Source organism: Podarcis bocagei (assembly GCF_964188305.1).
Source record: "Podarcis bocagei genome assembly, chromosome: 3".
In the NCBI taxonomy this organism is placed as follows: domain Eukaryota; kingdom Metazoa; phylum Chordata; class Lepidosauria; order Squamata; family Lacertidae; genus Podarcis; species Podarcis bocagei.
In genome coordinates, this window is record NC_138127.1 from 105,231,532 (window position 1) to 105,375,710 (window position 144,179).

Consider the following 144,179-nt stretch of genomic DNA (forward strand, 5'->3'; position numbering starts at 1 on the left):
CATGAGGTAGGTAAGCTGCCACAAAACACAATTCCTTAGGAAATCCTGCAAAAACTGCATTGCAATGAATGGAAGGTATTGTTTACTTTGCTGAGATTTGCTCAGAAAACAGCCAGGACTTCCTTTTCTCCCTGCAATTGCCTATCATGGTATCCGGTGCCTGCTGCCTGTTGGACAACTCACTTTGGAATCATAGAATTATAGAGATGGAAGGGACCCCAATGGTCACCTTGTCCGACCCCCTTCAAAGCAGGAATTACAACTAAAGAATCCCGGAAGAATAAGAAATCAAGATAACATTTTATATATATATATAAAAGAATGGAAATGGTTTACTGAATATTTACAGATAAATTATAAAGAGATAAAAGCATTGGCAGGATTACTGTAAAAGCCTGCAGTTTTATAAGAATATAAGGAGTGCTTATTTCTATTAAAAAAAATGTTTAGGGGTACTTTCATTTTCCTGCTCATATTGAAATACTGCCCCTCAATGAGGCCAAACTTTGATTCACAAAATGGTTAAGTGTATGCATACGCCTGTGTACCCCCAGAAAAAAGCACTGGGTATATATTTAAAGAAGATGAAATAAATGAACAAATTTAGATAATTTGGATATGCAGAAGATATTAAAAATAATTTAAGGAACCACAGAAAGAGGGGGGAGGAAGTCAAGTTTTAAAATGTCAAAAGGATTATAAAATAAGTGAAATGTATAAAATTAGTGAAATGTATACACTTGGAAAGTATAAATAAATAAATGAAAATTTAAAAAAGAACATAAAGAATCCCCAACATATGGCCACCCAGACTTGCCTCACGGTAATGCAGCTCCTGTTTTCACAAGTTTTTAATCACAGATCACATTGTTTGTTTGGGCACTGCCTCTGGGACCAAGGCTTCTCAAGACAAGTGAACAAGGACCATCCATTAACATGTAGAAAAATGTGGTTTGTCTGCTTGATTGCATAATGTGCAGATGATAAGAAGAAAAGCAATTTGGTTATGACACTAACTGTTATGTACTGAGTTGAACAGGATCGAAAATGCAGCAGTCTAATTGGTCCTAGAACAATAGGATCCAGAATGCAGCAGTCTGATTGGTCCAGAGGAGCCACCCAATCCAGCTCCAGGTGGAAGTGAATCCGCAACCTGATTGGCCTACAGGTAAATCCCGGAATTAGCCAATCATGTGGGGCCCATTGTATAAATAATGTATATAAAGCAGACATTCTGGGGGAACTATGATTCCTCCTCACCAATATGAGCTGAAGAGCATGAAATCCACTCTTGACTCCGAGTATATTTCACTAACCTCTTTTATGAAGAAAGGGTTAGGTTGTGAGGATGTTCTTGGGTTAGAAGGAAAGGAAGACCAGAATATGGACTTGATCAAGCAGCCTTTGACAGTTTGGTGTCTCCCAGATGTTTTGTTAGGCAATGATTGTGGAGCGTTAGGGGTTTCCTTCCATTCAGAGCCTTAGAACTGAGGGTCAGATTTGGCAATATTTTCAGTGATGGTGAAATCTTCTTATGGATGATGAAATAAAATTACTATTTTGTTTTTCTTAAAAAACAGCATAATGGGTAAAGTGTACATATAACCTTGTGCATCACCAAAACAAGCATATTAAGCAAAATACATCTAAAAATGTGCAGATCAGGAGAAAAGCACACTGAAAAGTTTCTTTCTTGGTAGGTATTGTGATTGCAGTTGAACTGAACAGTCCAAGCACAAGAGTTTGCGTCAAACTGCATTGCAGCAAAGCTCTTAACTCACATTCCACTTTCCACGTAGGTGTTGTGAAGTTGTAATCATGAGATTACAGAAAATCTGTTAATTGTTATGGAAATAAAACAGCATGGCCTGGAGCACAAGACAGATTGTGAACATATGAGAAAGTTGGTCCTGCGGTTAAATAAATATAAAGATAAATAAATGCTCTAGGATGAGTTAAGAGACAAGGGCCTGGAGGGATCAGATGCTGACAGTTCTCGAAATACCTGTTTGCAGCTTTCCCCAAAGGTATGTTTCAACAGCTCTTTGGCACAGCAACACTATAAGTAAAGAGAACCACCTTGTTCCAGCCAAACTCCACTTCCTTCTGCCTTGGAGCGCCTTCCCTTTGGCAGAGATCACAGAGGAAACTGCAGCCATGAGGTTCCTTTACCTGAGCTTTGCTCTGGTCTTCATCCCCTTCCACGTTGTTGCAGGTAAGAGAGCAGCTCAAGCTCAGGGTGGAAGGTAGCATCTGCTGCAAATGCAGAAGGTCTCAGGTTCAATTGCAGGTGTTTCCGCAAAGTGCTGGGTTTTCCCCCTGACAGAAAAACTGGAGAACTGCTGCCTCTCAGTGCAGACAATTCTGAACTAGTGTGACTGGGTATAAGTGAGCTTCCTATCCTGTGTGGCTGCCGAAATAGGGGTGGTGAAGAAGGAAAGCATTTCATAATAAAACTGAATGTGAATAAATGACTTTTGAGAAAGCAGCAACGTCCAGACTACATGCTGAGGCGGCACTCCAGGTTCCATCGTGGTCATTTACATTGTTCAGGTAAGTAGCCGTGTTGGTCTGATGCTGTCAAAATAAATAAATCAAAAACTAAAAAATTGTCCAGTAGCACCTTAGAGACCCACTAAGTTTGTTCTGGGTATAAGCTTTCGTGTGCATGCACACTTCTTCAGATACAGATATACTGTTGTGAGTTTGGAGGGGTTAGTGTGCATGATGCCCAAGTCCTTTCTGATTGCTGGATTCAGCAAGGGTAGAAATCTAATGGAGGATTTCATTGTTGAACTAGCCAGACAAGCTTCTTTGTGAGAGAATGACCACCATAGTTGCCACCTAAAGACCCAATGAGTATAACCAAAGAAGTGATGGTGTTCTCCGGGGCAAATGGGTGGGCCTTTCCCCCTCGTCACCTGGCTGGTAGCGAGAAAGGCAGTAGCCAGCACAGTTGGTTGTGCGCTGAAGAATACGCAGGCTGCAGGCAGAAGCCAGAGAGGGAGAGCTGTCTGGCTTTTCTCTGCCACCTGACTCACCCAGATCATCCTAGTGGGACTGAATGTGTTCCCATCAGTAATACTGTTAAGTTGTGGGCAAACATATCAGACGACACAGCGATTCTTCAAACAGCTCTTGTTTATTCAAAGGCCAGAACAGAACTGAACTGAAGAGCTCAATCAGCCTGCTTATATAGAGCTCCAGAACAATGTAACTGTAGCAACTTTCTAAAACTATCCAATCACTGAACGTCACTTTCGATCCTTCATTTGCATACAAACTATCTAATCACTGAACGTCACTTTTGATCCTTCATTTGCATAATTTGCAGCCATTGATGAAATCGCGCCTAAGCGCCCTCTGCGACCCCGTCGAAACCGGGCCCCTTGGTTTACTGAGGACCTCCGGAAAATGAAGCGGGATCTCAGACGGCTAGAGCGAGTATGGCGACGGACTCATGACGGAGCCTCAAGAACATCTTATAGGACGCTTATGAAAGCCTATGAGATGGCTATGAAAGCTGCTAAGAAATCTTACTTTGCAGCTTCTATTGCATCCGCTAGCTCTCGCCCGGCACAACTTTTTAGAATAATTAGGTCAATAACGTCCTTAGGAGGACAACCAAATTTAAGCACAAATTCGACCCACAGCTGTGAGGCATTCGCGAGCTTTTTTGCGGAGAAAGTCCTGTTGCTCCGCCGTGACCTCCCTGCCAATTTAGATACAGTGACTGAACTGGAGGCCCCTCGACTGACTTCAGGTCCAGTGTTGGACCATTTCGATCGGATACTCCCTACTGATGTGGATAGATTCCTCCAAGTTGGTAGGCCCACCACCTGCCTCCTTGATCCGTGCCCGTCTTGGCTGATTAGGGAGTGTCCAGATGTTGCGCGGACCCCCCTGGTTGAAATTATCAATTTGTCCCTTGACACGGGGACATTCCCAGGGGAACTGAAGGAAGCAGTGGTGCGTCCACTCTTAAAGAAAGCTTCATTAGATCCCTTAGACCTATCCAATTACCGCCCAGTTTCAAATCTTCCATACCTGGGTAAGGTAATTGAGAGAGCGGTTGCTGAACAGCTTGGTAGGTTTCTGGAGGAAACATCGGCATTAGATCCATTTCAGTCCGGTTTCCGTCCTGGTTTTGGGACGGAGACGGCTCTGGTTGCCCTAACAGATGATATCCGTAGACAACTGGATCGAGGCGGGTCAGGACTGCTGATCCTTTTAGATTTGTCAGCAGCCTTTGACATGGTCGATCATGATCTTCTGGACCATCGCCTTGCAGACGTGGGGATACAGGGCATAGCCCGTAACTGGTTGTGCTCTTTTATCTCTGGTCGGGGACAGAGGGTGGCACTAGGGAGGGAAATGTCGTCACGCCACTCCTTGGTGTGTGGAGTGCCGCAGGGCGCAATTCTCTCCCCAATGCTTTTTAACATCTTTATGCGCCCCCTTGCCCAGATTATCCGGAGCTTTGGGCTGGGCTGTCATCAATATGCTGATGACACTCAGCTCTATCTACTGATGGATGGCCACACCAACTCGGCCCCTTACACACTGACCAGATGCTTGGAAGCTGTGGCTGGATGGTTTCGTGGGAGCCGATTGAAACTAAATCCTTCGAAGACAGAGGTCCTATGGCTAGGTCGGGATAGCATGGGGATGAGGGACCAACTCCCTTCTCTTGCGGGGGCCCAATTAGTGCCATTGCCTTCCGTTAAGAGTTTGGGTGTAATCCTTGACGCCTCCCTTTCCATGGAGGCGCAAGTCACAGCAACAGCCAAGGCGACATTTTTCCACCTTCGCCGCATCAAGCAGTTGGTCCCTTACCTTTCCCGCCCCGACCTGGCCACAGTGATCCATGCGACAGTCATCTCCAGGCTTGACTACTGTAACTCGCTCTACGCGGGGCTGCCCTTGAAGCTGTCCCAGAAACTCCAGCGGGTACAGAATGCTGCAGCGAGGCTCCTCACAGCGTCTCTGCCATGGGAGCATATTCATCCAGTGCTTTTCAAGCTGCACTGGCTCCCGGTGGAGTACAGGGTCAGATTTAAGGTGCTGCTTTTGACCTTTAAAGCCCTTCACGGCCTAGGACCCTCGTACCTACGGGACCGCCTCGCCTGGTATGCCCCACGGAGAGCCTCAAGGTCCATAAATAACAACACCCTAGTGGTCCCAGGCCCTAAGGAAGTTAGATTGGCTTCAACCAGAGCCAGGGCCTTTTCAGCACTGGCCCCAACTTGGTGGAACGCTCTGTCTCATGAGACCAGGGCCCTGCAGGATCTGATCTCTTTCCGCAGGGCCTGTAAGACAGAGTTGTTCCGCCTGGCCTTTGGATTGGAGCCAATTTGATTCCCTCCGCCCCCTTTTTCTTTTTTCTTTTCCTTCTCCTGCAATGAGGCTCCATTTTAATATTTTAATGTTCCATTATTTTAATGTTGTATTTTATTTTTGTTTTTAAGTTGTAATCACTCATCTTGTTTTTATTATTGCTTGTAAGCCGCTCTGAGCCTGGCCTTGGCTGGGGAGGGCGGGGTATAAATAAAAAATTATTATTATTATTATTATTATTATTATTATTATTATTATTATTATTATTATTATTATTATAACTATCTACAGTATCCCTTTGCTGGCCCAGGGTGAGAACTTCAGTACATAACAAATACTACAGAGGAGATTCCAGAAGATATCCCTTTCAGAGAGACTATGCCCCTGTGGACAGATCATATAGAATCAGTTTTGGCATGCTGCCTTGCCCCCCCCCCACGTCCGGGGGAGGGGCCCCCAGGACACGTGACGTCACTAAGGTTTGTGCGCATGGCCGCTGCAGAACTTAATTTGGTGGGCCCAGTCCCTTCCTTGAAGAAACCCTGTGACGTAGATCAAGGCCACCCAGGGAGTGAGGATTTGAACCCAGGCCCTGGTTTGACATGCTAACCACTCCTTGGTGTGTGGAGTACCTCAGGGTGCGATACTCTCCCCAATGCTTTTCAACATCTTTATGCGCCCCCTTGCCCAGCTTGTCCGGAGTTTTGGGCTGGGTTGCCATCAGTATGCTGATGACACCCAACTCTATCTGTTGATGGATAGCCATCTTGACTCGGCCCCAGACACACTGACCAGATGTTTGGAAGCTGTGGCTGGATGGTTACGTGGGAGCCGGTTGAAGCTAAATCCTTCGAAGTCAGAGGTCCTGTGGGTGGGACGGGACGATATGGGATTGGGGGGGGCAACTCCCATCTCTTGCGGGGGCGCAGTTAGTGCCAGCACCATCCGTTAAGAGTTTGGGTGTAATCTTCGACACCTCCTTTTCCATGGAGGCACAGATTGCAGCTACAACAAAGGCGGCATTTTTCCATCTCCGCCAAGCTAAGCAGTTGGCTCCTTACCTCCCTCGCCCTGACCTAGCCACTGTGATCCACGCGACGGTCACCTCCAGACTGGATTATTGTAACTCGCTCTACGTGGGGCTTCCCTTGAGACTGACTCAGAAACTCCAGTGGGTGCAGAATGCTGCAGCGAGACTCCTTATGGGGTCTTCACTGCGAGATCACATTCACCCGGTGCTATACCAGCTGCACTGGCTCCCGGTGGAGTACAGGATCAGGTTTAAGGTGCTGGTTTTAACCTTTAAAGCCCTATACGGCCTAGGACCCTCTTACCTACGGGACCGCCTCTCCTGGTACGCCCCACAGAGAAACTTACGGTCTTCAAATAAAAACATCTTGAAGGTCCCAGGCCACAGAGAAGTTAGGCTGGCCTCAACTAGAGCCAGGGCTTTTTTGGCTGTGGCTCCGATCTGGTGGAACACTCTGTCACAAGAGACCAGAGCCCTGCGGGACTTGACATCTTTCCGCAGGGCCTGCAAGACAGAGCTGTTCCACCAGGCCTTTGGCCAGGGCAGAGCCTGACTCCCTCCCTCAGCAATCTTCGCAGAGCTCTGGCCCAATGGTTGCCAGTGCTGTACTTTTGTACTGTTTTATTGTTGTTAGCCGCCCTGAGCCCGGCTTCGGCTGGGGATGGCGGTATATAAATAACATTTATTATTATTATTATTATTATTATTATTATTATTATTATTATTAACCACTACATTAGCCTGGGTCTCATTCTTGAAAATGCTCTTTCAATGCTCAAAACAAAACGTTGTCAACAAATTACTGTCCTTTTTTTTTGCACAAGAAGTCTTCTCAAATCATGACAATTTATGTCCCTCTCTTTTGACAGGGCAACTTACAAGCTGCAAAGAACAGGGAGGATATTGCCAGGTGCCACTAACTCTGAAATGTTCCTATGGAAATATTCCAGCCAACTGTGGCTTTAATGGAAACTGCTGCAAGAGTAAGTGAAACACAGTGAGTTGGCTATGCTAACAAGGGGGAATGTTTGTTCATTTTTAATCCTGCTTTTTCATTCTGATTTCCTGATCTACGCTCTAGATCTTCACTGGAGGAAGCAGAAGCAGGGCTTGTGCTAAAGGAAACAGTGATCAATCACTTTATAAATCAGAATAGCTGATAATTGTCTCAGGGCATACTAACCGTATTCTTAGTAGTACAAAGTATGATTCTGTTCTCAAGTTGCACTTCTAGGTTCAGCATCAAGTGACCAAACTGAGCCTTCTAACGTGTATTTTTCTCCATGAGGCTTAGTTTCGTCAGAATTGAGTACAGTGGTACTGTGGCATCTGAATATAGACTGCATTTTTAATCAAGGCATATATTGGCTTATATCTTGATCAGGTTCCTATATTAAAGAGAGAGCTTAAAGATTTTCAAAAGTTTCATGCCAGGCAGACCAGCTGCTTAAGAAAACACTGGCAATGTTTTCCTCCTAGACAAGGGGGCCCCTTGATTTATAGCAGAAAACAATTCTCAAAGTCGTAAAAGCTGGAATTACAGACTGAGTGAGGACACTGACCCTACATGTTATAGAAGATAAAAAAGGGCAGAGATAAACATAATTAGGAATGAGTAAATAGTAAAATAATACCAATGTGCCTCCCAGTAAAATGAGCTAGATCTTCTTTCTAAGGTTAAAGACCAAATGGAGAAGCATCTAGCTGACAGAAAGTTAGAGGGCAATAAATGTTGGGAAGAGCTAATGGGAAAAGCAACTGGCTGGAGAAGGGGGGGGGGAGTGTAAACTGAAGAGGCTTCTTTTGAAACTGCTTTTTTTACTGAGTTCCCTTTTCTACTTTACAAAGACCTTATTCCTTTTAAGAGGCTACCTGTGTTGTGTATTAAGTGTATTGGCATAGATGTAATTATGCAAAGGATTTAACAAATGCTAGATTCTTATTTCATATAGTTGTAAGAGTTGTATTTTGAAATTAAGTCAGCCACCAGTCTAGCCCCCCTGCCAGACAAGAGACGCCATCCAAGCAGTCCTGATATATTAGTTGTCAGACATTTGTTTAGAAACCTTCAAATGAAGGAGATCTTTCAATGTTGATGTGAAACTCAAGATCCTTGACATATGTTTAAGATAAAAATTTAAGATTAACCATTTGTTTTAGAAGGCAATAGGGCAAGGAGGGCAAGAGGTGAGCTGGTAATTAAGATTTCTTGTTGAGACACATGTAAGATATATTACTACTTATTTGTCATTTATAGATGTAACAATATATAGCTCTTTGTGTTCCATATAAGGACAGGAGGATATGGGTGTATCTTTTAGAATTGGTTATAGCAATCAGCCAATAGGAAATTCAACCAGGCTGATTGAACAGAGGCAGCCACAGGAGGAGCAAAGGGGGCTGGATTAAGGGAATATAAGTGCTGGCCATAATGGCAGGAGGCCAGGCCAGAGCTTGGTAACCATATACCACTGTGCCTCTCATTTATTTGTCTGACAAATAAATAATTATTTTAATTTCTCTATTGCTGCGTTGAATATTTCATTCCAGCTAAGCGTTAACCACAAGCAGGGTGCTACAGTACCTCAGGTTACAAACGCTTCGGGTTACGTGTTTTCAGGTTGGGGACCATGGGAAACCGAGAAGTACTGGAAAGGGTTACTTCCGGGTTTCGGTGCTCACACATGTGCAGAAGCGCCAAATCGCATAAAGCGTGTGCGCAGACGCGGCCCTGCAGGTTACGAACGCTGTGGGTTGTGGACGTGTCTTCGTAACATCCACAACCCGAGGTTCCACTGAACACACTTCCAGAGCTAATGCTAAATACATTAATTCTGGTAAATGAGCCTGCCAGAATTCTTTTCAGCGGACTAGGCCTGCGCGCCTTCTTCCCTGTCTGCTACAGATTCCTGCATTTCAGGGTAGCATACCCTCCAACATTTCTCCAATGAAAATAGGGACGTCCCATTCCATCATGATAATTCAACTATGTATACCCCACACATCTTATTGGGTTGCCCAGCACTCTCGGCAGCTTCCAAAATATATATAATAACATAATAAAACATTAAATATTATAAAATCTTCAGATGGCTATGGTGCTAGATGACTCCATACCCTCCAACATTTCTCCAAGGAAAAGTGGGGGACACTGGTGGTGCTGTGGGTTAAACCACAGAGCCTAGGGTTTGCCGATTGGAAGGTTTGTAGTTCGAATCCCCGCGACGGAGTGAGCTCCCATTGCTCAGTCCCTGCTCCTGTAGATAAATAGGTACCGCTCTGGCAGGAAGGTAAACGGCGTTTCAGTGCACAGCTCTGGTTTGCCAGAAATGGCTTAGTCATGCTGGCCACATAACCCAGAAGCTGTACACCGTCTCCCTCGGCCAGTAAAGCCAGATGAGTACTGCAACCCCAGAGTCGTCCGCGACTGGACCTAATGGTCAGAGGTCCCTTTACCCTTTACCTAAGGAAAAGTGGGATATTCTGGGATCAAATCAGAAACCAGGATGGTTTCTCTAAATCAGGGATATCCCTGAAAAATAGGGACACTTGGAGGGTCTGGGGTAGGACTAGATGTTATTTTGAGCCCTTCAAACTCTACAATTCTATGATCCTCTTGCATCTTCTGAAGGTGAGGAATCTGACTTTGGGGCCATCAACAATAGTTCTCTTGTTTCTTTGATGCAGATAAACCACCAACAATGCCCGAGTGCGATAGACTGGGAGGGTTCTGCCAAGAGGATCTCAGCAAACCCTGTCCGTCTGGTCGGAATCTTCCGAGTTACTGTGGCGTCGATACACAGTGCTGTGCTCTTGAGGGATACCCGTGAGCAGCCCACCTCCATGGTTGTAGACATCTGATGGCTATGCCAGTTCTTCTCAATCTTTGCTTGTGGAAGTGGAGCAGATCTGCACATGTGTGAAACCAGACAATGAAATAAATGCTCAGATGAATGCTCAGATGAATAAACACAAAATAATTTCACAAAGTTGAAATAGAATGTGTATTTTTTTTGTTTTCTTTTTTAAAAGTGTCTACTGCTAAATATGACCCAACTCCGATGAAAGAACATCTTATCTGCTCAAGATCCCTCTTGACTGAAGTCCTCATCGAGTAGTCGCAGGAGCAGATAATTGCAGCCAATGCTTTTCATGCACACAGGTTATGGGAACATGGGCAGGAGAGGCTGAACTCAACCCGGACCAGAGCCATGACTGAATTGAAGCTGAATTTTAAGGAGCCATTGCCTTGTGGGTGACCACAAATAATTGAGGGTGGCATTTAATGCTATTGAAGTTAATGTACATGGCTGCATTAGGTTTATTTCTTTCCATGGGTCTACTCTGAGTAGGACTCAGAATTTTTTTTTGAGGGGTGGGAATTTCTGTGAATGAGAGAAGGGACTCAGAGAGGTTCCAGGGAGTGGGTGGAGGAACTGAAGAACCAGGAAGGTCTATTGCTGCCTAGTGATCAAGATCCCAGGTTCAATCATCATCTGGGTCTTTCATTCTTTTCAACTTTCATTCATACACATTAATTCATAATTGTCAGGAACTGGGCAGAGGAGGAATGGTGGAGACCGCCACCCCAACTTGACCCTTCCAGGGAGGAGGAAGTGGAAGACAGTTTAGATTTACAACAGGGTCTTGAGGGAGGTCACAACTCAGAGGCGGGGGGGGGGGGAGTTGGGAAATAATGGGAGAGGAGGAGAAGGAGGAAGCAGCAGCAGGAAGAGATCACGTTGGCAAAAGACGGAACTCTACAGTGCCACCTGGTGTCACAGTGTTACAATGCATTTAAAACGCTTTAAAAAAACCCACAAAAACTAATGTAGCTGAGTCTACATATATTAATTTCTATCTTCTCTCATTATGAGTTATATGTTTTTAAAGGCTTTAAATGAAGTACAGATTGTCAGAATACGCCTCTGGGGCCCCCCGCAGCCCCTGGGATGAGACAAACCTCTCCAGGCATCTTCCTGATGTTGCGCAGCTCCAGGACATCCACAAATCATCAGTCCCAGAGCGCTCCAGGGACACATAGCAGATGCCTATGTGCACACACACTCAGCAGAGATCAGCAGAAACGAAGTGAAGATTAGTGTGCTCATTCTAAGTGTTTATTAAGCAGAATTTACAGGACAAACGTTCATGGTGTCCTCTCACTCCAGCTCCGAGAGAGAGAACAGAACAGAAAAAAGAACAAAACACAACAGAGCAGAAGAGTTAAGGTCAACTTCCATTCCCACACTTTCCAAGCCTGGGAAAGTAAACATGGACATATAACATAACAGATGCATAACCAGCAACGGGAGGAGTGAAAACCTGACAGACTACCTAAAAGTGTTTGTTTGTTCTATCTCTATAAACTGTCTTCTTCCAGACTCACAGCAAGGGGAAGTCATGAAGTGACACACCTCACACCTGCAAATTGAAATATACTCAGAGTCCTGCGGTGATTTCATGCTCTTTATTGCAACTTGTAAAACAGTGGTGGAATTTCCCCCCAAACCTCCAGCATAACCTATAGTCATACCTCGGGATAAATACGCTTCAGGTTGAGCGCTTTCAGGTTGCGCTCCATGGCAACCCGGAAGTAACGGAGTGTGTTACTTCTGGGTTTCGCTGCTTGCGCATGCGCAGATGGCCAAAATGACATCACACGCATGCGTGGAAGCAGCAAAATGCGACCCGCCCACACGCAGACGTGCTGTTGCATCTTACATTCTGTTCGGGATGTGAATGGGGCTCTGGAACAGATCCCATTTGCATCCTGAGGGACCACTGTACATTATTTACACAATGAGTCCTGTCTGATTGGCTGATTCTGCTTCCCTCCTGGAGCCTGATTGGGCTGCTACTGCAGGCCAATCAGTTGTTGCATTCTAGGATCCTACCAGCCTGATAGGCTGATTAACGTCCTCCTGGGGTCTGATTGGGCTGCTGCTGCAAGCCAATCAGTTGTTGCATTCTAGGATCCTACTTACCTATTGTTCTAGGATCCAAGCTTAGTACATTGTTGTTGTTGTTGTTTAGTCGTTTAGTCATGTCCGACTCTTCATGACCCCATGGACCAGAGCACACCAGGCACCATGTTTAACAAGGTGCCACCACACAAGCAGAAAAGTGCAGCGGAATTGTGTGGGCGGTAACCTCTAATGCCATCGCCAATCCCTGCTGCCTTCTGGTGCTCAAAGAGACAGGTAAAACTTGGGTAATCCCATTCCTATTGTTGCCACCCATCCACGCAGGCAAGAAGAGGACAAAATGTATTATCACAGCGGCGACGAGCTTCTGGGTGAGGGGGACACCATCAGCCAGGGCTCTCTCAACGCCAGGTACAAGGAACCCAGAGAAACTTGGGTTTCCTCTCTGGATTGCTGTGGAGGAATTGAGCAGAAGCTGAGTGGGCAACAGCTGTCCTTGCATGGAAGGCGGAGAATTGCCACCATCGTTCCTGGTCCTCATAGATGCTCATGCAAAGATGAAGGATGCAGCGCAGCCATGAGGCAGGAGAGGCTGTGTTGTGCCACCTCTCTTCCCCTGCATGCGAGGATGGCTTTATGAAAATGTGGAACGATGGCAGGGAGATCTCACCTGGTGCCGATTTCTCTGATCTGTTCAAACCTATCCAAGGGCGTGGCGTGGCGTGGCGTGGGGTGTGTGATATCAAAGTATGTGAGTGTGTCTTTACATCCTGGGTCGTAGTTCTCTAGATGAGGGGAAGAAATGGGACGGGGCAGGACGAGCTGTGATGGGATTGCTTTGTGGGTCAACGAGGACCCTCTATCTGTGGAGAAGGTGGATAAAGGGAAGTTTGTCCATCTCGCTCATAAGGCTAGAACTTGTGGACATCCAATGAACGCTGGAAGTTTCAGGACAGAGAAATGGAAAGACTTATTCCACAGCTCATGGTTATACTGTGGAACTCTCTGCCAGTGATGGCCACCAGCTGGGATGGCTTTAAAAGAGGGTGGAGGAGGAGGACTACCAAAGGCTAGCAGTCACGATGGCTTTGCTCTACCTTCACAGCTGGAGACAGCGATGCTTCTCAATCCCGATTACTGGAAGTTGCAGGAGGGGAGAGGGCTCCTGTGCATGTACTCTGCTTCTGGGTTTTCTCACAGGCATCTGGCTGGCCAAATGCACAGGATGATGATAATAATAATAATAATAATAATAATAATAATAATAATAATAATAATAATAATAATAATAATAATAATAATAATTTATTTATACCCCGCCCATCTGGATGAGTTCCCCCAGCCACTCTGGGCGGCTTCCAATCAAGTGTTAAAAACAATACAGCTGGATGCTGGATGGGCCCTTGGCCTGATCCAGCAAAGCACTTCCTATGCTCTTAAGTTCACAGAGGGAGGGGATGAAGAGCCTTTGCAGAACAAGCAAAGGAAAACCTTTGCCATTGAGCATTGCCAGCCTTGGCCAACCTTGTTGTTGTTTGTTGTTGTTTAGTCATTTAGTTGTGTCCACCTCTTCGTGACCCCATGGACCAGAGCATGCCAGGCACTCCTGTCTTCCACTGCCTCCCGCAATTTGGTCAAACTCATGCTGGTAGATTCGAGAACACTGTCCAACCACCTCGTCCTCTGTTGTCCCCTTCTCCTTGTGCCCTCCATCTTTCCCAATATCAGGGTCTTTTCCAGGGAGTCTTCTCTTCTCATGAGGTGGCCAAAGTATTGTAGCCTCAGCTTCACGATCTGTTCCAGTGAGCACTCAGGGCTGATTTCCTTCAGAATGGATAGTTTTGATCTTCTTGCAGTCCATGGGACTCAAGAGTCTCCTTCAGCACCATAATTCAAAAGCATAAATTCTTCAGTGGTCAGCCTTCTTTAGGTCCAGCTCTCACTTCCATATATCACTATGGGGAAAACCATAGCTTTAACTACACAGGCCTTTGTTGGCAAGGTGATGTCTCGGCTTTTAAAGATGCTGTCTAGGTTTGTCATTGCTTTTCTCCCAAGAAGCAGTCGTCTTTTAATTTCATGACTGCTGTCACCATATGCAGTAATCATGGAGCCCAAGAAAGTCAAATCTCTCACTGCCTCCATTTCTTCCCCTTCTATTTGCCAGGAGGTGATGGGCCCAGTGGCCATGATCTTCGTTTTTTGATGTTGAGCTTCAGACCATATTTTGCAGTCTCCTCTTTCACCCTCATTAAAAGGTTCTTTAATTCCTCCTCACTTTCTGCCATCAAGGTTGTGTCATCTGCATATCTGAGGTTGTTGATATTTCTTCCGGCCATTTTAATTCCGGCTTGGGATTCATCCAGCCCAGCGTTTTGCATGATAAATTTTGCATATAAGTTAAATAAGCAGGGAGACAATATACAGCCTTGTCGTACTCCTTTCCCAATTTTGAACCAATCAGTTGTTCCATATCCAGTTCTAAGTGTAGCTTCTTGTCCCACATAGAGATTTCTCAGGAGAGAGATGAGGTGATCAGGCACTCCCATTTCTTTAAGAACTTGCCATAGGTTGCTGTGGTCGTAACACCAATAGATACGAAATCAAAGAAGCAAAGACCATGTTTCTTTTTATGCAGTTTTTAATTGTGTTCTATAGTGAGTACTGCATTGATCACCTTTTTCTGGGCCATGCTGTTCTGGACCCCCTCCATACAGACTTAAGTTGTAAACAGGTGAATAAATCATATTTCTAAAAGCCAAAAATGTACCTTCAGAACTGAGGGTCAGATTTGGCAATATTTCAGTGATGGTGAAATCTTCTTATGGATGATGGAATAAAATCACTATTTTGTTTTTCTTTAAAAACCGCATGATGGGGAAAGTCTACATAAAACCTTGTGCACCACAAAAACAAGCACATTAAGCAAAATGCATCTAAAAATGTGCAGATCAGGAGAAAAGCACACTGAAAAGTTTCTTTTTTGGTAGGTATTGCAATTGCAGTCCAACCACAAGAGGTTGCATCAAACTGCATTACAGCAAAACTATTTCACTTCCTTTCCATTTAGGTGCTGTGAAGTTGAGATTACAGGAAATCTGCTAATTGTTATGGAAATTGAACAGCAGGGGCTGGAGCACAGGACAGATGGTGAACATATGAGAAAGGTGGTTCTGCGGGTAAATCTTAGGAAGAGAAATAAATAGCTTAGGACGAGTTAAGAGAAAAGGGCCTGGAGGGTTCAGATCCTGAGTTACTGGAAAAACCTGTTTGCAGCTTTCCCCACCCAGATGAGCAAATGTTTGTTTCAACATCTCTTTGATGTTGCACAGGAACACTATAAGTAAAGAGAACCTCCTTGTTCCATCCAAACTCGACTTCCTTCTGCCTTAGAGCATCTTCCCTTGGGCAAAGATCTGAGAGACAACTCCAGCCATGAGGTTCCTCTACCTGAGCTTTGCTCTGGTCTTCATCCTCTTCCACGTTGTTGCAGGTAAGAGAGCAGTTCAAGCTCAGGTGGGGGAGAATCTGCTGCAAATGCAGAAGGTCTCAGGTTCAACTGCAGGTGTTTCTGCAAAGTGCTGGGTTTTCCCCCTGCCAGAAACCCTGGAGATCTGCTGCCTCTCTGTGTAGACAATTCTGAACTACTGTGACTGGGTATAACAGAGCTACGTATCCTATCTGGCTGCCAAAATAGTGAAGAAGAAAAGTGTATCATAATAAAACTGAATATGAATAAATGACTTTTGCGAAAGTATCAACGTTCAGGCTACAGACTGAGGCACACTCCAGGTTCCATCATGGTCATTTATATTGTTCAGGCAGGTAGCCGTCTTGGTCTGACACAGTTGAAATATCACCTTAGAGACCATCTAAGTTTGCTCTGGGTATAAGCTTTTGTGTGCATGCACACGTCTACAGATACAGATATATTGTTGTGAGTTTGGAGGGGTTAGTGTGCATGATGCCCAAGTCCCATCTAAATCCTGGATTCAACAAGGGTAAAAAAATAATGGAGGATTTCATTGTTGAACTAGCCAGACAAGCTTCTTTGTGAGAAAATGGCCACCATATTTGGCATCTAAAACCCAATGAGTATAACCCAGGCATGTCCAAAGTCCGTTTCAAGGGCCTAACCCAGCCTGCTGATCAATTTATTCCATCCCCCATGGCAGCATAATAAAAGTTCAACAACTCCAGAGTAAAAAAAATCAATGTCAATCCTAAAAAAAGCTCAACAACTTTTGTTCAATTTATCAAATCTGGAAAAAAAGTTTTGTGTTGTGTGTTGTGGTGGTCAGTTCAGTGGGATCCCACCTTCGTTGCTGGTGAAATATACTCAGAGTTGAGTGTGGATTTCATGCTCTTTATTCAGCTCATAGTAGTGAGGAATGGAAGTTCCCCCAAAATGTCTGCTTTATATACATTATTTACACAATGGGCCCCATGTGATTGGCTATTTCCAGGATTCTCCTGTAGGCCAATCAGGTTGTGGATTCACTTCCACCTGGAGCTGGATTGGGTGGCTCCTGCAGACCCATCAGACTGCCGCATGTTCTAGGACCAATTAGACTGCTGCATTTTGGATCCTATTCAATTCAGTACATTACAGGTAGATCAGGCTGAGAGTGAGTGACTGGCCGAAGGCCACCCTGGGAGTGAGGATTTGAACACACTTCTAGAGCTAATGCTAAATACATTAATTCTGGCAAATGACCCACCATAGCCACTAGACGGCTATGAAAAATTGGCGTCCTTGGCTTTTTAAACTGGTCTGCCCATGTACTATCTGAAACCAAAAGGTCACATTGCCTGCCAGCATTCTTTTCAGCTCCGCTACCCCACTAGAGAGAACTTCTGGGACTAGGCCTGCACATTTTCTTCCCTGTCTGCTACAGGTTCCTGCATTTCAGGGTAGCATACCCTCCAACATTTCTCCAATGAAAATAGGAACGGCCCATTCCATAATGATAATTTAACTATGTATACCCACACATCTTATTGGGTTGCCCATCACTCTTGGCAGCTTCAAAAATATATATATAAAAACATTATAAAACATTAAATATTATAAAAACTTCAGACGGCTTGGGTGTTGGAATAATTCCATACCCCCCAACATTTCTCCGATGAAAATATAGACATCCTAAGGAAAAGTGGGATATTCTGGGATCAAATCAGAAACCAGGATGGCTTCTCTAAATCAGTGATATCCCTGGAAAATAGAGACACTGGGGTGAACTAGATGTTATTTTGAGCCCTTCAAGCTCTACAATTCTACACATCTTCTGAAGGTGATGAACCTGACTTTAGGGCCATCAACGATAGATCTCCTTGTTTCTTTGATGCGGATAAACCACCAACAATGCCCGAGTGTGATAAACTGGGAAGGTTCTACCAAGAGGATCTCAGCAAACCCTGTCCGTCTGGTCGGAATCTTCCGAGTTATTGTGGCGTCAATACACAATGCTGTGCCCTTGAGGGATACCCGTGAGCAGCCCACCTCCATGGTTGTGAACGTCTGGTGGCTATGCCAGTTCTTTGGCATCTTTGCTTGTGGAAATGGTGCAAATCTGCCCATGTGTGAAAGCAGACAATGAAATAAATATCAGTTTGCTCAGATGAATAAACACAAAATAATTTCACAATGTTGAAATTGAATGTGTATTTTTCTTTTTCAAAAGCGCCTACTGCTAAATATGACCCAACTCCAATGAAAGAACATCTTATGGGAACATGGGTGGGAAAGGCTGCACTCAACCCAGACTGAAAGCATGACAGAATTGAAGCTGATTTTTAAGGAGCCATAGCCTTGTGGGTAACCACAAATAATTGAGGGTGGCATTTAGTGCTACTGATCATGGCTAGAAAAGACACCTCTATTGGTCTGTCACCCATCCCCCAACTGTATTTCCTGGGTTATGAAGGCGCCCTAAAGACGTTAAAGCAAAGATTATGGGATAATGCACACAGTGACTTGAGATCTCGATCACACATGGTCTGTAGTCCGCTGGCAGTAGGAGTACAATATGGGCATGTCTTTCAGTTAACATCTTACATTAAAAACTTGACAGTAGCAAATTATCGAAGGCTTTTCACCAAAGCCAGACTAAATGTCTTTCCTTCTGCAGTGTTGGATGGCAGGTTGAGAGGAGTTCCCTACCAGGACAGACTTTGCTCGTGTGCTCAAGACATTGATTCCATAAAACATATTTTGTTGCACTGTGCAAAATATGAGCAAGCCAGGGCTGAACTGATACTACCCTTGTTGGTACCTTTCCTGGGAAAATCAGAGGCTCACTATGTCAGGTTTCTATTGGAAGACCGGACAAACGCTAGAACATTAGCAGTGGCAAAGTTTTTATTGGTGGTTGCAAGAACCAATGATCCCTCTCTTTTGAACAAAATGCTTGTTTAACTTGGAGGTAGGCTGTATGAATTGTGCATTGCTTTGTAACGATTTGTTGGGTCTCTGGACCGTAATAAAGATTGATTTGATTTGCTATTGAAGTTAATGGACATGGCTGCATTAGGTTTATTTATTTCCATGGGTCTACTCTGAGTAGGACTCAGATTTTTATTTTTTTTTTGAGGGGTGGGAATTTCTGTGAATGAGAGAAGAGACTCAGAGAGGTTCCAGGGTGGGGAGGGGTGGGGAGGAACTGAAGAACCAGGAAGGGCTATTGCTGCCTAGTGATCAAGATCCCAGGGTCAGTCATCTGGGTCTTTCATTCTTTTCGACTTTATTCATACACATTAATTCATAACTGTCAGGGACTGGGCAGAGGAAGAATGGTGGAGACCGCCACCCCAGCTTGACCCTTCCAGGGAGGAGGAAGTGGAAGACAGTTTAGATTTACAACAGGGGCTTGTGGGAGGTCACAGCTCAGAGGCAGATGGGGGGGGGGAATTGGGAAATGATGGGAGATGAGGAGGAGGAGGAAGCACTTGGGGGGGCAACAGCTGATGGATAACAGCCTGACAATAACAAAACAACGTATAATCACAGATGCCAATCAAAATAAAATACAAGTAGAAAAAGATATCTAGAATTAAACACTAGGACCACATTTCCATACAAATTCCAAACACAAATAATAATATCGAAAGGTTCTGAGTAACAAGAATAGCTTTATACTCTCCTATGCCTTCGTACTTCAGTAACTTCTAAAAAGACTTCATTTCTTGGCAAAGGCATTTCCTTGTTGTCTGCCCTCTCTTATTCTCACCGTGTATGGCCCAGATTTTAGTTATTCATTCCCTCATGGTTGTTGTTCTCATTTCTTCCCCGGATTTTGTAAGAGGGTTCTGGCAGCAGTTAAGTGGCTGTGGCAACCCAGTAAGGTGAGTGGGGCCCAAATAACGAAATTATTATCGTTATTATTTTTATCATTATGATGTAATGGAACAATGGAGCAAAAAAGGAAGAGGACATGCAAGCCCAGCAGGTGGCTATCCCTGAAGCCTTTGGGGTGCAGCGGGACCTTGTGACGCACTCCAAAGGCTTCGGGTTCCTTTTGCTGAAGCCGGGAGAGCAAGACTCTTCTGGCTTCAGCAGAGAGGGAGAGCTATACACCGGCCCTTCAGCGAAGCGGAAGGAGAAATGGAAGGGGCACCGTTTCTCCTGCAGCTTCGCTGAAGGGGCACTAAGCAGAGAGAGGGAGAATTATTACTTTTCTGTTCTCCCCCTACTATGGTCCGGTGCGTCCTATAGTGCGAAAAATATGGTAAATGGTGTTTCTGTGCACTGCTCTGGTTTGCCAGAAGCGGCTTAGTCATGCTGGCAACATGACCCAGAAGCTGTACGCCGGCTCCCTTGGCCAGTAAAGCGAGATGAGCACCGCAACCCCAGAGTCATCCATGACTGGACCTCACCTTTACCTTTAATGGAAGGGGAGAAAAATTAGCAGATAACGTACTCAAAGACCCAGATAGTTGGCCTATTTGTCAGCCTTTATTCCATTTTTCTGAAGGTTTCAAAACCTGTCAGTCAGAATTACAGCTGTTCTAAAACTCAGAAATAATTTCCCATTTGTGTCCTCCCCTGATATTCACAAGGGCTTTCCCTCCCAAAAAATCACAAACTGGTGCCAAAATGTGGTGGATTGATCTCAATGCTGAAGTCAGAGAAACCAAAATAGATGGATTGGTCTGAGCTACAAAGCAGTTTCCCAGATTTCTGGCAGAGGGATTGAACCTGAGACCTTCTGCATGGACTACAGCCCCCCACCCCCTGAGTTTGAGCTTCCCTCTTACCTGCAACAACGTGGAAGAGGATGAAGACCAGAGCAAAGCTATGGAAAAGGAACCTCATGTCTGCAGTTTCCCCTGAGATCTTTGCCAAAGGGAAGGCACTCTAAGGCAGAAGGAAGTTGGATGAAGCAAGGAGGTTCTCTTTACTTAGAGTGTTGACGTGCCAAAAAGATGCTGAAACACACATTTGCGCGCCTGAGGGGGAAATGCTGCAAACAGGTATTTCCTGCAACTTTCAGCATCTGAACCGTCCAGGCTCCTTTTCTCTTAACTCATCCTAGGCAATTTATTTGTCTTGGACACCATCCCAAGATTTACCTGCAGGATAACCTTTTTCAAGTCAACAAGTCCCTGTGTTGAAAGGCACGTCATCTACTGTATCCCAGCAATAACAAGTCCTTCAGCAGAAACACACCACAACTCCTCCTTCCCAGCAAGAACTATTCCTGGTGGAGGAAGGAACTTCATCTGCTCCTTCCCAGAAAAATGACACTGCTTCCCCTGCTCCTCAACAACAGGATCAGGTCCCTCAGCTGAAGGGCATCACTACTGTTTTCACACGTATTGAATCACAGATCACATTATTCAGTTAGATGCTGGGAAGAAGTCTCCTTAGAATCATAGAATGATAGAATTGCAGAGTTGGAAGGGACCCCAAGTCATCCAAACCAGCCCCTGCAATGCAGGAATCTCCGCCAAAGTATCCATGATAGGTGGACATCCAACCTCTGCTTCAAAACCTCCAAGTCAATTGTCAGGGAAGGTTTGAGACCAGCGAGACCAACAGTTTGAAAAAGACTGGAGCAATTTTATTATGTATTTGAAAGAACATTGTAAACATTTAACAACACTAACAGGACTGATTTAAAGGTTTGCTAGTCAAAAGGAGAAGAATATTTACAATTATAAGGGTTATGAAAATAAAAAGAAAGGTACAGTGGTACCTTGGGTTAAGTACTTAATTCGTTCCAGAGGTCCGTACTTAACCTGAAACTGTTCTTAACCTGAAGCACTACTTTAGCTAATGGGGCCTCCCGCTGCCACCGTGCTACCGGAGCACGATTTCTGTTCTCATCCTGAAGCAAAGTTCTTAACCCGAGGTACTATTTCTGGGTTAGCGGAGTCTGTAACCTGAAGCGTATGTAACCTGAAGCATATGTAGCCAGAGGTACTGCTGTTGATAGGGGGAATGAGAAATGCGGGTGAAACTACAAACTGAAGTTAGAAAGTCAGGTTGGAGGGATGGAGGGAACTCAATGACTTGAGAGAGTCAAAATATAGGTGATGATAAGAAATGTAAAAACTGTATGGTGGGGTTTTTTAAAAATAAAAATGCCAGTAAATATTATACATAAAAATAAAAACCTCCAAGTCCACAGGCTGCTGAGGGAGATTGTTCCACAGTTGAACAGCTCTTAATGTCAAATAGCTTTTCCATATGTTTAGTTGGAATCTCCTTCCTTGTAACTTGAATCAATTGCTTTGAGTCCTACGCTCCAGAGCAGGAGAAAATGAGCTATCACATCCCCTCTCAGTCTCCTCTTTTCCAAGCTGAACAGAATAAAAATTTGCTCATGCCACATTGAATTTATTTTATTGATCAGAAATACATTGGAAATTATTATTGTTCCAGGTTTGCAGTTTTCAGGAGCCAATTTGTTTGGCTACTAGGCCATTCGAGATACAGTGGTACCTCTGGTTATATACTTAATTTGTTCCGGAGGTCCGTTCTTCACCTGAAGCCGTTCTTAACCTGAGGTACCAATTTAGCTAATGGGGCCTCCTGCTGCCACCGCCATGAGATTTCTGTTCTCATCCTGAGGTAAAGTTCTTAACCCAAGGTACTATTTCCTGGTTAGCAGAGTCTGTAACCCGAAGCGTTTGTAACCTGAGGTGTTTGTAACCCGAGGTACCACTGTGGTTCACCATTATAACATCAAGATCCTTAGTGTCATCATCGTCACAATCGCCCTCCTCAAAGACCTGCAGGCGTTCAGCTGCCGAACTCTTGACCGCTTTGGGCTCCTCAGTCTCAGCCTGCGATGCATTTTCCTAGATTTCAGTGCCTCTCCTGGAGATTTCCCATCATCTCAACACTGCTGTTTTGCTAAAGAGTGCCCTGCACAAACAAACAACTCCTCGCAGTGCTTGATTTATAACAGAACACAACTACTTTATAATATGATCATGGAACCCCCCAAAATATAAAACAATGCAGCTGCATAAGAACCTGAATCAGGTCCAACATATAATTATTAATGAGCCTTTACCATATGTACCTTATGTATGTATAGAAACTCAATGAGAGGCCTGAGCTTGCTTTTGCTAGGTAATCTCGCTTATATTAAGTCCAATTTGTGACAAACAAGTTCTCATCTCATCAACGCAAAGGAGCCTTTCTCTTTTCTGATTTTGATGCTATACTACACTGAAATATCTAAATGTTTCTTTCCCTGTGCTTGAATCTCACAGCCACACAACCCATGCTTTCCTGACACACCATTCCTTTGAGAACCACTGATATAGATGTTAAATGGCAAAGGGGGCAGAATCTGTTGCTCACCTTGGGAAAGATGAGCGTATCTGATGGGAAGAGATAGCCTGCTTTGCAGCTCAGAAACCAACCTCAAGCATATCCACATTTCAGGCCTTACAGAGTGCAAGAGCTTGAAAGGGTCAGCCCTGAATCTTACTCCCTCCTGGTCATTGGTTTTTGGGCCTCCCTGGTCCAGAGACAAATTATTGGTCCAACACACCCTCAAGGATCTAGATCAAATAGAAATCCAGGCTTGTCGTTAAACTGCTCCAGGTGCTTAAACCTGTCCTCTAGGTGAGTATTGCAGCCTCTCCATTTGCAACAACCCTAGACAGCCAGTGCAAGAGAAAAATCCTGCTACAACTTCCAGTCCCTAAAACCCACTGCTACACAGACCCATCAGAAGAAAAGAGCCATGCAGTTCTGCAGCAGCCATCCTAGATGATCCTTTGATGCAAGCAGTGCAGGAAAGATGGAGCTCCTAATGGACCGCTCCACCAGACTGCCTCTTGGGGAGAGATAGGAAGCAGGGCTCAAGGCATCTGCTTTTGCTGGAGGCCAAGCTGAATCAGGTACCTACTGGCCCTGAACTGCGCCGGCTGACCATGATTGTCTAGAAATTGGCAAGGAGTTCATGTTTTTGTTTTCCTCTTCCCATCCTGTCCTTTTCCGCTTGTGTGCCATGTTTTGATTTATTTTTTAAATTGTATGTAAGCTACTCTGGGAGCCTTTTGGCTGCAAAGCAGAGTACAACTGATATAAAGAATTTAAACAATGTTTCTACCAACAGGTTTCTCCTCTCATCTTCTGGGTGTTGTTCTTCTTTGTGTTTATAACTTATGAATGATGGGATAAAGTAAATAATTTATGTGGGTGTGTGGGGGAAAAGCATCTAATGGGGGCAATGGACATAAAACTATATGCATCACAATAACAAGCATGTTAAGCAAAATGTATCTAAAAATGTGCAGACCAGGAGAAAAGCACACTGAAACGTTTCTTTCTTGGAAGGTATGGCAACTGCAGTCGAACTGAACAGTCCAACCAAAAGAGGTTGCATCAACCTGCACTATGGCCAACCCGAAATGCCATTTCCTTTCTATCCAGGCGCCATGAAGTTGGGAGCAGCTTTTGTGAGATGATGGGAAATCTGTTAATTGATATGGAAAGAGAACAGGATGAGAAAGATTGTTCTGCAGATAAATCTTGGGATGGTCTGCAAGATGAATAAATTGCCTAGGATGAGTTAAGAAAAAATGGCCTGGACGGTTCAGATGCTGACAGCTGCAGGCAATACCTGCTTGCAGCATTTCCCACTCAGATGCTCAAATGTGTGTTTCAGCATCTTTTTGGAACAACAACACTATAAATAAAGAGAACCTCCTTGTTCCATCCAAACTCTTCCTCCTTGTGCCTTAGAGTGCCTTCCCTTTGGCAGAGATCTCAGAAGAAACTGCAGCCATGAGGTTCCTTTACCTGAGCTTTGCTCTGGTCTTCATCTTCTTCCATGTTATTGCAGGTAAGAGGGCACAGGGAGGGAGTATCTGCTGCAAATGCAGAAGGTATCAGGTTGAGTTCCAGGCATTTTCCTGGTCGGCAACACTTAAGGCCTTCTTCCTGTCAGTGTAGACAGCTATGAGCTTGATGGAACAACTGTCCGACTTGGCAGCTTCCTATCCTATCCTATCCAGTTGCTTAAGAAGGGGTGGGAAAGTATTTAAAAACCTATTTAATAATGAAATTAAATTTGAATACATGACTTTTGCAAAAGCAGAAATGTTCAGGATGCAGCCTTAGCGACCAGGAAATTCCATGGTGGTCATTTATATTGCTTGGAAAAGTTTGGAAAGTTAGTGTCCATGATCCCCAAGTCCTTCCTAATTCCAGAGGTCCTGGATCTATGAAGAGTAAAAATCTGATGAAGGATTCCATTGTAGACCTAACCCAGCAAGTTTCTTTGTTAAAGAATGCCCACAGTTGCCACCTCAGGATCCCATGAGTATAGCCAATGAAGAGATGGTGCCGACTGGGCAAATGGGTGGGCCTTACCCCCCTCCTCACCTGCCTGGGAGCCAAGAAAGACTATAGCCGGCACCGTTGGGTGTGTGCTGAGCTAGACACATTGGCAACACTACTAGGGAGATTCCATTCTCAGAGAGGGCACAAATGTCAAGGTATTTCTGAAGCTCAGCTGTATTTCTGATTAGCAGATGTTAAAAGCAAAGGGGAAACTTCAGTAGAATGGAATGAAGTCTGACTCATTCGCCAATTATGTGGGTCTGTGGGTGTATTATCTGCTCATTTTTCTCCCCTTCCATTAGCAATCTGTAAAATTTAGGCTTGGCGGCTGTGCTGAAAAGATCCCAGGAGCCGTAATCATCATCATAATGTTATGATTTATACACCACCCAACTGGCTGGGTGCAGCTGAGTGTCAGCCCCCTTACAAGGTTCAGGAATCAGCTGGAGTGTTTGCAGAGAAGGAGGACCGATCTGACCCTTGCTAATGTTGGCCAATGAAATAGTAGTTAGCAGGTTGAGAGGCAGCAGAAGCCTGTAAAAGTTGGTCATCCCGTTAAATACGCAGACTGGAGCCATGACCTAAATGGAGCTGATTATTAAGGAGCCACTGCCTTGTGGGTGCCCATAGGTCACTGAGAGTGGTATTTAATCCTGCTGAATACACATCAGGTTTATTGATTTCTATGGGTGTACTCTTAGTGGGACATAGGAACACATATCCATGCCACTTTCAATTTGTTTGTTTAGACATTTCTCTCCCAACTTTCCCCAAGGTCCTCAAGGCGATGTACATTGTTTTCTCCCATGAGCCCATGTATCCCAGGTCTTAGACTAATACCACACTGGTGCCATTGCCCTAAGTTCTTTAGTCACCACTACCTAAAAGGCCCTCTGTCTGCTTCGCTGTAACCTAGACTCTTCCAATGAAGGAACCGCCAGAAGATTATTGGAAAAACACCAGCCCGGGAGCGGTGCCAGCATCCCAGGCACCCGGGGCCTTTCTCTGGAGGTCACTCTCTGGCTGGAATCCCCCTCAGTCGAGAAAAACCATTGATAAGCGACCCCTCCCTCCTGAGAGGAGCACGCTAGCAATCTTCTGGCAATCCATAACAGAAGAGGACAGTCCATAGTCTAACTGCTACTTTATTAAGACTGTACAAAAGCATGCCTGCTCGCCTGAGCAGTACAGGATGCGAGTCTACGATACGACTCTGCATCTACCCAGAAGCGGAAGACAACTCACAGTAACTCCACCCAGATTACACTGAGAGCGCTGAGAACTGGCTCAGACTTCCTGTCTCATGCTCAGATACATCACATGATGTAAACAATCTGGCTGCTTGCTCGCAGCTGGTGGGAACTAAAATCCCAACACTTGGAGCTGGACCTCCGTGTCCAGGCTGAATGATGAGGAGGGTAGAGATGCTCCTTCAGGTATATTTCCACAATGGGATCATTGACTGATTAGGAAGACTCCAGGGAGGAAAACGAATCAGCAGTGGAAAGGAGAAAAAATGTTAGGAGACCAGGTTGGGGCAGGAGGCTCTGAAATGGACTGAGGAAAGAGTATCTTTTTGGGGGGCGGGGAGGTAGTGTCGGTGGCTACCATGAGTGGGCTAAGCTCATCCTCATGCTGCTTATAATTTCCTCCCCCTCCCCCTTTGGCTTCAACCCACACAGAATAAACCAGGACTTGTGGGAATTGCAGTTCATGGATGATGGGAATTGTAGTCCAACAACAATCGGAGGGTCACACGTCAACTATGCCTGATGTCAAGACTAGATTGCTTATCCATCAACAGTCCTGATTCAACTGGGACATCCTGGAATTACAGAAGCTATGCCCGTTTCTGATTGGATGTCCCATTTTTTGTGCTGAGCTCCCTCGCCAGTCAGCTGGCTCTTGTGAGAGCTCAGCACCCAAAGACAAATGTCTTTGGTGGAAAAAAGGTGGCTGCGCTTTATTTATTTTTTTAAAATTATATTTATTAAGGTTTCAAAAACAATAGATTACATAGATAAAAAGAAAAGAAACAAAAGAAAATAGAAAAAAGAAAAAAAATACAAAATACAGAAAAAAGAGAAAAAACCACTTAAAAACAAATCAATCTTTCCATACCTTACATTTCATTTCCTTGCTTCTCTGACCTCCTCTCACCTCCCTTTTTTGTATTCCAGTTCAATTGGTTAATTCAGCAATTCCTTTCCCTCTTTGTTTTTGTCTTAATCTTTTAACTTAATAAATTATAGCTTTAGATTCTCACCTATTAACAATCCATTTTTACATATACCTTTATAACATTGCTGCTAAAACCACTTAACTTCATTCTGACATCATTCTAGCATTCATTATAATTTTGCAGTATTTCTGTAAATAGTCTTTAGATTTCTTCCAATCTTCTTCCACCGACTCCTCTCCCTGGTCTCGGATTCTGCCAGTCATTTCCGCCAATTCCATATAGTCCATCACCTTCATCTGCCATTCTTCCAGGGTGGGTAAATCTTGTGTCTCCCAATATTTTGCAATAAGTATTCTTGCTGCTGTTGTGGCATACATAAAGAAAGTTCTGTGGAGTTTGAAACTGACAGGGTTAAAACTCCGTGGTGTCCTGTATCTGGGAGGAGCTTGTCGCAGAGAAGTGCGTCAGAGTCTGTGTCGCTGTTCAGACACGCTTTCGCTTCTGCCTGAGACGCAGCTCAGCTCAGAGGCTGCGTGTGTGCTTTTGGAGCACAGAGAATGTCGGAGGTTTCTGATGGATTTACTGCTTGTAAATAAACGCTTCTAGAGATGAGAACCGAACTGTCTCCTGACGTGATTTATCCCTCATCTCACACGGATGCAAGACCGCTGCTACTCTGCTCTTCCTGCCAGGTCAGTTCCCAATCAGAGCCGCACAGGGGAAGCCTGACTGGACACAGGATTAATTTTCCCAAAAGTTCTGTCCTTCTTTGGCACCAATTGGCCGGCTATGCCTAGGAGAAAGGCCTCTGGTTTCTTCAAGAAGGTATATTTGAATACCTTTTTCATTTCATTATAAATCATCTCCCAGAAAGCCTTAATCCTTGGGCATGTCCACCAAAGGTGAAAGAATGTACCTTCAGTTTCTTTACATTTCCAACATTTATTATCGGGCAAATGATAGATTTTTGCAAGCTTGACTGGGGTCATGTACACCTGTATATCATTTTCATAATATTCTCTCTTAAGGCATTACATGCCGTAAACTTCATACCTGCGGTCCATAACTGTTCCCAGTCAGCCATCATTATGTTATGTCCAACATCTTCTGCCCATTTAATCATAGCAGATTTCACTGTTTCATCCTGAGTATTCCATTTCAACTGCAAGTTATACATCTTTGACAAAATCTTAGTTTTGGGTTCTAACAGTTCTGTTTCTAACTTTGATTTTTCCACCTGGAAGCCAATTTTCTTGTCCAAATTATATGCCTCCATTATCTGATAATAATGAAGCCAATCTCGCACTTTGTTTTTTAGTTTCTCAAAGCTCTGCAGTTTCAATCTATCTCCCTCTTGTTCCAGAATTTCCCAATATTTCGGCCATTTGGCCTCCATATTGAGCTTTTTCTGAGCTTTCGCTTCCATCGGTGACAGCCACCTTGGGGTTTTATTTTCCAATAGATCCTTATATGTTATCCAGACATTAAACAACGCTTTCCTGACAATATGATTTTTAAATGCTTTATGTGCTTTGACCTTCTCATACCACAAATATGCATGCCATCCAAATACACTATTAAAACCTTCTAAGTCCAAAATGTCTGTGTTTTCAAGAAGCAGACATTCTTTCAGCCAGCAAAAAGCTGCTGATTCATAATAAAGTTTCAGGTCTGGCAGGGCAAATCCACCTCTTTCCTTTGCATCTGTTAGTATTTTAAATTTTATTCTTGGCTTCTTGCCCTGCCAGACAAATCTAGAGATATCGCTCTGCCACTTCTTGAAGCAATCCATTTTGTCCAAAATTTGCAATGTTTGGGGGAAAAAACAACATTCTAGGCAATACATTCATTTTTATCGCAGCAATACGGCCTAGCAGTGAAAGCTTCAAATTTCACCAAATTTCTAAATCTTTTTTCACTTCAGCCCAACATTTTTCATAATTGTCTTTAAATAGATTCCCATTTTTAGCTGTCATGTTAATCCCCAGGTATTTCACTTTCTTAACCACTGTTAAACCTGTCTCATTCTGAAACCTCTCTCTCTCAATCGCTGTTAATTTTTTCTCTAAGACCTTTGTTTTTAACTTATTCAGCTTGAATCCTGCAACCTGACCAAATTCATGAATCAGTTCCAAAACCCTTTTAGTACTAGATTCTGGCTCCTGTAGTGTCAAAAGGTGGCTGCGCTTTAGTCCATGGAAGCAGAGTAGGAGGGGGAGCTGCTGGTGATGCAGGTCAGGCTGCCCCCACTGGACCCATTCGCCATGCTTCCTCTGCCCAATGCTGCCCCCACTGGAGGAGAAGGAAGCAATGAAAGCGGGTTAGAGAGGGGAAGCCCCAGCACATTTACCCGGGAGTATGGCACTGAAAGACGCAAGTCCCAAGTTTAATTGGCAGAATGTTGGAGGGTCTGAGATTTTGTTATCTAACAATCCATCCATGTTCCCTGTGCTAATGTTTGGTTGTCTGACCGAAATTCCAGTAAAATGGGCAAGCCTCCGCAGTGTCATAGCTTAGAAACACTGAACAGAACAGAAACGTGGATTCCAGAAACAACTGAGCTAACCGTTTGCCAAATTTTCTTCCGGATCTTCTGTTATGGTTGCCGGTGCACAGAGACATCAGAGGACAGCCAGTGCTAGCCCTGCTCAATATATTCTATAAATTGGGCAAAGTCGGTATCGCTTCATATAAGTAACAGTGACTTTATTTATTCAGCTAAGAACTATCAGTTCCATATTTGCAGAGAGTCAATTAGATATTTAGGTATAATCATACCAATGGATATTACTGAATTAGTAGCATGTAATTTAAACAAAGTAATCAATGAGTTTTCTTTATATATTAATAGATGGGAGTCATTTAACCTGCCCTTGTGCGGAAGGGTTAATACTCTCAAATGAACATTATTCCCAGAATAATCTATAGTGGGAGTAGAATTCCAGGTCATATATGTAGTACCGTATTTTTCGTCCTATAAAGCGCACCGGCCCATAGGACGCACCTCATTTTTTTTGGGGGGGGGGAATGAATTTTAAAAAATTATTTTCCCCCCCCAGCCCTGGCTGCCGCCCCAAGCCTTGCGCTCACCTGCCCGAAGCAGGGGAAGCCCTCCGGAGGGCTCCCCGTGCTTCGGGGTGACAGGCTGCCGCCCCAAGCCTCGCGCACCCGGCGGGACCTCCTGCCGGGCGCGCGAGGCTTGCAGACACTCACCCGAAGCAGGGGGAGCCCTCCAGAGGGCTCCCCGTGCTTCGGGCGACGGGCTGCCGCCCCAAGCCTCGCGCACCGGGCGGGACCTCCTTCCGGGCATGCGAGGCTTGCAGACACTCGCCCGAAGCAGGGGGAGCCCTCCGGAGGGCTCCCCGTGCTTCGGGCGACAGGGTGCCGCCCCAAGCCTCGCGCACCCGGTGGGACCTCCTGCCGGGCACGCGAGGCTTGCATTCGCCCCATAGGACGCACCCAGATTTACCCTTCATTTTTGGAGGGGAATAAGTGCGTCCTATGGGGCGAAAAATACGGTAAATATTTCCAGAAAAGGAATTCCTTAATTAGGAAATGTCTATGGGGTTCTGCAACTCCAAGAATATCCTTACTAAAAATGTAATTATCAATTAAAAAATGAGGATTTGGCATTCAAGAAGGATATTGACCAGAGGGACAGAGGAGGGCTGTCAGATGATCAAGGCACTGGAGACCAAAAGTTGCTCCTGGCGACTCATTAGATGACCTTGTTGAGGACTGGAATAACTGGCTCTTGGCAGCCATCGATGAGATCGCGCCTAAGCGCCCTTTGCGACCCTGTCGAAACCGGGCCCCTTGGTTTACTGAGCAGCTCCGGAAAATGAAGCGGAATCTAAGACGGCTAGAGCGAGCATGGCGATGGACGTGTGACGGAGCTTCAAGAACACCTTATAGGACGCTTATGAAAGCCTATGAGATGGCTATGAAAGCTGCTAAGAAATCTTACTTTGCAGCTTCCATTGCATCCGCTAGCTCTCACCGGCACAACTTTTTAGAATAATTGGGTCAATAACGTCCTTAGGAGGACAACCAAATTTAAGCACAAATTCGACCCACAGCTGTGAGGCATTTGCGAGCTTTTTTGCGGAGAAAGTCCTATTGCTCCGCTGTGACCTCGCTGCCAATATAGATACAGTGACTGAACTGGAGGCCCCTCGACTGACTTCAGGTCCAGTGTTGGACCATTTCGATCGTATACTTCCTGCTGATGTGGATAGATTCCTCCAAGTTGGTAGGCCCACCACCTGCCTCCTTGATCCGTGCCCGTCTTGGCTGATTAGGGTGTGTCTAGATGTCTCGCGGTCCCCCCGGTTGAAATTATCAATTTATCCCTTGCCATGGGGACATTCCCAGGGGAACAGAAGGAAGCAGTGGTGTGTCCGCTCTTAAAGAAAACTTCACTAGATCCTTTAGACCTATCCAATTACTGCCCAGTTTCAAACGTTCCATATCTGGGTGGGGTAATTGGGAGAGCGGTTGCTGAACAGCTTGGTAGGTTTCTGGAGGAAACATCGGTTTAGATCCATTTTAGTCCGGTTTCCGTCCTGGTTTTGGGACCGAGACAGCTCTGGTTGCCCTAACAGATGACCTCCGTAGACAACTGGATCGAGGCGGGTCAGGACTGCTGATCCTTTTAGATTTGTCAGCAGCCTTTGACATGGTTGATCATGATCTTCTGGACCACCGCGTCACTGACGTGGGGATACAGGGCATAGCCCGTAAATGGCTGTGCTCTTTTAACTCTGGTTGGGGACAGAGGGTGGCACTAGGGAGGGAAATGTAGTTGTGCCACTCCTTGGTGTGTGGAGTGCCGCAGGGCGCAATCCTCTCCCCGATGCTTTTTAACATCTTTAGGCGCCCCCTTGCCCAGATTGTCCGGAGCTTTGGGCTGGGTTGTCACCAATATGCTGATGACACTCAGCTCTATCTGCTGATGGATGGCCACACCGACTCAGCCCCGAACACACTGACCAGATGTTTAGAAGCTGTGGCTGGATGGTTTCATGGGAGCCGATTGAAACTAAATGCTTCGGGGTTGAAACTAAATGCTTCGAGCAGCTTTTTGTGAGATGAAGGGAAATCTGTTAATTGATATGGAAAGAGAACAGGATGAGAAAGATTGTTCTGCAGATAAATCTTGGGATGGTCTGTAAGATGAATAAATTGCCTAGGGTGAATTAAGAAAAAATGGCCTGGATGGTTCAGATGCTGACAGCTGCAAGAAATACCTGCTTGCAGACACATTGGCAACACTACTGTGGAGATTGCAGAAAATACCATTCTCAGAGAGGGCACAAATGGCAAGGTATTTCTGAAGCTCAGAACAGCTGTAATTCTGATTAGCAGATGTTAAAAGCAAAGGGGAACCTTCAGTAGAATGGAATGAAGGCAGACTCAGTCACCTGTTATGTGGGTCTGTGGGTGCATTATCTGCTATTTTTTCTCCCCTTCCATTAGCAACCTGTAAAATTTAGGTGGCAGCTGTGCTGAAAAGATCCCAGGAGCAGTAATAATAATAAACACAGTTTTATTATTCATACCCCACCCAACTGGCTGGTGCAGCTGAGTGTCAGCACCCTTACAAGGTTCAGGAATCAGCTGGAGTGCTTGCGTGCTGAGGTCCCCAAAACACCCCTACCCCAATAACTCACACATCACACATAATTTTTTGTTTAAGGTTTTTGGCCACAACTTTATTAAAATACAAATTGTGAGTGGTTGCTTAGGCATTGGTTATGACTATCTTACCCCCCCCCCCCGCCTTGGGGAACAGCACTGACTCCCGGATTCCAGCGAGAGCCAGTGCGGAGGAACAAGTTCAGGGATAACTGGAGCTGCGACACAGACCCTCAGCTTCTCCCCGCATGCTCCCAGGAGCTTACGCGGCCCGCACCCGATTCCAGGGGTTTCAACGAGAGGATGGTAAGCCCCTGAATTCCTTTAACGGAATTCCCGTGCAGCAGCAGCATTGGAGGGGCAGGCACAGCCAATCCATACCCCTCCACCAACTAATTTAAACCAATGCCCAACCGCCAACCTTACAAGTTGTGACGATTTGCTACGCAGTAGGCAAAAACCAAATGGCACACACTAATCAGCCAAAAGGAAAAATTCCTACCAGGCCCCCGCAGCAATGCGGATGACCCCATGACAGGCATAGCAAGGTCAAAGCACAAGCCCAATCAAGGCAGGGCGGGCGATCCGGTGCCCACATTGAAAGAGAAAGGAACATGCTGTGAGCCTTGTTTAAATAACCTCTGTTCCCACCCCTAAATTGGCAACATCAAATTTACCCCAGTAACACCAACCACCAATCCGATCCAAGCCCCTTCAATCTATCCTGCCTGGCAACCATGGGGTGCTTTGCTCGGCCCCATCCGCAACACGTGCTCTCCTTTAATGAAAACACGCTTTGCAGAGAAGGAGGACCAATCTGACCCTTGCTAATGTTGGCCAATGAAATAGTAGTTAGCAGGTTGCGAGGCAGCAGAAGCCTTTAAAAGTTGGTCATCCCATTAAATACGCAGGGTTCTAGTTTGGCAAAAAAGTAGTTGGCAACCATTTTGCCCCCTTCAAACAAATTTATTTCCCATCTTTTTTACACAAGGCAACTTGGCTGTGAACTTTTAGGAGGAACTTGCCAATTCCCAGCAGCTACAAACTGTGTCAATGGAGAAATTACAGGGGTCTCCTGTGGCAGCAACGGAACCTGCTGCAGGGATAAGTGATTTACATTGAGTTCTTTTTGCAAAAGAGATAAATATGCAGTAAATATATATATATATATAAACAAAAAGGTAAAGGTAAAGGACCCCTGACAGTTAAGTCCAGTCGTGAAAAAGTCTGGGGTTGGGTGTTCAGCTCGCTTTACTGGCTGAGGGAGCCCTCGTCTGTCTGCAGACAGTTTTTCCAGGTCATGTGGCCAGCATGACTAAGCTGCTTCTGGCAAAACCAGAGTAGCACACGGAAACGCTGGTTACCTTCCTGCTGCAGCAGTACCTATTTATCTACTTGCACTTTGACATGCTTCCGAACTGCTAGGTGGGCAGGAGCTGGGACCGAGCAACGGGAACTCAACCCATCGTGGGGATTCGAATGACGACCTTCCGGATGGCAAGCCCGTAGTGACCGGTAAGATGCCCCCCAAATCAACCATTCTATGTAACATTGATGATGTTGACCGGAGCATCAGTCAAATCAGGACTTCCCATGCCTGACAATCCAAATCTGTAAAACTCCACCATGAGGTCAGCAGCTGGCCTCAGGTTAACCACGCTTTCACTCTCAGCCTCGATCTCCCCATTGGTATTATGGGACATAATAATACATAATAATACTGACTTGCTGTTACAGTAGGCTTTCAATATTTATTTACTCATTGCATTTATATCCCACCTTTTTCTCCACGGAGGTCAAGGTGGCTTCTATGGCTCTTCCTAATTTAATCCTCACAACATCCCTGCGAGGCAGAGTGAGTGACTGGCCCAAGACCACCCAGGGAGCCACATGAAGAGGCTAGATTTGAAGGCTGGTCTCCCATTTCCTTGTCTAGGAACTCAGGCTACCACCTTGAAAGTGCTCTTCCAATGCTCAAAACAAAATGCCCATGAAATTCATGTTTCTGTTTTGTACACGAAGTCCTCTCAAATAATGACAATTTACTCCCCTCTCTTTTGCACAGGTTCTTCTCCATTGTGTAGAGTCTTGGGAGGATATTGCCAGGCCCCAAGGACTGTGAACTGTCCCTTTGGAGAGAATACATTGGTCTTCTGTGGCCCTAATGCACGCTGCTGTAGGAGTAAGTGATACCCATGAGTTGGTGGTTTCTGATTGGATGTCCCGGTTTTTGTCCTGAGCTTCCTCGCCAGTCAGCTGGTTCTTGTGAGAGCTCAGCACCCAAAGACAAATGTCTTTGGTGAAAAAAAGGTGGCTGCGCTTTATTTATTTTTTTAAAATGATATTTATTAAGGTTTCAAAAACAATAGATTACATAGATAAAAAGAAAAGAAACAAAAGAAAAAATAAAAAAGAGAAAAAATAATACAAAATACAGAAAAAAGAGAAAAAACACTTAAAAACAAATCAATCTTTCCATACCTTACATTTCATTTCCTTGCTTCTCTGACCTCCTCTCACCTCCCTTTTTTGTATTCCAGTTCAATTGGTTAATTCAGCAATTCCTTTCCCTCTTGGTTTTTGTCTTAATCTTTTAACTTAATAAATTATAGCTTTAGATTCTCACCTATTAACAATCCATTTTTACATACACCTTTATAACATTGCTGCTAAAACCACTTAACTTCATTCTGACATCATTCTAGCATTCATTAATTTTGCAGTATTTCTGTAAATAGTCTAAATTTCTTCCAATCTTCTTCCACCGACTCTTCTCCCTGGTCTCGGATTCTGCCAGTCATTTCCGCCAATTCCATATAGTCCATCACCTTCATCTGCCATTCTTCCAGGGTGGGTAAATCTTGTGTCTTCCAATATTTTGCAATAAGTATTCTTGCTGCTGTTGTGGCATACATAAAGAAAGTTCTGTCCTTCTTTGGCACCAAGTGGCCGACTATGCCCAGGAGAAAGGCCTCTGGTTTCTTCAAGAAGGTATATTTGAATACCTTTTTCATTTCATTATAAATCATCTCCCAGAAAGCCTTAATCCTTGGGCACGTCCACCAAAGGTGAAAGAATGTACCTTCAGTTTCTTTACATTTCCAACATTTATTATTGGGTAAATGATAGATTTTTGCAAGCTTGACTGGGGTCATGTACCACCTGTATATCATTTTCATAATATTCTCTCTTAAGGCATTACATGCCGTAAACTTCATACCTGCGGTCCATAACTGTTCCCAGTCAGCCATCTTTATGTTATGTCCAACATCTTGTGCCCATTTAATCATAGCAGATTTCACCGTTTCATCCTGAGTATTCCATTTCAACAGCAAGTTATACATCTTTGACAAAATCTTAGTTTTGGGTTCTAACAGTTCTGTTTCTAACTTTGATTTTTCCACCTGGAAGCCAATTTTCTTGTGCAAATTATATGCCTCCATTATCTGATAATAATGAAGCCAATCTCGCACTTTGTTTTTTAGTTTCTCAAAGCTCTGTAGTTTCAATCTATCTCCCTCTTGTTCCAGATTTTCCCAATATTTCGGCCATTTGGCCTCCATATTGAGCTTTTTCTGAGCTTTCGCTTCCATCGGTGACAGCCACCTTGGGGTTTTATTTTCCAATAGATCCTTATATCTTATCCAGACATTAAACAATGCTTTCCTGACAATATGATTTTTAAATGCTTTATGTGCTTTGACCTTCTCATACCACAAATATGCATGCCATCCAAATACATTATTAAAACCTTCTAAGTCCAAAATGTCTGTGTTTTCAAGAAGCAGCCATTCTTTCAGCCAGGAAGAAGCTGCTGATTCATAATAAAGTTTAAGGTCTGGCAGGGCAAATCCACCTCTTTCCTTTGCATCTGTTAGTATTTTAAATTTTATTCTGGGCTTCTTGCCCTGCCAGACAAATCTAGAAATATCTCTCTGCCATTTCTTGAAGCAATCCATTTTGTCCAAAATTTGCAATGTTTGAAACAAAAACAACATTCTAGGCAATACATTCATTTTTATCGCAGCAATACGGCCTAGCTGTGAAAGCTTCAAATTTGACCAAATTTCTAAATCTTTTTTCAATTCAGCCCAACATTTTCCATAATTGTCTTTAAATAGATTCCCATTTTTAGCTGTCATGTTAATCCCCAGGTATTTCACTTTCTTAACCACTGTTAAACCTGTCTCATTCTGAAACCTCTCTCTCTCAATCGCTGTTAAATTTTTCTCTAAGACCTTTGTTTGTGGATAGATTCCTCCAAGTTGGTAGGCCCACCACCTGCCTCCTTGATCCGTGCCCGTCTTGGCTGATTAGGGCGTGTCTAGATGTCTCGCGGTCCCCCCGGTTGAAATTATCAATTTTTCCCTTGCCACTGGGACATTCCCAGGGGAACAGAAGGAAGCAGTGGTGTGTCCGCTCTTAAAGAAAACTTCACTAGATCCTTTAGACCTGTCCAGTTACTGCCCAGTTTCAAACCTTCCATATCTGGGTGGGGTAATTGGGAGAGCGGTTGCTGAACAGCTTGGTAGGTTTCTGGAGGAAACATCGGCTTTAGATCCATTTTAGTCCGGTTTCCGTCCTGGTTTTGGGACCGAGACAGCTCTGGTTGCCCTAACAGATGACCTCCTTAGACAACTGGATCGAGGCGGGTCAGGACTGCTGAACCTTTTAGATTTGTCAGCAGCCTTTGACATGGTTGATCATGATCTTTTGGACCACCGCGTCACCGACGTGGAGATACAGGGCATAGCCTGTAAATGGCTGTGCTCTTTTAACTCTGGTTGGGGACAGAGGGTGGCACTAGGGAGGGAAATGTAGTCATGCCACTCCTTGGTGTGTGGAGTGCCGCAGGGCGCAATCCTCTCCCCGATGCTTTTTAACATCTTTAGGCACCCCCTTGCCCAGATTGTCCAGAGCTTTGGGCTGGGCGTCACCAATATGCTGATGACACTCAGCTCTATCTGCTGATGGATGGCCACACCAACTTGGCCCCAAACACACTGACCAGATGTTTGGAAGCTGCGGCTGGATGGTGGGAGCCGATTGAAACTAAATGCTTCGAAGACAGAGGTCCTATGGCTGGGTCGAGATGGCATGGGGATGAGGGACCAACTCCCTTCTCTTGCGGAGGCCCAATTAGTGTCATTGCCTTCTGTTAAGAGTTTGGGTGTAATCCGTGATGCCTCCCTTTCCATGGAGGCGCAGGTTACAGCAACAGCCAAGGTGACATTTTTCCACCTTCGCCGCATCAAGCAGTTGGTCCCTTACCTTTCCCGCCCCGCCCTGGCCGCAGTGATCCATGCAACGGTCACCTCCAGGCTTGACTACTGTAATTCGCTCTACACGGGGCTGCCCTTGAAGCAGTCCCAGACACTCCAGCGGGTGCAGAATGCTGCAGCGAGGCTCCTCACGGGGTCTCTGCCATGAGAGCATATTCACACTGCTTTTCCAGCAGCACTGGCTCCCGGTGGAGTACAGGGTCAGATTTAAGGTGCTGGTTTTGACCTTTAAAGCCCTTCACAGCCTAGGACCCTCATACCTACGGCACCGCCTCTCCTGGTATGCCCCACGGGGAGCCTCAAGGTCCATAAATAGCAACACCCTAGTGGTCCCAGGCCCTAAGGAAGTTAGATTAGCTTCAACCAGAGGCAGGGCCTTTTCAACTCTGGTAAGGTGTTCTGGTTTTTGTTTTCCTCTTCCCTTCCTGTCCTTTTTCGCTTGTGTTCCATGTTTAGTTTTTTGGTTTTTAAATTTTACATAAGCCACTCTGGAAGCCTTTTGGCTGGAAAGCATAGTAGGGAGAAGCATATAATGGGGGCAAAGGATATAAAACAACACACATAACAAAAACAATCATGTTAAGCAAAATGCATCCAAAAAGGTGCAGAGGAGGAGGAAGGCAAACTGAAACGTTTCTTTCTTGGTAGGTATGGAAACTGCAGTTGAACTGAACAGTCCAACCAAAAGAGGTTGCATCAAACTGCATTATGGCCAAGCAGTTACCCAAAATTCCACTTCCTTTCTATACAGGCGCCATGAAGTTGGGAGCAGCTTTTTGTGGGATGAAGGGAAATCTGTTAATTGATATGGAAAGAGAACAGGATGAGAAAGATTGTTCTGCAGATAAATCTTGGGGTGGTCTGTAAGATGAATAAATTGCCTAGGGTGAGTTAAGAAAAAATGGCCTGGATGGTTCAGATGCTGACAGCTGCAAGAAATACCTGCTTGCAGACACATTGGCAACACTACTGGGGAGATTGCAGAAAATTCCATTCTCAGAGAGGGCACAAATGGCAAGGTATTTCTGAAGCTCAGAACAGCTGTAATTCTGATTAGCAGATGTTAAAAGCAAAGGGGAACCTTCAGTAGAATGGAATGAAGGCAGACTCAGTCACCTGTTATGTGGGTCTGTGGGTGCATTATCTGCTATTTTTTCTCCCCTTCCATTAGCAACCTGTAAAATTTAGGTGGCAGCTGTGCTGAAAAGATCCCAGGAGCAGTAATAATAATAAACACAGTTTTATTATTCATACCCCACCCAACTGGCTGGTGCAGCTGAGTGTCAGCACCCTTACAAGGTTCAGGAATCAGCTGGAGTGCTTGCGTGCTGAGGTCCCCAAAACACCCCTACCCCAATAACTCACACATCACACATAATTTTTTGTTTAAGGTTTTTGGCCACAACTTTATTAAAATACAAATTGTGAGTGGTTGCTTAGGCATTGGTTATGACTATCTGCCCCCCCCCCCCGCCTTGGGGAACAGCACTGACTCCCGGATTCCAGCGAGAGCCAGTGCGGAGGAACAAGTTCAGGGATAACTGGAGCTGCGACACAGACCCTCAGCTTCTCCCCGCATGCTCCCAGGAGCTTACGCGGCCCGCACCCGATTCCAGGGGTTTCGACGAGAGGATGGTAAGCCCCTGAATTCCTTTAACGGAATTCCCGTGCAGCAGCAGCATTGGAGGGGCAGGCACAGCCGATCCATACCCCTCCACCAACTAATTTAAACCAATGCCCAACCGCCAACCTTACAAGTTGTGACGATTTGCTACGCAGTAGGCAAAAACCAAATGGCACACACTAATCAGCCAAAAGGAAAAATTCCTACCAGGCCCCCGCAGCAATGCGGATGACCCCATGACAGGCATAGCAAGGTCAAAGCACAAGCCCAATCAAGGCAGGGCGGGCGATCCGGTGCCCACAGCGAAAGAGAAAGGAACATGCTGTGAGCCTTGTTTAAATAACCTCTGTTCCCACCCCTAAATTGGCAACATCAAATTTACCCCAGTAACACCAACCACCAATCCGATCCAAGCCCCTTCAATCTATCCTGCCTGGCAACCATGGGGTGCTTTGCTCGGCCCCATCCGCAACACGTGCTCTCCTTTAATGAAAACACGCTTTGCAGAGAAGGAGGACCAATCTGACCCTTGCTAATGTTGGCCAATGAAATAGTAGTTAGCAGGTTGCGAGGCAGCAGAAGCCTTTAAAAGTTGGTCATCCCATTAAATACGCAGGGTTCTAGTTTGGCAAAAAAAGTAGTTGGCAACCATTTTGCCCCCTTCAAACAAATTTATTTCCCATCTTTTTTACACAAGGCAACTTGGCTGTGAACTTTTAGGAGGAACTTGCCAATTCCCAGCAGCTACAAACTGTGTCAATGGAGAAATTACAGGGGTCTCCTGTGGCAGCAACGGAACCTGCTGCAGGGATAAGTGATTTACATTGAGTTCTTTTTGCAAAAGAGATAAATATGCAGTAAATATATATATATATAAACAAAAAGGTAAAGGTAAAGGACCCCTGACAGTTAAGTCCAGTCGTGAAAAAGTCTGGGGTTGGGTGTTCAGCTCGCTTTACTGGCTGAGGGAGCCCTCGTCTGTCTGCAGACAGTTTTTCCAGGTCATGTGGCCAGCATGACTAAGCTGCTTCTGGCAAAACCAGAGTAGCACACGGAAACGCTGGTTACCTTCCTGCTGCAGCAGTACCTATTTATCTACTTGCACTTTGACATGCTTCCAAACTGCTAGGTGGGCAGGAGCTGGGACCGAGCAACGGGAGCTCAACCCATCGTGGGGATTCGAATGACAACCTTCCGGATGGCAAGCCCGTAGTGACCGGTAAGATGCCCCCCAAATCAACCATTCTATGTAACATTGATGATGTTGACCGGAGCATCAGTCAAATCAGGACTTCCCATGCCTGACAATCCAAATCTGTAAAACTCCACCATGAGGTCAGCAGCTGGCCTCAGGTTAACCACGCTTTCACTCTCAGCCTCGATCTCCCCATTGGTATTATGGGACATAATAATACATAATAATACTGACTTGCTGTTACAGTAGGCTTTCAATATTTATTTACTCATTGCATTTATATCCCACCTTTTTCTCCACGGAGGTCAAGGTGGCTTCTATGGCTCTTCCTAATTTAATCCTCACAACATCCCTGCGAGGCAGAGTGAGTGACTGGCCCAAGACCACCCAGGGAGCCACATGAAGAGGCTAGATTTGAAGGCTGGTCTCCCATTTCCTTGTCTAGGAACTCAGGCTACCACCTTGAAAGTGCTCTTCCAATGCTCAAAACAAAATGCCCATGAAATTCATGTTTCTGTTTTGTACACGAAGTCCTCTCAAATAATGACAATTTATTCCCCTCTCTTTTGCACAGGTTCTTCTCCATTGTGTAGAGTCTTGGGAGGATATTGCCAGGCCCCAAGGACTGTGAACTGTCCCTTTGGAGAGAATACATTGGTCTTCTGTGGCCCTAATGCACGCTGCTGTAGGAGTAAGTGATACCCATGAGTTGGTGGTTTCTGATTGGATGTCCCGGTTTTTGTCCTGAGCTTCCTCGCCAGTCAGCTGGTTCTTGTGAGAGCTCAGCACCCAAAGACAAATGTCTTTGGTGAAAAAAAGGTGGCTGCGCTTTATTTATTTTTTTAAAATGATATTTATTAAGGTTTCAAAAACAATAGATTACATAGATAAAAAGAAAAGAAACAAAAGAAAAAATAAAAAAGAGAAAAAATAATACAAAATACAGAAAAAAGAGAAAAAACACTTAAAAACAAATCAATCTTTCCATACCTTACATTTCATTTCCTTGCTTCTCTGACCTCCTCTCACCTCCCTTTTTTGTATTCCAGTTCAATTGGTTAATTCAGCAATTCCTTTCCCTCTTGGTTTTTGTCTTAATCTTTTAACTTAATAAATTATAGCTTTAGATTCTCACCTATTAACAATCCATTTTTACATACACCTTTATAACATTGCTGCTAAAACCACTTAACTTCATTCTGACATCATTCTAGCATTCATTAATTTTGCAGTATTTCTGTAAATAGTCTTTAAATTTCTTCCAATCTTCTTCCACCGACTCTTCTCCCTGGTCTCGGATTCTGCCAGTCATTTCCGCCAATTCCATATAGTCCATCACCTTCATCTGCCATTCTTCCAGGGTGGGTAAATCTTGTGTCTTCCAATATTTTGCAATAAGTATTCTTGCTGCTGTTGTGGCATACATAAAGAAAGTTCTGTCCTTCTTTGGCACCAAGTGGCCGACTATGCCCAGGAGAAAGGCCTCTGGTTTCTTCAAGAAGGTATATTTGAATACCTTTTTCATTTCATTATAAATCATCTCCCAGAAAGCCTTAATCCTTGGGCACGTCCACCAAAGGTGAAAGAATGTACCTTCAGTTTCTTTACATTTCCAACATTTATTATTGGGTAAATGATAGATTTTTGCAAGCTTGACTGGGGTCATGTACCACCTGTATATCATTTTCATAATATTCTCTCTTAAGGCATTACATGCCGTAAACTTCATACCTGCGGTCCATAACTGTTCCCAGTCAGCCATCATTATGTTATGTCCAACATCTTGTGCCCATTTAATCATAGCAGATTTCACCGTTTCATCCTGAGTATTCCATTTCAACAGCAAGTTATACATCTTTGACAAAATCTTAGTTTTGGGTTCTAACAGTTCTGTTTCTAACTTTGATTTTTCCACCTGGAAGCCAATTTTCTTGTCCAAATTATATGCCTCCATTATCTGATAATAATGAAGCCAATCTCGCACTTTGTTTTTTAGTTTCTCAAAGCTCTGCAGTTTCAATCTATCTCCCTCTTGTTCCAGATTTTCCCAATATTTCGGCCATTTGGCCTCCATATTGAGCTTTTTCTGAGCTTTCGCTTCCATCGGTGACAGCCACCTTGGGGTTTTATTTTCCAATAGATCCTTATATCTTATCCAGACATTAAACAATGCTTTCCTGACAATATGATTTTTAAATGCTTTATGTGCTTTGACCTTCTCATACCACAAATATGCATGCCATCCAAATACATTATTAAAACCTTCTAAGTCCAAAATGTCTGTGTTTTCAAGAAGCAGCCATTCTTTCAGCCAGCAAGAAGCTGCTGATTCATAATAAAGTTTAAGGTCTGGCAGGGCAAATCCACCTCTTTCCTTTGCATCTGTTAGTATTTTAAATTTTATTCTGGGCTTCTTGCCCTGCCAGACAAATCTAGAGATATCTCTCTGCCACTTCTTGAAGCAATCCATTTTGTCCAAAATTTGCAATGTTTGAAACAAAAACAACATTCTAGGCAATACATTCATTTTTATCGCAGCAATACGGCCTAGCAGTGAAAGCTTCAAATTTGACCAAATTTCTAAATCTTTTTTCACTTCAGCCCAACATTTTCCATAATTGTCTTTAAATAGATTCCCATTTTTAGCTGTCATGTTAATCCCCAGGTATTTCACTTTCTTAACCACTGTTAAACCTGTCTCATTCTGAAACCTCTCTCTCTCAATCGCTGTTAAATTTTTCTCTAAGACCTTTGTTTGTGGATAGATTCCTCCAAGTTGGTAGGCCCACCACCTGCCTCCTTGATCCGTGCCCGTCTTGGCTGATTAGGGCGTGTCTAGATGTCTCGCGGTCCCCCCGGTTGAAATTATCAATTTATCCCTTGCCACGGGGACATTCCCAGGGGAACAGAAGGAAGCAGTGGTGTGTCCGCTCTTAAAGAAAACTTCACTAGATCCTTTAGACCTGTCCAGTTACTGCCCAGTTTCAAACCTTCCATATCTGGGTGGGGTAATTGGGAGAGCGGTTGCTGAACAGCTTGGTAGGTTTCTGGAGGAAACATCGGCTTTAGATCCATTTTAGTCCGGTTTCCGTCCTGGTTTTGGGACCGAGACAGCTCTGGTTGCCCTAACAGATGACCTCCTTAGACAACTGGATCGAGGCGGGTCAGGACTGCTGAACCTTTTAGATTTGTCAGCAGCCTTTGACATGGTTGATCATGATCTTTTGGACCACCGCGTCACCGACGTGGAGATACAGGGCATAGCCCGTAAATGGCTGTGCTCTTTTAACTCTGGTTGGGGACAGAGGGTGGCACTAGGGAGGGAAATGTAGTCATGCCACTCCTTGGTGTGTGGAGTGCCGCAGGGCGCAATCCTCTCCCCGATGCTTTTTAACATCTTTAGGCACCCCCTTGCCCAGATTGTCCAGAGCTTTGGGCTGGGCGTCACCAATATGCTGATGACACTCAGCTCTATCTGCTGATGGATGGCCACATCAACTTGGCCCCAAACACACTGACCAGATGTTTGGAAGCTGCGGCTGGATGGTGGGAGCCGATTGAAACTGAATGCTTCGAAGACAGAGGTCCTATGGCTGGGTCGAGATGGCATGGGGATGAGGGACCAACTCCCTTCTCTTGCGGAGGCCCAATTAGTGTCATTGCCTTCTGTTAAGAGTTTGGGTGTAATCCGTGATGCCTCCCTTTCCATGGAGGCGCAGGTTACAGCAACAGCCAAGGTGACATTTTTCCACCTTCGCCGCATCAAGCAGTTGGTCCCTTACCTTTCCCGCCCCACCCTGGCCGCAGTGATCCATGCAACGGTCACCTCCAGGCTTGACTACTGTAATTCGCTCTACACGGGGCTGCCCTTGAAGCAGTCCCAGACACTCCAGCGGGTGCAGAATGCTGCAGCGAGGCTCCTCACGGGGTCTCTGCCATGAGAGCATATTCACACTGCTTTTCCAGCAGCACTGGCTCCCGGTGGAGTACAGGGTCAGATTTAAGGTGCTGGTTTTGACCTTTAAAGCCCTTCACAGCCTAGGACCCTCATACCTACGGCACCGCCTCTCCTGGTATGCCCCACGGGGAGCCTCAAGGTCCATAAATAGCAACACCCTAGTGGTCCCAGGCCCTAAGGAAGTTAGATTAGCTTCAACCAGAGGCAGGGCCTTTTCAACTCTGGTAAGGTGTTCTGGTTTTTGTTTTCCTCTTCCCTTCCTGTCCTTTTTCGCTTGTGTTCCATGTTTAGTTTTTTGGTTTTTAAATTTTACATAAGCCACTCTGGAAGCCTTTTGGCTGGAAAGCATAGTAGGGAGAAGCATATAATGGGGGCAAAGGATATAAAACAACACACATAACAAAAACAATCATGTTAAGCAAAATGCATCCAAAAAGGTGCAGAGGAGGAGGAAGGCAAACTGAAACGTTTCTTTCTTGGTAGGTATGGAAACTGCAGTTGAACTGAACAGTCCAACCAAAAGAGGTTGCATCAAACTGCATTATGGCCAAGCAGTTACCCAAAATTCCACTTCCTTTCTATACAGGCGCCATGAAGTTGGGAGCAGCTTTTTGTGGGATGAAGGGAAATCTGTTAATTGATATGGAAAGAGAACAGGATGAGAAAGATTGTTCTGCAGATAAATCTTGGGAAGGTCTGTAAGATGAATAAATTGCCTAGGGTGAGTTAAGAAAAAATGGCCTGGATGGTTCAGATGCTGACAGCTGCAAGAAATACCTGCTTGCAGACACATTGGCAACACTACTGTGGAGATTGCAGAAAATTCCATTCTCAGAGAGGGCACAAATGGCAAGGTATTTCTGAAGCTCAGAACAGCTGTAATTCTGATTAAAGGTAAAGGTAAAGGTACCCCTGCCCGAACGGGCCAGTCTTGACAGACTCTGGGGTTTGTGCGCCCATCTCACATCTATTGGCCAGGGGCCAGCGCTGTCCGGAGACACTTCCGGGTCACGTGGCCAGCGTGACAAAGCTGCATCTGGCGAGCCAGCGCAGCACACGGAACGCCGTTTACCTTCCCGCTGGTAAGCGGTACCTATTTATCTACTTGCACCCGAGGGTGCTTTCGAACTGCTAGGTTGGCAGGCGCTGGGACCGAGCAGCGGGAGCGCACCCCGCCGCGGGGATTCGAACCGCCGACCTTTCGATCGGCAAGCCCTAGGCGCTGAGGCTTTAGCCCACAGCGCCATCCACGTCCCTAGTAATTCTGATTAGCAGATGTTAAAAGCAAAGGGGAACCTTCAGTAGAATGGAATGAAGGCAGACTCAGTCACCTGTTATGTGGGTCTGTGGGTGCATTATCTGCTATTTTTTCTCCCCTTCCATTAGCAACCTGTAAAATTTAGGTGGCAGCTGTGCTGAAAAGATCCCAGGAGCAGTAATAATAATAAACACAGTTTTATTATTCACACCCCACCCAACTGGCTGGGTGCAGCTGAGTGTCAGCACTCTTACAAGGTTCAGGAATCAGCTGGAGTGCTTGCGTGCTGAGGTCCCCAAAACACCCCTACCCCAATAACTCACACATCACACATAATTTTTTGTTTTAGGTTTTTGGCATAATTTTGGCCACAACTTTATTAAAATACAAATTGTGAGTGGTTGCTTAGGCATTGGTTATGACTAGGTGTCCCCCCCCCCGCCTTGGGGGACAGCACTGACTCCCAGATTCCAGCGAGAGCCAGTGCGGAGGAACAAGATCAGGGATAACTGGAGCTGCGACACAGACCCTCAGCTTCTCCCCGCATGCTCCCAGGAGCTTACGCGGCCCGCACCCGATTCCAGGGGTTTCGACAAGAGGATGGTAAGCCCCTGAATTCCTTTAACGGAATTCCCGTGCAGCAGCAGCATTGGAGGGGCAGGCACAGCCAATCCATACCCCTCCACCAACCAATTTAAACCAATGCCTAACCGCCAACCTTACAAGTTGTGACGATTTGCTACGCAGTAGGCAAAAACCAATTTGCACACACTAATCAGCCAAAAGGAAAAATTCCTACCAGGCCCCCGCACCAAGGCGGACGACCCCATGACAGGCATAGCAAGGTCAAAGCACAAGCCCAATCAAGGGAGGGTGGACGGGTGATCCGGTGCCCACATTGAAAGAGAAAGGAACATGCTGTGAGCCTTGTTTAAATAACCTCTGTTCCCACCCGTAAATTGGCAACATCAAATTTACCCCAGTAACACCAACCACCAATCCGATCGAAGCCCCTTCAATCTATCCTGCCTGGCAACTATGGGGTGCTTTGCTTGGCCCCATCCGCAACACGTGCTCTCCTTTAATGAGAACACGCTTTGCAGAGAAGGAGGACCAATCTGACCCTTGCTAATGTTGGCCAATGAAATAGTAGTTAGCAGGTTGAGGGCAGCAGAAGCCTTTAAAAGTGGGTCATCCCATTAAATATGCAGGGTTCTAGTTTGGCAAAAAAGTAGTTGGCAACCATTTTGCCCCCTTTAAACAAATTTATTTCCCATCTTTTTTACACAAGACAACTTGGCTGTGAACTATTAGGAGGAACTTGCCAATTCACAGCAGCTACAAACTGTGTCAATGGAGAAATTACAGGGGTCTCCTGTGGCAGCAATGGAACCTGCTGCAGGGATAAGTGATTTCCATTGAGTTCTTTTTGCAAAAGAGATAAATATGCAGTAAATATATATATATATAAACAAAAAGGTAAAGGTAAAGGACCCCTGACAGTTAAGTCCAGTCGTGAAAAAGTCTGGGGTTGGGTGTTCAGCTCGCTTTACTGGCTGAGGGAGCCCTCGTCTGTCTGCAGACAGTTTTTCCAGGTCATGTGGCCAGCATGACTAAGCTGCTTCTGGCAAAACCAGAGTAGCACACGGAAACGCTGGTTACCTTCCTGCTGCAGCAGTACCTATTTATCTACTTGCACTTTGACATGCTTCCAAACTGCTAGGTGGGCAGGAGCTGGGACCGAGCAACGGGAGCTCAACCCATCGTGGGGATTCGAATGACAACCTTCCGGATGGCAAGCCCGTAGTGACCGGTAAGATGCCCCCCAAATCAACCATTCTATGTAACATTGATGATGTTGACCGGAGCATCAGTCAAATCAGGACTTCCCATGCCTGACAATCCAAATCTGTAAAACTCCACCATGAGGTCAGCAGCTGGCCTCAGGTTAACCACGCTTTCACTCTCAGCCTCGATCTCCCCATCGGTATTATGGGACATAATAATACTGACTTGCTGCTACAGAAGGCTTTCAATATTTATTTACTCATTGCATTTATATCCCACCTTTTTCTCCACGGAGGTCAAGGTGGCTTCTGTGGTTCTTCCTAATTTAATCCTCACAACATCCCTGCGAGGCAGAGTGAGTGACTGGCCCAAGACCACCCAGGGAGCCACATGATGAGGCTAGATTTGAAGGCTGGTCTCCCATTTCCTTGTCTAGGAACTCAGGCTACCACCTTGAAAGTGCTCTTCCAATGCTCAAAACAAAATGCCCATGAAATTCATGTTTCTGTTTTGTACACGAAGTCCTCTCAAATAATGACAATTTATTCCCCTCTCTTTTGCACAGGTCCTTCTCCATTGTGTAGAGTCTTGGGAGGATATTGCCAGGCCCCAAGGACTGTGAACTGTCCCTTTGGAGAGAATACATTGGCCTTCTGTGGCCCTAATGCACGCTGCTGTAGGAGTAAGTGATACCCATGAGTTGGTGGTCCCACTCACTTGCGAACGTTCGTTCATTTTCAATCCTGATTTCCTGTTTCTTGTTTCACAGGAGGAAGCAGAAGCAAGGCTTTCCTTGTGCTAGGAAATAGTCACGGATCAGTTTATGGATCAGAGTAGCTGATGATACACACAGGGCATATTAACTCTATATTTAGAAGCACAAAGTTAGATTCAGTTCTGATGCAGCACCTCTAGGTTCTGCATCTTCTTTTAAGAATTAGGGCCTCAAGGTTTTCATCTGTCCACAGGGAATTTTGATACCGCCGGTGTTCATATGGATGCAAACTGTGCAGGCTGCACTTGCTATGGCCATGAAAACTGGCAGTTCTGATGTAACTCTCCAAAATTTTAAGATCGTGCTCAGTAAGTGAAGATGAGTCAGTTGTCTGCTGCTGCTGAAAGAATGCAAGTGTGATTTGGCCACAAAGAGTACCGCTTAATCCTCACCAGACCTCACCTGAAGTGGAAGAATACACCATAAAATACAGCAGAATAGGAGCTAGAAACCTTATGGTCCCAAAGGACCTGAACCAGGGGTGCATCTATCACCAAGGAATACTAGGAAGGTCAAGATGGTGACAGAAATTGCTGTATTTTAGAAATCTTTGAGAAATAAATAGTTTTCTCATCTCCAGCAACTGCAATCTGAGGATGGAGATGAGAAATAATTTCATAGATCCATTCTTATCTGTGGGCAGTTCTGAACCCAGATTTTAAGAAGGCAAACTACTGATTTGAGTGTCTCCCAAGGCAGTTGAAATTTAAACCTCCGAAAACTTGTTTTTGTTTTGTTTTTGCAATAGAGAAAAAGACGCAGGAAATGAATGAATGAATGAATGAGGTCCCTCCAAACTCGACCATACTATGTAAAATTGATGATGTTGACCGGAGCATCAGTCAAATCAGGACTTCCCATGCCTGACAATGTAGTCCAGTGAGATTCCACCATGAACTCTACAGCTGGCTTTTTAGCAAACCACGCTTTCACTCTGAGCCTTGATCTCTCCATCAGTATTATGGGACATAATAATACTGACTTGCTGTTACAGAAGGCTTTGAATATTTATTTACTCCTTGCATTTATATCCCACCTTTTTCTCCATGGAGCTCAAGTTGCCTTCTGTGGTTCTTCCTAATTTAATCCTCACAACAACCCTGAGAGGCCCAAGGCCACTCTGTGAACTTCATGATGAGGCTGGATTTGAAGGCTGGTCTCCCATTTCCTGGTCCAGGACCTTAGGCTCCCATATTTGGAAGTACTATTCCAATACTCAAAACAAAATATCAGTCAAATGAATGTTTATGTTTTGCACAAGGAGTTCTCTCAAATAATGAAAATCTACTTCCCTCTCTTTTGCACAGATGAACCTACATTCTGTACAGTCTTGGGAGGAGTTTGCCAGGCCCCAAGGAGTGCGAACTGTACTTTTGGAGCGATTACAACCGTCTCCTGTGGCCCTAATGCACGCTGCTGTAGGAGTAAGTGATACCCAGGATTGGTCCCACTCACATGTGAATGTTTGCTCATTTTTAATCCTGTTTTCCTGATCTACACTCTGCATCTTCACTGGAGGAAGCAGGGCTATGTTTGTGCTAAAGGAAATAATCACTGATCAGTTTCTGTATCAGAGTAGCTGATAATATGCTCAGGGTATATTAATTCTATTTTTAGAAGTAAAAAGTTGGATTCAGTCTTGATGCAGCACTTCTAGGTTCTGCGTCTTCTTTTAAGCAACAAAGATTCCCACTTCATTCTGCACTCACCAGAACTCACCTGAAGTACAAAAATAAAGTTGAACGGAGCATCAGTCAAATCAGGACTTCCCATGCCTGACAATCCAAGTCTGTGAGACTCCACCATGAGCTCACCAGCTGGCCTATGGATAACCATACTTTTACTCTCAGCCTCGATCTCCCCATCGGCATTATGGGACATAGTAATACTGACTTGCTCTTACAGAAGGGCTTTGAATATTTGTTTGTTTATTTGTTTGTTTGTTGGTTGGTTTGTTGGTTTGTTGGTTTGTTTGTTTGTTTGTTGCATTTATGTCCCACCTTTTCCCCCGTGGAGCTCAAGGTGCCTTCTGTGGTTCTTCCTAATTTAATCCTCACAACAACCTTGCAAGGGAGATTAGGCTGAGATTGAGTGATTGGCCCAAGGCCACTCTGTAAGCCTCATGATGAGGCTGGACTTGAAGGCTGGTCTCCCATTTCCTAGTCCAGGACTTCAGGCTCTCATACTTGGAAGTGCTCTTCCAATGCTCAAAACAAAACACCCGTCAAATTAACGTTTCTCTATTGCACAAGGAGTTCTCTCAAATGATGAAAATCTACTTCCCTCTCTTTTGCACAGATGAACCTCCATTGTGTTCACTCTTGGGAGGATTTTGCCAGGCCCCAAGGACTGAGAACTGTACCTATGAAGAGATTAGAAACGTCTACTGTGGTCCTAATGCACGCTGCTGCAGGAGTAAGTGATACCCATGAGTTGGTCCCACTCACATGTGAATGTTTGCTCATTTTTAATCCTGATATCCTGATCTACACTCTGCATCTTCACTGGAGGAAGCAGAAGCAGGGCTTTGTTTGTGCTAAAGGAAATAGTGGTCAATCACTTTATAAATCAGGACATATTAACCCTATTTTAAGATGTCTAAATTTGGATTCAGTTTTCATGCAGCACTTCTACGTTCTGCATGTTCTTTTAAGCATTAGAGCCTCAAGGTTTTCCTCTGTGCACAGGGAATTGTGATACCACAGATATTTCGTATGGGTACAAACTGTGCAGGCTGCACTTCCCATGGGCAGTAAAAACTGGTGGCTCTGATCTAACTTTCCAAAATGTTAAGACAACCCTCAGTAAATGAGGATGAGCCAGTCGTCTGCTGCTGCTGCAAGAACGCATATGTGATTTGGCAACAAAGAGTCCCACTTCATTCTGCACTCACCAGACCTCACCTGAAGTACCAAAATACATCACAATATCCAGCAGTAAAACCGGAGCTGGAAACCTGATGGTCCCTAAGGACCTGAACCAGGGGAGGAATTCTTGAATGCCAACAATGTTGATAGTTACAGATAAGTAGCTGTGTTGGTCTGCCGTAGTCAAAAGAAAATTTAAAATATCCTTCCAGTAGCACCTTAGAGACCAACTAAGTTTGTTAATGGTATGAGCTTTCGTGTGCATGCACACTTCTTCAGATACACACAATGGTGAAACAGTGGTACCTCAGGTTAAATACTTAATTCATTCCGAAGGTCCGTTTTTAACCTGAAACTGTTCTTAACCTGAAGCACCACTTTAGCTAATGGGGCCTCCCACTGCTATCACGCAGCCGGAGTATGATTTCTGTTCTCATCCTGAAGCAAAGTTCCTAACCTGAGGAACTATTTCTGGGTTAGCAGAGTCTGTAACCTGAAGCATATGTAACCCAAGGTACCACTGTAGTTAATTCTGCCTTTTAGAAATACTGGAGAAATGAATTGAAAAGCAACTGCAATCTGAGGCTGGAGATGAGAAATAATTTAATAGATCTATTCTAGCCTGTGGCGAGTTCTGAACCCACATTCATCAAAAGATTCCAGGGTGGTTCACGAGATAAACACAAAAGATAAAATCACAGATCTATAAGGACAAAAAATTGAAAAGCGATTTTTGTTGCATGCCTTTTCTGATTATAAGTCTCAGATCGGGGCTTTTTTCTCTTCTTTTTACAACTTGCTATCTGTAAGACCCGGTGAACCATTACTTTGTTTTTGTCATTTATTTTTGGCAAAAGAAATCAAAATACAGTAGATAAATAAGGACCCTCTTAAGGTCCCTCTAAATACACCCATTCTGTCAAAAAATTGTGTGATTGACCAGCGCTTCAGTCAAATTAAGACTTTCCTCTCCATGCCTGTCCATCTAAATCACTGACCATATTTCTGTCTAGGACAAGGTGTCTGTTGGGTTCTGTGCTATGGCAAGGCTAGGTAAAATTGGGGCAAGAGGAGACAAGAGGAGACAAGGCTGCCCTCTGAGAAATACAGCTCTAAAGCTGCTCCATCAAGGGACAAGCTGAATTGGGGGCTTTATGTTGTAGCAGCAGCAGCCGAATAGAAAAACAGTGTGGTGTAGGAGTTAGAGTGCTGGAGGAGGACTTGGCAGATCAGGGTTCTAGTCCCCACTTGGCCAAGAAGCTCACCTTGGGCCAGTCACTGCAACTCAGCCTAATCTACTTAACAGGGTGGTTGTGAAGATAAAATGGAGCTGAGAGAATTATATGTGCCATTGAGTTCCTTGGAAGAAAGGTGCGATATAAATATCAGAAAAAAGATAAAATAATAGTTAGCACCACCTTTCCTGCAAGATGCTGTGTCAATTTGAGGGTCCAGCCTTTGTCATCACCTCCTTCATCAATGGAGTGTGGGATCCTTAGGTCTCCCTGCGTTTTCGTGTGGTGGAGTCCTCAAAGTCAGCGGCTGCCAGTGGCCCATCCAGAATGGGTCAGAGGATGTCAGCACTGATGTTCCTCTGAGAGCTCTTCTGGGGCTGCGCCTGCATGTCCTCTTCCTTTCTGCTACAGATTCCTTACATGTTCCACTGAGTCCTTCCAACACTACAATTCTATGATCCTCCCTCATCTCCTGAAGGTGAGCAATCCGACTCCAGGCTCATGGAAGTGTCATCAATTATAGATTTCTTTCTTTCTTTTATGCAGGTCAATAATCAATGCAAGAGGAAATGGGGGTTCTGCCAGGAGGAACTCACCAAACGCTGCCTGCCCGCCTGGTCTAACTCTTCCTGCTTACTGTGGCTTCAATGCACAATGTTGTGCCCTCGAGTGACATCAGTGAGCAGCCCACATCCATGGGCGAGAATGTCTGACGACTACGCTGATTCTTCTGGATCTTTGCTTCTGGAAGTGTTCCTGATCAATCCATTTGTGAAGCAAGCAATGAAACAAAGATCAGTCTGTTCAGATGATCATCTAATTAAACACATATTAACCTGCAAATTCAAGATTGTATTTTTTTATTTTTTGGAAAAGCATCTATGACTAAATATGACCCTCCTCTGGTGGAAATGCATAATATCTGCCCCAAATTCCTCTTCACTGAAGTTCTTATCCCCGGGTCCCAGGAGCAGATAACTGCAGTCATTGCTTTTCATGCACCCAGGCAGAGCTTGGGTTTCGTTGCCAAGTTGGTTATGTGAACACGGGTGGGATAGGCTGAACTCAACCCAGACTGGAGCCATGACCTAAATGGAGCTGATTATTCAGGAGCCACTGCCTTGTGGGTGCCCATAGGTCATTGGGAGTGGTATTTGATGCTACTGAATGCACATCAGGTTTATTGATTTCTATGGGTGTACTCTGAGTAGGACTCGGAATGTTCTGAAGGGGTGTTTTCTGGGATTTTGAGAAGGAAAGAAGGAACTCAGGGAGGTGCCAGGGAGGTGGTGGGACTGAAGAGTCGGGAAGGGCTATTGCTGCCCAGTGATCAAGATCCCAGATTCAGTCATTGATCTGGCTCTTTCTTTTCAACTTTAATTTACATACATTAATTCACAACATAGCCAACTATAATTGCAGATGCCAATTAAAATAAAATACGAGCAGAAAAGGATATCTAAAGTTCAACACATAGGAACACAGATCCATGCCACTTTCAATTTGTTTGTTTGTTTAGACATTTCTCTCCCAACTTTCCTCAAGGAACTCAAGGCAATGTACATCGTTTTCTCCCATGAGCCCATGTCTCCCAGGTCTTAGACCAATACCACGCTGGTGCCGTTGCCCTTAGTTCCTTAGTCACCACTACCTAAAAGTCCCTCTGCCTGCTTCCCTGTAACCTCACCTCTCCCAATGAAGGAAATGCCAGAAGGTCCTTGGAGCTGGACCTCTGTCTCCGGACTGAATGATGAGGGTAGAGATGCTCCTTCAGGTATACTTCCACAATTGGATCATTGACTGGTTAGGAAGACTCCAGGGAGGAGAAAGAATCAGCAGTGGAAAGGAGAAACAATGTTAGGAAAACAGGTTGGGGCAGGGGGCGCTGAAATGGACTGAGGAAAGCGCAGCTTTGGGGGGGGGCGGGGAGGTAGTGTCGGTGGCTACCTTGAGTGGGCTCAGCTCATCCTCATGCTGCTTATAATTTCCTCCCCCTCTCCCTTTGGCTTCAACCCATGCAGAATAAACCAGGGCTTGTGGGAATTGCAGTTCATGGATGATGGGAATTGTAGTCCAACAACAATTGGAGGGTCACAGATCCACTATGCCTAATGTCAAGTCAAGATTGCTTATCCATCAACAGTTCTGGTTCAACTGGGACATCCCAGAATTACAGAAGCTATCCCAGTTTCTGATTGGCTGTCCCGGTTTTTGTGCTGAGCTCCCTCGCCAGTCAGCTGGCTCTTGTGAGAGCTCAGCACCCAAAGACAAATGTCTTGGGGGGGGAGGCAGCTGTGCTTTAGTCCATGGAAGCAGAGTAGGAGGGGGAGCTGCTGGTGATGCAGGTCAGGCTGCCCCCACTGGGCCCAGTTGCCATGCTTCCTCTGCCCAATGCTGCCCCCACTGGAGGAGGAGGAGACAACAACAACACGGGGCTGAAGATTGGAAGCCCCAGCTCATTTACCCGGGAGTATGGCACTGAAAGACACACATCCCAAGTTTAATTGGCGAAATGTTGGAGGGTCTGAGATTTTGTTATCTAACAATCCATCCGTGTTCCCTGTGCTAATGCTTGGTTGCCTTGCAGAAATTGCAGTAAACTGGGCAAGCCTTGTGTTTGTCATAGTTTAGAAATACAGATGTTATGTACTGAGTTGAATAAGATCCAAAAGGCAGCAGTCTGGTTGGTCCTAGAATAATAGGATTCAGAATGCAGCAGTCTCATTGGTCCGCAGCAGCCACCCAATCCAGCTCCAGGTGGAAGTGAATCCACAACCTGATTGGCCTACAGGAGAATCCCAGAATTAGCCAATCACTTGCAGCCCATTGTGTAAATAATGTATATAAAGCAGATATTTTGGGGGAACTTTCATTCCTCGATGTTAGGATATTTCCGTTCCACCTTAAAAAGGGAGCAGGCTGTTGTGTGTCACAAGCCTGCGTACGTCCTGCTCACAGGGAGTTTCCGTTTTGTATATAGCTTTTGTTCTGGCTGTTTCCTTGACATCGAAGCAAGCAATCATGTTTTTCCTTTGTTCTGACTAATGTTGAATAAAGCTGTAAATACACTTTCCTGGGTGAATCTTCCGTTGTGGAAACTCTGCGAAAAGGGCGTGCACGAGTCCTGGAATGTGTCTGAGGCTCGTGTAGCTAATTGACTGATGCTGTTCCAATGGAAGTCTGGAGAACATCCAGAGACGACGATAGAGGCCTGCCTGATGAGGCTGCCTGATGCTCCAGACTCCCTGGCAGTATCCCAACACTCACTACTATGAGCTGAATAAAGAGCATGAAATCCACACTCGACTCCGAGTATATTTCAACTGAACAGAACAGAAACCTGGATTCCAGAAACAGCTGAACCAACCGTTTGCCAAATTTACTTCCAGATCTTCTGTTAGAATATCCTTACTAAAAATGCAATTATCAATTAAAAACTGAGGATTTGGCATTCAAGAAGGATATTGACCAGAGGAGGGCTGTCAAATGATCAAAGCTCTGGAGACCGAGCCTTATGTGGAAGATGGCTGAAGGAGCTGGGTATGTTGAGCCTGCAAATGAGGAGATTGAGAGGAGATATGTTAGCCATCTTCAAATAACACAAGGGCTGTCACATTGAAGAGGGAGCAAGCTTGTTTTCTCATGCCTTGGAGGGTAGAACTCTAACCAATCGGTTCAAGTTACAAGAAAAGGGATTCTGACTTGGGGGGGGATTAATGAAAGAAACATCTGTTCAACAGTGGAACGGTCTCCCTCAGGAGGTTGTGGGTGCTCCTTCGTTGGAGGCTATTAAGCAGAGGTTGGGTGGCCATCTGTCTGGGATGCTTTAGCTGAGATTCCTGCATCGCAGGGGGATGGACTAGATGACCCTCAGGGTCCCTTCCAATTCTTTGATTCTATAATTCTATCACTATATAAAGAAACCTCATTAGGTACTTTGTTTATATTACATACGGCTAGTTGGGTGATATCCTTTGGTATGGTTATATCTAAATATCTAAATATCTATCAGTTCCAGTTTCTCTGCAAATATGGAACTGATAATTCTTAGCTGAATAAATAAAGTCACCTTTACTTCCAGGAAGCAATTCCGACTTTGCCCAATTTATAGAATATCAAGAAGTTTGACAAAAATGATCTATCATTTGCATCAATCTTGGAAAAGAAGTCATGGAAAAAGGAAATGAAATTTACTGCTCCTTTTACACTTATAGAAAATCATTTTAAAATGAGGTGCAGGTGGTATTGAATGCCCAATAAACTGGCCAAGATGTATAAAAATGTGTCAAGTAAATGCTGAAAATGTAAGCAAATAGATGGCTCATTCTTCTTAACGTGGTGGACATGCAAAAAAGCTAAAGGTTGTTTTTTAAAAAATAATTTTTATTGAATGATTTTGTGTTACAAAAAACAATACAGCCATACTACCACTAAATATAATTAAGAAATAAAAATTGCATACATTGATATTTAGTTTGTTATTTGTTATTTACCGTCTTATTTCCTCCCAAACATTGCATACAACAACACACATATGTGCAGACACCCACACTCCCACACCCACACAGAAAATGATAATAATGAAAGTAAATATGTTTTCCCTTTTTATCTTCCAAAATCTTTTTTTCAACTTTGACTTCCTGTCAAGTCCCTTTGCATATAATAATAATAATAATAATAATAATAATAATAATAATAATAATAATAATTTTATTACGGCCGTAGGCCCATACAGATAAAAACAAGACATAAATAACAGCTTGTGCACGTGGGAAAAAACAGCCGCTAAAACACTACTATAACAATAAAATACCATAAGATGGAATGGCATACTATGCCTTAAATAGCTTGTGGTGCTCCTTGGCAATGCTTTTGGGTAAGGACAGCGACCAGAAACCTAGCCACTTTCAGGGTCGTATGGGTATCCTTATCCTGCAAGATTTGGGCAAGGTGGAATTTTGGTGGGGTACCCTCTAGTTTCTGTATGATTGATCCCAACAAATTTGCCCGTGGCACATTGAATAAGGGGCAAGTGAACATAATGTGCTGAAGCGTGTCCGGCGTCTCCTTATCACATTCGCACATGGCGGGGGCTTGGCCCTTTGAGAATCTATGTCTCAGGACATTGGAGGGGAAAACGTTAAACCTCGCTTTGGTGAAGGCCAGCCTGTGGGCAACAGTCGAAAGGGAGGAGAGGTATGATGGAACGCAGTAAGTTAAAGTGATACCAATGTTCTGGGGCGAACAAACACCTCCCCCCAGCGTATATTTTCGCTGTAAATCGATGTCATCCAGTCTTTGGCGGATCAGTCTTTGAGCAGTGATTTGATCTAGTTTTAGGGAATCTAAGGGAGAGATTCCATAACTCAGGAGTTTGGCGTGAATTCTACTAGTCCAAAGGAAGAAGAAGAGTTTGGATTTGATATCCCGCTTTATCACTACCCGAAGGAGTCTCAAAGCGGCTAACATTCTCCTTTCCCTTCCTCCCCCACAACAAACACTCTGTGAGGTGAGTGGGGCTGAGAGACTTCAAAGAAGTGTGACTGGCCCAAGGTCACCCAGCAGCTGCATGTGGAGGAGCGGGGAATCGAACCCGGTTCCCCAGATTACAAGTCCACCGCTCTTAACCACTACACCACACTGGCTGGAGAATTCATCTCGCCATAAGCATTGGACAAGGTAATGGTCTGGTAATCTATGCCACAATGATAACCAATAATTGAAGACTTGCTTCCACAGGCAAGTTTCTAAGGATGCGATCTTCAATTCTAGTCGCATGGCTGCGTTGCTTACGCACAGGGGGAGCATTAGGAGCCAACGTAGGAATTGGTTTTGCAGAGTCTCAAGAGGAGCAAGGTCTGTCGTCACGGCCCAGAGCGGGGCAGCATAAGCAAGCACGGGAACCACTTTTGCCTTGAACACCTTTAGGGCCGAGGGAACATGCAAAGCTCCATCCGAAAAGAAAAATCGGAGGAGCGCATATGACAGAGTTTTGGCCTTGTTAAGTAGGTGTTGAATTTGTGCTTTCCACCCCAAATTGTATTGAAAAATAACTCCTAGATATTGAAATTTTAGGACTTGCTCTATTTTTGCTCCACCAAGCTTCCATTCGTATAATCTCCGACTTCTGGCGAAGATCAGAATCTTAGATTTAACATAGTTGATGGTTAATTGGTTGAGTTGACAATACGTGGCAAAGATCTTCAGAGCTCTGGTTAGTCCAACACGTGTATAAGATAGAATTACCGCATCGTCAGCATATAAAAGGAGTGGACAGCGGTAATCCACTAGTCTAGGCGCGTGTGTACTTGGAGATGCGTTGACTAGGGGTGCTCGCATGTCGCTGATGAATAGATTGAATAGGCAGGGAGCCAATATACATCCTTGGCGCACTCCCTTGTTTATTGGTATCGAATTTGTGAGGTCGCCCGCAGGAGTAAGTCTCACTCTGGCAAGGGTACCTTCGTGGAGCTGACTTATAAGCCATAAGAGTCTTCTATCGATGCCCTGTTTCGCAAGTTTCTCCCAAAGAATATTTCTAGGAACGCTGTCAAAGGCTGCCTTTAGATCTAAGAAGGCAGCACAAAGGTAGCCCCGGGGAGGGGAGGAGTACTTCCGTGCCAGATGGTAAAGAACTATCGCATGATCAGTTGTAGAACGTTTAATTCTGAACCCTGCTTGTTCGTGGCCAATCTGGTTAGTCTCATCTACCCATCGCAATAGTTTCGTCAGCAAAAAGCTGGCATAAATTTTCCCTATGATTGAAAGGAGGCTGATGTTACGGTAATTTTCCGGCTCCATTGGAGAACCTTTTTTATGAATTGGTACTATAATGGCCTCCTTCCATATTTTGGGGATGAGACCAGAAGCGTTGATTGCGTCGAAGGTTTTGGCCAGGATGCCAGCCCACCATTTTGGGTGTAGTTTGATGGCTTCAGCAGGATCAGGTCGGGCCCTGGGGCTTTGCCCGATTTCAGCTGGGCTATTAGCTTGGCTATTTCGTCAGGATCGGTGGGAGGCCAAATAGGTAGGTGGGAAAACAGATGCATCAGATGGTCGGAGGGAGCATCTGCCTGTGAGAAACATTTCTTCAGGAACAATTCCCATGTCGGTGCAGGGATGACTGCCCTTGGGTATTTCCTCACCCTTCTGTTAATCAAAGACCAGAATTCCCTGGATCTATGTGGTTTTGAAGCAGTAATCAAGGCCTGCCAGCGATTATGTTGCCACTCACGTTTGGCAATTTTTTGCGTGCGTTTGTAAACTTGCTTGGCTTGTGCATAACTAGCTGGCAGAGTAGATGCATCGGAGGTCTTATATACATTATATATAGCACGAAGGCGCTGTCTTGCTTGTTTGCACTGAGAGTTATACCAGGGGGCACCGTAAGTATACCCGTTTCGATTTAATATTTTGGGTGGTAACCTGAAGAAGGACGTAAGATCAGTCGTATGATGGTGGAAGCGTTTCAACACTATGCTATGCTCGTCTGAGGCAAAGCCTGTGTAGGGATGGGGCCCGAGGATTTCTTTTTGAAAGAATTCCTGCTACCTTTGAGCCTGGGTCTCCAACCATTTGATTCCTCTTACTTGGAGAGATACGTTGGTTACCATCTGGGTCGCATGTCTATAGGCCTCCGACTGCCAGTTCAGGGAAAGCTTGGCTACAAGGGGAAGATGGTCACTAGATTGTACATTCTCGATCTTAAAGGTGGAAATACACTTAAGTAAATCACTGGAGACCAGCAGGTAATCGAGGACGCTGTTTGATTTAACACTCAGATGAGTGAAATCCCCTGGAATATCAGGGAGGCATGTGCCATTTAGGGGGACCAGATTTAAACGGATGGCCATTTGGTAGAGGAGTACTCCAGCCTCATTAACTCGTTGGTCTTTAGAAGTTCTCCTCATGATATGTTCCAGATCATAATTATCAAGGTTTGGGGTAACCCACCATTTGGCTTTGGTCAGCGAATCCCAATTTGCTGCTGTGCGAGCATTAAAATCACCACCTATTATGGCCGGGTGTTAGGAAACTTAACATAGCATGAGAGCAAATGCTCTTCTAGCGAGCCCCATTTAGAGCCCAGTTCAGAGGAAGAACCCCCGGGTGGCAAGTAAACATTTGTAACTAGAAGTGAGATCTTTTCCCCCGCAATCAGCCCGGTAAGGGCGTAAGGAGGCAAGGCCTGTACTAGAGTAAATTTAGAATGTAAGTTGAGGGAGATGCCTATTATTAGGCCCCCTTTAGGGCAGCCTCCTTTCAGGGAGGGGCAGGCAGGAAGTTCTAGAAGCTCAAAGCCATTTAGATCAATTCTCTCTACTTCCCATGATTCTTGGAACAAGATGATATGAAACAGGTTAATATACTCCAAGAATTCTGGGTCAAGTTTTTTTCCCCTCCAGCCCGCAATGTTCCAGCTGAGGACTGATAGGGGGGAGTTCCTGTTGTAACCAATTCGCTGTCATTTCAGGGAGGGATGTGAGTCCTTTGGAGGCAAGGCAGACCCCATGAAAAAGTCAGTTATTTTACTTTGCATGGCAGGCACCTGCTGAAGGTACCTAGTCTTGAAGTTGGTAGTGAGGTATTCTGACTGGGGCAACAAAACGGGTCTCCTGCTGGCTAACCCAAGGGCGGACACTTCAGTGGGAAACTCCACAGGATCTGCTGAGACTGCCCCACCGCAAGGTCTAAAGGTCGCCGCTGAAACCATTTGGTTTATATGTCCGGCCGGGTCTTCAATCAAATCCGGGCCATTTTTTGATGTAGGTGGAACACTCCCCTGACCTGATGCTGGCGAGGGTACAGGGGATGTTTGGCGTACTGGTACCGTTTGTATGTCGGGTCTATGCCGCTCAGGGGAGTATGAGGACTCCAGTTCCGGCATTGATGGATTAGATGGTAAAGAATTGTTTTGGTAGAAGGAACTCTGAGTTACACACCTCAGCGGGGGACTCTTGGAAGGAGAGTCAAAATTTATCAAGAGTTGGGATGAGGGGCCAACTTGAGAGGCAAAACCTGGGTCTGCCAAGCGTCGGTGGGTTTGGCCCACAAGTGGGGAAGGCATGGGTTTAGGAGCTAGACTAAGGTATGGAAGACTTCCTGCTTCCTTAAACCACGACTCCGAAAAGCTGGCAGAGTTATCCTGAAAAGTGGACAGGACTTTTCCATTCTTCTGGACATGTATGAGCTGATGATTAAGTACTTCTAGTCTATCAATTATTTCTTGTTGTTCTCTCGGTGGAAGGTCGCCAAAGGTGGCTAAAAGCTCTCTTTCCTCCGGCGGGGTCAGAGAATTACTTGTGCCAGTGGGTTTCTTTAGAGCTCGTGGGGACGTAGGGTAAGTCCAGTTTTGGTACGGATGGATATCCTCCGGGAGAGGAGGCTCAATGTCCCGAGGTACTCCCGACCTCTCCGACCGAGTCCACTCCGTACCGTGACTGGCAAGTAGGAGGGGGTGGATCATGCTATCCATAAAAACTCTTGTTGGGATGATATCATACCTAGCCAAGAGTGGTTTCTGCCTGATGATAGCTGAAGGGATCCTTGGAGAGTAAAACGCAAACATCACTTTCTGTTGCCTGAGGTGCTGGTTCAAAGGTAATACTGCAATGAGATCGCATTGTGAGATTTCTATGTTTAGGAGATTGCTTAGGTGCTTTTTAACCCCACTCAGAGTAAGCCACCTTGGTGACCCTGCCCCGATGTTTAGGCAGATTTTCTTAGGTTGCAGAGACAATGCTTGATGTTTCAGTGCAGGATTTGGTTTATATTTAGGGATCACACTTCTTTTTTTGGTAGAAGGCAAGGACCTCTGGCACTTCAATTCCCCCGTATCTACAGTTGGTTTAAACTTTGACCGGAAGTTATCAATTTTCTGTTCGAGGTTACATAACTGGGAGGCTAGCACATCAATCTTCTTGAATATGCAATTAAGGGTTCTGACCACAAGATGGAGATGTTCATGTTGTTCTTGTCTTGCGCAGTCCTCAGTTCCAGCGTTCTGCACCACCCTCAATGGGACACTCCCTCTTCCTCCATGCTTGCCGTCCGCAGTTTTAGTCTGAGGTAAAAATAATTCCTCTGGTGTTGACGTTGTTTCTGGAGGCATTAGAGGGTAGAAACGGTTCTGAGTTTTCACCCTATAGCAATGTTCAATGGGGTCACTCCGTTTGTCAGACACGGGGGGGTCGATTTTTAATTGTTTGGCTCTTGGGGAGGGCAGAGCCTCGTCACAATCCCTTAGGCGTTTGCCTTGGCCCATCGTTATGGGTCTTTTAAAATAGCAGTGCTTAAAAGATAATAAAAGGTAGTAGAAATAGAACTACAACTGGATGTGAGCTGGCGGAAAACCAGTAAGTCGAAGGCTGCTTCCAAGGCTGCCGGAGAATACAATTATCTGCTCATTAAAGCTGATTTACGATGCAGGCTTTACAGTTATTAGCAATGTGAACTCCTGGCATGGGCTCCAACACCCTGATACAATCTTCAGCAAAAACATGAAAGGCTGGAAGCCACAGCACAGATTTTAGGGAGGATTCAAAATGAACTCCGGCAAATGCGTCTTACCTCGTCGCCATCTTGACTCCCCCCTCCTTTCTTGACTCCCCCCTCTGCATATATTTTATCTTACATTTGAATGTACACAAAACAATAAACCTTTCTATATAATTTTTCTAATACATTCTGAAAACATAATAAATCCTTAATTGTTATCCACCTCCTTTTAGTTCCTTTATCACTTGAATGCTAGCACGGAGTCAAAACTATTATTGTATTTTTGAACATATCTTCTATAACCATCCCATTTTTCCGCTAATTTTTGCTTTGAGTTTCCTATGGGTTTACTAGTCAATTGAGCCATCTCCACCAATTCCTGTAAATTGATTGGCCAATCTGTTATTTTTGGAGCCTCGTGATCTTGCCATCCCTTGGCCACAAGTACATGAGCCGCTGCGGTTGCATACAAGAATACCTCTCTTAGATTTTTTGGGATCTATTTATCTATAATACTTAATAGAAATGCCTCCTTTTTTTAAAAAAAAGTTATCCCCATCATCTTTTTTAATTCATCGTATAGTTCCCCCCCAAAAAATCTTGATCTTTTCACACTTCCACCACATGTGGATCATGTCACCGTTATTTCCTCCACATCTCCAACAAGCATTCACCAAATTTTTATACATTCTTGATAATCTGGAAGGAGTGAGGTACCACCTATGAGCCATTTTCATCAGGTTCTCTCTTAGCTAGCTGTAAATTTCAAATTTACCTTCCATAAGTTTTCCCAATCTCACATCTTGGGCCCACTTTATCATTGAAGCCTTAACCTCCTCATCCATTACTTTGTAGTCTAAAATAAGTCTATACATTTTTGCGATTATTTTAGTTTTACTATTCAGTAATTCTCTTTCAAATCTTTTCAAAACCTATCTGCTTATCCTGTCTGAACATTTCATTCACCTGGAAGTAATCTAGCCAACAAGAAAAGTGATCTTTTATTTTCTCATAACTTATCAATATTAGTTGACCCTCCTCCTCCTTTAATATTGTGTTATACGTTATCCATTTCTCTTTGATGTTATTTTTTTTTAACAGCGATTGCTTCTAATGGAGAGTTCCATCTTGGAGTTTTCTGTTCCAAATATCTTTTGTATTTTTCCCACACTTTATAAAAAGCATTTCTTATTATATGATTTGAAAAACTCCGGTGCGCCTTTATTTTCCCATAATTAAGATAGCCATGCCATCCAAAATGGGTGTCATGGCCTTCTAGATCTAAAATATCCCAATTTTTCAATAAACACCAATCTTTCAACCAGAGAAGACATGAGGTTTCGTAATATAGCTTCAAATCCGGTAACCTGAAGCCACCTCTTTCTACAGTATCTATTAATATCTTATGCTTTACTCTTGGTCTTTTACCCTTCCACAAAAATTTAGAAATTTCTTTTTGCCACTTGTCAATACTACTGGTCTTTCCTATACAGTGGTGCCCCGCAAGACGAACGCCTCGCAAGACAGAAAACCCGCTAGACGAAAGGGTTTTCCGTTTTGGAGGCGCTTCGCAAAACAAATTTCCCTATGGGCTTCCTTCGCAAGACGAAAGCCCATAGGGAAATCTCCGGGACAGCGGGGAAGCGCAGCGCGTCTTCCCCACTGTCCTCGGACCTCCTCCAAAGGCTGGCGGTGGGGCGGAAAGCCCTTCTCCCCGAGCCAGCCTTCGGAAGGCTCCTCCGAAGGCTGGCGGTGGGGAGAAAAGCCCTTCTCCCCGCGCCAGCCTTCGGATGGCTGTCCTGAAGACTTGCGGTGGGAGGAGGGTTTTCCTTCCCACCGCCAACATTCAGAATGCTGCGCCCCTTCCCCTCTGTTCCCGTACCTGTCCTGAAGGCTTGCGGTGGGGAGAAAAGCCCTTCTCCGCACCGCACCGCCAGCCTGGCAAGCGGTTTTCATAGGAACGCATTAATTGATTTCCAATGCATTCCTATGGAAAACCGTGCTTCGCAAGACGAAAAACTCGCAAGAAGAAAAAACTTGCGGAACGAATTAATTTTGTCTTGCGAGGCACCACTGTAATTGGTATTGTTTGGAATAAAAAGAGTAGCTTCGGTAAGACTATCATTTTAATTATGGAAATACAGCCCAGGAATGATAAATGTAAGCTTGTCCATGTCTTCAACTGTCTTTTGATATCTTTCCAACAATAAATATAATTATCTTCATACAAGTTAATATTCTTTAGTGTTATCCATAATCCTAAATACTTGATTTTTGGGCAGCTTTTAATTTGTATTATATTTCCTAATTCTGCTTTTTCATCTGGCGACAAATTTTTAACTGACAGTTTTGTCTTGTTTAAATTCAGTTTGAACCTCGCAACTTTACCGTAGCCATATATTAGTTCCAACGCCTTTGTTAAACTCTGTTTTGGTTGCTCCGTAGTTATAATTAGATCGTCAGCAAATGCCCTCATTTTGTAACTTCTATTTCCCAGCACAATCCCTTTTATTTCTTTCTCCTCCCTAATTTGTTTACATAAAACTTCCAATGTTAGTATAAAAATTAAGGGGGATAGTGGGCAACCTTGTCTGACTCCTTTACTGATTTCACACTCCTGTGATAAATTTCCATTTATTATAATTTTAGCTTTTTGTTTTGAATATATTGCTTCAATCCCTTTTATAAAAGGTAAAGGGACCCCTGACCATTAGGTCCAGTCATGACTGACTCCGGGGTTGCGGTGCTTATCTCGCTTTACTGGCCGAGGGAGCAGGCGTACAGCTTCCAGCTCATGTGGCTAGCATGACTAAGCCGCTTCTGGCGAACCAGAGCAGCGCATGGAAACGCCGTTTACCTTCCCGCTGGAGCGGTACCTATTTATCTACTTGCACTGTGTGCTTTCGAACTGCTAGGTTGGCAGGAGCCCTTTTATATACTGCATACCAAAATCCACATGGTATAACAGACCTTACATAAATTTCCAGGAGACCCTATCGAAAGTGTTTTCAGCAACTATGGCCATTAAGACTGCCTTCTTTTCTATTCTTAAGTCTAAATACTCTAATAAGTTTATAATGTTTCTAGTGTTGCTATAAATGTGCCTCCCGGGCAAAAAGCCAGCTTGGTCATTGTGTATAATCATCTGGAAGACTTTTTTTTATCTTTCGGCTAAGATATTTGCATATAATTTATAATCATTATTTAGGAGTGTGATAGGCCTATAGTTGTTAATAAGTAGATTGTACATTCCCTGTTTTGGAATTAATGAAATAAGACTGTCTTTCCATGGGTTTTGGGGAAACAATATATAATGAAATGAAGAAAATGTTGAAATGGGCTATTCCCAAAAAGCCTGAAAGTATTTATGTACAATAGCTAGAATATCATATGCACAGAAATTGAGAGATCACAATGATGAATGTTTCTAAAGAATGGAGGCCTTTGTGTATTTAAAAAGAAACTGTAGTCAGATGAAATTGTGGGCAGGATAAAAGCCATGGAGAAAAAATGATAAAATAACTTTAGTTCAAAAACATTTTGTAATAGATAAAGATATAATGCAGTGGAAAAGGTTTGAGTAGAAACATTGCAGAAGTGGGGGTGGGAAGTCAATTTATGAAACAATGTGACTATTTGATAGGAATATCATTGTGAATATGTTTGGGGGAAAATAATAAAGAATTATAATACACATAAGAGAGAATGGTCTACACGGACACACAACAGTTCTTCAGGGTTTCTGGATGGGGAAATACCTGGGACTCAACCTGAGACCTTCTGTATTTGCAGCAGATGCTCCCCCACCTGAGCTTGAGCTGCTCTCTTATCTGCAACAACGTGGAAGTGGATGAAAATCAGAGCAAAGCTCAGGTAAAGGAACCTCATGGCTGCAGTTTCTTCTGAGCTCTCTGCCAAAGGGAAGGCACTCTAAGGCAGAAGGAAGTGGAGTTTGGATGGAACAAGGAGGTTCTCTCTACACATAGTGTTGCCGTGCCAAAAAGATGCTGAAACACACATTTGAGCATCTGAGTGGGAAATGCTGCAAACAGGTATTTCCTGCAGCTGTCAGCATTTGAACCGTCCAGGCCATTTTTTCTTAACTCATCCTAGGCAATCTATTCATCTTGGAGAACTTCCTAGGATTTACCTGAAGAACATCCTTTCTCAAACAATCACAACGTGTGCTGTACTTTGGGTGCGGTTTTCTCCATTCCATATTAATTAACAGATTTCCCGTCATCTCACAGAATCAGCTGCCACGTTCACGGCGCCTGGATGGAAAGGAAGCGGAATGTTGTTGAGGAGATTTGCTTTAATGCAGTCTGATGCAACCACAATTGCAGTACAGTGGTACTTTGGTTCTCAAACTTAATTCGTTCCGGAAGTCCATTACAAAACCAAGGCGCGCTTTTCCATAGAAAGTAATGCAAAATGGTTTAATCCATTCCAAACTTCTAAAAACAACCCCTAAAAGAGCAATTTAACGTGAATTTTACTATTTAACGAGACCGTTGATCCATAAGATGAAAGCAATAAACAATGTACAGCAGTCACACAATCAGTCAAACATAAGAGAGTTTCTGTACTGGTCCAGTAAACGCTTCCGCTGCGCCACCAGCAACAGCTCTCTTTGCAGAGTATTAATTAAGTCCAGTGCAGAGATTCTTGTTGCAGTACAAGCTTCAGAGTCTCAGCAGCAAAGAAATAACGACACAGGGAAGCCTGTCTTTCCAAAGACAGGTTTATTGCAGAAAGATAACAGAAACACCTCCAGAGCTTTCGGACATTTTTGCTTCACGCCCCCAAACACAGAGAAAACAAACACTCTTTATATACTGAGCAACTTAACAACTTAACAACTTAACGAGCTTGACTACTTAAAGTCACATGACATTGCTAACTTGCCAGCGTCTTAGGTTTCACACCCTAACACCCCCTCTCGCTGGCAATACAAAAAACAAAATTACTTCAGACCCATTTCTTCACAAAAGTTTTCATGCCGCTGAAACCCAAGCGGTTTTGTAAAACCATCAGCTTGGTTTTCATGACTGGGACAGTAGTTTAATTTAACAATTCCTGCTTTTACCGTTTGACAAACATTTTGAAAGCGGATATCCAAATGTTTTGTACGACCTTTAAACTGCCCATTTTGTGCCAACTTAAGACACGGTTGATTATCACCCCATACAGTGATTGGAGTGATGGCCTTTTCATACATCTCTTGTGCCAAGCATTTGTAAAATTCTAGATCTCTACATAACTCAGATAAGGCACAGAACTCAGCTTCTGTTGACGACAAAGCAATTAGATTCTGTTTCTTGGATCTCCACCCAATCAGAGAGTTACCAAATTTTATTACACAGCCAGACACTGATTTTCTATCTTTTAAATTTGCCCAATCACTATCTGCCCAACAAGTAATCTGTGCTTGTCCTTCCGAAGACAATTCAAGGCAAAAATCTTTGGTGTATTGTAAATATCTTAACACTCTTTGAATTCCTTTCCATGCATTTACACTAGGTTTCGAAGCTTCTCTGCTGAGTAAGTTAACAGCGTAAGCAATATCTGGTCTACTCCATTGCGAAAGATGAAGTAAGCTTCCCAGTGCTGACTGAAAGATTTCTGCACGCTTGAATTCAGCACTATCCTTGAACTCATTGTCTTTTACAAAACCCATTTCCATTGGTGTTTTAACACCTGCACACTCTGTCATGTTAAACTTTTTCAACATTTGCAATATCTTGCCTTTTTGATTCAGTAGAAAACTGCCATTTTTGGTCCTATCTATCTGAACACCAAGATAGACCTTCACATCACCAAGATTCTTAACTTTGAAGTGCTTATTTAACTCTTTGGCTAGTTTTTTTACTTGTTCTTGTGTCTTTGAAGTATAAATCAGGTCATCTACATAAACAAGCAAAGATTCTTGAGCATCTCCTGAACTTCTGAAATATAAGCAATTGTCAGCCTTGCTCCTGCTAAAACCAATGCCTACCAAAACGTCATTCAAACACTCATTCCAATTATGAGCAGATTGCTTGAGTCCATAAATAGATTTATGTAGTTTCCATACCTGATTTGATTTACCAACTTTCAATCCTGGCGGTAGCTCCATATAGAGCTCTTCAGCCAAGTCTGAATGAAGATAAGCTGTAGAGACATCAAATTGATTCACTTTGAACCCTTTCTGAGCAGCAACTGCTAATAGTGCCCGTAGGGTTTCACTCCTTGACGTGGGTGCATAGACTTCGGAATAATGTAATCCCTTTCTTTGTGTAAAACCTCGAGCTACAAGCCTTGCTTTGTACTCTGGTTTCCCCATCGCTGTTGTCTTTATCCTGTACACCCACCTACAACTTACTGCCTTGGCACCTTCTGGCAGTTTGGTGATGGAAAACACACCCAGTTCTTTCATAGAATTCAACTCCTTTTGCATGGCCTCACGCCATCTACTGGCCTCCTCCTGGGGTAATTGTTCAACTTCCTCAAAACTTTCAGGTTCGCAATTTGCCAAACCAGCCCAAACACTAATAGCTTGGTACCTTTCAGGAGGTTTACCTTTGTTGGCACGCTTAGAACGCCTTAACAGTTCCTGCGATGTTCCTTCAGTTTCCCCCTCTGACCCAGAATCACTAGTCGTCACCTGTTTGTCACTAGTAGTTGAAGAACTTTCTGATTCTGACTTTACACGTCTCTCTTGCTGTACAGGTGAACTTTTAGAGCTAGAAGATTCTGACTTTACAGACTTGGGTGAACTAGGCGATTTCTCACCCTCGTCCTCAGACTCAAATTCCTCAGTCTGTTCTGGAACTAATACCTGCCCTGGGGCCTGAGTTTCATTGCTACTGTTCACCACATCAAATAGTATGTCAGGATTTCCATGAATCTTATTCCAACCATCCTGTTCACAAAATTCTGCACTTCTGCTGATTGTGATTTTTGTTTGATTGCCTTCTACATTCACAAATCTCCAACCTTTTGTGTTTGCTTGATAACCACAGAAAAACATTTCTTTAGACCTAGGATCGCCTTTCCTACGTTGTGCCCTAGGCACTAGCACATAAGCACGACATCCAAAAACTCTTAGATGATCAATTTTTGGTTTTTTCCCAAATAGCATGAAGTAAGGAGTGTTGCCTACTGTGCTATTGTACACTCTGTTAAAAGTATAATTCGCATACAATGCAGCCTCAGCCCAAAAACGCTGTGGAAGTCCAGAATCAAACAGCAAAGCAGTAATGGCTTCCTGTAATGTTCGAAATTTTCTTTCGGCAACTGCATTCTCCTGTGGTGAATAGGGATTGGTAAGTCTATGAACTATACCTTTCCTTTTTAACCATGTCTCCAGCGTGTGGTTCACAAATTCCCCACCACGATCTGATTGTATTTTACGTACCCTGGTGTCAAATTTACATTCGACTTCTTCAATCCAATCCATCAGGATGGAAGCTGCTTGTGATTTTTCTTTCAGAAAGAAAACCCAACTAGCCCTTGAAAAGTCATCCACCAAAATTTGCATAAATCTCGCACCTCCAAGCGATTTGACTGGCATAGGGCCACACACGTCTGTGTGCACAAGTTCAAAAGGTTTCTTGCTTACTCTATCAGATCTAGGATAGTTACATGTCTTAACCTTAGCATGTTTACAAGCACAACAATCCAGAAAATTTGGACAGGGTTTAATGTTACACCCCTCAGCTAAATCTGGCATCTTGCTTACATACTTAAAGCATATATGAGCTAACCTTCTGTGTAGTAGATGTGCACAACCTGTATGAGGAGCCTTATTTACACACTTAGCTTGCACTTCACCTGTTGAACATCTACCTGCTGCTAACTGCTCTTCATCCAAAATAAAAAGCCCATCCTCACAGGGAATTTTAACTAGCTCCTTTCCCTGTTTCGAAATGATGCACACATCATTTTCAAACTCAACCTTAAAACCACTTTTTACCAGGCATGACACACTCAAAAGTCCATTCTTCATTCCTGGAAGAACAAAAACAGGAAGGTTAGTTTGCAAACAGTTAACAAAAATTGTGCCTTTAAGGTTCATTTCTCGTTTACTATTGTCTGCTATAGTCACGGTTTTTGCAACTGGCAATGTCTTGCAGTTCATCAAGCAGCCAATAGATGTCGCTGGAACTAAACTGTGACTTGCTCCACTGTCAATTATCCACTTCAAAGTTTGTTGGCTCCTTTTAGGACTCTGTTGTGCTGCCATTGCAGATAGTCCCTTATCAGCACCTGCTCCCCCTCTGGAGCGTTGATTCTTGTAGTTCTCATGTCGTCTTCCCCTGTAACTCCGGAAACTGGCCTTGAACTGTTGTAATTCCTGTTGCTTTTCTGGACACTTTGCTATCAAATGAAACCTGCTGCCACATCGAAAACATGACTTGCTGGCCATAGCAGACACTTGTGAGGCTTCCTTACAGCTCTGCCTGCTAGTTTCCCCACGCTGGGAATTATCTGAACATCCAGCCCTTGGGGTATTTGAATTATCAATACGTTTTCGATGATGTTGATATTCTTGCTCACACAATCTACCAGTCACATAATTCATATTCAGCTGGTCCTCTGGCAAAACTTGTAAAGTTAGTACTAAGTTTTCAAACCCTGCATGCAGGCTGCTAAGCAGAGTATAAACTTTAATATTTTCAGGAAAATTCACACCTAAAGATGACAGTCGGTTGAAATACTCAGTCATCTGTGACGTGTGTTCAACCACACTATCCCCTGGCTTCAGTTTCAACTCATACAAAGCACGTATAATGTTCACCTTCTCTCCGGGCGTGGCTCTATGGTGAATTCGCCTAAGAGCTTCCCAAATTTCAAATGCAGTCCTTAAATTTTCCACATGAGGTAATTGGGAATCGTCTATCGATACCATCAACATGCATCTTGCTTTAGTGTCCATTTTATCATGTTCCCTGTTCTGGGCATGTGCAGCAGCCTGTTGCTCTGCTGTGGCATCTGCTGCAACAGCCACAAACGGCTTTCGCCTCTGGACATAGTCAGCCCACACTTCTTTGGCTTCCAACCAGACTTGAGCCCTCTTAGACCACTGCACGTAATTAGCAGAGTTCAACTTTGTAAAGGGAACCTGGAAATTTTCCATTGCCATTCTTGGGGTCTGCTGCTACTCCCTCTGTGTGCCCTTTCTTCTCTTTCCCCTTGGGATTTGTCTTACTCACTTTTCAGACGCCTCCAGCCTCCTCTGAAGCCTTTAAGAGCTGGATTTACGACCAAGCCGGTCTTCTCTCATCCAAAAGCTGCTTTCACTTTCTCTGCACACAATACAGCTGTAGAAACGTAGAAAGAGTCCATAACCTAAGAGAGTTTCTGTACTGGTCCAGTAAACGCTTCCGCTGCGCCACCAGCAACAGCTCTCTTTGCAGAGTATTAATTAAGTCCAGTGCAGAGATTCTTGTTGCAGTACAAGCTTCAGAGTCTCAGCAGCAAAGAAATAACGACACAGGGAAGCCTGTCTTTCCAAAGACAGGTTTATTGCAGAAAGATAACAGAAACACCTCCAGAGCTTTCGGACATTTTTGCTTCACGCCCCCAAACACAGAGAAAACAAACACTCTTTATATACTGAGCAACTTAACAACTTAACAACTTAACGAGCTTGACTACTTAAAGTCACATGACATTGCTAACTTGCCAGCGTCTTAGGTTTCACACCCTAACAAAACACACACTCAAAACGGAGCACCTTTGGGTTCTGAAAAGCGTGTTCTCACTAAAGGAGAGCACGTGTTGCGGATGGGGCCTAGCAAGACACCCCATAGTTGCCAGGCAGGATAAGATAGAGGGGCCTGGCAAGGATTGGCTGTTTGTGTTGCTGGGGTAAAATTGATGTTGCCAATTTGGGGGTGGGAACAGAGGTTATTTAAACAAGGTTCACAGCAAGCTGCTTTCTCTTTCGATATGGGAACCGGATCACATGGAGCACTTGGACTGTCTGGAGGACAGTGATGCAATCTTCTCATTGTCTGGTTACATTTCTTTATTTCCCCCTTCTTTTAACCCCTTAAATAATTCAATTTCCCTTTTTCCTGTTCGATTTCCCACCCCACCCCTTACCCTGCCCTGTGGGAAGATTCTCCCTGTATCTGTGGCTTGCCTTTCTTTCGCAAAAAGGTTTTCCCCATTTCTCTTGTTGTAAATTGTGGGGCTAGTCAGGGCTGTTCCCAGCTTAGCTGGAATCACTTTCGTTTATAGCACCCCCGAAGGTTGGCTTTATTTGAGTGTGTGCAGCGCTGTTGGCCAAATTTTAATCTAGCCTTGGGCGGGAGCACTATTTTGAGTTCCTTTAATATTGCTATGAGACTAAGATTCTCAAGAGCAGAGGCATGGAGCCCTATTCGGCCTGCGCATAACTTCCAAGCCTAAGTCTGCTACAGGTAGCAGTTAATTGTTAAGTCTCTGACCTCTCTATAAGAATGTACCTGCTTGCAGGCTCAGTTGCTGCTAATGTATATCTGAGGCAGACAGAGGGCGGCAGAGGCTCTCTGTGCCTCCAATGACTATGAGCACTCTGTATATGCTCTTGAACTATGCTGTTTCTGAACAAGTTTATTTTCTTTAAGTTTGTTTTGCCCTGATAGTGGCGACTGCCATTTTAGAGATGAGCCATTGTGGCTTAGTGGCAAAAGTGTAGGACTAGGACCTGGGAGACAGGGTTCATATCCCCCTCTTAGCCAGTTATATCAAAACAAAACAAACTGCTCCTTTTGGGCTATTCTGTTGCTGGGTAGTTCGGCCCATTTGTAAAAAAAAGAACTTTGGGTTTCTTGAAGGGGTGCTTCCCTCTAAACGGGCAAGCAGGGGTACCTGGACAAGCTGTGGGCTACCTCAACTCTGCTATTTCACTGGAAACATTTATGCCTGGCCTGCCAGGTGATCCTAGGGCTTTGCCCTATAATTCGATGGCCTGGAAGCGTTTCCGGCCTAAATAGTGTCCCCATGTGGTCCATGAAGCATTGGTTTCACCGGTTCCTTACATTGTTTAGTTTTGTGGACTATGACAGGGCTTTTGCAGATGCCTCAAGAGCTTGCCTCTCCTGCAAGGGATGACTTGTGGACTTCCCAGGTGTCTCCTTCCAGAAGGAAACATCTTCGAAGGCTGCAATCCAGGAGGAGGGCAAAGAGGAGCAGGGATGATGATTCAGACATCACCTTGGACCTCTACAGGGGTCAGGGTGAGGCTGTCCTGAGTCTTTAGGGGTCATCCTGGATAGCTCAGCTGGTCAGCGCATAGTGCCGGTAATGCCTAGGTTGCAGGATTGGTCCCTATATGGGACAGCTGCATGCTCCCCCATTGCTCTACCTGGACACTTAGGTCCAGTGTCGAGGGCCTTTTAGTGAGTCCCTCACTGCGAGGGATGTAACAGGCGCCACGTTTGCAATATGCAAGCGGGAGGAAGCACCTTTGTGTGCCCGCACTGCAGTTTGCTCTGTGCGTTGCAGGGCACAGCGCTGCACGGGCTGCATTTGCATTGCATTGCGTGAGAGATTTGCATTTGCATTGCACGGAGGTTGTGTGCATTGCACGGAGGGTATGTGTGCATTTCATGGAGGGTGTGTACATTGCACAGTGTGTGTGTGCATTGCACGGAGGGTGTAGGTGCATTGCACAGAGTGTGTTTTTTGCATTGCACAGAGTGCATTGCATGGAGTGTGTAGTTGCATTGCATGGAGGGTAGTTGCATTGCACGGAGTGTGTTTTTTTGCATTGCACAGAGTGTGCATTGCATGGAGTGTGTAGTTGCATTGAACAGAGGGTGTGTGCAGTGCACGGAGTGTGTAGTTGCATTGCACGGAGTGTGTTTTTTGCATTGCACAGAGGGTGCATTGCATGGAGTGTGTAGTTGCATTGCATGGAGGGTAGTTGCATTGCACGGAGTGTGTTTTTTTGCATTGCACAGAGTGTGCATTGCATGGAGTGTGTAGTTGCATTGAACAGAGGGTGTGTGCAGTGCACGGAGTGTGTTTTTTGCATTGCACAGAGGGTGCATTGCATGAAGCTGGCAAGCAATACCTCAATACTTTTTGCCCATATTCCCATTTTATTTAGGGATTCAGATGGATATCGTTGCTAAAACATACCACTTGCCTATGGAGAAGCTATCTGCCTTGAAGGAAGTTATTTTGTAATACTTCCTCTGTAGCAAGTGATGCTTCACCAGATCCGATCTTGCTGGGTCACTTAATTAATCTTGCATGCAGAGTGGTTGCCCCAGGCCGCCCCTTCCCTTCCCACTAGGCCAGGCTGCCTGCGGCCTGAGGTCCCCTTACCTTTCTCATGCAATGGTTGCAATTCCTAAATGTTGAGGTCCCCTTACCTTTCTCATGCAATGGGATCTCATTCAATGGTTGCAATTCCTAAATGTATGCAATAGTAGTTGGCCATGGCAGGATACTTGCACAGGGATTTTTCAGGTTCATGCTGATGCTGCTGGATCTTTGCCCTTTGGTTTTTTATTTCAAGGGGCTGCTGGTGTGCAAAGCCATGGCCTCAAGCCCGGTATGGTGAGGCAATTATGTGACCTAACTTTTGAGTTTTCCCCATTGTAGCAGCAGTTCACATGTGGCCCGAGGAGTTCAGTGACCATTGGATCTGCTTTTGGTCTGATAACCAGGTAGTGGTGAGCGTCTTGGCTAAACAGTCCTCATGCTCCAGCAGAGTCTCCGCCCCTCCGCTCACGCGTTTGAGCTGCGCCGCTTAAGGTTTAATATTGTGCTTTCTGCTCTCCTGATTACAGGATCCTCTAATGATGTCACTGACACTCTATCCCATTTTCAGATGGAGCGCTTCGGATCCTGGGCTCCAGACACTCAGCTACTGCCAGACTTTTCCAGACCACCTGTGGCATTTTGACAACAATTAGTAATTACAGAGAGCAGCATCTTCCATTTCCCCTTCTGCTTTTAGCTCTTATGGGAAGGCCTGGATGGATTTCTTAAGGCCTGGGTGGATTTCTTAAGCTGGCAGTCCTTGGCCATTCAGATGAACTGGCCCCCATCCTCTGAGCAGATCCTGCAGTATTTGGTCCACCTGCTGCAGATTGGGCATGCTGTTATAACTATAAGAATTCAGTCCGCTGCAATGTCTGTTATACTGAAGCTTATTTTTCAGAGACCCTTGCATAAAGTTTGTAATGCGCAGGGCCTTGGAAGGTTGGAATAGGCTCCTACCTCATAGGACAGTGGGCAGGAAGTCGGTCAATTTTACCTATGCAGTATCTGCAACAAGTTAAAACTTGTCTGCTGGTAAAAGATCAAGGCGAGACTCCTTTCAGTATTCCATTGCATTTTGGGCACTGAGGGTTGGGGAAATGGTTGTTGGAGCCAGCACAGGGCTGAGAGTGGAAGCTTATTGCTTCAGGACTTTTTCCTTATCTGCTTTGGAGCTTGTCATTAGAGTTGGGGACTCTAAAACAGACTTAGTGGGCAGGAGTGCCACAATCAGGCTTCCCGTTACAGGTGAGCAGAAAAAATTGGCTTTTCATTCCCCTGGGGGCTGGCCCATTCCAGTGCATTAAAATGGGTTCCCGTTAGCCAGGCATTGCTGTGTTTATGTCGTGCACCAGTTATTACGGCCTGCGGCTTGCCTACCGCTGAACACACCTCATTCCTTCTGAATAGGTGCTGCTGCAAAGGCTGCACACTGGGGGCCTGTCAGTAGACAGGATTGTGAATATGGGTCATTGGAAGTCTGACACTGACAAGGGCTATATCAGGAAGTGTCACAATGATGTCTGTGCTGATGCTTGTCTGTTATTTCCTTTTCTCATAGGAGCAGCTGTGCACATTTGGGCCACAGCATTGTACACTGGGCTGGCAAGCGCGCTGACGAGTCTGGACTGGGGCGCCATCTCACTCTTCCTGCCCATGTGAACATATACTGGATGTCCAGATGGGGAATGCTTTGGGAAGAGATCCTTCCTTTGGTGCGGTCGAGTGTGACCTGTGCAGGTCCTCCCGCAGTGCTGGTGGTACAGCTGGGAGAGAATGATTTGCTGTCTTCCTCCAGCATAAGTTTGCATTCCTGCATGCAAGAGGGCTTGGATTGAGTTGATGGCAGCTCTCCCTAGACTCAAAATAATTTAAGGCATTGGTTCAAGGTGGTCTGGAGGGGGGGTTGGAGCACCTGTCCCCTCCAATGCGCAAAGATATTCCATTAAAGGAATCCAAGGATTCACCATGCTTTTGTTTACCCCTTAAGAGGGGTAGGGCCACGCAGGAGTCCCTGGGAGCATTTGGGGTGAGCTTGAGTCTGATCCTGGTCCATTGCTCCCCCACGCTGTTTACTGGTACTGAAGATATGGTGGGGCCCAGTCGTCAGTGCTGCCCTGCTGAGGTCAGGTGCAGCTAGTTGGGACCCAATGCCTAGACAAACTACCACCGAGGAGGCCAGAAAGCATGTTAATAAGGAAGGTGGAAGATAAAATAAAATAAAATAAAATAAAATAAAATAAAATAATAATAAAGTAAAATAAAATAGGTCCTTGCTTTAGGTGGTTCCGTGATTTTGCACCCTGTGATTACCTTCAAGGCTGCTGCCCTCTTTAGGACTGATGGGGTGCATCTTTCCCCTATAGGGAATGACACCTGGTTGGCTACGGTTGCTTTGGGATTGAAGGAAGCAACCACTCACGTGTGTGTATTTGAATAAAGTTGTGGGCAAATTCATGCCCCCCACGCTGTTTACTGGTACTGACGATATGCTGGGGCCCAGTCGTCAGTGCTGCCCTGCTGAGGTCAGGTGCAGCTAGTCGGGAACCTATGCCTATACAAACTACCACCGAGGAGACCAGAAAGCATGTTAATAAGGCGGTGGAAAATTAAATAAAATAAAATAAATAATAATAAAATAAATAATAATAAAGTAAATTAAAATAGGTCCTTGCTTCAGGTGGTTCCGTGATTTTGCACCCTGTGATTACCTTCAAGGCTGCTGCCCCTTTTAGGGTGCATCTTTCCCCTATAGGGAACGACACCTGGTTGGCTACGGTTGCTTTGGGATTGAAGGAAGGGTTGCATTTGTGAGTGGTTTGGCGGTGAGCTAAGGCTCTGTGGCGGTTAGGCATTGGTTTAAATTGGTTGGTGGAGGGGTATGGATTGGCTGTGCCTGCCCCTCCAATGCTGCTGCTGCACGGGAATTCCGCTAAAGGAATTCTGGGGCTTACCATCCCCTTGCCCAAACCCCTGGAATCGGGTGCGGGCCGCGTAAGACCCCAAGGAGCATGCGGGGACAGCTAGTCATAACCAATGCCTAAGCAGCCACTCACAATTTGTATGTTTAATAAAGTTGTGGCCAAAATTATGCCAAAAGCCTTAAACAAAAATGTATGAGTGATGTGTGAGTTATTGGGGTAGGGGTGTTTTGGGGGACCTCAGCACGCAAAGGTTCACCATCCGGAACACTTACTTCCAGGTTTGCAGCATTTGGGTTGCAAGTTGTTTGAGTACAAAGGCATTTTGGAACCAAGGTACCACTGTACCTACAAAGAAAGTATCTTTTCCATTGGCTTTTCTTCTGGTCTGTAGTTTTGGATTCATTTTTGCTTAATATGCTTGCTTCTGTGATGCTTGTATTTTTATGTGCTCCTCCCCTATTTTGTGACACCCCCACCCCAAAAAAACCACACCATACATATTAGTGGTTTTGTTCCATCATTCACAATAAATAAACACAAACAAGAACAACAGATGTAAAATAAAAATGCAGAAATGAGAAAGTATCTACAGTGGTACGTCGGGTTACATACGTTTCAGGTTACATAATTGTCAGAGCTGCTTCCAGATCCTAGCTCACAGAGGATCACGCTAGCCAGCGGTCACTTATGAAAGTCTTTTATTGAGTTACAGTTTCCATTCTCAAGCTGCTGCGCGCAACTCTACGTCTTATGGGTTTGACCGGCGAAGCTCCGTCTGAGTCTCCGCCCCCTGTACACCAGCTAAGTACCCTAGCCTTACTCCACCTTTTCCGCCTGACCGTTCTTCTCTGGGTCCCTCTGCCCCCCGTGGTCTCTTCCTTCCGGGACGCTTCTGACGCTGACCCCCCGGACCCTTCTGTCTCCTTGCGTCGGGCTTTAGGACCTGGCTCCCTTTCCGGGCTGCTTACTGCGCCACCTTCCTGTGCATTTGAACTTGGCGCGCGCGCCCAACCTTCCACTTTCCGCTTGACCGTTTCTTCGCTCCCCGATGGAGGTGTGGCCACTCCTGACTCCTGCCCTCCCTCCTGCTGCGAGCTGCCAGAGCTCGATACCTGGCGCCCTTCCTCTCCACTGCGTTCTGTTGGTGATGCTGGTCCCGATTTCCAACTGCTGCTCTCTGAGCCCCCTCTGGACCCTTCTTCCTGGGGTGTCTCCCTAGGCTCCCCCCTTGCTCTGGCCACTGGCGCCCCTTCCTGTGAATCTTCTGATTCACTGGAAAGACTCGGAGATCTCGGGTCATCGTCATCGCTCATCTTTTCTTCTGCCTCCTCCCCTTCGCTCTCTGTTTCCTCCCTTGCCCTTGCCTCTGCTCCTGAACCCCTGACAATAATCTTCAGGTTACAGACTCCGCAAACCCAGAAATAGTACCTCAGGTTAAGAACTTTGCTTCAGGATGAGAACAGAAATTGTGTTCTGGCGGCGCGGCAGCAGCAGGAGGCCCCATTAGCTAAAGTGGTGCTTCAGGTTAAGAACAGTTTCAGGTTAAGAACGGACCTCCGGAACTATTTAACCTGAGGTACCAATGTATTTTCTTTCTTTCTTTCTTTTTAAAATAATTTTTATTAACAGGCCAATTACATCACATTATCCATATCACATTAATTCCAAATTATACAGCCAAATTTTAAATTTTGTTGGGGGTACCCATACATCAAGCTCAAGTCCAAAACAGCATCACTTACTGCTTTAATTAGACAGTTCTGTCCAGTTTGATCCGGATAGTCCTTTATTACTTCCTTTCTCTTCTTGTTATCATAAATTCCTTTCTTTGCGATCTCTGATGATTTTCACAAGCAGGTTAAAAGCTGGCATTATATGTGGATTTTGTACTCTTCCAAAAATCATATCGATCAGGGACAGCCTCTGTACAACGCTTTGTCCTTTTCCCCCCTCAGGCTTACCAATTAAATGAGTCTGGGGGCTCTGTCAGACCAAACTCACATTCCAACATTCCTTCTCATTCGAACAATCCTGATTCTCCTCCCCCAGCCCTTCTTCCTCCAGCAAGCCTGTCTTGGCGAGACGCGTCATAAAAAAAATTCTCTTTTCTCACCGTTCTCCAGTCTTCTTTCCTATTATAATCCATCCCACATAGTTCTTAAAGTCCTGCCTATGATTCATAAAAATGTGACGATCTTGTTTCTATCTGGGGTGAAGGGTTATTAATGTCACATCATGCAGGGGAAAAAAGAGTTTTTTCCTCCACCCCCCCCCTTCTTTTCCAAACATACAGTCTCCTTGTGGTAATTCATCAGAAGATTTACATATCCGTCCATCCCTCCTGATCGCAGAGATCCATTAATCAGCAGTCTTATCAGTCGAGCTTTACTTGATGTATGTGCTTTCAGCTTCATTTCCAATCGTATGTTTCCAAATATAATCCCAAGCTGAAGCAACCAGCACGCGCTAATTGGAAACGGCATCAGGAAGATTTGACTTCACCGAGGGCCTGTGCCAAGTGTTCGGCACCCCATCACTCGTATCGGGATGCATTGTGAACACCGCTGGCAGGACAGTTCTCCACATCCTGGGGGGGCTTAGGAAGGCTGCATACTTCCCATAGTACCTCGTATGGGTCAGAGAGATGTTATTGTCGGCCATCTTCCAACGCGCCACCTGGTGGCCCCCCACCAATGTATTTTCTTAGTTAGTCAACAAAATCAGAAGATGCGACAAGACACCTGTTAATAGAAACCTTCTTTATAATTAAATTGTGGTTTTTTTTTCATTTATACCCTGTTTTTCAGGGGGGAAAGGCTTCCCAAGTGGCGTATGTGCAATCTCTTTTTTTAAAAAAAAATGGCACACAAGGAGGAAAGAACAGGGAGGGAAGAGGGAAACAAAAGGCAACTCAGGCATTTTCAGTTGAATGGGGGGGGGAACCATTTGAAGCATCTGTTGTGTTGAGCTATTTCAGCTGATTTTGCTTGATTTGCACATTGCAAACAGCTGGAAGTCCTTAAATCTTGAGAGTAAACCTGATTTGCAATGGGGTTTGAATAATGTCGACTGCAACAGTTTAATTAACATTAGAAGCATATATACTTGATATACTTCCAGGCATTGTGACTCTTTCAGTACAAGAACAGCAGGTGCTAAAACAGATTGCAATGGCATCTCCTCCTGCTTAACATCAAGAAAAAGTTCCTGGAAAAGGAAGGCTGCACCTTCCCAGCAGGAACAAGTCCCTGTGCAGAGAGGCACGTCGTCGGCTGTATCCAGCAAGAGCAATTCCTGGTGGAGGAAGGAACCTCATCTGTTCCTTTCCAGAAAAATGGCACTGCTTCCCCTGATCCTCAGCAAGAGGAGCAGGTCCCTCAGCTGAAAATCAGCACTACTATTTCCACATGTATTTAATAGCAGATCACATTATTCAGGGTGTCTCCGGTTATATGGACTCTGTTCTGAAACCATATGCCATCAGTGCTCCCAGCTATGTACGTGACACCACAGATTTTCTGAGGAAAATACAATCTTTAAATAATCTTCCCAACAATACTATACTAGCTACTATGGATGTGGAATCTCTGTATACCAACATCCCACACAACGATGGTTTACAAGCTATAAGGAACACCATTTCAGATAAAACCACAGCGGACCTTGCCACCAAACTGCCAATTTGTCCTTACCCACAACAACTTCAAATTCGGTGATGACCTGTTCCTTCAGATCAGCGGCACAGCAATGGGCACCCGCATGGCCCCACAGTATGCCAACATCTTCATGGCAGATTTAGAACAACATTTCCTAAACTCCTACCCACTCAAACCTCTCTTGTACCTGCGATACATTGACGGTATTTTTATCATCTGGACACATGATCAACAGACCCTGGACACCTTTCACCAGAAATTTAATGATTTTCACCCCACAATCAACCTTACAATGAATCAATCTATGCAAGAAATACATTTTTTGGACACTACTATAAAAATACAGGATGGGCGCATAGACACCACCTTATACCGTAAACCAACTGACCGACAAACATATCTACATGCCTCTAGCTACCATACCAAACATACCAAACAGTCCATTGTATATAGCCAGGCACTACGTTACAGCCGCATCTGTTCCAATTCTACAGACAGAGACTCTCACCTAAGAGATCTACAGCAAACCTTTTTAGAACTAAAATACCCAGCAGATGAAGTTAGACAACAGATCAACAGAGCCAGACTGATACCCAGAGAGAACTTGCTGTAAGACAGACCCCAAAAAGAAAATAACAGAACACCTCTAGTCATCACATACAGCTCCCAAGTTAAAACAGTACAACGCATCATCAGAGATCTACAACCTCTCCTGGACAATGACAGTTCTCTTTCTCAAGCTCTGGGAGGAAGGCCTTTCATTGCCTACAGACAGCCACCCAACCCACAATAATACTACAACCAGACTTAACACGGACACTGGCACCAGAGCCTGCAATAAACCCAGATGCCAACTTTGCTGCCACATACACCCGGACAACACCATTACTGGCCCCAACAACATCACACATACCATCTCGGGACTATTTAATTTCTCATCGTCTAACATTGTGTATGCCATCAAATGGCAACAGTGTCCTTCAGCTCTCTATATTGGACAAACAGGCCAAACCTTATGCCAAAGAATAAACGGACATAAATCTGACATCAAGAATCACAAAACAGAGAAACCAGTAGGAGAACACTTCAATCTCCCAGGACATTCTATACAAGATCTCAAAGTAGCTGTTTTACTACAAAGGAATTTCAGAAATAGACTGAATAAAAAAAAATTCCTTACAGTAGCACCTTAAAGACCAACTAAGTTAGTTGGTCTGTGTATCTGAAGAAGTGTGCATGCACACGAAAGCTTATACCAAGAACTAACTTAGTTGGTCTTTAAGGTGCTACTGTAAGGAATTTTTTTTATTTTGACTATGGCAGACCAACACGGCTACCTATCTGTAACTAGAAATAGACTGGAAAGAGAAGCTGCTGAATTGCAACTCATTACCAAACTTAAAACCATGGAGAGACCTGGTCTGAACAAAGACATTGGATTCTTATCTCATTATACATGACTAAGCCATTTTTCACCTTCTCACCCCTTGCCTTTTCCTGTAAGACCTATTGCAGTCGTTAAGAGTCGTCAACAGGCTCATCTCAGCTATCTGCCAATCTCCCATTCCCACCACCCTTCTGAGTAATACCCCTCCCCACCTTCTCACTATATAGATGGATCTGGCAACTTCTGTTTCAGTGTATCTGAAGAAGTGTGCATGCACACGAAAGCTCATACCTAGAACTAACTTAGTTGGTCTTTAAGGTGCTACTGGAAGGATTTTTTTTATTTTGACTATGGCAGACCAACACGGCTACCTATCTGTAATTATTCAGGGAGAACAAGTCGTTTTAGTATCATAGAATGATAGAATTGCAGAGTTGGAAGGGACTTCATGGTTCATCTTCTCCAACCCCTGCAATGCAGGAATCTCAGCTAAAGCAGCCATGACAGATGGCCATCCAAACTGTGATTCAAAACCTCCAAGGAAGAAAAGTCCACAGTTAAACAGCTCTTACCAGGGCCATCTTTAGCATATGCCCCACCAGGGTGCAAAGATCCACCCAGCACGCCCAAATTTAGTTTAGCCCCCAAATAAACCTCTGCACCATTGAACGAGGCCAACCACGCCCCGCCGCTGCCCTTTGCCTGCCTGCAACCTCCTGCCCCACGGACTTGCCCAGCGTTTCTCGCTTAGCATTTGTCATAAAATATGTTTCTCGCTTAACATTCATTGTTAAATGGGGGGGGGGAATGCAGCTTGTGGAATTCATAGCATGTGCTCTAGGCACAATTTTGCGGAAATGGAAAATTAAAATCGCGTGCTGGAAAACGCCAGTCCGAAGTAGTTAGTCAACAAAAATGCCGACAATTAACGACAATAAACATTTTTTTTTAAAAAAAATATTTATTGGGAAAAAAGAAAAAGTTTTTTTAAAAAAATTACAAGGAAAAAAGAAAACAAAATTACATCAGAAAAAAAGAAAAAAAAAGAGAAAGAAAAAGAAAAATAAGACCATCCTTTTCAAATTCTCCACTTTCATTACCTTCTTTCCATGACCTCCTCCCCCTCCCATCTCTTGTATCTCGATTAATAATTATCCCAGCAAATCCTTTTCCATAATTCATAATATTCTGTCATTACATTACCTTGCTCTATTTTCATCTTATCTTATATAAAAACCTTAAAACTTAAAGTTTAAATCTTATTTTTACCAGCTTCTCATAACCTTTACCTTTTTACCTAATTCTTTAAACATTTTTTACAAGAGCCAAATAATTTCATTTCAACATTTTTCCAACGTTCATAAAACACTTCTAATAATAATAATAAAAAAAGAGACAATCCAATCTTCTTCCAGCATCCCCTCCCCCCGGTCCCAGGATTGTCAGTCCTTTTTAATCCATTAGTCTGGCACATTAACCTGGTAATCTTATATCCGAGGCCTTCAAATCTCTTCCATGTCCCTTCCGCAGCTCTTCTTCATAATTTCCTTTCACTCGTGGGAACTCCAGCTTAGTAGTGTTTTTGGCCCTTTTCAACAAATCAGCCCCTTTCTCATTGTCCAGACTAGACTCCATATGGTATTTTAAAACATGATTCAAATTCCCTCCAAAGTTAAAAGTCTCAGCAGCTCCAACTCTCTGACGGCCCATTGCCAGACTCGGAAAGTCCAAACATCCCTGCATAGGGGGGTCATTCCAACCCCCCATTTCCAAATCAATCCAAATTTTGCCTTTCCAAATCTGGTTTTTTCCAAGTTCATTTGTCAAATCCAAAAGCTCATTTTCCTGCTGGGCCAGAGGTCCCTCCATCTCTAGTGCCCAAGGTACAGCAAGGTCCTCTTCTTTCTGTTGTTCTGTCATGGCACGCTCCTGTTTTGGTTCCTGAGTGGGCTCCATATAATTTTCCACTACCTGATCAAAGGTTCTGGCAGCATTAGTCATAAAAACCATCTTCTGACTTAACTGATCCAGTAGGGCACTTATTTTACAGAAAGCACCCAACAGTGCTTCTGAAGGCATTGTCCTGCAAGGTCACAAAATCCTTTCCCACAGTTGTTATCAGTGGCAGCCGCAAGTTCCCAGAGTTTAGTTACAATTTCACAAATCCCCTCTGATAGTTCTTTTCCTTAAAAGCAATAGCAACAAAGTTTCTTTTTTAGACTATTTTATCCTTATTTGTTCTTTTAAAAGACAAAAGGAAACAATGGAATCACAATGTTTCTCTCCTTTTGACTATCTGTCAAAGCATTTTCTGGTCAATGAGCTTGAAACATCGAATCTGACACCCCGCTCCAGGGTCAGGACGGTGGAAGATTACTTTACTTTAGCTTTATTTCTGCAGGTTTAAACAGCTCAAGAAAGAGCCCCCCTTCTTCTCCTGCTTCCGAAGGGGGGTTCCGCAGTTTTAAATGATGAAAGTCGATCCCTTTAGAAGTAATTTTAACGCTCTAGTTTGCGTTGTCTTTGCTTTGTTCTAACTACAAAAAACGGAAGGATGACTTCCTGTTTACTCCTTTCCATTTCAGTACCAAATTAGGGTAAATTTTAAAGTCCAAGTTCCTTTTATTTCACCAATTCTTGTTAAAAATCCGAATGTTTAGTGTTCCAGTACTCACAGTTGGTTATTTGAGATGCGAAATTGTCCCAGGAAAAAGGCAGCGCTCTCCGGCAACAACTATGCGGCTTCGCTCCACAGAAAAAGCAGTTAACTCACAGCACAGCGCCACTTCCCCCTCTTCACTTCGGAGCCCGTTTATGGGTTCCTTTGTGGGTTGGGGGGGGCACTAAAGGTGCCCGCCGAGTCCCATGGTCACAGGCTTCATCTGCCTGTGATTTCTGAGAGGGTCCCCGCTACGCCGCAGCGGAAAAGACCCGTTTCATGCGGAGCTAATCCCTCCAGTTCAGAGGGAGTCCGCCATTGCCGGAGGCGCCACCCCGGAGGTCCATCAATAAACATTATTTTTTAAACAATTTCTCTAAACGAATTTCAACTGGAAGTGATGAAATTAAAACACGCCGTTGTGAATGACAAGTGCTGCTGCTGGCACGACGCGTCTTTGAGCACAAAGTCAAAAGTTCTTCAGTGAAACAGTATGTATGCAATTGATAATACCTAGGTATATATGTATTTTGCTTTTCTAGCGTGATCAAAATTATTTCTTATTTTGTAACAGGTAGATAGTTAAGAGCTTAGGCGGCTTCAGCCCTGCACCCCTTGCACCCCTAGGTAAAGACAGCCCTGGCCCTGTCAGATGGTTTTTCCACATGTTTATCCATAATCTCCTTGAACTTGAATCAATTGGTTTGAGTCCTGCCCTCCAAGGCAGGAGAAAACAAGCTTCTTCCCTCTTCCATGTGACAGCCCTTGAGATATTTGAAGATGGCTATCACATCTCCTCTCAGTCTTCTCTATTCCAGGCTGAACAGAATAAAAGTTAACACAAAACACAACTACTTTATAATAGGATCATGGAACACCCCAAAAATATGAAACAAAGAAGCTGCTTAAGAACCTGCAAAGGAGAATTTTTTGATACTATACTACACTGAAATGTCTAAATATTTCTTTGATTGTCCTTGAATCTGCCAGCCACACATGCCATCCTTTCCTGACACACCAGTGTGGCACACCAAATCCTTTGAGAACCACTGATATAGATGTTAAATGGCAAAGGGGGCAGAATCTGTTGCTCACCTTGTGATCTACTGCAAGTGAAAGGTGGCAGGGGAAAGGTGAGTGTATCTGATGGGAAGAGAGAGCCTGCTTTGGAGCTCAGAAACCAACCTCAAGCATCTTCACATTTCAGGACTGACAGAGCATGGCAGCTTGAAAGGGTCAACCTTGAAACTTACTCCCTCCTGGTCATTGGTTTGTGGGTCTCCCTGATCTTGAGCCAGATCCAGGTTTGTCATTAAACTGCTCCAGGTGCTTAAATCTGTCCTCTAGGTGAGTATTGCAGCCTCTCCATTTGCAACAACCCTAGACAGCCAGTGCAAGAGAGAAATCCTGCTACATCTTCCAGTCCCTAAAACCCACTGCTCCACACACCCATCAGAAGAAAAGAGCCATGCTGTTCTGCAGCAACCATCCTAGATGATCCTTTGATGCAAGCAGTGCAGGAAAGATGGAGCTCCTAATGGACCGCTCCACCAGACTGCCTCTTGGGGAGAGATAGGAAGCAGGGCTCAAGGCATCTGCTTTTGCTGGAGGCCAAGCTGAATCAGGTACCTCCTGGCCCTGAACTGCGCCGGCTGACCATGATTGTCTAGAAATTGGCAAGGAGTTCTGTTTTTGTTTTCCTCTTCCCTTCCTGTCCTTTTCCGCTTGTGTGCCGTGTTTGGTTTTTTGGTTTTTAAATTGTACATAAGCCCCTCTGGAAGCCTTTTGGCTTAAAAAGCAGAGTAAAACTGATCAAAACAATTTTAAAAATGTTTCTACTAACAGGTTTCTCCACACATTTTTGGAGTGCTGGGCTCTTTTTATAGATTTGTTGTTCTTCTTGTTTATCTTTTTGGAATGATGGGATCAAGTCATTAATTTATGTGGTTGCTTAGGGGAGAATGGGGTCATAAAATGTACATAAAACTACATGCAACACAAAAACAAGCATGAAAAGCAAAATGCTTATTGTCTAGAAATTGGTAAGGAGATCTGGTTTTTGTCTTTGTCTTCCTTTCCTGTCCTTTTCTGCTTGTGTTCCATGTTTTGATTTGTTTTTTTAAATTGTATGTAAGCTACTCTGGGGCCTTTTGACTGAAAAGCAGAGTACAGCTGATGTAAAGAATTTAAACAATGTTTCTACCAACAGGTTTCTCCTCTCACCTTCTGGGTGTTGTTCTTGTTTGTGTTTATAACTTATGAATGATGGGATAAAGTAATTATTTTATGTGGGTATTGGGAGAGGAAGCATATAATGGGCACAATGGACATAAAACTATATGCATCACAATATCAAGCATGTTAAGCAAAATGCATCTAAAAATGTGCAGACCAGGAGAAAAGCACACTGAAACGTTTCTTTCTTGGAAGGTATGGCAACTGCAGTCGAACTGAATAGTCCAACCAAAAGAGGTTGCATCAACCTGCACTATGGCCAAGCTGTTACCCGAAATGTCATTTCCTTTCTATCCAGGCGCCATGAAGTTGGGAGCAGCTTTTGTGAGATGACGGGAAATCTGTTAATTGATACGGAAGGAGAACAGGATGAGAAAGATTGTTCTGCAGATAAATCTTGGGATCGTCTGCAAGATGAATAAATTGCCTAGGATGAGTTAAGAAAAAATGGCCTGGAGGGTTCAGATGCTGACAGCTGCAAGAAATACCTGTTTGCAGCATTTCCCACTCAATTGCTCAAATGTGTGTTTCAGCATCTTTTTGGAACAACAACACTATAAATAAAGAGAACCTCCTTGTTCCATCCAAACTCCTCCTTGTGCCTTAGAGTGCCTTCCCTTTCGCAGAGATCTCAGAAGAAACTGCAGCCATGAGGTTCCTTTACCTGAGCTTTGCTCTGGTCTTCATCTTCTTCTACGTTGTTGCAGGTAAGAGGGCACAGGGAGGGAGTATCTGCTGCAAATGCAGAAGGTCTCAGGTTGAGTCCCAGGTATTTCCCTGGTCGGCAACACTTAAGACCTTTTGCCTGTCAGTGTAGACAGCTATGAGCTTGATGGAACAACAGTCTGACTTGGCAGCTTCCTATCCTATCCAGCTGCTTAAAAAGGGGTGGGGAGGAAAGTATTTAAAAACCTATTAATAATGAAATTGAATTTGAATACATGAATTTTGCAACAGCAGCAATGTTCAGGATGCAGCCTTAGCGACCAGGAAATTCCATGGTGGTCATTTATATTGCTTGGAAAAGTTTGGAAAGTTAGTGTCCATGATCCCCAAGTCCTTCCTAATTCCAGAGGTCCTGGATCTATGAAGAGTAAACATCTGATGTAGGATTCCATTGTAGACCTAACCCAGCAAGTTTCTTTGTTAAAGAATGCCCACAGCTGCCACCTCAGGATCCCATGAGCCTAGCCAATGAAGAGATGGTGCCCACTGGGCAAATGGGTGAGCCTTACCCCCCTCCTCACCTGGCTGGGAGCCGGGAAAGACCATAGCCATCACAGTTGGGTGTGAGCTGAGCAAGACACATTGCCAACACTACTGGGGAGATTGCAGAAAATACCATTCTCAGAGAGGGCACAAATGTCAAGGTATTTCTGAAGCTCAGAACAGCTGTATTTCTGATTAGCAGATGTTAAAAGCAAAGGGGAAACTTCAGTAGAATGGAATGAAGTCTGATTCAGTCGCCAATTATGTGGGTCTGTGGGTGTATTATCTGCCCATTTTTCTCCCCTTCCATTAGCAATCTGTAAAATTTAGGCTTGGCGGCTGTGCTGAAAAGATCCCAGGAGCTGTAATCATCATCATAATGTTATGATTTATGTGCCACCCAACTGGCTGGGTGCAGCTGAGTGTCAGCCCCCTTACAAGGTTCAGAAATCAGCTGGAGTGTTTGCAGAGAAGGAGGACCAATCTGACCCTTGCTAATGTTGGCCAATTAAACAGTAGTTAGCAGGTTGAGAGGCAGCAGAAGCCTGTAAAAGTTGGTCATCCCATTAAATACGCAGGGTTCTAGTTTGGAAACAAAGTATTGTAACCCTTTTGCCCCCTTTAAACAAATTTATTTCCTTTCTCTTTTACACAGGGCAACTTGGATGTGAACTAGCAGGAGGAACTTGCCAAATCCTAGAAACTACAAACTGCACCTATGGAGAAATTACAGGGGTCTCCTGTGGCAACAACGGAACCTGCTGCAGGGGTAAGTGATATCCACTGAGTTGTGGTGTGTGTGTTTTTTTGCAAAATACATTAAAATGCAGTAAATAAATATTTATATAAAAATAAAGGTAAAGGGCCCCTGACAGTTAAGTCCAGTCGTGAATGACTCGGGGGCTGCGGCGCTCAGCTCGCTTTACTGGCCGAGGGAGCCCTCATTTGTCCACAGACAGTTTTTCCAGGTCATGTGGCCAGGAAGTCTAAGCCGATTCTGGTGAAATCTGAGCAGTGCACGGAAACGCCGTTTACCTTTCCGCCAGAGCGGTACCTATTTATCTACTTGCACTTTGACGTCAAATCAGGACTTCCCATGCCTGACAATGTAGACCAGTGAGATTCCATCATGAGCTCCCCAGCTGGCTTGGGCAAACCACGCTTTCAGTCTCAGCCTCGATCTCCCCATCAATACATAATTATGGGACATAATAATACTGACTTGCTGTTACAGAAGGCTCTGAATATTTATTTTTTCATTCATTCATTCATTCATTCATTCATTCATTCATTCATTCATTGCATTTATGTCCCACCTTTTCCTCCATGCAGCTCAAGGTGCCTTCTGTGGTTCTTCCTAATTTAATCCTCACAACAACCCTGAGAGGCCCAAGGAGACACTGTGAGCCTCATGATGAGGCTGGATTTGAAGGCTGGTCTCCCATTTCCTAGTCCAGGACCTCAGGCTCTCATACTTGGAAGTCCTCTTCCAATGCTCAAAACAAAACATCCGTCCAACGAATGTTTCTGTTTTGCACAAGAAGTCCTTTCAAATAATGACAATTTAATTCCCTCTCTTTTGCACAGATGAAATTCCATTTTGTACATACTTGGGAGGATTTTGCCAGTCCCCGATCACGGAGAACTGTACCTTTGGAGAGATTGCAAACGTCTCCTGTGGTCCTAATGCACGCTGCTGTATAAGTAAGTGATATCCATGAGTTGGTGGTTCCACTTGTGCAAAGGTTTGCTCATTTTTAATCCTGTTTTCCTGATCTACACTCTACATCTTCACTGGACAATGCAGGGCTTTGCTTGTGCTAAAGGAAATAATCATTGATCAGTTTCTGGATCAGAGTAGCTGATAATACGCTCAATGTATATTAATTCTATTTTTAGAAGTAAAAAGTTGGATTCAGTTTTGATGCAGCACTTCTAGGTTCTGCATCTTCTTTTAAGCATTAGAGCCTCAAGGTTTCCATCTGTGCACAGGGAATTGTGGTACCACAGATGTTCATATGGGTGCAAACTGTGCAAGCTGCACTACCCATGGGCAGTAAAAAATGGCGGCTCTGATCTAAGTGTCTGATCTAAGTCTGATCTGAGAGCCAGTGTGGTAAAGTGGTTAACTGCGGTAGTCTCGTAATCTGGGGAACCGGGTTCGCGTCTCCGCTCCTCCACATGCAGCTGCTGGGTGACCTTGGGCCAGTCACACTTCTTTGAAGTCTCTCAGCCCCACCTCACAGAGTGTTTGTTATGGGGGAGGACGGGAAAGGAGAATTTTAGCCGCTTTGAGACTCTTTAAAAAGGGAGTGAAAGGCGGGATATCAAATCCAAACTCTTCTTCTTCTTCTTCTAACTCTCCAAAATCTTAAGACAGCGCTGAGTAAGTGAGGATGAGCCAGCATGATTTGGCAACAAAGATTCCCACTTCATTCTGCACTCACCAGAACTCACCTGAAGTACAAAAATAATGTTGACCGGAGCATCAGTCAAATCAGGACTTCCCATGCCTGACAATCCAAGTCTGTGAGACTCCACCATGAGCTCACCAGCTGGCCTATGGATAACCACACTTTCACTCTCAGCCTCAATCTCCCCATCAGCATTATGGGACATAATAATACTGATTTGCTGCTACAGAAGGCTTTAATTTAATTCCCTCTCTTTTGCACAGATGAACCTCCATTGTGTAGACTCTTGGGAGGATTTTGCCAGGCCCCAAGGACTGAGAACTGTCCCTCCGGAGAGATTAGAAACGTCTATTGTGGTCCTAATGCACACTGCTGTCAGAGTAAGTGATACCCATGAGTTGGTCCCACCCACGTGTGAATGTTTGCTCATTTTTAATCCTGATTTCCTGATCTACACTCTGCATCTTCACTGGAGGAAGCAGAAGCAGGGGTTTTCCTGTGCTAAAGGGAATAGTGATCAATCACTTTATAAATCAGGACATATTAACCCTATTTTTAGATTTAGATTTTTGGATTCAGTGCTGATGCAGCACTTCTAGGTTCCGCATCTTCTTATATAACTTTCCAACCGGCCGTCTGCTGCTGCTGAAAGAACGCATATGTGATTTGGCAACAAAGAGTCCCACTTCATTCTGCACTCACCAGACCTCACCTGAAGTACCAAAATACATCACAATATCCAGTAGACCCGGAGCTAGAAACCTCATGGTTCCTAAGGACCTGAACCAGGGGAGGAATTTCTTGAATGCCAACAATGGTTATAGTTACAAGTAGGTAGCCATGTTGGTCTGCCATAGTCGAAAGAAAATTAAAAAAATCCTTCCAGTAGCACCTTAGAAACCAACTAAGTTTGTTAATGGTATGAGCTTTTGTGTGCATGCACACTTCTTCAGATACACACAATGGTGATACAGTGGTACCCTGGGTTAAGAACTTAATTAGTTCCAGAGGTCCGTCCTTAACCTGAAACTGTTCTTAACCTGAAGCACCACTTTAGCTAATGGGGCCTCCCGCTGCTACCACTATTTCTGTTCTCATCCTGAAGCAAAGTTATTAACCTGAGGTACTATTTCTGGGTTAGCGGAGTCTGTAACCTGAAGCGTATGTAACCTGAAGCGTATGTAACCCAAGGTACCACTGTAGTTAATTCTGCCTTTTAGAAATACTGGATAAATGAATTGAAAAGCCACTGCAATCTGAGGCTGCGGATGAGAAATAATTTAATAGATCTATTGTAGCCTGTGGCCAGTTCTGAACTCAAGTTTTAAAAAGAAAAATGACTGATTTGAGTGTCTCCTAAGTCATGTGACCGGAAGGGTACAAGATTTGAAAGCTGTTTGTTTTGAAGAACATTGGAGGAGCTCAGCAGAGAAGGTTAATTTGTGGGAGAGACATGATTGCAGCCTCTAAATATTTGTACGGCTGCCATGTGGAAGTTGTTCCAGAGGGCAGGACTAGAACCAAAGGGGTGGAAATGACAGAGAAGCAGGTTTTGAGGGACAATCTGTGAGGGATCTTGTTATTGAGGATCCTGCATTGAACAAGGGTTGGACTAGTTGATCTCCAGGTCATTTTTGGCTCTCCATCCAGCTGTTCACTCACTGAACTTTCTGCTAAGAAATCACATTTTAGTAGGATTATTTTCTTCTCCAAATCTTCTTCTCTTTTCTAAAAAACCACACAAACTAATTTTTATTTAGGAAGGTTTATTTATTACTTCAATTTTTATCCTGCTCTTCTTCCCAAAGGAGACTTGGGAACAGATATCTCTAATCATTTCATATAGAACTATTCATATTAAACTATTTTTTAATTATGTTATTTATTTGATTTATATACCACCCTTCATCAAAAGATCCCTGGGTGGTTCACGAGATAAACACAAAAGATAAAATCACAGAACTATAAGGACAAAAAATTGAAAAGCGATTTTTGTTGCATGCCTTTTCTGATTATAAATTTAAGAGCAGGGGCTGTTTTCTCTTCTTTTTTACAAATTGCTACCTGTAACTCCCGGTGAACTGTTACTTTGTTTTTGTTGTTTATTTTTTGCAAAAGAGATCAAAATACAGTAGATAAATAAGGACCCTCTTAAGGTCCCTCTAAATACACCCATTCTGTCAAAAAATCATGTGATGGACCAGAGCTTCAGTCAAATTAAGACTTTCCTCTCCATGCCTGTCCATCTAAATCACTGACCATATTTCTGTCTAGGACAAGGTGTCTGTCGGGTTCTGTGCTATAGTACGTCTAGGAAAAATTGGGGCAAGAGGAGACAAGGTGCAGGCTGCCCTTTGAGGAATACAGCTCTAAAGCTGCTCCATCAAGGAACAAGCTGAATTGGGGGGTTATGTTGTAGTAGCAGCAGCCGAATAGAAAAACAATGTGGTGTAGGAGTTAGAGTGCTTAGAGTGCTGGAGGAGGACCTGGCAGATCAGGATTCAAGTCCCCACTTGGCCAAGAAGCTCACCTTGGGCCAGTCACTGCTTCTCAACCTAATCTACTTAACAGGGTGGTTGTGAAGATAAAATGGAGATGAGAGAATTATATGTGCCATTGAGTTCCTTGGAAGAAAGGTGCAATATAAATATCAGAATAAAAGATAAAATAATAGTTAGCACCACCTTTCCTGCAAGATGCGGTGTCAATTTGAGGTTCCGGCCTTTGTCATCACCTCCTACAGCATTGGAGTGTGGGATCCTCAGGTCTCCCTGTGTTTTCGTGTGGTGGAGTCCTCAAAGTCAGCGGCTGCCAGTGGCCCATCCTGACATCCAGGATGGGTCAGGGGATGTCAGCACTGATGTTCCTCTGAGAGCTCTTCTGGGGCTGGGCCTGCATGTCCTCTTCCTTTCTGCTACAGATTCCTTACATGTTCCATTGAGTCTTTCCAACACTACAATTCTATGATCCTCCCTCATCTCCTGAAGGTGAGCACTCTGACTCCAGGCTCCTGAAAGTGCCATCAATTACAGATTTCCTTCTTTCTTTTATGCAGGTCAATATTCAATGTAAGAGGAAATGGGGGATTCTGCCAGGAGGAACTCACCAAATGCTGCCTGCCCGCCTGGTCTAACTCTTCCTGCTTACTGTGGCTTCAATGCACAATGCTGTGCCCTCGAGTGACATCAGTGAGCAGCCCACATCCATAAGTGTGAACGCCTGATGGCTACGCTGATTCTTCTGGATCTTTGCTTGTGGAAGTGGGCCTGATCAATCCATTTGTGAAGCAATCAATGAAACAAAGATCAGTCTGTTCAGATGATCATCTAATTAAACACATATTAACCTGCAAATTCAAAATTGTATTTTTTTCATTTTTTAAAAAAGCATCTATGACTAAATACGACCCTCCTCCAGAGGAAGCGCATCATATCTGCCCAAGATTCCTCTTGACTGAAGTTCTCATCCCCGAGTCCCAAGTGGAGATAACTGCAGCCAATGCTTTCCATGCACCCAGGCAGATCTTGGGTTTCGTTGCCAAGTTGGTTATGTGAACACGGGTGGGATAGGCTGAACTCAACCCAGACTGGAGCCATGACTTAACTGGAGCTGATTATTCAGGAGCCACTGCCTTGTGGGTGCCCATAGGTCACTGAGAGTGGTATTTAATGCTGCTGAATGCACACCTGGTTTATTGATTTCTATGGGTGTACTCTGAGTAGGACTCGGAATTTTCTGAAGGGTGTTTTCTGGAATTTTGAGAATGAAAGAAGGAACTCAGGGAGGTGCCAGGGAGGAGGTGGGACTGAAGAGTCGGGAAGGGCTATTGCTGCCCAGTGATCAAGATCCCTGACTCAATCATTGATCTGGGTCTCTCTTTTCAACTTTAATTTACATACATTAATTCATAACATAGCCAAGTATAAAATAAAATACAAGCAGAAAAGGATATCTAAAGTTCAACACATAGGAACACATATCCATGCCACTTTCAATTTGTTTGTTTAGACATTTCTCTCCCAACTTTCACCAAGGAACTCAAGGCGATGTACATCCTTTTCTCCCATGAACCCATGTCTCTCAGGTATTAGACTAATACCACGCTGGTGCTGTTGCCCTTAGTTCCTTAGTCACCACTACCTAAAAGGCCCTCTGCCTGCTTCCCTGTAACCTCGCCTCTCCCAATGAAGGAACCGCTGTTTGTGTTAGGAAACCAGGTTGGGGCAGCGGGCGCTGAAATGGACTGAGGAAAGCGTAGCTTTGGGGGGGCGGGGAGGTAGTGTTGGTGGCTACCTTGAGTGGGCTCAGCTCATCCTCATGCGCTTATAATTTCCTCCCCCTCTCCCTTTGGCTTCAACCCACACAGAATAAACCAGGGCTTGTAGAAATTGCAGTTCATGGATGATGGGAATTGTAATCCAACAACAATCAAAGGGTCACAGATCCACTATGCCTAATGTCAAGTCAAGATTGTTTAACCATCAAGAGTTCTGATTCAACTGGGACATCCCGGAATTACAGAAGCTATCCCAGTTTCTGATTGGATGTCCCGGTTTTTGTGCTGAGCTCCCTCGCCAGTCAGCTGGCTCTTGTGAGAGCTCAGCACCCAAAGACAAATGTCTTGGGGGGGGGGGGAGGCAGCTGTGCTTTAGTCCATGGAAGCATAGGAGGAGGGGGAGTTGCTGGTGATGCAGGTCAGGCTGCCCCCACTGGGCCCAGTTGCCATGCTTCCTCCCCCCAATGCTGCCCCCACTGGAGGAGGAGGAGGAGGAGACCACAACAACAGGGGGCTGAAGATGGGAAGCCCCAGCTCATTTACCCGGGAGGATGGCACTGAAAGACACACATCCCAAGTTTAACTAGCAGAATGTTGGAGGGTCTGAGATTTTGTTATCTAACAATCCATCCATGTCCCCTGTGCTAAGGCTTGGTTGTCTGGCAGAAATTCCAGTAAACTGGGCAAGCCTTGGGTTTGTCATAGTTTAAAAACACAGATGTTATGTACTGAGTTGAATAAGATCCAAAAGGTAGCAGTCTGATTGGTCCTAGAACAATAGGATTCAGAATGCAGCAGTCTGATTGGTCCTAAAACAATGCAGCAGTATGATTGGTCCACAGGGGCCACCCAATCCAGCTCCAGGTGGAAGTGAATCCACAACCTGATTGACCTACAGGAGAATCCCGGAATTAGCCATTCATGGGCCGCCCATTGTTTAAAGAATGTATATAAAGCAGATATTTTGGGGGAACTTTCATTCCTCACTACTATGAGCTGAATAAAGAGCATGAAATCCACACTCGACTCTGAGCAGATTTCAACTGAACAGAACAGAAAGCTGGATTCCAGGAACAGCTGAACCAACCGTTTGCCAAATATCCTTGCTAAAAATGCAATTATTAATTAAAAAAATGAGGATTTGGCATTTAGGAAGAATATTGACCAGAGGAGCAGAGGAGGGGTATGTTCCAGAAACGACTGAGTGCCATACTCCCGGGCAAATGAGCTGGGGCTGTTGTTGTTGTCTCCTCCTCCTCCAGTGGGGGCAGCATTGGTCAGAGGAAGCATGGCAACTGGGCCCAGTGGGTGCAGCCTGACCTGCATCACCAGCAGCTCCCCCTCCTCGTCTTCTTCCATGGACTAAAGTTCAGCTGCCTTCCCCCCCCCCAAGACATTTGAATTTGGGTGCTGAGCTCTCACAAGAGCCAGATGACTGGCGAGGGAGCTCAGGTGAAAAACCGGGACATCCAATCAGAAACTGGGATAGCTTCTGTAATTCCGGGATGTCCCAGTTGAATCAGAACTCTTGATGGATAAGCAATCTTGACTTGACATTAGGCATAGTGGATCTGTGACCCTTCGATTGTTGTTGGACTACAATTCCCATCATCCATGAACTGCAATTTCCACAAGCCCTGGTTTATTCTGCATGGGTTGAAGCCAAAGGGAGAGGGGGAGGAAATTATAAGCAGCATGAGGATGAGCTGAGCCCACTCAAGGTAGCCACGGACACTACATCCCCGCCCCCCCAAAAAGATACTCTTTCCTCAGTCCATTTCAGCGCCCCCTGCCCCAACCTGGTTTCCTAACATTGTTTCTCCTTTTCACTGCTGATTTCTTTCTCCTCCCTGGAGTCTTCCTAACCAGTCAATGATCCAATTGTGGAAGTATACCTGAAGAAGCATATCTACCCTCATCATTCAGCCCGGAAACGGAGGTCCACCTCAAAGGACCTTCTGGCGGTTCCTTCATTGGGAGAGGCGAGGTTACAGGGAAGCAGGCAGAGGGCCTTTTAGGTAGTGGTGACTAAGGAACTAAGGGCAACGGCACCAGCGTGGTATTCATCTAAGACCTGGGAAACATGGGCTCACGGGAGAAAACGATGTACATTGCCTTGAGTTCCTTGAGGAAAGTTGGGAGAGAAATGTCTAAACAAACAAATTGAAAGTGGCATGGATATGTGTTCCTATGTGTTGAACTTTAGGTATCCTTTTCTGCTTGTATTTTATTTTAATCGGCGTCTGCAATTATACTTGGCTATGTTGTGAATTAATGTATGTAAATTAAAGTTGAAAAGAAAGACCCAGCTCAATGATTGAATCTGGGATCTTGATCACTGGGCAGCAATAGCCCTTCCCGACTCTTCATTCCCACCTCCCCCTGGCACCTCCCTGAGTTCCTTCTTTCATTCTCAAAATCCCAGAAAACAACCCTTCAGAAAATTCCGAGTCCCACTAAGAAATCAATAAACCACAGAAATCAATAAACCTGATGTGCATTCAGCAGCATTAAATACCACTCTCAGTGACCTATGGGCACCCACAAGGCAGTGGCTCCTGGGTTGAGTTCAGCCTATCCCACCCGTGTTCACATAACCAACTGGGCAGCGAAACCCAAGCTCTGCCTGGGTGCATGAAAAGCATTGGCTGCAGTTATCTCCTCCTGGGACTCGGGGATGAGAACTTCAGTCAAGAGGAATCTTGGGCAGATATGATGCGCTTCCACTGGAGGTGGGTCATATATAGGCATAAATGCTTTTTTAAAAAATGGGGGGGATACAATTTTAGAGTTGCAGGTTAATATGTGTTTAATTAGAGGATCATCAGAACAAACTGATCTTTGTTTCATTGTCTGCTTTCACAAATGGATTGATCAGGCCCACTTCCACAAGCAAAGATCCAGAGGAATCAGCGTAGCAATCAGGCTTTCATTCCTATGTATGTGGGCTGCTCACAGATGTCACTCAAGGGCACAGCATTGTGCATTGAAGCCACAGTAAGCAGGAAGAGTTAGACCAGATGGGCAGCGTTTGGTGATTCCCGTCTGGCAGAACCCCACTTTTCCTCTTACATTGATTATTGTCCTGAATAAAAGAAAGAAGGAAACCTGTAATCAATTGCACTTTCATGAGCCTGGATTCGGATTGCTCACCTTCAGGAGATGAGGGAGGATCATAGAATTGTAGTGTTGGAAGGACTCAGTGGAAAATTTAAGGAATCTGTAGCAGAAAGGAAGAGGACATGCAGGCCCAGCCCCAGAAGAGCTCTCAGAGGAATTTGCAAGATCAATGCCGACATCCCCTGGCCAATCCTGGATGTCAAGATGGGCTGCTGGCAGCTGCTGACTTTGAGGACTCCATCACAGGCTAGAATAGATCTATTAAATTATTTCTCATCTCCAGCCTCAGATTGCAGTTGCTTTTCAATTCATTTCTCCAGTATTTCTAAGAGGCAGAATGAACTATCACCGTTGTGTGTATCTGAAGAAGTGTGCATGCACACAAAAGCTCATACCAAGAACAAACTTAGTTGGTCTCTAAGGTGCTACTGGAAGGAATTTTTTTTATTTTGTTTCGACTACGGCAGACCAACACAGCTACCTACCTGTAACTATCACCATTGTTGGCATTCAAGAATTCCTCTCCTGGTTTGGGTCCTTAGGGACCATGAGGTTTCTAGCTCCGGTTCTACTGGAAATTGTGATGTATTTTGGTACTTTAGCTGAGGTCTGGTGAGTGCAGAATGAAGTGGGACTCTTTGTTGCCAAATCACATATGCGTTCTTGCAGCAGCAGCAGACTGCTGGCTCATCCTTATTTACTGAGGGTTGTCTTAACATTTTGGAAAGTTAGATCAGAGCCGCCAGTTTTTACTGCCCATGGAAAGTGCAGCCTGCACGGTTTGCACCCATATGAACATCTGTGGGATCAAAATTCCCTGTGCACAGAGGAAAACCATGAGGCTCTAATGCTTAAAAGAAGATGCAGAACCTAGAAGTGCTGCATGAAAACGGAATCCAAATTTAGACATCTTAAAATAGGGTTGATATGTCCTGATTTATAAAGTGATTGACCACTATTTCCTTTAGCACAAACAAAGCCCTGCTTCTGCTTCCGCCATTGAAGATGCAGAGTGTAGATCTGGAAATCAGGATGAAAAATGAGCAAACATTCACATGTGAGTGGGACCAACTCATGGGTATCACTTACTCCTGCAGCAGCGTTCATTAGACCCACAGAAGGCGTTTGTAATCTCTCCAAAAGCACAGTTCGCAGTCCTTGGGGCCTGGCAAAAACCTCCCGAGAATCTACACAATGGGGGTCGATCTGTGCAAAAGAGAGGGAAGTAAATTTTCATCATTTGAGAGAACTCCTTGTGCAATACAGAAACGTTAATTTGACGGGCATTTTGTTTTGAGCATTGGAAGAGCACTTCCAAGTATGAGAGCCTGAGGTCCTGCACTGGGAAATGGGAGACCAGCCTTCAAATCCAGCCTCATCATGAGACTCCCTGGGTGGCCTTGGGACAGTCACTCACTCTTAGCCTGATCTGCCTCGCAGGGTTGTTGTGAGGATTAAATTAAGAAGAAACATAGAAGCCACTTTGAGCTCCATTGAGAAGAACCTGGGATATAAATGCAATGAAAAAATATCAGTATTATTATGTCCCATAATGCTGATGGGGAGATCGAGGCTGAGAGTGAAAGTGTGGTTATCCATAGGCCACCTGGTGATCTCATGGTGGAGTCTCGCAGACTTGGATTGTCAGGCATGGGAAGTCCTGATTTCACTGATGCTCCGGTCAACATTATTTTTGTACTTCAGGTGAGTTCTGGTGAGTGCAGAATGAAGTGGGAATCTTTGTTGCCAAATCATATTTGTGTTCCTTCAGCAGCAGCAGACTGCTGGGTCATCCTCACTTACTCAGCGCTGTCTTAACATTTTGGAGAGTTAGAAGAAGAAGAAGAAGAAGAGTTTGGATTTGATATCCCGCCTTTCACTCCCTTTTTAAAGAGTCTCAAAGCGGCTAATATTCTCCTTTCCCTTCCTCCCCCACAACAAACACTCTGTGAGGTGAGTGGGGCTGAGAGACTTCAAAGAAGTGTGACTAGCCCAAGGTCACCCAGCAGCTGCATGTGGAGGAGTGGAGACGCGAACCCGGTTCCCCAGATTAAGAGGCTACCACTCTTAACCACTACACCACACTGGCTCTCAGATCAGACTTAGATAAGAAACTTAGATCAGAGCTGCCAGTTTTTATTGCCCATGGGTAGTGCAGCTTGCACAGTTTGCACCCATATGAACATCCGTGGCATCAAAATTCCCTGTGCACAGATGAAAACCTTGAGGCTCTAATGCTTAAAAGAAGATGCAGAACCTAGAAGGGCTGCATCAAAACTGAATCCAACTTTTTAATTCTAAAATAGAATTAATATGCCCTGAGCCTATTTTCAGCTACTCTGATACAGAAACTGATCAGTGATTATTTCCTTTAGCACAAGCAAAGCCCTGCATTGTCCAGTGAAGATGTAGAGTGTAGTTGAGGAAATCAGGATTAAAAATGAGCAAACATTTGCACGAGTGGGACCACCAAGTGATGGGTATCACTTACAATTACAGCATCGTTCATTAGGACCACAGGAGACGTTTGGAACCTCTCCAAAGGTACAGTTCTCCGTGATCGGGGACTGGCAAAATCCTAGCGGAGCTCTACACAATGGAGCTGTGCAAAAGAGAGGGAATTAAATTGTCATTATTTGAAAGGACTTCTTGTGCAAAACAGAAACATTCATTTGACTGATGTTTTGTTTTGAGCATTGGAAGAGCACTTCCAAGTATGAGAGCCTGAGGTCCTGGACCAGGAAATGGGAGATCAGCCTTCAAATCCAGCCTCATCATGAGGCTCACAGAGTGGCCTTGGGCCTCGCAGGGTTGTTGTGAGGATTAAATTAGGAAAAACCACAGAAGGCACCTTGAGCTCCATGGAGAAAAAGGTGGGATATAAATGCAATGAGTAAATCAATATTCAAAGCCTTCGGTTACAGCAAGTCAGTATTATTATATCCTATGATATTGATGGGGAGATTGAGGCTGAGAGTGAAAGCCTGGTTTACCCGAGGTCAGCTGGAGAGCTCATGGTGGAGTTTTACATATTTGGTTTGTCAGGCATGGGAAGTCCTGATTTGACTGACATCATCAATTTTACATAGAATGCTTGATTTGGGAGGGATCTTGTTTATATATGGGGATGCGGGTCGTGCTGTGGTGTAAACCACCGAGCTTCTTGGGCTTGCTGATCGGAGGGTCGCGGTTCGAATCCCCACGATGGGGTGAGCTCCCTTTGCTCGGTCCCAGCTTCTGCCAACCTAGCAGTTCAAAAGCATGTCAAAGTGCAACTAGATAAATAGGTACTGCTGCAGCAGGAAGGTAAACAGTGTTTCTGTGCGCTGCTCTGTTTTTGCCAGAATCAGCTTAGTCACGCTGGCCACATGACCTGGAAATACTGTCTGCAGACAGACGAGGGCTCCCTCAGCCAGTAAAGCGAGCTGAACACCCAACCCCAGAGTTGTTCGCGACCGGACTTAACTATCAGTGGTCCTTTACCTTTACCTTTTTATATATATTTATTTACTGCATATTTATCTCTTTTACGAAAAGAAAACAACTCAATGGATATCACTTACCCCAGCAGCAGGTTTCGTTCCTGCCACAGGAGACCCTGGGAATTTCTCCAATGGCACATTTTTTATTTGCTGGGAATTGGCAAGTTCCTCCTAATAGTTCACATACAACTCTCCCTGGTGAGAAAAATTAGCAGATAATGCACCCACAGGACTTCCGGGTTGGCGCGATTTGGAAATGGCGGATTCCCTCCGAGCTGCGGAGGGAATCGGCTCAACCGAGGACGGGTCTTTGCCGCGCCGGCGACGCGGGGACCCTTAAAAACCGCAGGCGCGGAAGCCTGCGGACTGAAGACTCGGCGGGTGCCTTAAGCGCCCCCCCGATCCACGAAGAGCCTTTTTAAAGGCTGCGGAGAGGATACGGAGGGCGGCGTGGCACTGAGAGTCGATCGCTACCTCGGTGGAGTGAAGCCGTGAGCCATGACCAGAGAGCGCTGACTTCCTTCCTTGAAATTTGGACTGAAAAGAAAGAACCCGTAAGTAAGACGGAATTGGATCTTAAAAACATTACCCTGAATTGGAGACGACCGGGGGGGTGTGCTAAAAGGAAGTCCGCACCCCCCCCTTGCAGACGATCTAAGCAACGACAAAGTGCTAAGCTGGAGAGCCTACCCTTGGAGGGGTGAGTTAAAAAGGACACTAACTTCCAAGATTTAGTTAAAAGAAATTTTGAGCTGGAGAGTGGAGACTGGGAAGCCTTCTTTTTGTTTTAATCAACCCCCCCTCCCGGGCCCGGGAGCGTCCTGTCTCTGTGCCTGTGTAAGAGCTGCGGAGTTTGACAGCTGTCAAAGCTGTCAAGCGGGCAGTTTAGAGTGGAAAAATTACTATTTAAGATCCCTCTGGACTAAGATGAGCTACAATTGAACCAAGATTGTTGGAAACAAAGTAATAAAAATAAGTTAAAGGATTGTTGGAGAAAAGACTAATAAGTAACCAGATTCCCCCTAGGGGGAACTCTGTGAAACTACAATGGATACAATGGCTGTGGATGGAAAGTTACTAGTGGAAATCGAAAGGATGTTTCAATTGGTGGGAATTCTACAAGAGCAGAGCTTAGTTATGAATAAACAACTTATGACCTTGACTTCTGGAACAGGCAGCTCTGCTGTGTGTATTGAGGACCTGAATGAGAAAGAATCCACAGCTGAATGGGAACTGATATCTGAAGAGGTGGAAGAGACTAAACAAGAAAAAGAGAAAGTAAAACTGGGAAGTAATAACTAAAAGCCGACATCTGTGGAATACAAGCAAGGAGATTTTTGGATTACATCTACCACAAGTCTGCGAAAGATGAAGAAGATGAAGGAGGAGGCCCCGGGAGTCTATGGAACACAGGAACTTAAAACAAAGAAATATGATTGGGGCCTCCATTCTGACTTTGACTTTGAAGATGCAGGATTTGTGGAAACTTTTCAGCAGTGGCTTTCAAATGTCCTTGTGGGAAGAGAATATGGTTTGATGGCGAAAGAACTTTTTCCAGACTTGATGACCGACATAAAGGACTACCAACAAGACCGGCGGAGAGGGACTGAAAGAGACTTGAAAGCCTCGGACGTGAGGAACCCAGGCTAAGAACTGCTATTCTGGATATGTATTGGGAAGGGACAAAAACCGGGGATGGGAGGGAGGGAAGAAGAGAATCTTAAAAACACTCAAGACCTTTAGGTTTAGTTAATATGACTTTTAATTAAGACAAAATGAGAAATCGATGGAAGAGAACTTGAGTCCAACTTAGGAAAAATCTATATTTTCTTTATAAAAAAGGTAATAGGATGGTTAAGAGGAGAAACACCAAATTGCTGACACAATCTTGGGAATTGGGATGCACGAGGTGGGGTGGGGGGAAGTCTGGGAATAGGGTTAGGAAACTAGGATTTTCGGAATTTATACATGTTCTTGTCTTGTGTCTTTTTTGTGTGTGTTTTGTCTTTATAAAAGTGGAAAAACCAATAATTTTTTTTTAAAAAAAAAAAAGATAATGCACCCACAGACCCACATAACTGGTGACTGAGTCAGCCTTCCTTCCATTCTACTGAAGTTTCCCCTTTGTTTTCAACATCTGCTAATCAGAAATACAGCTGTTCTGAGCTTCAGAAATACCTTGCCACTTGCACCCTCTCTGAGAATGATATTTTCTGGAATCTCCCCAGTAGTGTTGCCAATGTGTCTTGCTCAGCTCACACCCAACTGTGCTGGCTATCTTCTTTATTGGCTCCCAGCCAGGTGAGGAGGGGGTAAGGCCCACCCATTTGCCCAGTGGGCACCATCTCTTCATTGGCTATACTTATGGGGTCCTGAGGTGGCAACTTTGGGCATTCTTTAACAAAGAAACTTGCTGGGCTAGGTCCACAATTGAATCCTTCATCAGATTTTTACTCTTCATAGATCCAGGACCTCTGGAATTAGGAAGGACTTGGGGATCAGGGACACAAACTTTCCAAACTTTTCCAAGCAGCATAAATGACCACCATGGAACTTTCCTGGTCGCTAAGGCTACATCCTGAACATTGCTGCTTTTCCAAAAGTCATGTATTCAAATTCAATTTCATTATTAAATAGGTTTTTAAATACTTTCCTCCCCACCCCTTTTTAAGCAGCTGGATAGGATAGGAAGCTGCCAAGTCAGACTGTTGTTCCATCAAACTCATAGCTGTCTACACTGACAGGCAGAAGGTCTTAAGTGTTGCCAACCGGGGAAATACCTGGGACTCTACCTGAGACCTTCTGCATTTGCAGCAGATGCTCTCCCACCTGAGCTTGAGCTGCTCTCTTACCTGCAACAACGTGGAAGAGGATGAAGACCAGAGCAAAGCTCAGGTAAAGGAACCTCATGGCTGCAGTTTTCTCTGAGATCTCTACCAAAGGGAAGGCACTCTAAGGAAGAAGGAAGTTGGATGAAGCAAGGAGGTTCTCTTTACTTATAGTGTTGCCGTTCCAAAAAGATGCTGAAACACACATATGTGCATCTGAGTGGGAAATGCTGCAAACAGGTATTTCCTGCAATTGTCAGCATTTGAACCGTCCAGGCCATTTTTTCTTAACTCATCCTAGGCAATTTATTCATCTTGGAGAACTACTTGGGATTTACCTAAAGAACATCCTTTCTCAAACAATCACAACGTGTGCTGTACTTCGGGTGCGGTTTTTCCCATTCCATATCAATTAACAGATTTCCCGTCATCTCACAGAATCAGCTGCCACGTTCACGGTGCCTGGATGGAAAGGAAGCGGAATGTTGTTTAGGAGATTTGCTTTAATGCAGTATGATGCAACTGCAATTGCAGTACAGTGGTACTTTGGTTCTCAAACTTAATTTGTTCCGGAAGTCCATTCCAAAGCCAAAGCGTTCGAAAATGAAGGCACACATTCCCATCGAAAGTAATGCAAAATGCTTTAATCCATTCCAAACTTCTGAAAACAACCTCTAAAACAGCAGTTTAACTTGAATTTTACTATCTAACGAGACCATTGATCCATAAAATGAAAGCAATAAACAATGTACTGCAGTCACACAATCAGTCAATCAGTAGCTGAACTGGGTCACAAAAAGAAAACAAAAACAAAGACACAAAATAAATAGCAAAAACAGCCAGACCTCAGCGTAACACTCCAAACGGTAGTGCGGCACTCAAATCGGAAGCATAACCATCAAAACAGAAGTGTTGCACTCAAAACAGAAGTGTGGCAGTCAAAACGGAAGTATAACACTCAAAACGGAGCACCTTTGGCTTCTGAAAAAGGTTCACCATCCGGAACACTTACTTCCAGGTTTGCAGCATTTGGGTTGCAAGTTGTTTAAGTACAAAGGCATTTTGGAACCAAGGTACCACTGTACCTACAAAGAAAGAATCTTTTCCTTTTCTTCTGGTCTGTAGTTTTGGATTCATTTTTGCTTAATATGCTTGCTTCTGTGAGGCTTGTATTTTTATGTGCTCCTCCCCTATTTTGTGACCCGCCCCCCCAAAAAAACCACACCATACAAATTAGTGCTTTTATTCCATCACTCATAATAAATAAACAGAAACAAGAACAAAAGATGTAAAATAAAAATAAAAATGCAGAAATGAGAAAGGGGCCCAAGTATCTACAGTGGTACCTGGGTTTACATACGCTTCAGGTTACATATGATTCAGGTTAAAGACTCTGCTAACCCAGAAATAGTGCTTCAGGTTAAGAACTTTGCTTCAGGATGAGAACAGAAATTGTGCTCCGCGGGCGCGGCGGCAGGAGGAGGCCCCATTATCTAAAGTGGTGCTTGAGGTTAAGAACAGTTTCAGGTTAAGAATGGACCTCCGGAACGATTTAAGTATTTACCCGAGGTACCACTGTATTCTCTTAGTTAGACAACAAAATCAAAAGATGCGACAAGACATCTGTTATTAGAAATCTTATTATTAAATTATTAAATTGTTTATATAATTTATACCCTGTTTTTCAGGGAAAAAGGCTCACCAAGTGGTGTATGTGCAATATCATTTTTAAAAGAAATGGCACACAAGGAGGAAAGAACAGGGAGGGAAGAGGAAAACAAAAGGCAACTCGGGCATTTTCAGTTGAATGTGGGGGAACTATTTGAAGCATCTGTTGTGTTGAGCTGTTTCAATTGCTTTTGCTTGATTTGCACATTGCAAACAGCTGAAAGTCCTTAAATCTTGAGAGTAATCCTGATTTGCAATGGGGTTTCAATAATGTCGACTACAACAGTTTAATTAATACTAGAAGCATATATACTTGATGTACTTCCAGGCATTGTGACTCTTTCAGTACAAGAACAGCAGGTGCTAAAACAGAATGCAATGGCATCTCCTCCTGCTTAACATCTGGAAAAAGTTCCTGAGAAAAGGACACCTTGGCTGCACCTTCCCAGCAGGAACAAGTCCCTGTGCAGAGAGGCACGTCATCTGCTGTATCCCAGCAAGAGCAATTCCTGGTGGAGGAAGGAACATCATCTGTTCCTTTCCAGAAAAATGGCACTGCTTCCCCTGATCCTCAACAACAGGATCAGGTCCCTCAGCTGAAAAGCACTACTCCTGTTTCCACATGTATTTAATCACAGATCACATTATTCAGGGGGAACAAGTCGTCTTAGTATCATAGAATGATAGAATTGCAGAGTTGGAAGGGACCTCATGGTTCATCTTCTCCAACCCCTGCGATGCAGGAATCTCGGCTAAAGCAGCCATGACAGATGGCCATCCAAACTGTGCTTCAAAACCTCCAAGGAGGAAAAGTCCACAGTTGAACAGCTCTTACCAGGGCCATCTTTTGCATATGCCCCACCGGGGTGCAAAGATCCACCCAGCACCCCCAAATTTAGTTTAGCTCCCAAATAAACCTCTGCACCATTGAACGAGGCCTACCACGCCCAACCACTGCCCTTTGCCTGCCTGCAACCTCCTGCCCCATGGACTTGTCCAGCGTTTCTCGCTTAGCATTTGTCATAAAATGTGTTTCTCGCTTAACATTCATCGTTAATTGGGGGGGGGATGCAGCTTGTGAAATTCATAGCATGTGCTCCAGGCACATTTTTGCGGATATGGAAAATTAAAATCGCGTGCTGGAAAATGCCAGTCCGAAGTAGTTAGTCAACGAAAATGCCGACAATTAATGACAATAAACATTATTATTTTTTAAACGATTTCTCTAAACGAATTTGAACTGGAAGTGATGAAATTAAAATGCGCCGTTGTGAATGACAAGTGCTGCTGCTGGCACGACGCGTCTTTGAGCACAAAGTCAAAAGTTCTTTAGTGAAACAGTATGTATGCAATTGATAATACCTAGGTATATATGTATTTTGTTTTTCTAGCTTGATCAAAATTATTTCTTATTTTGTAACAGGTAGATAGTTAAAAGCTTAGGCGGATTCAGCCCTGCACCCCTTACACCCCCAGGTAATGACAGCCCTGGACCTGTCAGATGGTTTTTCCACATGTTTATCCAGAATTTCCTTTCTTGTAACTTGAATCAATTGGTTTGAGTCCTGCCCTCCAAGGCAGGAGAAAACAAGCTTGTTCCCTCTTCCATGTGACAGCCCTTGAGATATTTGAAGATGGCTATCACATCCCCTCTCAGTCTCCTCTATTCCAGGCCAAACAGAATAAAAGTTGCTCATGCCACACTGAATTTATTTTATTGATAAGAAATACATAGGAAAGCAAACGAAATGACTGGCAGAATCCGAGACCAGGGAGAAGAGTTGGTGGAAGAAGATTGGAAGAAATTTAAAGACTATTTACAGAAATACTGTAAAATTAATGAATGTTAGAATTATGTCGGAATGAAGTTTTAGTAGCAATGTTACAAAGGAGTATGTAAAAATGGATTGTTAACAGGTGAGAATCTAAAGGTATAATATATTAAGATAAAGGATTAAGATAAAAACAAAGAGGGAAAGGATTTGCTGAATTAACTAATGGACCGCTCCACCAGACAGCCTCTAGGGGAGAGATAGGAAGCAGGGCTCAAGGCTTCTGCTTTTGCTGGAGGCCAAGCTGAATCAGGTACCTCCTGGCCCTGAACTGCGCCAGCTGACCATGATTGTTTAGAAACTGGTAAGGAGTTCTGTTTTTGTTTTCCTCTTCCCTTCCTGTCCTTTTCTGCTTGTGTGCCATGTTTTGATTTATTTTTTAAATTGTATGTAAGCTACTCTGGGAGCCTTTTGGCTGCAAAGCAGAGTACAACTGATATAAAGAATTTAAACAATGTTTCTACCAACAGGTTTCTCCTCTCATCTTCTGGTTGTTGTTCTTGTTTGTGTTTATAACTTATGAATGATGGGATAAAGTAAATAATTTATGCTTGTTGTGGGTGGGGAGCATCTAATGGGGGCAATGGACATAAAACTATATGCATCACAATAACAAACATGTTAAGCAAAATGTATCTAAAAATGTGCAGACCAGGAGAAAAGCACACAGAAACGTTTCTTTCTTGGAAGGTATGGCAACTGCAGTCGAACTGAATAGTCCAACCAAAAGAGGTTGCATCAACCTGCACTATGGCCAAGCTGTTACCCGAAATGCCATTTCCTTTTATCCAGGCGCCGTGAAGTTGGGAGATGACGGGAAATCTGTTAATTGATACGGAAAGAGAACAGGATGAGAAAGATTGTTCTGCAGATAAATCTTGGGATGGTCTGCAAGATGAATAAATTGCCTAGAATGAGTTAAGAAAAAATGGCCTGGATGGTTCAGATGCTGACAGCTGCAGGAAATACCTGCTTGCAGCATTTCCCACTCAGATGCTCAAATATGTGTTTCAGCATCTTTTTGGCATGGCAACACTATAAGTAGAGCGAACCTCCTTGTTCCATCCAAACTCGACTTCCTTCTGCCTTAGAGTGCCTTCCCTTTGGTAGAGATCTCAGAGGAAACTGCAGCCATGAGGTTCCTTTACCTGAGCTTTGCTCTGGTCTTCATCCTCTTCCACATTGTTACAGGTAAGAGAGCAGCTGAAACTCAGGTAGGGGAGCATCTGCTGCAAATGCAGAAGGTCTCAGGTTGAGTCCCTGGTATTTCCCCAGCCAGAAACCCTGAAGAACTGTTGTGTGTCAGTGTAGACCATTCTCTCTTTTGTGTAGTATAATTCTTTATTATTATTTTTTCAAACATATACACAAGTTTCTATATTACAGTTATTTTAGCATTTTTCCACCACTGCTTTTTTCCTGCCCACAATTTCATTTGACTATAGACTATCTCATCTGGCTGCTTAAAAGGGGGTTGTTGAGGAGGTGGGAGCTCAGGTGGGGGAGCATCTGCTGCAAATGCAGAAGGTCTCAGGTTGAGTCCCAGGTATTTCCCTGGTCGGCAACACCAAAGACCTTCTGCCTGTCAGTGTAGACAGCTATGAGTTTGATGGAACAACAGTCCGACTTGGCAGCTTCCTATCATATCCAGCTGCTTAAAGGGGTGGGGAGGAAAGTATTTAAAAACCTATTTAATAATGAAATTGAATTTGAATATATGACTTTTGCAAAAGCAGCAATATTCAGGATGCAGCCTTAGCAGCCAGGAAAGTTCCATGATGGTCATTTATATTGCTTGGAAAAGTTTGGAAAGTTAGTGTCCATGATCCCCAAGTCCTTCCTAATTCCAGAGGTCCTGGATCTATGAAGAGTGAAAATCTGATGAAAGATTCCATTGTGGACCTAGCCCAGCAAGTTTCTTTGTTAAAGAATGCCCAAAGTTGCCACCTCAGGACCCCATAAGTATAGCCAATGAAGAGATGGTCCCACTGGGCAGATGGGTGGGCCTTACCCCCTCCTCACCTGGCTGGGAGCCAAGAAAGATGATAGCCAGCACAGTTGGGTGTGAGCTGAGCAAGACACATTGGCAATACTGCTGGGGAGATTCCAGAAAATATCATTCTCAGAGAGGGTGCAAATGGCAATCTATTTCTGAAGCTCAGAACAACATTAATTCAGATTGGCAGATGTTGAAAGCAAAGGGGAAACTTCAGTAGAACGGAATGAAGGCTCCATTAGTGGCCAGTTATGTGGTTCTGTGGGTGCATTATCTGCTCATTTTTCTCCCCTTCCATTAGCGAATTGTAAAATTTTGGTGGCAGCTGTGCTGAAAAGATCCCAGGAGCAGTAATAATCATCATCATAATTTTATGATTTATATGCCACCCAAGTGGCTGGGTGCAGCTGAGTGCCAGCCCCCTTACAAGGTTCAGGAATCAGCTGGAGTGTTTGCAGAGAAGGAGGACCGATCTGACCCTTGCTAATGTTGGCCAATGAAATAGTAGTTAGCAGGTTGAGAAGCAGCAGAAGCCTGTAAAAGTTGGTCATCCCATTAAATACGCAGGGTTCTAGTTTGGGGGGAAAGTAGTTGGCAACCCTTTTGCCCCCTTTAAACAAATTTATTTCCCGTCTCTTTTACACAGGGCAATTTGACTGTGAACTAGCAGGAGGAACTTGCCAATTACCAGAAAACTGTACCTATGGAGAACTTACAGGGGTCTCCTGTGGCAGCAATGGAACCTGCTGCAGGCGTAAGTGATATCCATTGAGTTGGTCCCACTCACATATAAATGTTTGCTCATTTTTAATCCGGATTTCCTGATCTACACTCTACATCTTCATAGGAGGAAGCAGAAGCAGGGCTTTTCTTGTACTAAAGAAAATAGTCACGGATCAGTTTCTGGATCAGAACCAGGACCTGAACTGGGGTGCAACCATCACCAAGGAAAACTAGGAAGGCAAACATGTTGATTGTTATTGCTGCATTTTAGAGGTCTTTGAGAAATGAATAACTATTTAAAAAAGCAACTGCAATACACCCTTATTTCAGTGAGGCTGATGGATTGCAAGCCTCTCACCCACTTTTGTCAATATTGCTAACATGTAAACATTATCAAGGCAGTGAAAATCAGAGCGCAGAGAGAGATCGGGGCTCTGGTGAAGTTTTCCTTCTCTATCAAGCGCTTGTGTGTGTGCTTCTGCATGTGAGAACTTGTTAAGCAAACTCTGAAGAGACAAATGACAGTGAAGCACAGTGGCTAAGAAATGGAGACTCCACCATGAGCTCACCAGCTGGCCTCCAGCAAGCCACGCTCTCACTCTCAGCCTCGGTCTCCCCATTGGCATTATGGGACATAACAATACTGATTTGCTGTTACAGAAGGCTTTGGATATTCATTCATTCATTCATTCATTCATTCATTCATTCTGTTCTCATCCTTCATTCATTCATTCATTCATTCATTCATTCTGTTCTCATCCTTCATTCATTCATTCATTCAAATGCAATTCATTCATTGCATTTATATCCCACCTTTTTCTCCATGGAGCTCAAGGTGCCTTCTGTGGTTCTTCCTAATTTAATCCTCACAACAACCCTGAGAGGCCCAAGGAGACACTGTGAGCCTCATGATGAGGCTGGATTTGAAGGCTGGTCTCCCATTTCCTAGTCCAGGACCTCAGGCTCTCATACTTGGAAGTGCTAGTCCAATGCTCAAAACAAAACATCAGTCAAATGAATGTTTCTGTTTTGCACAAAAAGTCCTTTCAAATAACGAAAATTTAATTCCCTCTCTTTTGCACAGCTGAACCTCCATTGTGTAGACTCTCGGGAGGATTTTGCCAGACCCCAATGATTGAGGACTGTACCTTTGGAGAGATTACAAACATTTCCTGTGGTCCTAATGCACGCTGCTGTAGGAGTAAGTTATATCCATGACTTGGTGGTCCCACTTGTGCAAATGTTTGCTCATTTTTAATCCTGATATCCTGATCTACACTCTGCATCTTCACTGGAGGAAACAGAAGCAGGGCTTTGTTTGTGCTAAAGGGAATAATGGTCAATCACTTTATAAATCAGGACATAGTAACCCTATTAAGCCAAGAGTAAGTGACTGGCCAAAGGCCACCCAGTGAGCCTCACAATGCGGGGGGATTTGACGGCTGGTCTTCTACTTCCTAGTCTAGGACCTCAGGCTCTCATACTTGAAAGTGTTATTCCACTGCTCAAAACAAAACAGACATCAAATTAATGTTTCAGTTTTGCACAAGAAGTCCTCTCAAATAATGGCAATTTACTCCCCGCTCTTTCGCACAGGGATTCCTTTGCAGTGTCGACTGGCGGGAGGATTTTGCCAGACCCCCAAAACTGAGATCTGTGCCTTTGGAGATATTCAAAATGGCTACTGTAGTGATGATGATGCACGCTGCTGCAGTGGTAAGTGGTCCCACTCACGTGTGAATGTTCACTCATTTTCAATCCTGATTTCCTGATCTACACTCTACATCTTCACAGGAGGAAGCAGAAGCAGGGCTTTGCTTGTACTAAAGGAAATAGTCATGGATCAGTTTCTGGATCAGAGTAACCGATAATATACTCAGGGTATATTAACTCTATATTTAGAAGTAAAAAGTTACCGTATTTTTCTCTCTATAAGACACACTTTTCCCTCCTAAAAAGTAAGGGAGAATGTGTGTGTGTCTTATGGAGCGAATGCAGGCCGCGCGGCTAAGCCAGAACAGGGAGAGGGAGCACTGCGCAGCGCTCCATCTCGCTGTTCTAGCTTCTGGCTTAGCTGTGCAAAGCCTCCGCAGGACAGAGGGATGAAGGCACCCCACTGCCCTCCGGAGGCTTCACGGGCTGTCCCAGAAGCTAGAACAGTGAGACGGAGTGCTGCACAGCGCTCCGTCTCACTGTGCAGTGCTCCGTCTCGCTGATCTGGCTTCTGCGCGAAGCATCTGCTGTTCTGGCTTTTGCGCAAAGCCTCCGCAAGGCAGTGGGGTGCCTTCGTCCTGCTGCCCTCCCTTGAAGGAGCGCCCGGTTCTTGTGGGAGATGGGGGAAGGTACAGAGGGCAGCTTACCCGCGTGCAGCCTCTTCCGGGCAGGGGGAGCCTTCATCCCGCTGCCCGGGAGAGGCTTCAGTGGCTATCCCAGAAGCCAGAACAGCAAGCGACTATCCCAGAAGGCAGATTCCTCTTGCTGTTCTGGCTTCTGGGATTCAGAATTTTTTATTCTCCTTGTTTCCTCCCCCCAAATTAGGTGCATCTTATTATCTGGTGTGTCCTATAGAGCAAAAAATACAGTAGATTCCATTCTGATTCAGCACTTCTAGGTTCTGCATCTTCTTTTAAGCATTAGAGCCTCAAGGTTTTCATTCGTCCACAGGGAATTGTTCATATGGATGCAAACTGTGCAGGCTGCACTTCCCATGGGCATGAAAACTGGCAGTTCTGATCTAACTCTACCAAATTTTAAGACAGTTCTCAGTAAGTGAAGATGAGCCAGCAGTCTGCTGCTGCTGAATGAACACAAATGTGATTTGGCAACAAGGAGTCTCACTTCTTTCTGCACTTTCCAGACCTCACCTGAAGTACAATAAACGCCCTGAGTCCTCGGGGTATAGCACTGTATATAAATTCAATTGATAACAATAATAATAAATACAACATAAAATCCAGCAGAACAGGAGCTAGAAACCTCAAGGTCCCAAAGGACCTGAAACAGGGGTGCCACTATTACCGAGAAATACTAGGAGGCCAAACAAGGTGATGGTAATTGCTGTATTTTAGAAATATTTGAGAAAGGAAGAGCTACCGTAATTAAAAAGCAACTGAAATTTTAGGCTGCAGATGAGAAATAATATAAGAAATCTGTTCTTGTCTGTGGCCAGTTTTGAAGGCAGATTTTAAGAAGGCAAATAAATGGCCTGAGTATCTCCCAAGGCAGGTGAGATGTAAGCCTCTGAAAACTTGTTTTTGTTTGGTTTTTGCAAAAGAGATAAAAATGCAGTAATTAATTAAGTAAGTAAGTAAGTAATTACTTAATTACTCGACCAATTTGTGTAAAATTAATAATGTTGACTGGAGCATCAGTCAAATCAGGACTTCCCATGCTTGACAATGTAAACCAATAAGATTCCACCATGAGCTCCCCAGCTAGCCTTGGGGAAAACCACGCTTTCACTCTCAGCCTTGATCTCTCCATCGGCATTCTGGGGCATAATAATAGTGACTTGCTGTTACAGAAGGCTTTGAATATTTATTGCATTTATTTCCCACCTTTTCCTCCATGGTTTCTATAGTTTATCCTATTTTAATCCTCACAACATCCCGGCGAGGCAGATTAGGCTGAGAGTCAGTGATTGGCCCAAGGCCACCCAGGGAGCCTCAGAATGAGGGGGGATTTGAAGGTTGGTTTCCAGGACCTCAGGCTCTCAAACTTGAAAGTGCTGTTCAAATGCTCAAAAGAAAACGTTCATAAATTAATGTTCTTTTTTGCACAGGAAGTCCACTGAAATAATGACAGTTTTCTTCCCTCTCCTTTGCTCAGAGGAACCTCCATTGTGTAGAGACTCGGGAGGATTTTGCCAGTTCCCAATCACTTCGAAGTGTCCCTTTGTAGAGATTTCATTGGTCTCCTGTGGCCCTAATGCACGATGCTGTTGGAGTAAGTGATATCCATGAGTTGGCCCCACTCATATGTGAATGTTCGCTCATTTTCAATCCTGATTTCCTGATCTACACTCTGCATCTTCACTAGAGGAAACAGAAGCAGGACTTTGCTTGTGCTAAAGGGAATAGTCCCTTATCAGTTTATGGATCAGAGTAGCTGATAATACACACAGGGCATATTAACTCTATATTTAGAAGCACAAAGTTAGATTCCGTTCCAATGCAGCACTTCTAGGTTCTGCATCTTCTTTTAAGCATTAGAGCCTCAAGGTTTTCATCTGTCCACAGGGAATTTTGATATCACAGATGTCCATATGGGGGCAAACTGTGCAGGCTGCACTTCCCATGGGCAGTAAAAACTGGCAGCTCTGATCAAATTCTACAAAATTTAGAATGCCAACAAAATCTAGAATGCCAATAATGGTGATAGTTAATGCTGCCTTTTAGAAATACTGGAGAAATGAGTTGAAAAATAACTGCAATCTGAGGCTGGAAAACGACCAATTAGAGTGTCTTCCAAGGGTGGTGACCAGAAGGGTACAAGATTTGAAAGCTGTTTCTTATGAGGAACATTGGAGGAGCTCAGCATGTTTAGCCTGGAGAAGAGAAGGTTAATTTGGAAGAGAGACATGATTGCAGCATCCAAATATTTGCCAGGCTGAGATGGGAACGTTTTTCCAGAGGACAGGACAAGAACCAAAGGGGTGGAAATGACAGAGAAGCAGGTTTTGAGGGACAGTCTGTCAGGGATCTTGTCACTGAAGATCCTGCATTGATTAAGGCTTGGACTACTTTATCTCCAGGTCACATTGGGATCTCCATCCAGCTGTTCATTCACTGAACTTTCTGCTAATAACCCACATTTTAGTATGATTAGATCCTTTTACCTCCAAATGCTACATCCATTTAAGGGTCCAGCCTTTGCCATCACCTCCTACAGCAAGGGAGTGGGAGGTCCTCAAGTCTCCCTGCGTTTTTGTGTGGTGGAGTCCTCAGAGTCAGCGGTTGCCAGTGGCCCATCCTGACATCCAGGATGGGCCAGGGGATGTTGGCACTGATCTTGCAAATCCCTCTGAGAGCTCTTCTGGGGCTGGGCCTTCATGTCCTCTTCCTTTCTGCTACAGATTCCAGCATTGCAGGGTGGCCTTAAATGTTCCTTTCAGTCTTCCCAGCACTATAATTCTTATCTCCTGAAGGTGAGCAATCTGACTCCAGACTCATGAAAGTGCAATCAATCTCCTTCGTTCTTTTATTCAGGAAGACAATAATCAATGTAAGAGGAAATGGGGGGTTCTGCCAAGAGGAACTCACCAAATTCTGCTCGCCTGGTCTAACTCTTCCTGCTTACTGTGGCTTCAATGCACAATGCTGTGCCCTTGAGTGACATCAGTGAGCAGCCCACATCCATCGTTGAGAATGTCTGATGGCTACGCTGATTCTTCTGGATCTTTGCTTGTGGAAGTGGTTCTGATCAATCCATTTGTGAAAACAGGCAATGAAATAAAGATCATCTAATTAAACGCAAATTAAACTGCAATTGCGAAATTGTATTTTTTCATTTTTTTAAAAAAGCATCTCAGACTAAATATGACCCACCCTCAGTGGAAGCGCATCATATCTGCCCAAGATCCCTCTTGACTGAAGTTCTCATCCCCGAGTCCCAGGAGTTGATAACTGTAGCCAATCCTTTCCATGCACCCAGGCAGAGCTTGTGGTTGCCCATAGGTCATTGGGAGTGGTATTTAATGCTGCTGAATGCACACCTGGTTTATTGATTTCCATGGGTGTACTCTGAGTAGGACTTAGAATTTTCTGAAGGGGCATTTTTCAGAACTCCTTACCAGTTTCTAGACAGTCATGGCCAGCTGGCCCAGTTCAGGGCCAGGTGGTACGTGATTTAGCTGGGCCTTCCTGAATTCTTACTTTCATTCTCAACATTCCGAAAAACATGGACACCTATTAGACTGTTGCTGCTACAGTATAAAACCTCCAGTTCAGCCGGTTCCTTGACAGAGCAACTGTAGAGTTGTGTTCCTCAGAGTGCAACCTGCCACCCATCTTCCCTTGCCCCCCAGTTTCAATGGACCTTGTTGTAGTTGAGAGCACAGGAGACACTGATTTAGATGGATAGGCATGGAAAATCCCTATTTAACTGAAGCTTTGGTCAAGTTTAGAGGCACCTTATTTATTTAACTACTACATTTTGATCTCTTTGTAGAGTCAGATCAGAGACGCCAATTTTTACTGCCCCATAGCAAGTGCAGTCTGCACAGTTCGCATCCATATGAACAATTCCCTGTGGACAGATGAAAACCTTGAGGCTCTAACGCTTAAAAGAAGATGCAGAACCTAGAAATGCTGCATCAGAACAGAATCCAACTTTGTACTTCTACAAATAGAGTTAACATGCCCATAGTGTATTATCAGCTAATCTGATAGATAAAGTGATTGATCGCTATTTCCTTTAGCACAAGCAAAACCCCATTTCTGCTTCTTCCGGTGAAGATCAGAGTGTAGATCAGGAAATCAGAATCAAGAATGAACAAACATTCCCACCTGAGTGGGACCACCAACTCAATGGATATCACTTACCTGGACAGCTGAATTTATTACCACGGCAGAGGTCCATGGCAAATATCCATAGGTACAGCTCGCACTTTTGGGGAACTCGCAAAACCCTGCCACTTTCCCCGCAGAAATGACGATACCCTGTGCAAAAGAGAGGGGAGTAAATTGCCATTATTTGAGATGACCTCTTCTGTAAAGCAAAACCATGAATTTGACGGAGGACGTTTCATTTGGAGCATTGGAATAGCGTTTTCAAGTATGAGAGGCAGGCTGATGTCGTGCTTAGAGGGTCCAACTAGGACTTGGGAGACCAGCCTTCCACTCCCACCTTAGCCACGAAGCTTACTGGGTGACCTTGGGCCAATCACTCACTCTCAGCCTTACCTACCTCACAGAGTTGTTGTGAGGATTGAATAAGGAAGGTAAGAAAGTCACCAGGACCTCCATGGAGGAAAAGGTGAGATATAAATGACAGTAAAATGAAACTTCTTCCCCTGCTCCTCAACAACAGGAGCAGTTCCCTCAGCCTAAGGGCATCACTACTGTTTTCACATGTATTTAATCACAGATTACTCATAGCCCCTGGGAACAAATCTTCTTAGAATCATAGAATGATAGAATTGCAGAGTTGGAAGGGGTGAGATATAAAAACACAGGTCCCGGTTGGGACCCTTGAATTTAATTCTGAGCAAACTCGATGAAGCAGCATAAATTTATTTTAGTGATCACAAAAAAACATACTTGCAATATAGATTACCAAAGCAGGCACACCTCGTTTCAACAGAACACAAGAATATATTCCTTGTCCAAGCGCAAGCCCCTCCTCTGTGCGCAGAGGTCACAGATTTCATGACCGCCGGATTACAATCCTAAAATTCCCCTGTTTGTCAGACTCCCTCACAATCCCTTTTAACCACAAGTTGTTTTTAGCCACAGGTGAAAGCAGGTTTCATGTCTAGGTTCCAAGCAGAAACTTATTGAAGCATGCAAACATCTGTTCTTCTTGCTAGAGTTCTTAAACCAGAAGCTCCTAAAGATACAGCACCCTATAAATAACCCCCAAATACAAATTATGTTAAAATGCCCACGGATAAAGAATCATTAATTGTTGCATCCTTATGGCCTTATGACCTTTACAAAAAAGCAATAATTAAAAGCACTATTTATTCTGAAAAAAACCATCCAAGCTGACTCTTGTCTAGAAATTGGTAAGCAGTTCAGGTTTTTGTTTCCCTTTTCCCTTCCTGTGCCATGTTTCGTTTTTTGTTGTTGTTGTTTTTTGCTTTTAAAATTTTACATAAGCTACTCTGGGAACCTTTTGACTGAAAAGCAGAGTACAACTGATCAATAATAATAATAATAATAATAATAATAATAATAATAATAATTTTTATTTATACCCCGCCCTCCCCAGGCAAGGCCGGGCTCAGAGTGGCTTACAAGCAATAATAAAAACAAGTTGAATGATTACAACTTAAAAACAAAATTAAAATACAACATTAAAATATTGAAACATTAAAATATTAAAATGTAGCCTCATCGCAGGAGGAGAAAGGAAAAGAAAAAAGAAAGAGAGGGAGGGAGGGAATCAAATTGGCTCCAAGGCAAAGGCCAGGCGGATCAACTCTGTCTTACAGGCCCTGCGGAAAGAAATCAGAAATTCTGCAGGGCCTTGGTCTCATGAGGCAGAGTGTGCCACCAAGCCGGAGCCAGAGTTGAAAAGGCCTTGGCTCTGGTTGAAGCTAATCTAATTTCCTTGTGGCCCGGGACCACTAGGGTGTTGCTATTTATGGACCTTGAGGCTCTCCGTGGGGCATACCGGGTGAGGTGGTCCTGTAGGTACGAGGGTCCTAGGCCGTGAAGGGCTTTAAAGGTCAAATGCAGCACCTTAAATCTGACCCTGTACTCCACCGGGAGCCAGTGCAGCTGGAAAAGCACTGGGTGAATATGCTCCCATGGCAGGGACCCCGTGAGGAGCCTCGCTGCAGGATTCTGCACCCACTGGAGCTTCAAGGGCAGCCCCATGTAGAGTGAATTACAGTAGTCCAGCCTAGAGGTGACTGTTGCAAGGATCACTGTGGCCAGGTTGGGGCGGGAAAGGTAAGGGACCAACTGCTTGATGCGGCGAAGGTGGAAAAATGTCGCCTGGGCTGTTGATGTAACCTGCGCTTCCATGGAAAGGTAGGCGTCAAGGATTACACCCAAACTCTTAACGGAAGGCAATGGCACTAATTCGGCCACACCACAGCTTCTAAGCATCTGGTCAGTGTGTTCGGGGCCAAGTCGGTGTGGCCATCCATCAGCAGATAGAGCTGAGTGTCATCAGCATATTGGTGACAGCCCAGCCCAAACCTCCAGATAATCTGGGCAAGGGGGTGCATAAAGATGTTAAAAAGCATCGGGGAGAGGATTGCGCCCTGTGGCACTCCACACACCAAGGAGTGGCATGACGACATTTCCCTTCCTGGTGCCACCCTAAGGAGCCCTTAGCTCCTTAGTCACCACTACCTAAAAGGCCCTCTGCCTGCTTCCCTGTAACCTCACCTCTCCCAATGAAGGAAACCCCAGAAGGTCCTTGAAGCTGGACCTCTATGTCTGGGCTGAATGGTGGGGGTAGAGATGCTCCTTCAGCTATACATCCACAATGGGATCATTGACTGGTTAGGAAGACTCCAGGGAGGAGAAAGAAATCAGTAATAGAAAGAAGAAGCAATGTTAGGAAACCAAGTTGGGGTAGTGGGTGGAGAAATTGACTGAGGAAATTAGTGTCCTTTTCTTAAGGCGGGAGGTCATGTCAGTGGCTACCATGAGTGGGTTCAGCCTATCCTCATGCTGCTAATAATTACCTCTCCCTCTCTCTTTGGCTTCAACCCACACAGAATAAACCAGGGCTTATGGGAATTGCAGTTTATACTGCTGGGAATTGTAGTCCAACAACAATCAGAGGGTCAGTAGTCCGCTAAGCCTGACGTCAAGACGACTAGAAATGGAGATTGCTTATCCATCAACAGACCTGATTCAACTGGGACATACCGGTTTACAGAAGCTATCCTAGCGTCTGATTGGATGTCCCGTTTTTGGTGCTCAGCACCCTCGCTAGTCAGTCGGCTCCTTTGAAAGTTCAGCACCCAGAAGAATGTCTTTGGTTGAAAAAAGGTGGCTGTGCTTGTGCCCGTGGAGGTGGAGGAGGGGGAGCTGCTGGTGATGCAGGTAAGGTTGCCCCCACTGGACCCATTAGCCATGCGTCCTCTTTCCAGTGCTGCCCAGACTGGAGGAGGAGGAGGAGACAATGACAGTGAGTTGGAGAGGGGAAGCCTGAGCTCATTTGCCTGGGAGTATGGCACTGAAAGACGCACATCCCAAATTTAATTGGCAGAATGTTGGAGGGTGTGAGATTTTGTTATCTAACAATCCATCCATGTTCTCTGAGTTAATGTTTCGTTGTCTGCGGCTATTCCTGCCAGAAATTCCAGTAAACTGCCCCCCCCCCCCCGGTTTTGCCTGGCCTTACCATAGCTCAGAATTCAGGAGACACCTTCTCCTGGACAGCAACATGGTCACTGATTTTGATGGACAGGCATGGAAAGTCCTTATTTGACTGAAGCTCTGGTCAACATCATCATTTTTGGGTCAGGTTTAGAGGGACCTTCTTTATTTATCTATTCCATTCAGATCTCTTTAACTCAGGTAAATATGCTCTGAGTGTATTATCAGGTACTCTGATATATAAAGTGATTGATTGCTATTTCCTTTAGCAGGAGCAAAGCCCTTCTTCTCCTTACTCCAGTGAAGATGTAGAGTGTAGATCAGGATATCAGAATGAAGAAAAAAGCAATAATTAAAAGCATTATTTATTCTGAAAAAACCATCTGAAAAAGCAACATTTCTGCTGAAGAGACTTGAAGGCTCATCTACTCCAACCTCTGCAATGCAGGAATCTCAGCTAAAGCATCCATGACAGATGACCATCCAGCCTCTGCTTATAAAGCTCCAAGGAAGGAAAGTGCACAGGCTCCCAGGGGAGATCCAAGCAGTGCAGGAAAGATGGACCTCCTAATGGACCGCTCCACCAGACTGCCTCTTGGGAAGAGATAATAAGTAGGGCTCATGGCATCTGCTTTTGCTCGAGGCCAAGCTGAATCAAGCACCTCCTGGTCCTGAACTAGGTCAGCTGGCCATGATTGTCTAGAAATTGGTAAGGAGATCAGGTTTTTATATCCCTTTTCCCTTCCTGTGCCATGTTTGGTTTTTTGGTTTTTAAATTGTAGATAAGCCACTCTGGGAGCCTTTTGGCTGAAAAGCAGAGTACAACTGATCAAAACAATTTAAGCAATGTTTCTGCTCACAGTTGTCTCCTTATATCTTCTTGGTGGTTTCGAGAAATTGAAGGTGAAAGTACGAGATTGGCTCCATTATTATCAAATAATGGAGGTTTACAAACAGGACAGGAAAATTGGCTTCCAGGTGGAGAAATCAAAATTAAAAACAGAACTGTTAGAACCCAATACTAAGAATCTGTCAAGAATGTACAACTTGTTGCTGAAATGGAATACGCAAGATGAAACAGTGAAATCTGCTATGATAAAGTGGGCACAAGCCATTGGTCATAACATTATGTTTGCTGACTGGGAACAGTTGTGGACCACCGGTATAAAATTTACGGCATGTAATGCCTTAAGAGAGAATATTATGAAAATGATCTACAGGTGGTACATGACCCTAGTCAAGGTGGCAAAAATCTACCATTTGCCTGATAATAAGGGTTGGAAGTGTAAAGAAATGGAAGGTACCTTTTTTCACCTTTGGTGGGTGTGCCCAAAGATTAAGGCCTTCTGGGAAAAATGTAGTAAATAGAATCATAGAATCATAGAGTTGGAAGAGACCACAAGGGCCATCGAGTCCAACCCCTTGCCAAGCAGGAAACACCATCAGAGCACTCCTGACATATGGTTGTCAAGCCTCTGCTTAAAGACCTCCAAAGTAGGAGACTCCACCACACTCCTTGGCAGCAAATTCCACTGTTGAACAGCTCTTACTGTCAGGAAGTTCTTCCTAATGTTTAGGTGGAATCTTCTTTCTTGTAGTTTGGATCCATTGCTCCGTGTCCGCTTCTCTGGAGCAGCAGAAAACAACCTTTCTCCCTCCTCTATGTGACATCCTTTTATATATTTGAACATGGCTATCATATCACCCCTTAACCTCCTCTTCTCCAGGCTAAACATGCCCAGCTCCCTTAGCCGTTCCTCATAAGGCATCGTTTCCAGGCCTTTGACCATTTTGGTTGCCCTCCTCTGGACACGTTCCAGTTTGTCAGTGTCCTTCTTGAATTGTGGTGCCCAGAACTGGACACAGTACTCCAGGTGAGGTCTGACCAGAGCAGAATACAGTGGCACTATTACTTCCCTTGATCTAGATGCTATACTCCTATTGATGCAGCCCAGAATTGCATGGGCTTTTTTAGCTGCCGCGTCACACTGTTGGCTCATGTCAAGTTTGTGGTCAACCAAGACTCCTAGATCCTTTTCACATGTACTGCTCTCAAGCCAGGTGTCACCCATCTTGTATTTGTGCCTCTCATTTTTTTTGCCCAAGTGCAATACTTTACATTTCTCCCTGTTAAAATTCATCTTGTTTGTTTTTGCCCAGTTCTCTAATCTGTCAAGGTCGTTTTGAAGTGTGATCCTGTCCTCTGGGGTGTTAGCCACCCCTCCCAGTTTGGTGTCATCTGTATGGCATTTGTTATCAGGCGTGACTCCCGCTAATTGATTTATGGCCCTCAATTAGCTCTTTACTGCCCGGCACGCTTCTCCTGCCGCATGCTCTGCTCCGAGCTCTCCGTCACGCCATTAGCAGAGTTTCGCACAGCGGTGTTTACCTGTCACGTAGCTTGGCTTCCAGACAAACTCACACAGAGTCCAGTTTGTCTATTTACAGCTTTTATTCCGATATTTCTCAGGATTCTCCTGGACTGCTTGCAGCCATTTGTATGGCTACTCCTTTTCCCTCACAGTACAGAGTGAGACTGACAAACCTTGCCCCAAGCTCCTCCCAAGCTTCTAAAATTGACGTCAGAATGGTGTGGCATCATGGGAAAAACTTAACTCGTTAAGTTCCAACTCCAACACCCCCCTTTGCCGCACCTTCTGACAAGACCCTTTTGAGTTCAACACCTTCCCCTTTGCCTTGTGCTCCTTCCCAGCATCTTTCCCAGGCACCTGTTGAACCCTTTCAACACTCCCAGAATCACACTGTGCGAATTTTGCCCACGCACTTGTCGCTTGGTACCTTTCAGGTGGAATGCCCTTTGTTGCGCGACTTGACCTTCTGGGCACAAACTCAGATGTTACCTCTGACTCACTGCCACCAGGATCTGTGTCCTCAGCCTCACGGGATTCCCCTTCTGACTTAAAACGTTTTCGAATCCTTTCCATTACACTCACAGGAGAACTGGGCTCGCTTTTGGGTGTTCTCTTAACCTGTGGAGAAACCCACCCCTGTGCTTGACCATCATCAGCATCCTGGTCTCCAGCAACAGGCTCCGCCTCTGACTCTCCTTCCTCACTTTCTTCCTCCCTTTCAGAAGCTTCCTGTTCTGAATCAGAGAGACACTCTGAAAGAACATCACGCTTGATAGCAGGTTGTGACTTTTTATCCTGCTCATAGAACTCAGCGTGCTTGCTGATCAGTAACTTACTCTGATCACCTGATGGAAATGCAAACCTCCATGCATTTGCTGTTGGCTCATACCCACAGAAGATCATTTTCCGGAACTTGGATCCATCTGGCCCCTGCAACGCTGCAGGTACTGACACAGATGCATGTGACCCAAACCTGCGCAAAAAATGAATCTGGGGTTTCCTGCCATGCAACAAACCAAACGGTGTGTCCCCTACCATGGAATTGTAGGTGCGATTCCAGGTGAAGCTCACATACTTGATTGCCTCCAGCCAAAACCTTGGAGGTAACCCAGAATCTTTCAGCAACACCTGTGCAGTTTTAACCAGAGCCTGACACTTGACCTCTGCCTCCCCCCTCTGATTGGGTGAAGTCACTGTGTGACGTATCCCTTTCTTGCGAAAGTACTTCTGCAAAGCAGAACCTGTAAACTCAGCTCCTCTGTCACTTGTGACAGCCTGCACTTTGGTGGAAAACCTTACTTCTACCTCCTCAATCCAACGTTTGATCAGCTGTGCTGCATCATCTTTGGATTTGAGACCGTGAGTCCAGGAATTCTGTGTAAAATTATCCTGCATCGAGAGCAGAAACCTTGACCCTCCCAGACTTGGTTCCTTTACCGGACCCCACAAATCTATGTGAATTTGTTCAAAAGGCCTAGTGGTTATCCTCTCAACCTTTGGATAACTGCATCCTTTTACCTTTGCCAGCTTGCAAGTTTCACAACTTACAGCTTGTCCACATTCTGAAATCTTACACCCTTTAGAAACTTCTGGTAGCACCTGTAGTTCTTCTAGAGAACTATGGGCTGTTCGTGTATGCCAAGCATGAACACATTCATCATGATTGGGAATTGTAGCACGCAGTGCTTGTGCTTTCTCAACCTTCCCATCACCCTCCAGAGACGTTTTAAGAATGAAGAGATCATTCTGCCCCTTTTTAACCTTGGCAAGCATCCTCCCTCCTTTGGAGATTGTGCACACATCACCCTGAAAACAAACCGTAAATCCCTTTTTCAGTAAATAGGGCACAGATAAAAGACAGTGGTGCATCCCAGGAACGGTACAACACTCCAGCGTTTCCTGCAAAACAGCAAAATTCAAATTTACAACATTTTTTATATTTCCTTTTTGTCCATTTGCAAACAGTACAGTTTTCCCGGCAGGAATTGCCGTGCAGTTCCACCTCTCGACAGCAGGTGTCTCTGGAATCAAATTGCGATTAGCTGCAGAGTCAATAACAAAGTTTAGCTCTGACCCACAGCTGTCTCCAGACAAAGCCAGACTAGCTGTTATCTGATACGTCTCCTCACGTTGTTTTCCACGTCCTCCTCTTGCGTTCCCAGGCTGGCCTCCTCTCCCAGACTGGTTCCCATGGAAACCCGACTGGTTCCCATGATAGGTGTCCTTGAAGCCTTCCTGTCCAGCTGTTCTCGCTTTCTGTGGGCAGTCTCTTTTCAAATGACTGTGAGATCCACACACGTAGCACCGACGAGCTCCAAAAGCTTGAACAAAGCTCTCATCTTGCTTCGCCCCCCCCTTTTTCCCGGTGGAGCTAGCTGCACCAGACTTGCTCTCCCTGATGCGCCTTTCCTGTTCGTCAGCCAAGCGTCCTGTGACGTACGCCAAAGTCAGATCCTGCGGACTCATAGACTCCAAAGTTAGGCATAAATTGTCATAACTTTTGTCCAGAGAGCTTAGCAAAATATAAACCTTCAATTCATCTGTAAAGTTCACCTGCAACAGCCGCAGTTCATTAAACACAGAGAGCATCTCTGTAACATGCTGTCTTATGTCCCCACCTGGACGCAGCTTCATTTCAAACAAACGCCTGGTGGTGTGGATTTTAGCACCAGCCGTGGTCCTGTGGTGCACTCTTTCAAGAGCAGCATAAGCTTCATGCGCAGTTTCCAAACCCTCCACATGGGGCAACTCTGAACCCTCCAAACTGAGCACTATAGCTCCCAGGGCTTTCTGGTTTTTTCTCTGCGAAGCATGCGCATCTGCAATTACTGCTGCTGCAGCTCCGGCGGCTGGTTGAGGCAGTGGAGGCCTTAAGACCGCGTCCCACAGACCCTTAGCTACCAGCCAGGCCTTCAGCTTTCTGCTCCATTCTCCCCAATTCTGGCCGTTTAACTTTTCGAAAGGCACGGAGAATGAATCATGGCCGTCCGCCATCTCCTTCCGTTCTCCCAAGGGGCCCCAAGCTGTACTTACATAAGCACCAGCTCCTCTGGCTTCTGTCCCTGGTGAAACTACGCCTTGCTGTTTTCAGTTTTCAGCAACACAGGCACTTTCTGCGTCTTTCAGCTTGCTTGTTTGCTTTTGCCTCCGTCTCTTGCCGTCTCTGCTCGACACCGCAGATTTTACAGCTCCCGGCAGACTCCCCCGTGACAGGTTTACAAGCGATGATTAAAGGTTTCCCATAACCTATGGCATTTGTTATCAGGCGTGACTCCCGCTAATTGATTTATGGCCCTCAATTAGCTCTTTACTGCCCGGCACGCTTCTCCTGCCGCATGCTCTGCTCCGAGCTCTCCGTCACGCCATTAGCAGAGTTTCGCACAGCGGTGTTTACCTGTCACGTAGCTTGGCTTCCAGACAAACTCACACAGAGTCCAGTTTGTCTATTTACAGCTTTTATTCCGATATTTCTCAGGATTCTCCTGGACTGCTTGCAGCCATTTGTATGGCTACTCCTTTTCCCTCACAGTACAGAGTGAGACTGACAAACCTTGCCCCAAGCTCCTCCCAAGCTTCTAAAATTGACGTCAGAATGGTGTGGCATCATGGGAAAAACTTAACTCGTTAAGTTCCAACTCCAACAATCTGTTAATTTGATCAGGATGCCCTTGAGTCCATCATCCAAGTCGTTGATAAAGATGTTGAATAAGACCGGGCCCAAGACAGAACCCTGTGGCACCCCACTAGTCACTCTTCTCCAGGATGAAGAGGAACCATTGATGATATATAATGAAATGAAAAAGGTACTTAAATGTACTTTCCCTAAGAAACCAGAGGCCTTTCTCTTGGGCATCGTCAGCCAATTGGTGTCAAAGAAAGATAGAACATTTTTTATGTATGCTACAACAGCAGCAAGAATACCGTATTTTTTGCCCTATAGGACGCACTTTTTCCCCTCCAAAAATGAAGGCGAAATGTGTGTGCATCCTATGGGGCGAATGCAGGCTTTCACTGAAGCCTGGAGAGCGAGAGCGGTAGGTCGCACCGACCCCTCTCGCTCTCCAGGCTTCGCGGACCTCTCCGCAAACAGCGGGAACGCTCCCGCTGCTTGGGGAGAGTTGCCTGCATGCCGAAGCCTGTGCGTGCTGAGATCAGCACGTCCAGGCTTTGCGGACCTCTCCGCAAGCAGCGGAAGCGCTCCCGCTGCTTGGGGAGAGTTGCCGGCATGCCGAAGCCTGCGCGCGCTGACATCAGCGCGTCCAGACTTTGCGGACCTCTCCGCAAGCAGCGGGAATGCTCCCGCTGCTTGGGGAGAGTTGCCGGCATCCCGAAGCCTGCGCGCGCTGGTCTCAGCATGTCCAGGCTTCGCGGACCTCTCCGCAAGCAGCGGGAATGCTACCGCTGCTTGGGGAGAGTTGCCGGCATGCTGAAGCCTGCGCGCGCTGAGATCAGCACGTCCAGGCTTCACGGACCTCTCCGCAAGCTGCGGGAGCGAGCACTGGGCTTGCAGAGAGCTGCCTGTTTGGAGGTTGGGGTCCGGGGAAGCTCGGGCCGCCCCAGCCCCGCACCTGGGGGAAAAATAATTTTTCCCCCATTATTCCCCCCCCCAAAAAAAACTGGGTGCACCTTATGGGACGGTGCGTCCTATAGGGCGAAAAATACGGTACTTATCGCAAAGTATTAGAAGACACAAGATCTATCCCCTCTGGAAGAATGGCAGATGAAGGTGATAGACTACATGGGACTGGCTGAATGACCGGCAGAATCCGAGACCAGGGGAAGGAGACAGCGGAAGAGGATTGGAAGAAATTTAAAATTTATCTTAAGAAATATTGTAAAATTAATGAGTGTTAAAATGTTGTGGTTATAGAAAGTAAGGGATTATAGCTGTAAAAGTTTAAGTAAAAGAAAAGAAAAGGAAAAAAAAATAGATAAAATTAAGGGGGAGGATTTGCTGAAATAAATTTGGGAATTGGAATGCAGAAAGGGGAGGTATGGGGAAGTCAGTGAAGTAAGTTTTAAGAAAAAAAGGATTCGAAATTATACATGTTTGTTTTGGTGTGTGTATGTTTGTATTGTGTATTGTGTGTGTTTTTATAATTTGTGAAAATTCAATAAATATTTATTTAAAAAAAATGTTTCTGCTCACAGTTATCTCCTTATATCTTCTTGGTGGCTTCTTTCTTTTTGTTAATTCTTACATTTCTTGTTCTTGCTTGTGTTTATAACTTATGAATGATGGGATGAAGTCATTGATTTATGTGGGTGTTTGTATGGGAAGCCTATAATGGCAGCAATGGACATAAAACTACATGAATCACAAAAACAAGCCTGTTAAGCAAAATGCATCCAAAAAGGTACAGACCAGGAGAAAAGCACACTGAAAAGTTTCTTTCTTGGTTGGTATGGCAACTGCAGTCGAACTGAACAGTCCAACCCAAAGAGGTTGTATAAAACTGCATTACAGCCGAGCTCTTACCCGAAATTCCACTTCCTTTCTATCCCGACTCCGTGAAGTTGGCAACAGCTTTTGTGAGATGAGAGGAAATCTGTTAACTGATATGGAAAGAAAACAGCAGGAGAAAGGCTGTTCTGCAGGTAAATATTAGGAAGTTCTCCAAATTGAATCAATCGCATAGGATGAGTTAAGAGAGAAGAGTTTGGATGCTGAGAGTTGCACAAAATACCTGTTTGTAGCCTGGAGCTGTTTTTTCCCTTTAGCAGAGATCTAAGAGGAAACTGCAGCAAATACCAACAACCCCAGATATGCAGATAGAGATCCAGCTTCAAGGACCTTCTGGTCTAAACAAATAAATAAAAGTGGCATGGATATGTATTCCTTTTCTGCTCGTGTTTTATTTTACTTCGCATCTGCAATTATACTTGGCTATGTTATGAATTAATGTATGTTAATTAAAGATGAAAAGAACGAAAGACCCAGATCAAGATTGAACCTGAGATCTTGATCATTAGGCAACCATAGCCCTCCTGACTCTTCATTTTCTTCCCTACCCCCCATACCACTCTCAGTGACCTATGGGCACCCCCAAGGCAGTGGCTCCTTTATAATCAGCTCCAGTTAGGTCATGGCTCCAGTCTGGGTTGAGTTCAGCCTATCCAACCCATGTTCACATAACCAACTTGGCAGTGAAACCCAAACTCTGCCTGGATGCATGAAAAGCAATGACTGCAGTTATCTGCTCCTGGGACTTGGGGATGAGGACTTCTGTCAAGAGAGATCTTGGGCAGATATGATGTGCTTGTTGAATGGTTTCTTTACATGTAAAGGTTCATCATTGTTCCACCCGATGTGTGTGTCTTTAAGGGGCCGGAGCAAGGGCCAGAGCAAACTAACGAGACCCAGCTTTACAGCTGTGAAACATAGCAGGTGCTGCTGAGTTGTACTGATTAAACTGTGTCAGGAATTGGGTAGAGTATATAAGGAGCAACACCTAGCTCTCCTATTAGCCTGGGGGATGGTTTGGTGGTTGGGTCTGGTTTGTTGATGTATTTAGTGTAAATGGAGTTTTTGTTTTTCTTATTTTCCTTAAGATATTTTTGAGTCCCTTTTTGATGCATGGTCTCCCCAGCAAGCTCTCTGCAGCGCTACCATACTGCAAAAAAAAGCCAACATCTTTGGTTATGGGCCCAGCTGCTGAGTGGATGACTGCATATTTTTGGAGTCTGAGAAAGGTTTGAAAACTCCTTCTCCTGTTAGCGTAGTTCTGTGGGTCTGGAAGAGTTCCGGAATGGTTGACCGGGTTCCTGAAGCTGAGAAGGCTCTGGTCTTCCCACAGCTGACAGATGAGAACTATAGTTTATGGTCTTTTCGGGTGAGGCACTTTTGACCTCTAGAGAAGTATGGACCTATGTAACTGATGACCCTCCTGACCCTGTAACTAATGCTTGGTCGAAAGGAGATGCAAAAGCCAGGGCGATAATTAATTTGGCAGTCAGCGACCAGCAAGTGGTCTATATAAGAAATAAGAAAACTGCCAAAGAAATGTGGGACAGTCTTGCAGCAGTGCATGTTAGAAAAGAGTCAGTGTCTGAATTGATGTTTTTCAAGCAGTTGTACCAGACGAAGTTGCAGCCTGGTGTTGATTTGGCAGCACACTTGAGACGTCTGGAGGCAATACGCGGCGAATTAATTCGAAGGGACATGGAGATACCTGATATTCAGTATATTTTTATCATTCTATGTTCCCTTAATGAGGACTTTGATGGTATAGCTAGCCAGATATCTGCCGTTCCACCAGCACAATTAACTGTGGAAGGGGTAACGGCAAGATTAATGGGCGAGTTGGATGGAGGCTTGTGCCATAAGCACTCCTGTTTCCAGAAAGAATGAGGAACACCATATGCAAACCTGTGGTGATACAACTGCATTTAAAGCTGCAAAGCGTTGTTGGTTCTGCAATAAGCAAGGACATTTTGCAAGGGACTGCAGATCCAAAAGAAAGCAAAGTACTCCCAAGCCTGTTTCTGTTCGTCAATCACGGTCGTCAGCCCAGCAGCCGGCATTGTAATAGTAGAGACAGAAACGAGCCGCGAGCTTTTCACGCTTGGACTACAGATCGTAAAAGAATTAAAGGTGCCAAGTGGAATTATTTTATTGTGGACTCAGGCGCATCTCAGCATATCTGCAACAATCAAAGCTTGTTTATTTCTTTCGAAAAGGAAATTGGTAATGTACATTTAGCCAATTCACAAGTCCTGCAGTCGCTTGGCAGGGGTACTGTTAAACTTGACTCTTTAAACATTACAATAACAAACTGCATTTACTGCCCGTCAGTGGACAATTTATTATCAGTAAGGTGCTTTGCTCGTCAAGGCATAACTGTGCGTTTCTTAAAGTCTATGTGTGAGTTTTTCGATGGGAACAAACGTCTATTGTATGCCCGGGAATCTGATGGTTTATATAGACTGTATTTTTGCACCTACTCCCAATCGCCTATAAATTGCAGAGCAGCACAGTCAAGCCAAGGGTTGAGGAATGTAAGACCACATTCTGGGTGTGTCCACGAGGCGCACAGAATTCTGGGACACTGAATTTTGCTGATGTAATTAAGACAAAGAATATTGTCAATGGCCTCAACTTAAAACCATGTAAATTCTTTATGCAGTGTCTATCCTGTTGCAAGAATAAGATTAAGGTTGCACGCAAGGGTAGGTGCTCAGATAGGAAAGTAACTGAGCCATTTGAGCGTGTACATTGTGATTTAGTTGGGCCACTCTCACCATCATTAGGAGGTTCGAAGTACTGGCTTACCCTGATAGACCAGTATAGTAGATATTGTTGGACTTATGCAATAGCTGAGAAGTCCCAAGCATTTGAGAAGTACAAGGTTTTTTGCAACTTGGTAAAAACACACTTTAACAAACCTATTAAGAACCTGTTTTCTGACCGGGGTGGGGAATTTGTTTCTGAGGATTTTGAGAAATTCCTGGAAGCGCAGGGGACTACTCATGAGTTATCTTGCCCCCGAAGTCCCTGGCAAAATGGGCTTGTTGAAGTTGTGCAGCATGACTTGCAGGCAGGGGTTAAAACTTATCTGCACGATGCTAATCTGCCCAAAGCGTTTTGGGCTGAAGCACTCAATGCCTTTTGTTACGTTAGAAATCGCAGTTATCCTTCTGGTTTAGATGTCACCCCCTATGAGAAGCTGTTTAAAAAACGCCCTAATCTGAAATACCTATGTATTTGGGGTTCAGATGTAATTATGCATTATCCCGCTAAGCAGAAATTGGGTGAACGTAGTGTTCAGGGAAAATTAATGGGCTACCAGCAGGGGGTGTACAGAATTTACATACCAGCAACTGGCAAATTTCATATTACCAGAAGCATGATACAAACTGTAAATTGGAATGGAGTTGCTGTTTTCCAAGATACTGATGGTATAAATGATAGAGGAAGAAGAGGAAGCAGGAGCAGCAGCAGCAGCAGGAAATGGTCTTCTGAATTAATGGAAGAAGACAAAAAGCCTGTTGGATCTGATAATTTGTTTGAGGATTTAAAGTCACAGGCACCCGAGGGGAGGTTAGATTCTCTTGAGTTTTCTGACCGTGAGCTTAGCCTACAGGCACCTCTTCAATCTGATAGTGATGATTTACAACCTGAAACTAGTGGTTCACTTAGTCCCATTAAGTCTGAGGAGTCTGACTCTCCTTCCGGACTGAGACATTCAGATAGAAAGAGACAGAAGCCACAACGTTTTGCAGATTAACATTTTAATACTGTGTATGCCAATAAGGCGGTTTTTGAGCCAAAAAGCTACAATGATGTTCAGAATTTACCTAAGCACCAAGCTGTAAATTGGTATAAATCTATGAACTCCGAGATAGCTTCTTTAAAAGAACATAACACTTGGTCTCTTGTACCACAAACCCCAGATATGAGACATATTGATTCAAAATGGGTTTATAGAATTAAAATGAATGATAAAAATGAAGTTGTAAGGTACAAGGCAAGACTAGTTGCTAGGGGCTTTCAACAAATTCCAGGCGAAGATTATGATTTGTGCTATTCACCAAGTGTAAAATATGAAACAGTTAAGCTTTCGTTAAAAGATGCATCACAACGTGGACATTCTGTTTATCACCTAGATATAAAAACTGCATATTTGTTTGCAGATTTAAAAGAACAAATTTTTATGCGTGTCCCTGAAGGCATAGACGCTGCTGAAGGTTTGGTATGCAAATTAAATTAATCCCTTTATGGTCTGCACCAAAGTGGAAGGAATTGGCACCAAACTTTAGCAAAACAATTGCTAGATATTGGTTTTTCACAAGGAAAGGCAGACAATTGTGTGTTTATAAAGGAAAGAGCAAACTCTGTAACAAAAATATGTGTGTATGTAGATGACGTGTTAATTTCTACAAAAACTAAACAGGAATATGAACAGGTAGTTTCACAGTTACAGAAGAAATTTGATGTGGTGGAATTAGGCATAGCTAAAAATTACTTATCCATGCAAATTGAGAAAGGCAAAAATGGATCTTTTCTGGTTCATCAAACTGCAAAAATGGATGATCTAGTTGAAATGCTACGTTTAGAAAATGCAAATGGGAAGGAAACACCTATGGTGTGTGGTTTCACCTTTACAGGTGAAGATAAGCCATTTCCTAACAAAACTTCGTATCATTCTGCTATAGGCAAACTAAATTTCATTCAAAGAATCTCAAGACCAGATATAACTTATGCTTTTCACTTTCTGGCAAAATTTGTGGAAAAGCCCACTACACAATGTTTCTCTGCTCTTAAGAAAGTGGTAATGTACCTTAAACATACCAAACATTATAGGTTGCAGTTTACAACAAGTATTGACAAAGGTTTTGAAATTTTATGCGATGCATCTCATGCAGTGGTACAAAATAATTGCAGGGGTGTGTCTGGTATGGTGTTTTGTTATAACGGTTGTCCATTTGAATGGAAGTCCCAGACACAAACCATTATTTGTCTCTCCACAACAGAGAGTGAATTATGTGCATGCGTTCAGGCCACTCGTGATGTAGAATGGTATCTGCAAGTATTTGCAGACCTACAGATGCAAGTAACACTACCAGTAAAAGTTTACCTTGATTCCCAGAGTGGACTTGCTATCCTGTGTTCAGAGACCAATACGCAGCGCACTAGAGTCTTAAGATTACGTTTAGAATTTGAAAAGAAACTAATTGCTGATGAAATGGTTGTATTTCAATATGTTCCAGGTGACAATCAAATTGCGGACATTTTTACAAAAGCACTTCCAAAAGTTACACATGAAAAACATGTACAAAGTATGCTTTATGTTTTTGTTCCACAATGATGAACCGCAGGGGAAATGTTGAATGGTTTCTTTACATGTAAAGGTTCATCACTGTTCCATCCAATGTGTGTGTCTTTAAGGGGCCGGAGCAACGGCCAGAGCAAACTAACGAGACCCAGCTTTACAGCTGTGAAACATAGCAGGTGCTGCTGAGTTGTACTGATTAAACTGTGTCAGGAATTGGGTAGAGTATATAAGGAGCAGCACCTAGCTCTCCCATTACCCTGGGGGATGGGTTGGTGGTTGGGTCTGGTTTGTTGATGTATTTAGTGTAAATGGAGTTTTTGTTTTTCTTATTAAAACCTTTAAGTTATTTTTGAGTCCCTTTTTGATGCATGGTCTCCCCAGCAAGCTCTCTGCAGCGCTACCATACTGCAAAAAAAGCCAACAGTGCTTCCACTGGAGGTGGGTCATATTTAGTCTGAGATGCTTTTTTTAAAAAAATGAAAAAATACAATTTTGCAATTGCAGTTTAATTTGCGTTTAATTAGATGATTTTTATTTCATTGCCTGCTTTCACAAATGTATTGATCAGAACCACTTCCACAAGCAAAGATCCAGAAGAATCAGTGTAGCAATCACGCTTTCACACCTATGGATGTGGGCCGTTCACTGATGTCATTGAAGGGAACAGCATTGTGCATTGAAGCCACAGGAAGCTGGAAGAGTTAGACCAGACGGGCAGCGTCTCATGATTCCCTTCTGGCAGAACCCTCCATTTCATCACACACTGATGTTTATCCTGAATAAAAGAAAGAAGAAAATCTGTAATCGATTACACTTTCATGAGTCTGGAGTCAGATTGCTCACCTTCAGGAGATGAGGGAGGATCATAAAACTGTAGTGTTGGAAGGACTCAATGGAACATTTAAGGAATCTGTAGCAGAAAGGAAGAGGACATGCAGGTGCAGCGCCAGAAGAGCTCTCAGAGGAATTTGCAAGATCAGTGCTGACATCCCCTGGCCCATCCTGGATGTCAGGATGGGCCACTGACAGTCACTGACTCTGAGGACTCCACCACACAAAGACCCAGGGAGACCTGAGGATCCCCTACTCCATTGCTGTAGAAGGTGATGGCATAGGCTGGACCCTCAAAGTGACACAGCATCTTACAGGAAAGGTATTATTTTATCTTTAATTCTGAAATTTATATTGCACCTTCTCCTGGAAAGAAAGATGGTCACTGATTTAGATGGAAAGGCTTGGCGGGGAAAGTTTTGATTTGACTGAAGTTCTGGTCAACATAATCATTTTTTGATAGAATGGTCATGTTTAGAGGGGCTTTATTTATTTATCTGCTGTATTTTTATCTCTTTTTCAAAACATAAACGAAAAAAACAAAGTAACAGTTCACTGGGACTTACAGATAGCATTTTTAAAAGAAGGGAAAACAACCCCTGATCTTAAACTTATAACCAAGAAAGGCAAGAAACAAAAATCTTTTTTCAATTTTTCTCCTTATACATCTGTGCTTTTACAGCGGTGCCTCGCAAGACGAAATTAATTCGTTCCGCAATTCTCTTCGTCTTGCGGTTTTTTCGTCTTGCGATGCACGGTTTCCCATAGGAATGCGTTGAAAATCAATTAATGCGTTCCTAGGGAAACCGCCTTCAGACCAGGTCCGGGGACATTCTCTCCCCGGACCTCTTCTGAAGGCTGGGGGGGCAAAGGCTTTTCTTCCCACCCCCAGCATTTTAAAAAACCCCGGGACAGCGGAGGACTTCTCCGCTGTCCGGGGCGATCTTAAAATGCTGGCGGGCGGCATTTTAAAATCGCCCCGGACAGCGGAGGACTTCTCCGCTGTCCGGGGCGATTTAAAAGCCCCTGGGAAGGCAGGCAGGGGGGACAAAGACTTTTGCCCCCCGCCAGCCTTCCTCTTCTGAAGGCTGGCGGGGGCGAAAGTCTTTGCTCCCCCCCCCCGCCTGCCTTCAAAAGCTGTCCGGCCAAGGCTTCGCGGACCTCTCCGCCAGCAGCGGCAGCGCTGCCGCTGCTGGCGGAGGGTTGCCGGCATGCCAAAGCCTGCGCGCGCTGACATCAGCGCGCCCAGGCTTCGCAGCGCTGATGTCAGCGCGCGCAGGCTTCGGCATGCCGGCAACCCTGCAAAAGACGTCCGGGGGAAGCGGCTTCTTCCCCGCTTCCCCCGGACGTCTTTTGCAGCAAGGGGCTGCAGGGAGATAGCGATCTCCCTGCAGCCCCTTGCTGCAAAAGACGTCGGGGGGCAGCAGGGAAGAAGCGCTTAGCTTCCCGCTGCCCCTGGACCTCTTTTGAAGCAAGGGGCTGCGGGGAGATAGCGATCTCCCTGCAGCCCCTTGCTGCAAAAGACGTCGGGGGCAGCAGGGAAGAAGCGCTTAGCTTCCCGCTGCCCCTGGACCTCCTTTGAAGCAAGGGGCTGCGGGGAGATAGCGATCTCCCTGCAGCCCCTTGCTTCAAAAGAGAAGACCCGCTGTCCCCGGGGCAAGCTTCGTCTTGCGAAGCAAGCCCATAGGGAAATTCGTCTTGCGAGGCAACTCGAAAACGAAAAAACCTTTCGTTTTGCGAGTTTTTCGTCTCGCGAGGCGTTCGTCTTGCGGGGTACCACTGTATCTTCTGTGTTTATCATTTGAACTGCCCTGGGATGTTTTGATGAAGCTTGGTATATAAGTCAAATAGATAATATAATTAAAAATAGTTTTATATGAATAGTTTTATATGAAATGAGTAGAGATGCAGAGAAGGCCTTTGACAATGTATCTTGGAGTTTTATGCTATATAATTTTGAGAGTATGGGGGTGGGCCAATATTTTTTAAATGGTATTAAAGCGATTTTTTTAATGGTATCAGGAACAAAAAGCTAAAATTATTGTAAATAATGTGGTTTCGGAGGAAATTAGAATTGAGAAGGGAACCAGGCAAGGGTGCCCACTTTCCCCCTCTGCTGTTTATTTCAGTTCTAGAGGTCTTGCTAAGTATGATTAGAAAGGATGAACAAATTAAAGGTATTACAGTAGGAACCAAACAATATAAATTAAAAGCCTTTGCGGATGTTCTAGTATTGACATTACAAGCCCCAGACTGCAGTGCAGTTAAGGCACTGGAGCTGATACAAGAGTTTGGACAGGTAGCAGAATTTAAACTAAACAAAAGCAAAACCACAGTACAGTGGTACCTTGGGTTACAAACGCTTCAGGTTACATACGCTTCAGGTTACAGACTCCGCTAACCCAAAAATATTACATCGGGTTAATAACTTTGCTTCAGGATAAGAAGAGAAATCATGTGGCAGCAGCAGGAGGCCCCATTAGCTAAAGTGGTGCTTCAGGTTAAGAACAGTTTCAGGTTAAGAGCAGTTAAGAACATATGAACATCCACGGTATCAAAATTCCCTGTGGACAGATGAAAACCTTGAGGCTCTAATGCTTAAAAGAAGATGCAGAACCTAGAAGTGCTGCATCAGAACTGAATCCAACCTTTTACTTAAAGAAACAGAGTTAATATTATATGAGTATATTATCAGCTACCCGGATCCATAAACTCATTGGTGACTATTTTTTTTAGCACATGCAAAGCCCTGCTTCTGCTTCCTCCAGTGAAGATGTAGAGTGTAGATCAGGAAATCAGAATTATAAAGGAGCAAGCATTCACAAGTAAGAGGGAACACCAACTCAATGGATACGACTTACTTCCCCAGAGTCCTTCCGAGGATCTAAAGTCTGGAGGTTTGTCTGTGCAAAATATAGAGAAGTAAATTGTCATTATTTGAGAGGTCTTCCTGTGCAAAAAGAAACATTCATTTGATGTCCGTTTTGTTTTGAGCATTGGAATGGCACTTTCAAGTATGAGAGCCTGAGGTCCTGGACTAGGAAACGGGAGAGCAGCCTTCAAATCGTCATGGAGCTCCTTGGGTGGCCTTGGGTCAGTCACTCACTCTCAGCCTGGTCTACCTTGCAGGGTTGATGTGAGGATTAAATTAGAAGCCATCTTGAGCTCCATGGAAAAAAAGGTGGGATATAAATGGCATTCATAAGTAAATTTCCAAAGCCTTCTGTAACAGCAAGTCAGTATTATTATGTCCCATGAATACCGAGGGAGAGATCGAGGCTGAAAGTGAAAGTGTGGTTTACTTGAGGCCAGCTGGTGAGCTCATGGTGGAGTTTTACATATTTGGATTGTCAGGCATGGGAAGTCCTGATTTGACTGATCAACACAATCAATTTTTCATAGAATGGTTGGTTTGAGAGGCATCTTGTTTATATATATTTACTGCATTTTTATCTCTTTTGCAAAACAAAACAACTCAATGGATATCACTTACGAATACAGCAGGGGTCACTGCTGCTACAGGAGCCCCATGGGATTATTCCATATGGACATTCCATAAATGCTGGGAATTGGCAAGATCCATCATATAAGTCACAGTCAAGTTGCAATGTGTAAAAGAGAAGGGAAATAAAAAAAAATTAATTGGGCAAAGGGGTTGCAAACTACTTTTTTTCCTAACCAGAACCCTGCATATTTAATGGGATGGCCTACTTTTACAGGCTCCTGCTGTCAGTATTTTCATTCTCCTGTTGCTGGATGTGTGATTGTTACATCACTTGTCTGTTTTTACATTCCATGCTTGGAAAGTGTGGGAACGGATGCCAGTCCTCATCTCTTCCGTGGGATTGTACTTTTGTACTTGCTCTCTCTCTCTCTTGGACAAGGTGTGAGAGGACACCATGATTGGTTTGTCCTGGATATATTGCTTAATAAATTACTTAGATGCCACACCTCACAGCCTCAGCTTCCAGCGATACTCTGCTGCTTGAGTGTGCACATATCTTTGGGTATCTGTCGCTGCTGCACACCGGGGCTGATGAGTTATGTCCGTTCCATGCTGCATTCTGGAGAGAAGATGCCTGGAGAGGTTGCTCAGATCTGGGGGCTATGCGTGTCACACCTCCCCCCCCCGGCACTTCTGACAATGGTCATGGGCCCAGAGGCTGTGCGTATCGGAGGACTGTCTCATTGATTGATGAGATATGTGGCTCTGAGTTCAGCAAGCTCTGTTTGCCATAGTCTCGTGGCAAGCTCTGCTTCCTCCAGTGAAGATGCAGAGTGTAGATCAGGAAATCAGGAATATAAAGGAGTAAGCACTCACAAGTAAGTGGGGCCATCAACTCAATGGATATGACTTACTTCCCAAGAGTCCTTTTGCAGATTTGGATTGTCAGGCATGGGAAGTCCTGATTTGACTGATCAACATAATCAATTTTTCATAGAATGGTTGATTTGAGAGGCATTTTGCAAAGCAAAAGAACTCAATGGATATCACTTACTACTACAGCAGATTCCATTGTCGCCACAGGAGCCCCATGGGATTTTCCCATAAGTACAGTTTGTAGTTGCTGGATATTGGCAAGATCCTCCAAACGTTTCACAGAAAAGTTGCCCTGTGTAAAAGAGAAGGGAAATGAATTCTTTTAAAGGCGGCAAAGGGGTTTCCAACCACTTTTTCCCAATCTAGAACCATGCGTATTTAATGGGATGACCAACTTTTACAGGCTTCTGCTGCCTCACAATAAGCAAGGGTCAGATCAGTCCTCCTTCGCTAAAAAAACTCCAGCTGATTCCTGAACGTTGTAAGGGTGCGGACACTGAGCTGGACCCAGCCACTTGGGTGGCGTATAAATCATAAAATTATTACTGTATGATGATTATTATTGCTCTTGGGATTTTTTCTGCACAGCCGACAAGCCTATATCCTGCAGGTTGTTAATGGAAGGTTCTTAATGCAAGGAGAGAAAAATTAGCAGATAATGCACCCACAGAACCACATAACTGGCAACTATGTCAGCCTTCATGCCATTTTACAGCCTTCATTCCTTTGCTTTCAACATCTGCTAATCAGAATTACAGCTGTTCTGAGCTTCAGAAATACCTTGCCATTTGTGCCCTCCCTGAGAATGGTATTTTCTGGAATCTCCCCAGTAGTGTTGCCAATGTGTCTTGCTCAGCTCCCACCCAAATGTGCTGGCTATAGTCTTTCTCAGCTACCAGCTAGGTGAGGAGGGGGAAAGGCCCACCCATTTGGCCAAGGGAAGCAATCTCTTCATTGGCTATGAAACTTGCTGGGTTAGGTCCATAATGGAATCCTTCACCAGATTTTTACTCTTCCTAGATCCAGGACCTCTGGAATTAGAAAGGACCTGGGGATCCTGCACACTAAGTCTTCTAAACTCACAGCAATATAAATGACCACCATGGAACCTGCCTTGTGGCTCAGTCTGGATCCAGAACATTTCTGCTTTTGCAAAAGCCATGTATTCAATTTCAATATTAAATATATTGTAAAATACTTTCCTCTTCCACCACCCCTTTTTAAGCTTCCAGATAGAATAGGAAGCACCCAATTCATGCTGTTGTTCCACCTACAGCAGTTTCTCAGGGTCTCTGGCAGGGGAAATACCTGGGATTGAAGCTGAGACCTTCTGCATTTCCAGCAGCTACTCCCTCCCTGTCCCCTCTTACCTGCAACAACATGGAAGAGGATGAAGACCAGAGTAAAGCTCAGGTAGAGGAACCTCATGGCAGCGGTTTCCTCTGAGATCTCCCCCAAAGGGAAGGCACTCTAACGCAGAAGGAAGTGGAGTTTGGATGGAACAAGGAGGTTCTCTCTACTTATAGCATTGCAGTGCCAAATCCGGTAACTGTCAGCATAGCATCTGAACCCTCCAAGCCCCTTTCTCTTAACTCATCCTAAGCCATTTATTTATCTTGCACATCATCCTAAGATTTACCCACACAATCACCTTTCTCATATATTGACAATCTGTACTGTGCTCCAGGCTACAAACAGGTATTTCGTGCAACTCTCAGCATCCAAACTCTTCTCTCTTAACTCATCCTATGCAATTGATTCAATTTGGAGAACTTCCTAATATTTACCTGCAGAACAGCCTTTCTCCTGCTGTTTTCTTTCCATATCAGTTAACAGATTTCCTCTCATCTCACAAAAGCTGTTGCCAACTTAAAGGAGCCTGGATAGAAAGCAAGTGGAATTTTGGGTAAGAGCTCGGCTGTAATGCAGTTTGATACAACCTTTTTGGGTTATACTGTTCAGTTTGACTGCAGTTGCCATACCTACCAAGAAAGAATCTTTTCAGTGTGCTTTTCTCCTGGTCTGCACATTTTTAGATTTCTTTTGCTCAACAGGCTTGTTTTTGTGATTCATGTACTTTTATGTCCATTGCCGCCATTATAGGCTTCCCACACAAACACCCACATAAATCAATGACTTCATCCCATCATTCATAAGTTATAAACACAAGCAAGAACAAGAAATGTAAGAATTAACAAGAAGAAAGAAACCACCAAGAAGATATAAGGAGACAACTGTGAGCAGAAACATTGTTTAAATTGTTTTGATCAGTTGTACTCTGCTTTTCAGTCAAAAGGTACCCAGAGTGGCTTATGTACAATTTAAAAAAGTCTGGTGGAACGTTCCATTAGGAGGTCCATCTTTCCCGAACTGCTTGCATCTCCCCTGGGAGCCTGTCCACTTTCCTGTGCACAGATGGTCATCTGTCATGGATGCTTAATAATAATAATAATAATAATTAATAATTTTTATTTATACCCCGCCCTCCCCAGCCAAGGCCGGGCTCAGAGCGACTTACAAGCAATAATAAAAACAACTTGAATGATTACAACTTAAAGACAAAATTAAAATACAACATTAAAATACTGAAACATTAAAATATTAAAATGTAGCCTCATCGCAGGAGGAGAAAGGAAAAGAAAAACGAAAGAGAGGCAGGGAGGGAATCAAATTGGCTCCAAGGCAAAGGCCAAGCGGATCAACTCTGTCTTACAGGCCCTACGAAAAGAAATCAGATGCTGCAGGGCCCTGGTCTCACGAGGCAGAGCATTCCACCAAGCCGCAGAGAGTTGCAAAGGCCCTGGCTCTGGTTGAAGCTAATCTAATTTCCTTAGGGCCCGGGACCACTAGGGTGTTGCTATTTATGGACCTTGAGGCTCTCCGTGGGGCATATCGGGTGAGGTGGTCCCGTAGGTACCAGGGTCCTAGGCCGTGAAGGGCTTTAAAGGTCAAACTCAGCACCTTAAATCTGGCCCTGTACTCCACCGGGAGCCAGTGCAGTTGGAAAAGCACTGGGTGAATATGCTCCCATGGCAGAGACCCCATCAGGAGCCTCGTTGCAACATTCTGCACCCGCTGGAGTTTCTGGGACAGCTTCAAGGGCAGCCCCGCGTAGAGCGAATTACAGTAGTCAAGCCTAGAGGTGACTGTCCCATGGATCACTGTGGCCAGGTCAGGACGGGAAAGGTAAGGGACCAACTGCTTGATGTGGAGAAGGTGTAAAAATGTCGCCTTGGCTGTTGCTGTAACCTGCGCCTCCGTGGAAAGGGAGGCGTCAAGGATTACACCCAAACTCTTAACAGAAGGCAATGGCACTAATTGGGCCCCGCAGAGAAGGGACTTGGTCCCTCATCCCCATGCCATCCTGACCCAGCCATAGGACCTCTGTCTTCGAAGGATTTAGTTTCAATCTGCTCCCACGAAACCATCCAGCCACAGCTTCTAAGCATCTGGTCAGTGTGTTCGGGGCCGAGTCGGTGTGGCCATCCATCAGCAGATAGAGCTGAGTGTCACCAGCATATTGGTGACAGCCCAGCCCAAACCTCCGGATAATCTGGGCAAGGGGGCACATAAAGATGTTAAAAAGCATCGGGGAGAGGATTGCGCCCTGTGGCACTCCACACACCAAGGAGTGGCATGACGACATTTCCCTCCCTGGTGCCACCCTAAGGAGCCCTTAGCTCCTTAGTCACCACTACCTAAAAGGCCCTCTGCCTGCTTCCCTGTAACCTCACCTCTCCCAATGAAGGAAACCCCAGAAGGTCCTTGAAGCTGGACCTCTATGTCTGGGCTGAATGGTGGGGGTAGAGATGCTCCTTCAG

At 44.5% G+C, this 144,179-nt stretch overlaps 1 protein-coding gene and 2 long non-coding RNA genes across 3 annotated transcripts; 2 read left to right on the top strand and 1 right to left on the bottom strand.

Moving 5' to 3' along the window:
* The first annotated feature begins 2,115 nt into the window (after positions 1-2,115).
* Positions 2,116-95,237, top strand: LOC308584098 (uncharacterized protein). The gene is made up of 9 exons (XM_081188812.1): positions 2,116-2,215; positions 7,237-7,350; positions 34,347-34,436; positions 34,987-35,103; positions 41,597-41,713; positions 50,109-50,225; positions 51,100-51,216; positions 92,394-92,510; positions 95,186-95,237. The coding sequence occupies exons 1-9, from the start codon at positions 2,158-2,160 to the stop codon at positions 95,200-95,202; spliced, it is 864 nt and encodes a 287-aa protein (XP_081044938.1). The 5' UTR covers positions 2,116-2,157; the 3' UTR covers positions 95,203-95,237.
* LOC308584300 lies at positions 27,229-37,164 on the bottom strand. The gene is made up of 2 exons (XR_014006756.1): positions 35,573-37,164; positions 27,229-27,395 (listed from the first exon to the last, which is right to left on the bottom strand). It is a non-coding gene; the product is annotated as an uncharacterized lncRNA (long non-coding RNA).
* Positions 47,961-49,888, top strand: LOC308584268. Its single transcript, XR_014006723.1, has 3 exons — positions 47,961-48,051; positions 48,592-48,708; positions 49,550-49,888. It is a non-coding gene; the product is annotated as an uncharacterized lncRNA (long non-coding RNA).
* Positions 95,238-144,179: the final 48,942 nt, after the last annotated feature.

Bases quoted from the DNA above. Each gene is read 5' to 3' on its own strand.
- LOC308584098 (XM_081188812.1), top strand. From the start codon at position 2,158: ATGAGGTTCCTTTACCTGAGCTTTGCTCTGGTCTTCATCCCCTTCCAC. The intron at 2,216-7,236 runs GTAAGAGAGCAG...CTCTTTTGACAG, and splicing joins CCCCTTCCACGTTGTTGCAG to GGCAACTTACAAGCTGCAAA. The intron at 7,351-34,346 runs GTAAGTGAAACA...CCGAACTGCTAG, and splicing joins TAATGGAAACTGCTGCAAGA to GTGGGCAGGAGCTGGGACCG.